The sequence below is a fragment of the Chiloscyllium plagiosum genome, unplaced genomic scaffold (genome assembly GCF_037043375.1).
Source record: "Chiloscyllium plagiosum isolate Xiang-an unplaced genomic scaffold, Cpla_swu_hap1 HiC_scaffold_39, whole genome shotgun sequence".
NCBI lineage: Eukaryota > Metazoa > Chordata > Chondrichthyes > Orectolobiformes > Hemiscylliidae > Chiloscyllium > Chiloscyllium plagiosum.
The window spans coordinates 104,514,715-104,658,893 of NW_028270177.1; the positions used below are offsets into that span (position 1 = coordinate 104,514,715).

The 144,179-nt window shown below is 44.9% G+C and overlaps 1 pseudogene; it reads left to right on the forward strand.

The window, feature by feature from the left end:
* Nucleotides 1–1,335: 1,335 nt before the first annotated feature.
* On the forward strand, nucleotides 1,336–65,982 carry LOC148138927 (uncharacterized; annotated as a pseudogene).
* Nucleotides 65,983–144,179: the final 78,197 nt, after the last annotated feature.

Here is a 144,179-nt window from a genome sequence, read left to right on the forward strand (position 1 = left end):
TAGAGAGAGAATGCCATTCAAAACAAGCTCTCCCAAAGGTATCTTTTTCTTATGAAACATCATTTTACCACTGAAAAAGGGACTTGACTCGAGAGTCCGGCCTCCATTTTCAACAGACCGCCCAGGAGAGTAGGAAGAGAGCAGAGCGGGCTGGAGACCTTTTTTTCGCACTTAACAAACGACTTACATCAAGAGTTGGGCCTCCATTTTGAATGGAGCGGCGAAGAAAGAGGGCGGAGTGAAGCGAGGGCTGCCGGGTAGGTCAGTTTATTCCCAGTTTAAAAACAGGATTTAACTTGAGAGTTGAGATTCCATTTCGAATAGACTGGTGAGGAGAGTGGGCGGAGAGAAGCAGGGCCCGATGGGAACAGGGAGGGTAGAAAATGAGGTGGGGATGATGCATTCCGAATCAGAGATTGCATCACAGCTACACAAATGAAGGTTGTCGAAAAGATGTGTCGACTGTCAGTAAGGGTGGAAGTTCGGAACAGCTATGGATCAGTCACCTATTTGGAGGGGAGGGGGGGTGTCTACAGATACCTAATAGTCATGGGGATAATTGAAGAAAGGATAGGTTGGCAGATTTTTGAAAAATACAGATGTAGCAGGGTTGTTGTTAATGGTTGCTTTAACTTTCCCCATATTGACTGGATCCACCTTCGTGCAGATGATGTAGGTGGAACCATTTCTGTCAGGTGTGTTCAGGAGGTCCTCCTTACTCAGTTTGTAGACAGGACGCCATGGGGAGAGACCATTTTGGATTTGGTGCTCGGCAATGAGCCAGAACTGTTGTCAGATGTCACGATGGGAGAACACTTTGGTGACAGTGGCCACAACCGCCTCACATTTGCCTGAGTCTTGGAGAGGGAAAGGAGCAGTTTACAACGGAAAATATTTAATTGGGGAAAAGGAAATTATGAGCCTGTCGGACAGAAGTTACGAAGTGCACATTGGGAGCAATTGTTCCACTGAAAGGTCACAACAGACACGTTCAGCTTGTTAAAGGAGCAGTCGTTAGGATTAATGCACAAATTTGTTCCTCGGAGAGAGGCAAGAAGCAGTAAGATTATGGAGTTTGGATGACGAGAACAGAGGAGGCTCAAAGGGAAGAAGGCTGCTTCAGTAAGGTGGAGCAAGCAAGGGTCTCGCACAGCTTTACAGGATTGCAGGCTTACTATAAATGAGCTCAAAAATGGACTGAGGAGAGGCAGAAGGGGACACGAAAAATCCTTGGCAGGAATGATTAAGGAGAACTCCAAAGCATTTTACTCATACGTGAGGAATATGAGAATGATCAGGGAGAACTTAGGTCCAGTCAGGGATAGCATAGGGAACATGTCGGTAGAATCTGAGCAGATAAGCGAAGCCATAAATGAGTTGTTTGCTTCTGTTTTCACAAAAGAAAGGGACCTGCTTGTGAATGAGAACTTTGAGGAGCTGGGAAACAGTCTTGAACAGGTAAAGATTGACGAAGTTGGTCTGCTGGAGGGTTTGCCAAACATTAAGGTTGATAAGTACCAAGGGCCAGACCAGATTTATCTTAGGTTGCTCCGGGAAGTGAGAAAGGATGTTCCAAGAAGCTGGCAAAGACCTTTGTTTCCTCACTCGCTACGTGATTCGTACCAGAGGATTGGAGGGAGGCGAATACTGTTCCGCTTTTCAAGAAGAGGAATACGGAAGTTCCTGGCAATTACAGAGCAGTCAGTCTTACGTCTGTGATTTACAAAGCTTTGGGAGAAAAAAAAATCTGAGGAATAGGATTTATGACTGTTTGGAAAAGCATAACGTGATTAAAGGCAGTGAGCATGGCTTTGTGAGGGGAAGGGTCGTGCCTCAAAAATCTTATTGAGTTCTTTGAGGAGGTAACGCACGACAGGCTCATGAAGGTCGAACAGTGGATATGGTGAATATGGACTTCAGCAAGACATTTGACAAGTTGCCCCATGGTAGGCTCATTCAAAAAGTCAGCAAGAATGGGATACTGGGAGATTTGGCTGTCTTGATTCAGAATTGTTTGGCTACCAGAAGGAAGGGACTGGATGTAAATGGAACGTATGGAGTTGAGTTGTGATTGGTGCCCGTCGAGTTCTGTCCGTGTGTCTCTGCTCTTTGTAGTTTGTTTAAATGACTTGGATGAGAAGGTCGAGGGGTAGTTTAGTAAATTTGCTGATGACACAATGGTTAGAGTTGCCGTTGATAGTATCAAGAGTTATTGCAAGCTCCAGTGCAACATAGACAGGATGTAGAACTGGGCTGGGAAATGGCAGTTGGAGACTTTGGGGAGGGTGCAGAGAACGTTTACCAGGATTTGACCTTTACTGGAGGGCTTGCTTTATGAAGAGAAGTTGACTAAACTCAGACGTTTCTCTCTGGAGATAAGGAGGAAGAAAGGTGATCTGGTCGAGGTATACAAGGTAATGAAAGGCATGGATAATGTCAATAACCAGAGACTTTTCCCCAGGACACGAGGGGTCATAGTTTTAAGATATTAGGAGGAAGCTATAGAGGCGAAATCAGAAGCAGGTTCTTTACACAGAGAGTTGTGAATGCATGGAATTCATTGCCAGCGGTGATGCTGGAAGCAGACTCATTCAGTGATTGCTGTACATGCACATTGACAGTAGTGAATTGGGGAGCGTTGGTATGTTAGGAATAATCCTCGGCACCACATCGTGGGCCGAACAGCCGGTTCTGTGCTGTACTTTTCTCTGTTCTCTCTTCCAAAAACCCGAAAATCACCCATGGAGATCAGCAGCCATGGGATGTCAGACACCAACAACGATAGGCCGCTGTGTGGTTTTGAAATTAAGTTGATGCAATTTTAGTGCATGTTTATTTGGATAGTATGTTGTTATCGAGTTGTAGGCAGGTAATAAGTATTTAAGGGAATGGGTGCTTAGAGTTGTAAGTACTAAAATTTATGAGTTCTCTGTCTGTCCTACTTTAACGGATTATAAAGCGAGTTGAGCTTTTCTGGGTGTTTGGGTTAAGTAACAGGTTTCACAGCAGTGATCTAACACGACGTAAGGGCAGTATCCAATTACTTCCTGTGGTAAACGCTGGTAAATTACCTGATTGTATTTGGGAAAACCGTTTAAAATGCAAGTGTTGCAAGGTCAGCTTCATTATGAAGTTAAACAAAAATAGATAAGTAGATAAGTCCAGCAGACTTATTTTGAAGCGCCATTGGAGAGCTGCTACTTCATTGGATCGACCTGCTCTCAAAGCCTGTGTTTCCAACTAAACCTGTTGGACTTTAACCTGGTGTTGTCAGATTTTTAACTTCGGCCACCCCAGTCCAACATCAGCTCCCCCACAACATTATGAATTCTAATTATTACTTAGCGCATGAATAAGTTAATTGTTATTATCCTGTCACTAAAACAAACATTTCATTGCTTTGTAATAAAAGTGTTTGAAAAGGCTTGACTTTTCACTCACACGAAAATAAGTTCATCTTTTTTTCACTAACTATATTTCACATTAAATATCATTCATTCTGAAAGTGCAAGTTTTCAAATTATTGCTCGCGACAATTTAATAAATATAATCAATTATTTAGAGTTACTATTCATGGTGCATGTTAAATTATTGCGATTTCTGCATTGTTCGCAAAAAACTGAAGCTCGTATATTTCAGTGAGAAAGTGAATTGATTGGTCATAGTTAAATGTATAAGAACGTTATTTCTATTTAATCATTCTATTTTTGCTCACTCTGAACACGAAATCATTCAGAGGCCAAGCACTTTCCAAATGTTGGAGGGGCAAGGTTTTCATTTGGTTATGAATACGCAATTATGATCAAAACAATGTTCAGATAGAAAGTATTTTATGCAATATAAAAATATGCATTCATCATTTTTTGTCATAAAATGTTGACAGCTTATATTTTAGTTCTGTAAATATGGAATCAACCCACTTGTTTTCAGAGATGATGCAATTACTGTTCAGTTGAAAATTATAGTTCACGTCTTGCAGAACTTCGCGGCTTTTAAACTCAATTAGCCTGCTAACGAAAGCCAACACGCCATATATCTTCATAATAACATTATCAACTTGGGTGGCAACATTGAGGGACCTATGCACACGTAACACAAGATCCCACCGTTCCTTTACATTGCCAGGAATCCTGCCTTTAATTTTGTTTTCTGCATTCAAATTGGACCTTCCAAAGTGAATGACTTCACACTATTCCTGTTTTAGCTCCATCTGCCACTTATCAGCCCAGTTTTGTATTCTGTCAATGTCCCGTTGCAACGTCCAACAGCGCTCCACAATATACACAACTCCACCAACCTTCGTATCATCGGCAAATTTACTAACAACCCTTCCACTGACTTGTGCAAGTCATTTATGAAACTCACAGAAAGCAGAGCTCCCAGAATAGATCCCTGTGGATTTCCACTGGTCACCGAGCTCCAGGCTGAATACGTTCCATCAAACACCACACTCTTTCTTCTATGGGCCAGTCAATTGTTGATCCATAAGACAAGGCTTCCGTGTATCCCATGCCTTCTTACTTTCTCAATAAGCCTACCATGGGGAAACTTATCGAAGGCCTTGCAAAGATCCATGCACACCGCATACACTGCTCTGTCTTCATCAATGTGTTTTGTCACATCTCCAAAGAATTCGGAAAAGTTTGTGAATCATGATCTCCCCCTCACAACGCCACGCTGATTATCTCAAATCAAACTGCAGCTTTGTAAGTAATTATAAATCCTTCCATTCAGAAATCTCTCCAAACATTTGCCCACCACTGATATAAGACTTACCCGACTGCAATTCGCCTGGATATCCCAATTCCGTTGCATGAACAAGGGAATAACATTTGTTACCTCCAAAATATGGCAGCACTCCAGTGGACCGTGAGGACGCAAATATCTTCGCTATAGATGCAACTGTCTCTTCACTCGCTTCCTGGAGAAATCTCGGGTATATCCCATCTGGCCCAGGGGATTTATCCACCCTTACGTTTGGACTTCAAACAGTTTGTAAATCATCTCCACTTGTCCCTTTCATAATGTCCTGTTCAACCAATGAATTGACTGCTTTCCATTGATACTCTCCATGCGGCATTATACACAGTGATGCTTCCTGAGCAAGTACAGTTCTCAATATCCTTTGCATCATGGAAGAAATTAATGCTTTCATGATGAAGGGCTTATGCACAAAATGTTGACTCTCCCTCTCCTCGCATGCTGCCTGACCTGCTGTGCTTTTCCAGGATCAGAGCTTTCTCATCTGACTTTCCACCAACTGCAGTCCTCAAATTCTCCATTACTGAGGGGTGAGTCAAAGCGTGCTGTGCTGGAAAAGCTTAGCTGGTGAGGCAGAATCTGAAGAACAGGAGGATCGACATTTTGAGCATAAGCCCTTCATTAGGAATGAGACATGTGACCCATGGGGGCTGAGAGATAAATGGGAGGGGTGTGGGGCTGGGCTAAGGTATAGTTGGGAATACGATAGGTTGGTGAATGTGGGTGTGAATGTGATAGGTCGGAGAGGAGGGTGAAGTGCATAGGTAAGAAGGAAGCTGAGCATTTCAAGAGGGCATTGAGGAGATGGAAGTTTGGAAATGAGGAATCTGGTGAAACCTGCAATTATCCCGTGTTGCACGAGAGCCCCAAGGCGGACGTTGAGGCATTTTTCCTCCGGGCATTGCATAGTTAGGGTTTTGAGGTGAAGCAGGCACAGGACTTTCATGTCCTTGGCGGAACGCGAGGCGGGGTTTAAAGTGTTCGGTCATGGAGCAGTGCGACATTTTCATGTTTATGTCCCCCAGGTGTTCTCTGAAATGTTCTACAAATTGGCGTCTGGTCTTTCCAGGGTAGAGGAAACCACACTGGGAGCAACAGACACTGTTAATGACGTGCGTGGAACGACAGCTAAATCTCTGTCGGATGTGGAAAGATCATTTCGTGGCTTGGATGCAGGTGAGGGAGGAGGTTAGATTAGGTTACATTAAATTGCAGCGTGGAAACAGGCCCTTCGGCCCAACAAGTCCACACCGATCCGCCGAAGCGCAGCATTTACCCCTTACCTGACTTGCGCATTTTTGGACTGTGGGAGAAAGCCTGGGCACCCGGAGGAAGCCCACACAGACACGGGGAGAATGTGCAAGCTCCACACAGAGGCGGGAATTGAACCCGGGTGTCTGGCGCTGAGAGGCAGCAGTGCTAACCACTGTGCCACCGTGCCGCCCATGTACCGGGGCGCAAGTTTTGCACTTCCTGCATTGGCCCGCGAAGGTGTCGGGAATGGAGGGTCGTTTGATCGGTGGTGTGGACCGAACTAGGGAGTCGCAGAGGGAATAGTCTCTCTGGAACATAGATAGAGTTCGGGGAAGACAGTAAGGCCCAGATATATAATGATGTTCAAATAAGTAATGCAAAGAGGAGATATATTAAAACTAAAGGAAAATTTAAAGAAACGCAAATATTATTTAAACATAAAAGCCCGAGTAGTGGGGTCCGTTTGTAAGTGGCAGAAGTGGTGGAAGACTTTGTAATGACTTCAAGGTTTTTTGGGGTGGAATATGAGTACCAGTGGGGTTCTATCTTTGTTGCGATTGGGGGGCTAGATTTCAAGCGGAGAGGTGCGGGACGTTGAAGAATTGCGTAGAAGTGGATCATCGACCATGTGGGGTGGTAACTTGCAGTCTTTAAACAAAGAGGTCACCTGGGATGGTCTGTTGTGGAATTAGTCCTGCTGGGAGCAAGTGCGGCAGAGGCAGTGGAATTGGGAATTATGGATAGAGTTTTCACAGGAGGCAGGATGTGAGGAGATGTAGTCCAGGTGGTTGTGGGAATTGGTGAGTTTGTAGTCCATGAAAATTCGGTCGCTGGAGATGGAGATTAAGAGGGCTGGGAAGCGGAGGGAGGTTTCCAAGATAGTCCTGATGAACTCAATTCGGGTGAAAGGTGTTAGTGAAGTTAATGAACTGTTCAATATCATCGTGGGAGCACGGGGCGCTCCCAATACAATCATTGACATAGCGGATGACAAGGTGGGGAATGGTAGCTGTGCAGCTTTGAGCTTCCTCAAAGACAGCAACTGCCCCTCCTCCGCGGTCGATTGTGCCTTTCAGCGTATCTCTTCCATTTACTGTACATCCAGGCTTGAACCCCACCCGTCCAATCACAAGGACAGTAACAGCTTGTCTACACATTCCACCCGAACAACCTCCCCCTCTGCCATTTCCACCAGCTACAAACCGACCCCACCACCAGAGGTATATTTCCATTCCCAGTCCTTTCTGCGTTCTGCAGAAACCATTCTCGCTGCGCCTCCCTTGTCAGGTCGATATAACCCCATTAAACCATTCTCCACTCCCAGCACCTTCCCATGCCAATGCAAGAACAGCAAAACCTGCGCACACACCTCCACACTTACCTCTGTCCAAGGCGCTGAAGGAACATTCCTCATTCCAACCACCCACCGCTCCGAACTATCTCCTTCAAAACCACGTTCAACTATGTATCTCATTCCTACTTCCCACACCCCTCTAATGTATGTCACATCCCCCTTGGGGGACCAGCCGCATTCCTGTTGAAAGCTTTATGCTTGAATGATGGATTCTCTTTTTCCTCGTGTGCTGCCTCACCAGCTGTGCTCTTACAGCACCACACATTTCGGGTCTGATCTCCAGTCCTCCCTTTCTCCTCCATTAGTGGTGTTTGGCACAGTGGCTCAGTGGTTAGCCCATGGGAGCCGGCTCCGAATTTCAGCCTCGGATAAATGTTTGGAATTTGTATGTTGTCCCTGTGTCTGCGAGGGTTTCCTCGTACAATGGAAAGATCGGCAGGTTAGGTGGATTGACCATGTTAAAATTGCCGGTATGTTGGGTGTATTAGTCATGGTAAATATAGAGAAATAAGGGACTGGGCCAGGCCGGCTTTCTCTTCGGAGGGTTGTTGTGGACTCTCTGGGTCAAAGTACCTGTTTACAGACTATAGCGTTTCTAAGTACTTTTGGCTGTCGCCGCTGCATGCTGAGTGGAGAATTAATCACCAGAAATTTATGGTATATTGAGGTGATACCTCAGTTCTAGAAAGTTGCATTTGATGAACACATTGTTTTAAAAAAAGAAATTAGAATTCAACAAATTTTCATTCAGTCTTAGATTACAGTTTTGGTTCACGGATTGAACATCCTGATAACAAACAGGGAATGTGTGTTGAACTCCGAGGTACAGAGATTCGGTGTGCTAGATGCCCTTCACCTTAATGCCGGGAGTATCATTGGGCAGGCAGATATGGTAAGGGAATGAGTTTGCATGTCAAAATGTAACATTATTGCCAGCACAGAGATGTGGTTGAGGGACGTCAGAGATAACAACTCTACATTCTGTGGTGCAGGAGCAATTGGCAGGACATGAGAGAGTATAAAAGAGAACATGGTGTTGTTTTATTAATTATGGAGTAAGTGATTGTAGTAAGAACGGAAGATGTCTGGGAAGGGTCACAAAATGGGGCTTTGTGGGTGGAGTGTAGGATCAATACAGTGACAGACACACTGCTCTGGATACATTATCGAACTCGAGATACAAGAAACTACAGGAGCACACAAATAAGCCATTTACAAAGGTGTGCAAAATTAGGATAATTATACTCAGGTTGTTCAATAAGACAGTTATTGGGGTAGTGATGGCTTCCTACGAAGGGACAGAGAGTTTGGAATTCCAAAGAGCTTCTTCTTTAATATGTCGAAGATGCAACAAGGGGCGATGGAAAGCTATGCCCTCTTTGTGGCGAATGAAGCCAGGCAGTACTGGGGGAGCATTTTTGGTCCAGTGTCAATGACTCATTCATTTTAATCTTCGTAAGGAAAAGACAAAAACAAAGTTTTGAAAAATAAAATGTTTTGGATTGGGGAGGTAGATTTTATTAAAATTTAGACAGTATCTCACCAAAGTACAGTTCCTTCTCGGTAAAACTGTAGCAAACATCGTGGGTGGGATCACATGATCAAAATGGAAATGATGAGAGTGTCAGCCCAACATGATATGCCGAATATGATATTTAGGAAAACAAGTCCAGAGAACCTTGGATGTCGACAATTATTCGGAACTCAATTAAAAAGGAAAGAGAAGCTTAACGCAGGTATAGAGTGAGCAGGTCAATAGCGTCCCTTTCAGAGTATAGAATGTGTAGGAATAAAGTTAAAAAATAATTAGAAGAGCGAAAATGAATGTGATGAAAGATTAGCAAGAATGCAACTATATTTTGTCGGTTTATTAAGGGAAAGAGGATAACAAGGGAAAGCATGCTGAATGCTCCAGACCAAGAAGGCAATCTGTGCACGGACTAGACAGTATGTTAAAGACGTACTACATATCGATTTTCACTTTGGATAAGCAGTTCCGGGAGAAAGGGAGAGTGACCCTGTAATCCTTGAGCAGATTGACAGAGATGTTGAGGACGAATTGTAAATTCATGCTGGAGAAATAGTGTGCAATTTCCAGATCCGGATGAGCTGTATCTTAGGTTGGTGTGGAAGACGAGGGAGAAGTTTACAAGCTCTGAAACATGGTTTCTTAGCGAGCAAATCTACGCCCTAAACCTCAACCTGAGTTACAAACCTTCACAAACCTTGCAAAATCATGGTTTATTTTTGTTTTGCCTCTGGCCATAGAGGGTTGCGATAGGACAGGTTAAAATCTAATATACATTCAACTTTCACAAAGAGAGTTAGAAATAAGACAAAGGCATTAAAAACCATCAAATCTCACATTATTAGTAGGGGGACAGTTGTCGGAAATTCTGAAGGCTCTTTCCACTGCATCATTAAATGTCTTGAAGGCTGAGATAGACAGTATTTTAAACAAGGGTAACGGGGAAATCGCAGACAAAATGGAATAGAGGACTATAAGAATAAAAAAAAATTGATTGAGAGGAAAGGCAGTCTCATTGAGCAGATGGGCATTGTGTTGCTCCCATGTCGTATGGTATTCACTGGAACACCAACCTGTCTCCCTTTGGAGTGAGACACAGAAGTTGGTGGGAATATCTCACTATTTCAGAGTGTGGCTGATTGTCAAGTTTTGAACATCGTGGTATTCAGCACAGGGTCACACACATTGAGGCGGTGAAAGTTCATTCAGAGCCTGGAGCTCTGTCGCAACCAACTAGTAGACTCCACAGAGATAAGTAAACTATCATAGAGTCACAGATTCTTACAGAGACAGTCCCTTCATCCCAATCTGGACCATGCAGACCAAAATATTCATCCACTCTAATCCCATTTCCCTGCCCTGAGCCCATGCCATTTTAAACGTTTCCTATCCATATATTTGTCTAAATGTGAAAACATGTAACGAGGGAAAACATGAAATATTTGATGCTATCAATCTTTTCTTTTGGAAATAATGAATGTTGGTCTATAACGCTCAAGTTTTAATGCAATCACCTTTTAGTCTTTTTTAGCAATACAGATTAAACACTCATTTCCTTCACACACTCCTCATGCTACCATCACCAAAGGGATTAGTTCGGTGAAACTCCTTGACATTGTCTCTCAATTGGAAAGGAGATCATTCCTTATCAAAGACAGAAGTGATGTACACAGTGCCCCAAGTACTGTCTCAACAACATTCTATCACTACAGGAAGGTGTCTTCACTCCTCTACTCGAATCATTTTGCAATGAAGCACAGTCTGCAATTTACTGTGCCGAGTACTTCTGTCCGTGAATCATGACCAAGGAAATCCAGCTCCATTTCTCAAAGAGCACTTCCCACCATCTCACCTTCTTTTATATATTTGCTCAGTCTTTTCTTCGCTCGTGAACAGCGACACTTCAAGCACAGCCTCACTAACAGCAACGCCAGTATTGCCAGTAGAGATGCGTGGGGAGGTTGTGGAGGCGATGTCCCTGCGGTATTAATCCCGATACCTACGTAATGACTGAGAGCCCGGCTTCGAATCCCACCATGACAAACTTTGGAATTTGAGTTCAACAATGTATAATGAATTAAGAATCGAATAAAACTACGAAAAAGTTTTGGATTGTCAGAAAATCCTTCCTGGCCAGCATTCTCATGTTCTTCACGGGAAGAAACTGCCATCTTCACCTGGTAGAACTTACAATTGACTCCAAAGCCACAGCAATGTGTTTGACACTCACTTGCCCTTTGAAATGGCCAAGCCAGCCACTCAGTTATATCAGTCACTAAAACGCCTCAAAGAAATGAAACCAGACAGACATAAGCACTGACTACTGACAGCCCACAGACTGCAGTGGTTTGGGAAGGCAATTCAACAACACCTTCTCAAGGACAATGAGGAAAGGGAATTAAGTGCTGGCCCAGAATCCCATGAAGGAAGAAAAGAAGATCATCACACTCAGGGAAGAAAGATAAAGGTACATAACTCCATTTAAACAGGAACTTTGATGTATACCCGACATAATATTTCCGAATATGGGGACAAGAGAAAAATAAATAACACTAATTCAAAGTTTGTGAGAAGATTTGTAGCTCGGGAGGTCGTTGTTGTGGTTCTGTTCGCCGAACTGGAAATTTGTCTCGCAAACGTTTCGTCCCCTGTCTAGGTGACATCATCAGTGCTTGGGAGCCTCCTGTGAAGCGCTTCTGTGATGTTTCCTCCGGCATTTATAATGGCCTGTCTCTTCCGTTTCCGGTTGTCAGTTTCAGCTGCTCGCTGCAGTGGCTGGTATATTGGGTCTCGGTCGATGTGTTTGTTGATAGCGTTTGTGTATGAGTCCCATGTCTCTCGGAATTCCCTGGCTGTTCTCTGTTTGGCTTTACCTATAATGGTAGTTTTGTCGCAATCGAATTCATGTTGCTTGTCATGTGCGTGTGTGGCTACTAAGGATAGCTGGCCGTGTCTTTTCGTGGCTAGTTAATGTTCATGGATGCGGATCGTTAGCTGTCTTCCTGTTTGTCCTATGTAGTGTTTTGTGCAGTCCTTGCATGGGATTTTAAGCACCTCTCCCACAGACAGCTCACAGACACGGAAAGAACAATACTGGCCAAGGGACTCAACTATAACCACAGGGACGCCAAGACAGCAGACATCTTAGCAGCACTAGAATGCACACTCAGGAACAATGGACTGACAGAAGAGACACAACAAACAGTGAGACAAAGTCTCGTACCTCTGGTAACAAGAAAAAGACAAAGACACAACCTCAATACCAAGGAGAGGGAAGCACTAAAATCACTAAGAAACGATAAGAACATAATAATACTACCAGCAGACAAAGTCAGAATAACAGTCATCCTGGACAAAGCAGAGTACATCTAAAAATCACAGCAACTACTTGCAGATACCAACACCTACCAAAAGTGGGAGTTTGCCCACACCCCACAGCTCACCAATAGGATAAAGAACACACTGAGAAATCTACAAAAAACGGACAGATAACCAGATCTGACCTATAAAGAATGAAACCAGAAAACAACAACACCCCCAAATTCTATGGACTACCGAAAGTGCACTAACCAGACATCCCACTCAGACCCATAGTATCACTACCAGGGACACCATCACACAAACTGGCGAAATAACTACAGCAGAAACTGAAACACCTGATCAGCGGATCCTGACAATCTGTACAATCAACACAGGAATTCTTGGACATCATCAGAAATATACACATAGACAAGGAAGAAACTATGGTCTCATTCGATGTAACGGCACTGTTCACCTCTATTGACAGAACCCTAGCCAGAGAAACAATAGCCAACCTGCTGGACATACAGAACAGACAACTGGACGTTGAACCTATCAACAAAGACTGCATAGTTAAACTACGAGACTTGTGCCTCACAACACACTTCACATCCAACATCCAGATATACGAACAAATCAACGGAACACCCATGGGCTCACCGATCTCTGAACTCACAGCAGAAGCAGTAATGCAAAGGTTTGAACAAACAGTCTGACCACAAATTCATCCCAAACTCTGGGTCAGATATATTGATGACACCTTTGTAATCATTTAAAATACAGAAATAGAGAAAACACACCAGATCATCAACCCCACACTCACAGGAATCCAATTCACGAGAGAAGAAGAAAAGGATAATCAACTCCCATTCCTAGACGTGATGGTACAGAGAACACGTAATGGAAAAATCACCACCAAAGTATACAGGAAAGACACATACACAGACCAAGTCCTGAACTATGAAAGCAACCATCCCAACACACACAAACGAAGTTGCATCAGGACACTATTCAAAAGGGCCACAACATACTGCAGCACACCAGAACTGCAAAAAGAGGAAGAGTAACAAGAGGAATACAAGGTATTCGCCAAAAACGGATACCGACGCAATTTCATCAACAGATGCCTAAGGGAAAGACAACGGAACGAGGACATGCCGAGACCCAAAGGACTAGGCACACTACCGTACACCAGGAACATCTCCGAACTGACAGCCAGACTACTGCGACCACTAGAACGTATAACAGTACGCAAACCAACAGCCACTCTCAGACAACAACTCACTCTCAGACAACGAAGGACCCTATACCCAACATGAGCAAAACTAATGTAGTGTACAAAATCCCATGCACGGACTGCACATACACTACATAGGACAAACAGGAAGACAGCTAACGATCCGCATCCATGAACATCAACTAGCCACGAAACCACACGACCAGCGATCCTTAGTAGCCACACACGCAGATGACAAGCAACATGAATTCGATTGGGACAAAACTACCATTATAGGGCAAGCCAAACAGAGAACAGCCAGGGAATTCCTAGAGGCATGGCATTCATCCACAAACGCTATCAACAAACACATCGACCTAGACCCAATATACCGGCCACTACAGCGAGCAGCTGAAACTGAGAATCGGAAGTGGCAGAGACAGGCCACTATAAATGCCGGAGGAAACATCACAGAAGCGCTTCACAGGAGGCTCCCAAGCACTGAGAATGTCACCTAGACAGGGGACGAAACGTTTGTAAGACAAATTTCCAGCTCGGCGAACAGAACCACAACAAATAACATTAATTTTGTTTTCTATTTCCATTCCACATGATCATCAACAGTGATGTTGTTTTTTTTTCTATCTTTATCTTTCTCTCTCTGTTCAACTCACGTCTTCTTCCCTCCACAATAGACGTTCCTGTCAACAGCATCAATCTCACTATTCCCCAGCTGTGTTCAGTTCTCACGTCTGGACATTCGACTCGAAATGCCAATTATGTTTCTCTCTCGAGCCGATGTTGCCTAAACTCCTCGGTTTCTCTGGTACTTCCTCATGTTTTTTTTAATTTTCGATCTCTAGCATCATTATTTGTTTTACTTTACCTTTGATTTTGCCATTACATAGGATGCCTGGCAAGGATATTCATTTGTCGTGCTCACGAAACGCACATTATTGAGGCCACTCCTTAAAGTAGCACAGAGGAAAGCATATTGTCGTTGTCCTGAAGTCACTCTTAATCCCAACCAGGTAATAATGTTAGATTTATTTACCCAAGGACATCAGTGAAATAGAAAAACTTATATGCTGTTAGTTCTATCATTGACATTGGAGAAATTCAATTTTATTTCCATTTCCTGTCAATTGAATTGAAGTTCTGACATCATCTTTGGTCGCACGTAATGCATGGCCTTTCGTATAATAAGTTTAAAAATGGTTTGAATGGTTCTGCATTATATTTCCGGCAACATTATTACTTTGACACAGTACCCCAATCATGAAAATACTTTCGAGACAAGAATAAGGATAGTGATCGAAATATTTGCAACTGAAAAAGTGCTTAGAAGGGAGTTGGAACCGTAAAGTCTGAATTTTACCAAGGCATAGATAGTCGTTTATTTTGCAACAACACGGACACAGTGGTCGAGATTTGGGGAAATTACGAATCCGGTAGTGGAGAGGTTTGGCAATGGAAGGAGTATCGAGACATCAACCAATTCAGGGCAAAAAGCGATCTCGGGATTGTGAACATTCTTTTTGTCACATGTTTGTCTGGTGGAGGGGCAGGTCTTAAATATGCAGGTAATGAATGAGTTTGTAATTAAAAGTGAAATCAATAGTTTCCTTCTTTACAAATGCAATAGAAATAAGCAATGAGGTTCACCTTGGTTTATTGGATTAATAAATGGATAGCGACAGAGAGACTTACCAGGAACACCAACAATAGCGAGAATGGGATAGTAACCCGCCTGAATAATCAGCAGTAAAGAGTATATTCGCCATGGCAATGTTGCCCAAAGGGCAGAAATCCAGGAAAGACCTAAGGATAAACTCCTGTCCATTGTTGTGAAGCTCCACTCTAATATTCTCAGATTTTGAACATTCTTCCACTTGTCTCTGCAGCTGCTGATCCCTGTTAGTTTTGGAGGTGATGCATCTGCTGCGACAATCGGATGACACATTGCAAGAAACCACTTATAAATAAGAGAAGGAAAATCTCCAATGACACAATTGGAATCCATGGAGACTGATGTTGATCACAGTCACGGAACAAACAGTTCCTGCTAACTCCTTCCAGCATGGACTTTCAGTTCACACTAATAACTGAATTGGATTGGATGTTGACATCTCTGGTGATTGGTCTCATCTCCTATCGTCAATTATCTTGTGAATTTAATTGTAAGGGGGGATGATGCATGTTTTCTTACCACAGGCTAGATTATTGCTCTGTGTCGTCCATGTACAATGCTGTAACACGTCTGAACCCTCCCTCACCCCAAAAAATACCAAAATCAAGATGTTCTTACTGTGCTGATCTCTTCTCAGAACAGGCACCCATCAACAGATTACGAGTTGGCATATTTGTCTTGACGTGACAAAGGAAGTATGGATTTATCTGAACATCCCTCTCGTTGTTTTAATTAGGAAATTATGTATCTTCAACACACAATACGCTTCATCAATTTTTATATGAATTTCAAATATGTTAATTCGATTTATTGGCTTTAAAGCAGTGAGACTTCCATTTATTTGACTTCAGTCCAAAGCCAAATGTGATGTTGACGATAACCTGGTTCATTAAAATCCATTGATTAATGACTCGGCAACAGAATGAATATGACATTGTCTCGGACACAGAAAATAGCGATGCCAGTGCCTCTGGAGACTTGAGGGGAGAATAGTAATATCTCGCAGTCACGAGTATTCAACTATCACTTGTTCAGATAAACAGAATGAATTGAAATGGAGACCAAAGGAACAGATGACATTTGGGAGATGGATTCTGAGAGGCAATTTGGATGGAATAGGGCAATTGTGTTTTGCACAGACTGTTTAATGACAGGTGATACAAGTTGATAGGTTTGTTTCCATCTGGACAGGATATTCAGAAATAAAAAGAGACGCAGATAAGAAAATGTGTAGGGGTACAAGGAATTACAACGCAGTAACCATTGGAATGTAACTCTTTCTGATCTGGTACACAGATGATGGGCTTTGCGACCAACATCTTTGCTGTAATTATTCTGAAAAAAATGTATTAAAAGTTTTCAGAGCCTTAGTGGACAAGCCTATTCAGAAAGGACATAGAGATTTCATCAATAGTCCATTCTTGTTGTTTGACAAAGTTTAGCTGTCTCTAAAATGCACCTTAAATCAAAATGAATTTGCTGAGATTCACGTATTTAAGAAGATATTGGGAAAAATATATTTTTTGAACTTAAAGAAGAAACAGTCTCCAGTGTAACACAAAAGTCACCAGTACATGTGATGGCAACAGGAATGGAGCACATTGTCCAAATATAACTATGTTCAATATCTAGCCCCGTCATGAAAGGCATAATATTAGAGATAATGGAAATTTGAAATGCACGCTCTAAATAGTGAAGACATTCAACAGGTGAGGCAAGATCTGAAGAAAGAAAAACAATGTTCACATATTGAGCCTGATATGAACCTGTTCTGAACAAGTCATATTGGACTCCGAAAAGTTAGTTCCATTCCCCTCTGCTCCGATGCTGTCAGAACTGCCGAGTTTCTCTCCAGTATTTTCAATTGTGTATAGGCAGGAGACAGAGAGTATGCTGGAGTATTGCTTTTCGGTCTGGAGGTCTGTGACCAGACGTGCTCCACAGACATTTTTCCAGGGTTATCAAATAAATGATTTGGATGAGAATATAGAAGAGAGGTAAGTGAGTTTGCCGATGACACCAAAATTGTTGGCACATTGACAGTGAAGAAGATTTTCTAAGATTGCAAAATTCTCTTGATCAAAAGGGTCAATGATCTGATAAATGCAATTTCAAGTTCAATCTCGATAAATACGAAGTACAGTCAATAGGGTGTATTTCACGCTGTCTGATGCAACGGAAAAGGAAGATTTGTTCATCATCTCCTGGTGTTCAACACAAAGATGTCCTCCTTGATCTTTTAGAGATCTTACCCTCTCCTTCGGTGCTCTATTGCTCTTCAATGAGTTGTAGAATCACTTTGGATAATACTTAGCTCTATCTATCAATGTTATCCCATATCCACTTTTTGCCTTCCCGATTTCCTTCTTACGAATGGACCAAATTATTTATAATAATGAAGAGATTTAATTGAAACACATTGTCTATATCCAGAATAAGATTCTCTTGTGTTTGAGTAGAAGCTCACTAACTTTATTCATCAATTATTCCTTAATTTGCCAGACTCACCCTTCAGTCTACTACGAAATCTATACCCTCTAAACACTTGTCGGCACACTGTTGAACACATCTACTTGTCAGATTGTTAACTGTCTACTCAACCAAAAGTTGAAAGTCTTCGTCTCATACCATTAAAATTGTTCACCCACATTTACTTCAACCACCAAACCTGTCTATTGCGTAAAGGAAGTTCTAAATTTGTTCCGTCTCTCGTAGGGACAAGCACGCATTGATTGCAAAGAAATTATTTTACACATTTGACAAATTTTTCACTAACCAAACCTTCAACACTATGGTAGTCCAAGTCAATGTTTGAAATATTAAAATTGCACGTTATTCCAATATTTTTATGCTTACAAATATCTGAGAAATCCTGACATAATTTGTTTCTGAATTTCTTTTTAGAATTACCTTTCTTAGTTACAGTTAATTTATTTCTTCATCTAAAATGTAAGGATCCAACCCCATGTCTCATTTTCTACCCTTGCTACAGCACCTAACAATGGAATGCTCGTCTTGAGCATATCTCAACCAAGTTTCTGGAGCAGCCAGGATGTCGCAATCGCATGTTCATAAACATGCTGAGTTCATCAGCTTTCCAAGTAAGACGCATCGCATTGAAATGAATACTATTCAGAATTATTGTATATTCTGTCTCTCTCATCTTTCTTATCTAACTGGTGTGCTCTCATCACATTTATAACCTTTTCCATCCATCCTACCGTTTACACTGCTACTTAGGATACCCCCATTTCCCATCTCAAACAATATAATGTCTCCCGACATCGAGTGAGCAAATCGCCCTGCCTTTCGCTTTAGATTAGACCAGTACTTTGTGGACAGGTATTTTGTATCCAAAACACATTCCAATTTCCCGAAAACCTAAATCTCTGAACAACCCACCAGCTCTTCAGCCATTGATTTTTCTCCTTTAACCTTTTTGTTTTGCTATCCCAGTTGAGTTTTTCATTCAGGATACAACAGAAATTGCTATTTCTAGTGTTTACTTTTTAATCTTCTGCCTCACCTTTTAAATTCAGTCTGTATTGCTTTAACCCTTTCCCTGGAAATGCCACTCCCGACCAACATTACAATAATTTACAGCTTCTCAATCTCACCTTTTACAACATGCTTGAAATTTTTCGAAATGTTCAGTTCTTAATCCTTGCACGAGAGACGTCACATACCAGCCTGAGTTTAACCTCACTGCCACAGAGTCTCCTAGTTATGGCTCTGACAGGAGAGTGCCTGTAGCAATAAGTATACTAAATATTGTCAAATGCTGATTAATATAAGAAGCGTTCCCAGTCCCCAAGAACTGACCAATCTTCCATTTCCTACGGAGACTCTAACCCTTTCAAAAGTTCCAAGAATTGAACATTTGTTTGATTTAGAAATATTCACCTGAGACTTTTGAACTAATTTCTTATCTTTCATGACAGTCACCCATCAATCCGACTGATTTTGCTGGATAATACATTTTTATAAATATTCTAGACTACCCTGTCTAGATATAGCCTTCATAAAGGTATGTATAAAGGCATAACACGATTTGTTGGCTTTCATTACCTACAGGGAATAATGTTCAAATGGAAAAATATGAATACATGTATGTGTATATATCAAACGTATATAATTAAACAAAATCAGGCATTTAGGGAATTAAATGATGAAGAAGATTCCTCTTCAGTAAATAATACAATGAAGAATATTTTCTACAGCGCTGAACACATGTAGGACCCTCCAGAATTAAAGCACAGCTTTCTACGTAAAAAAAGATTGGTTTTTCGAAACGAAAAGCTTTTGCAGTGTCAAGAAAAATAAACTTTAAAAATATATATTCTACAGACTTTTCTAAATTCATTGTAGATCACCCTGAGAAAGCTCGATAAAAAACAAATTATTTGAAAACAAATATCATTTTTTTTGTTTGAATGGCTTTTTCTGTTCTGTTTCTGCATGTTAATAAAACAACATGGAAAAATAATCTTATATTAATAAACTACAATGACTATATTAACTGTAATAAATACGATTATAATAAATCTTTAACTATGCCTGCTATCTTAGGAGCTGCTGTAAAATCCATAATGGTCTCTGAATACTTTTAATACATCTTCTTATACAATATGGACAACAGTGGGCGTATATTCTCAAAATTGCTTCCAATTCAAGGTAGACTTAATGACATCGATTGATCTCTTATCCTGTGTCTATAATGTAGAATTTAACAGAATCTTTATCCTTGTAACTATAGCTCTTTCAAACAAACTTATAAGAATATGCGCATCACTGCTCACGAAAAATTCGTCAGCTCTAAATATTGCAGGGAGTGTTACAAAGAACTATATTCAGGTTCACGTAAATTTCAAATGTTGCAGTGCAAGGCACCTAAACCTCGTATAATATTAATTGCACACAAGCCATATGAATAAAGCATACCGAAGGGCAAAGAATAAAAAGGGAATTCAGCTCCATGTCCAATATAGAATTTGTGGCTTCCTCAGAAAAAGACCTCAACTGCATCACGCTGTAAATTCACCAACAAATGAAGAACAAGAAACATACATTCTCAATTCTTCTTCTGTGAATAACATCTAAAGCACAGGAAGAAAATCAAGGCTTATTTATGAGCTTCATAAATGATGATGATGTGAACGCGACAGATGGAGTTTGGGTGTATTGATAAACAATGGTATGGTTGACACAAAGATTCGCTGTGTGGCTCACTGTGAGCTGGCAGTGCTCAGGAGGGTATAAACTGTTTTTTTTTGGGTGGCCACATCAATGCCTAATTAAATTGAACACTGATAAATGCGAGCTGATGTTTTTGAGAAGTAGCAAGACAAGAGAGTGCTCAAACTGAGTAGAAGTTCGATTTGATTTTGAAACAGAGGGGGTTGAGACGGCTTCCTGTTCAAGAGCACGAGGGGCATAGACAGGGGGAACAAAGAACGTCTATTCCGATTACTCGAAGGTTCAATAACAAGGAGATATACTTGTAAAGTGAAAGTGGTCTCATCATCAATCTGTAAAAGTTCGAAATAACTTATCTACTTCGAATTGTATTCGGTTTAAAAATAATTCAACATTTATTTTGCCATCCAAAAAGCTTGTCATTAATGCAGTTTGCTTTGGTGACCAGGGTGCCCCATTTCTTCTGCCTCAGTTTTGCAATCTATCCATGAAAAATTACACTGTTTTTCCATTCAACCCGTCAACGTGCTCCAACACAGACATATTTTCCCAACTTTGATCCAAAGACCCACCTAAACCTCTTTATAGAATCATATCCACTTGGTATTTTCCATTTCTAACCATTCTAAAGTTTGCATTCTTCCACAACACATTCAAAATATTTTTTTCCAAATATATAGATTATGGCCACATTCCAATTGAATTGATAATGCGATATTTTGTACTCAGTATCAAATCTATCAAGTTGCTACAATGTTGAAGTCTTTAGGAGTCACGTAACCCATTTCCCAGCCTACAGTTGCAGAAAATAATCATTAAATCTCAAAAGAATTGCCAAATGTTTACTTCTTATCAAAACGGTCATTTCTCCCTTTATTATGAAATCAGCATGTTAGTTATGGATTATCTGTCTGACATAGTGTTTCGATTTGATTTAGTCATGGCAACTAAACAGCAGGAATTAAGAACAGGGATAGTCCACCCATTTGCCAGACCTTCTCTGGCAATCAGCAAGGGCTGACTGCGGTCTTTTGTCCACATTAATGTCTTTTCCCCGACACACAGAGCAACCTGCACTTCCGTCAACCAAACCTCTTGGCTCCTGACATCCTAACAAACAATGGTGAATAAAATCCCAAGAAATACATTTGTAAAAACACCAGAACAAAATGAAAAGTAGCAGTGGGAATAGGAAAATCATCTCTTCGACTCACTGCAAAGTTTAATCTGAACATGGCCAATCTTACCCTGGTCTCATTTGTCTGCTTGTGCCCACAGCCCTAACCCTGATCGTCATCAGAAAAATATTTGTTTCAATCTTGAATCCAATGATTGATTCTACCTCCACGATACTCTGGTGTAATGAGTTCCACAAATGTACAATACTCTGAGAGTAGTTTCACCTCATCTGACCTTTAAGCCTATCTACTCTCACTTTATATCTATGACTACGTGTTCGAGAACTGCCTCACCTGATGAATATCTTTCATACTTTCTTTGTGTCAATCAGATTCTTCCTCAGTGTTCTTCACTCCAGCTAGTACAAGCAGAAGCTAAGTAACTGCTCCTCGTACGACAGACATTTCAATCCTGGAATCAATCGAATGAGCTGCGTCAGATGTGTCTCCAATGCCAGCAAATCCTTCCTGAAGTAAATCGAACAAAACTGGACATAATACTTGAGATGTGGAACGAAGATCTTATCTAATTTTAAAAATGTTAAAAATCAGACAACACCAGTTATAGACCAACAGGTTTAGTTTAAGCACAAGCTTTCGGCAGTTTCCTGACAAAGAAGCAGTGCTCCAGAAGCTTGTACTTCGAAATAAGACTGTTGGACGAGAATCTGGTGTTGTGTGATTTTTTAATCTTTATCCGCCCGAATCCAACACTGGTTCATCCACATCATAACATAAGATAATTGTAGTAACACTACTTTGAATCCACTTTCTCTTTTGCATAATTGTCAGGCTTTTATTTCCATTTCTTAATATATATTTCACTTGCGTATCTACTTTCTGCAAGTTTTGCAAAACTATGCCTCGAACCTATATGGCTGACGTACTTTGAATCCGTTTCCTATTTAATTGATCATTTGCACTTTAACGTTTTTTCCCGCCAAAGCAGACAAGCTCGCACTTTTGAAAGTTAATCTTTATCTGTCTGTTGCTGTCCCAAACTCCCAGCCCATCAATATTCATCTGTAACCTCCTTGTCTCCTCATCACAACCTGTTTTAACACCTATTTTAGTCGCATCTTCAAATGTTGTTGCTACACTCTGTCTCTCCTTCCAGGTCATTCGTATAGATTGCACATAGCTTAAGTCTGAGAGATGAACCCTGCAGCACCTCACTCGTTTCAGTTCACCAGAGAAGGACCATTTAACCAGATGCTCGGCTTTCTGGAATTCAGCCAATCCTCTCAATCATTCAATACTCTACCCAAAACCCCTTGGGATCTAACTTTCCAAATCAGCCTTGTCAAATGCCTTTTGGTTCTATACTAAATCTAGATATACGACTGGATCTTCGTTATCCACTTTGCTGGTTACATTCACAGTGAACTCCAGTAGTTTGCCAAACATAACCTGTCCATCATGAAACCATGCTGATACTGGTGAATCCATGTTTGTGCTTCCAAGTGTTCAGTTATTTCCTACTTTGGGATTGACAGAAGCACTTTCCCAGTACAGTGGTCAAACTCACTGGTCTATAGTTACCCACCTTTTAGCTACCTTCTGTTTTGAATAAGAGTGCCAGATTACTAATTTTCCAAAACATTGGCAACGTTCCAGAATCCAAGGGGTTTTTTTTGAATATCCTAACTGACACATCCACTATCTCTGACGTCACGTCCTTTAATACCACAGGGCGCAGGCTATCCGGCCAGAGGGCCTTACCTGTTTTTAATCCAATCAGTGTACTTCATGCCTTCTTCCTCGGCATCTTACTTCCACGATGGTCCTTTGCAGTCGCTTAAAATTTTGGGAATAAATTATTTTCCAATGTGAAAAAAGGAAGTACTGGTGATGGCTCTGCCAGTTCGTTCTCTAAAAAGCCAATATTGCTTTCACCATTTTTTTTCATGTTATATACTCGGAACAGCATTTGGTATCAATATTTATGCTTTTTACTCGTTTTGTTTAACAGCTTTTTTGATTTTGTTTAGGGTAAATGTTTGCTTGCATTCATTCACAGGATAAGGGCATCGCTGGGTTAAACAGCACTTATTGTCCATCCTTGATTGCCCAGACGGCAGTTAAGCGTCATACAAATTGCTGTGGGTCTGGACTCACACGTCGGCCAGACCAGGTCAGGATACGGTTTCCTTCCCTGAAGGACGTTAGGGAATCACATATTTTTTTTCCAAAAATGAGCAGTGGACTCATTATCAACATTTTGTTCTTAATTCCAGAATTCTATTAAATTTAATTTCCATCATCAGCCCTGGCGGCATTTGAGCCCAGGTCCCCAGAAAATTTCTTGGACACCCGGATTAGCAGTCAGTGATAATACCACCAGGCCATCAGTTTCACGTTTTCATTGACATCCATGTTAAAACATGAATGCCTTTTCACTGTTTAATAATTCGTGTTCCACTCAGGATTATCCTTTAATTGAGCGACTTTTACTATATCCCTCAGTCTATGCCACTGTTCTTCAACTGAACTGTCAGTTAATGTTTTTGGCAACCCCTTCCTCAGGCCTTTATAATTATCATTACCCAACACTAATACTTGCGTCTTTGACTCCGTCTTCACTCGTTCAACCCGAATGTAAACGTCAGCATGCTGCAGTCACTATTTCCTGGACTACAATATCATTTATCACTCCTTCTTCATTACATAACACTAAACCTAAAAAAGCCAGTTGCCTGGTTGGTTCCATGACATGTTGCTTTAAGAAACAATCCCTCGTACATTCAATGAATCATTCTTTGAGGCGACCATTCCCAAATCGATTAATCCAGTCCCTACGCACGTTCCAGTTACGCATAATTACTTCGGTGCCCTCCTCTCTCAAACCATCAATATCCCGTGGTTCATGCTATTCCCTACTTAGAAAGCAATTTTGGAGGGGTGGGGAGGGGGTGGGCTGTTGGCTGGAATTACACCGATCAATCGGTTTCTTTCCATGTGCGTTATTTTGTCCCAGGCTGATTAATCATTTTGGTCCCTCGTGTTACAATCATTTCTGACATAGCCTTGATATCATACTTAGAGGAGAAAGTGAGGTCTGCAGATGCTGGAGATCAAAGTTGAAACTTTATTGCTGGAACAGCACAGCAGGTCAGGCAGCATCCAGGGAACAGGAGATTCGACGTTTCGGGCACAGGCCCTTCTTCAGGAAGAAGGGCCTGTGCCCGAAACGTCGAATCTCCTTTTCCTTGGATGCTGCCTGACCTGCTGTGCTGTTCCAGCAATAAAGTTTCAACTTTGATATCATACTTAACCAACATAGCAAGTCCATCTGCTCTTCCTTATTTTCAGAATACTGAGGAACCTTGGATATTTAAATCCCCACTCCTGACCTTCCTGTAACCACGTTTCAATAATTCCTATAAGGCTATCTCTTTTTGTCTCTGTTTGAGCTGTCAGCTCATTAATATTATTCCAAATATTGCATGCATTTAGGTACACATTATTTAAATATGTTCCCTAGATCTCTCTTTCCATTTTAATACTTTATGTGCACTACACTTTCCACACTCTCCATCATTATTTATCGATCCCCGAAAGTACTGAGCCTCTCATTTACTCCAACTTCCAACTCACATTTTTAAATTGTTATGATTCCTTCCCTCTGAGTGGTCGTTAGAATGGCTGTGCCTGTTTAAACTTTCAATCTCGAATTTTTATTCCTTTTTTTGCCCTGATGTTTTGTTTACCAGGCTGCTACTTTATTAGGTTAAATCCACCCAAGTTGCACTATCAACCCTCCCTACCATGATGTTGGTGCCACTCCAGTTAAGGTGCAACCTGTCCTATTTGTACTAGTCTCACCTATCGTGAAAGAGATCTCAATGATCCAAAAATATGAAACTATCTTCACGCACCAGCTCTTTAGCCGCATTTTAAACTGTACTGTCTTCCTCTTGTCTCACTTCCACGTGGCACGGGGAGTAATGCAAGATTACAACGCTAGTGATTCTACTTTTCAACTTAGGCCGAGCTCCCTGCACTTTCCTTGCAGGACCTTGTCACTCTTCCTTTCTATGTCATTGTTGCTAATGTTAACCACAGCCTCTGACTGACCTCCCTTCATATTCACTGTGCCCTGAGCAAACTTAGTGACATCCGTGAACATGGCACCAAAGACCTTCCTTATGTAGAACTCACACAATCATAGAAACCTACGGTGTGGAAACAGGCCTTTTGGCCCAACAAGTTCTCACCGATCCTCTGAAGAGTAACCACCCGGACCCATTCCCCTCCTCTATTACTCCGGATTTACCCCAGACTAATGCACCTAACCTATATATTCTTGAACACTATGATCAAAGTAACACACCCAGATGCATTCCACATACCGATTACTCTGCATTTATTCCTGACTAATGCACCTCACCCACGCATCACTGAACACTATGATCAAAGAGTATCCCATTCAGACGCATTCCCCCAATCTATGACTCTAAATTTACCCCGATTAATGCAGCTAACCTGCACATCCTTGTATACTATCTGTGGACATTTGTTCACTTTCCCAAATGATGAATAAAATAGATTCTTACATTTTTGTTGACATCAAACAGCTTGGAAACGTTGTACATTTTCTGAAAAAATATGGGAATGCAATGACATCTCAATCTTTCGTTTCAGTGCAATTACAGGGGATTGTTCACAACACATAAATATACAGTTGCACACCCAAATTCACAAACAAAAGCACAAATATACAGAATCATAACAACGAAGAATACCAGTAACTTTATAAGTAATTAGAATGATTACTGCAATGAAAGGTTTAGATTCAGAAGAATGAGAGAAATTGGAAATACTTTTTTCTTGAAAGTTCTAACACAATACTGGGTTGAAGATCAACGGGTTTATTTGGAAGCACCAGCTTTCGGAGCGCTGTCCTACATCGGGTAGGTAAGGTCATGAGACACAAAATTTATAGCAAGACGTATTATGGCTGGTGCAGTGTCAAGCAACGAAATGATACACTGAATAAACATGGATTGTTAAATATTTGAGTTTGAGAATGGGTTGCAGTTTTCGGTACATTGATATGTAAATCCCAAAACTCTTTTAAGTCACCTTCTCGGATAACTTAATAGTTTATAACCAAAGGTGACATCTCAGCTCAGACAATGTGTTAAAATGTGAGTTTAGAGTGTGTCTGCATCCCATGCTTGACTCAGACTGTTTCTATTTCCAAAGTAGAATTTGCAACTTCTTACATATTGACTGCTTCTTTTGACTGCCTGATTGTGTATTTTTGAGCAAAATAGAACGTATCTGCAAATATAATTCTGCAAATATAATTATATTTGAACTGATGTGGTGAGTTATGCGGATTTTAAATTCTTCAATGCTTCTTGACAATATACAGTCCAAAGACATTTCGTGTTCTTCTTTATAAACCTGTTGGAGCTGTCACCATGCTACTGAAGTTTGCAACAAACTTCCTGTAGAATCCGTTCTGTACCAAAAAATGTGACACCTATTTCGTCGAGTATGGCCGTGCAAATCCCTCCAGGGCTTTTATCGACACGTTCCTTGGGGTCATCCATTCATTTCCGATGTATGTCCAAAGAACGTCACCTTTTCCTTCACGAATTCTGTTCCCTTTAAGTTTATTTCTAGTTTTGCTTTTACAAATCATTCAAAGACCTTTCCCACGGTAACCTGTGATATTTAAAAGAATAACTAGAGATCACCACATCATCAGGATAAACACACGATTTCTTAAGCTAACCACCACTCTGTTTGTGAGACTTTCGAATGTGGCTGGTGTGTTCTTCATTCCAACACTTTGACTTGATACAAGCTATTTGTAGTTACAAATGCAGGAAGTTCTTCTACTGCTTCTGATAAAGGTACCTGTGTATACAAATGCAGGAAATCAACCATTGTGATGTAACTAGCTTGTCCAACTTTCTGTATGCAGTGCTACAATGTTAGTATTTGATAGTAGTCCGGATTTGTTACAGTGTTGATGTTCCGATAGTCCACAGAAAATGGTTGAGTCCCATCAAGTTTGGAAATTAACACTATCTGCGACCTCCATTCAATCTGATTCAGTTCGATGATGTGTCCATTGAGATCACATCCACTTTCATTCTGGGCCTGTGTGAAAGGAATAAGACTGTAAGGGCATTGTTTTCTGGAAAAGCATTCCCTACTTGAATTTCATGCACAGTAGTATTAGTCTTTCCATTTTATTTCTGCATACGTCCTTATACTGCAGCGTGAGACATTTCAACCGAGTTCTTTGCTCTTAGCCCATTGTTCAAGATATTCCTTGTTATTTAACGTAATTTGAGGCACATCGAAATCCTCGACATCTGGACTTGATTCCTCGTATTTCAGTTTGGAATCTAACACCTGTTTCGATAATTCCCTGTCTCCATAGACATAGGTTTTCAAGATATTCACAAGGCATGCCCGATACATTTTCTGTTCCATCCAGCATCTTTGCCAGATAATTTACCTCAATCAACTTTTCTTAATTTGACAGTGATCACTAAACTTACCTTTGAAGGGATCTGCTGTCACTGGTAACAATACTAATATGTCATCCCCATGTGAAAATGTCCGCATTTTAGAGTTTTGATATGGCAAACGATTCTTTCTGTGCTGTTCCCTCTTCAATGGCTGTTTAGCTAATTCATCCAGCTGATTTAGTCGTTCCTCACCTCTGATATATATATTCCAAATGCAATATTTCTGATTTCGGTCCTATCAGTTTTTCATGAATTAGTTTCAACGACCCTGTTACTATCTGTCTAAATATTAACCCAAAGGGAGTTAAATGAGTAGATTCATTTGGGGCATCTTTATTGGCTTTGTAACAGACAATTTAATAAAACAAATCATTTATTAAGGTTAATGCTCAAAGTGTATTTCGAACTATTGTTATATCTAAATTATTTGGAAATAGCTAAAACTTGTACATTTCAATGAGAAATTAAGTTGGTTAATTAAATATAAATTCGAAAGAATGCTAACTACTTTATTGTTCAATCGTTTGTCAACTGTGAATATGTAATGGTTTAGAGAATAACAACTTTTGAATTGTTAGAAAGTCAATGTATTCACTTGAATATGTAATTGTGACCACCACGACAATGAGACAACATATTCCCTGTTCGGTATAAGATAACATGTATATGCTTTATTTTTATATCATAGCGTGCTGTCCTGAGTTTATATTTTATTTCCATAAATATAACAACAATCTTGGCAATTATTTTAAATGCCGAACAATTATTGGGGTAGTCATGTGTTTTTAAGAGGGGACAAATATTTTGCATAATATTGCTGAGAGCTTTTTATGTCAATATGTAGAAGATACAACTAGGAACGGTGCAGTGCTGGGCCTCATAATGGGGAATGAAGCCAGACCGGAGTTCCATGCACGATTGGGATCGCTTTTTAGGACCAGTGACCCTGGCACATACATTTCAATTTGTTAAGTAAACTATAAGAAAAGGTCTTCAACGTAAATGGTTTGTGGACATGGCAGCCAGAGTTTATTACAAATACCTCATGATCTGACCAAAGTAATCTGTGTACAAAGAACAAAGAATATGGAAAATTTACAGCCCAGAAACAGGCCCTTCAGCCCTCCAAGCCCGACCGGGTCCAAATGTACTATCGAAAACTGTCAGCTAATTCCTAAGCATTTGTATCCCTTTGCTCCACACCTTCATATGCATCTGTCCAGACGCATCTTAAATGAATCTACCATGCCTGCCTCTACCACCTCTGCTGGCAACGCGTTCCAAATGCCCACCACCCTCTGTGTGAAGTACTTGCCGCCTTTCCACTTCTCACCTTGAAAGCATGAACTCTCGTTATTGAATCCTTCATCCTTGTAAAATGCTTGTCTCTGTCCACCCTGTCTATACCTTTCATGATTTTGTAAATCTCAATCAGATCACCCCTCAATCTCCTTTTTTCTAGTGAAAATAAACCTAACCTTCTCATCCTTGCTTCATAGCTAGCACCTTCCATTCCAGGCAACATCTTCGTAAATCTTCTCTGCACCCTCTCCAAAGTCTCTACATTTTTTTGGCAATGTGGTGACCATAACTGTACACAGTATCCTAAATGCGGCCGAACCCAATGTCTTGCACAATTACAACATGACTTGCCAGCTCTCATACTCAATAGCCCGTCCAATGAAAACAAGCCTTCCATATGACTTCTTGACCACTCTATCCGTCTGTGCAGCAACCTTCAGAATACAATGGACCTGCACTCCCAGCTCTCCCTGCACATCAACTTTCGCCAAGTCTTTTCCATTCATTGTATAATTCATTCTAGAACTATACTTGCCTAAATTCATAACCTCATATTTGTTTGGATTGAAAGCCATCTGTCACTTTTTCGCCCAACTGTCCAGTCTATCTATATCCTCCTGTTCTCTGACAGTCCCTTATGCTTTCTTCTAATTCGCCAATCCATGTATCATCTGAAAACTTGCTAACCATACCAACAGTGCCCTCTTCTAGATCATTGATGTATATTACAAACAACAGTGGCCCCAATACTGACCTCTGTGAAACATCACTGGTCAACCTTCTGCATTTTGAGAAACTCCCTTCAACTACTACTTTCTGACTCCTGTTGCTCAACTAATTCTTTATCCACATAACTAGAAAACCCTGCAAACCATGTGACATTAATTTATCCATTAGTCTACCACGGGGAACATTATCAAACGCCTGACTAAAGTATATGACATCAACAGCCCTTCCTTCATCTAACAACTTGCTCACTTCCTCGAAGAACTCTATCAAGTTGGTACATTTACTTCTCGGTAAAGTTGTAGGACAACAGTGTGGAATGTGGTGGGGGAGTGGTGCTAATACCCAAAATGGAATTCATGAGCGTATTGGCCCAACATGTTACAATCTCAGATCAAGTTTTGGAAAATAAGCCCAGAGAAACTTCGCCGTCTAAAATATTCAGAACGGAATAACAAAGTAAAGAGAAGCTTAAAGCAATATAAAGTAAGTCGATTAATGAAATTCCTCGAAGAGTTCAGGAAGTATAGCGCATAACTTAAGAAAGTCAGTAGAAAAGCAAAACGGGTCATGAAAAAACATTAGTTGTTGTGATTACTAAGAAGCCCAAGATTTTCTACTGGTATATCAAAAAAGGAGGAGAACATGGGAAAGAATGGGTCCTATTAGGTTCCAATGAGACAGTCTGCGCACAGAGACAGAGAATATGCTAAACAGGTACTTTGTGTCATTCTTCACTTTGGAGAATCAGTTGCTGTATTCCAAGATCAACAGTGTGATCCGTAAGCAGACTGATACAGAAAGTGAGGACAAATCGAGTAAAGAGTGGACACGTACCCAGATCTGGATAACCTGTATCTTACCTGATATGGGAGAAGAGGGAGGAAATTATCAGCTATAATATTGTTCTCTTATTTCCTATTGGCCACAGACAAGGTCCAATAGGAGAGGACACAATCGATTGTAGATTCAACAAAGTGTGCTAGAAATAAATGAAGATATTGAAGACTACCCAGTCTCACATCAGTGAGAGGGAAACAATTATGGAAGATTCTGCATGGTAGAGAGCTTGGACCATTCAGTATCTACAAGGCTGAGAGATACCTTTTCAATCAGTCAGTGAATGAAATGCTGCACGGAAAATGCAGTAAAGCTGAGGATTATGAAAACAAATATAATTGAACTGAAACATTCTTGAGTTTTATTTACATCTGGATTTTGCAACATTTTATGATTTAAGAAATATACTGCACATCAATTTCTCCAACAAATTGGATAATTTCACATTTCCGCATGATATGAAATTTTCCCTGATCTTGCTCATGTGGAGGCCTGTTCAGTATTCAAAAATCTTTAGATCTAGCCCACAGCACACGCCTCCAAACAAGAATGACGTTTTAAATCCTTCATTCGGTTTACGGTCTTTTCACCAATAATTAATCCATACGAGTACATTCATCGTGATAAAATTGTTCAGGCCCAGAAGTCCCATAGTGGTTTCACTGGTCATTGAAATGAGCATCATCACCTCCACCCACCATGTTGCCTTTCCTCCGTACTCTCCCTGACTCAATCTGAACACAATCTTCATCTTTTATTTCCTATTTTGAAAACCACTATAACTACCTTGGTTGAAAAACATTCTCGTCTGAGTAAATATTCTCAACAGAATCAAAGGCAATGAACGAAGTACAGTATCTTATAATTCAAATTGGCCCTTGACAGCCTTCTGTACTCAACACTGAATTGATAAGGTTTATGCTGTGAACGCTACATCCATCTTCTTCCCTGTTCTCGTTGATATTGTTTAGTTCCTTGTTTACACATTAATACCTGAGATAGGAACACTTTTGCTAAGAAAAGGTCTTGACATATTCGGGCAGATATACGGACTTAGGCAACAAATCAGCTGCGATATTCTTAAATTTTGGAACAGGCGCAGGGGATTCAACGACCTTGTCCTGTTCTCATGGTTTAGTGTTCCATGTTGCAATGGCATGGCAACCATGCGGCCACTTAAAAACTCATTTCTGCACATAGTTGTTTAATTAAATTACATGGAGTCATTGATTGCAACAAAATGAAGTTGAATTGCCTTTAAACAAGCTAAGGACATACCTGGCGCATTATGCTGTACATACATAAGATTAGATTAGATTACTTCCAATGTGGAAACATTCCCTTCGGCCCAACAAGTCCACACCGACCCTCCGAAGAGCAATCCACCCAGACTCATTCCATAAGGAAGGGTAAACTTGTATAGCAGATTGTTTGCCATCGCATCCAGAATATTCACTGCCTTCTACAAAAATCTCAACGGAGATTGTGTGTTCCAGCTCCAAGATACATTGCAGGAATTTATCTATTTTATTTCGACACCATTTAATCCCCGCCTCAGGCAACTGTCTGTATGGAGTTTGCACATTCTCCCCGTGCCTGCGTGGACTTCCTCCGCGTGCTCTGGTTTTCTCCCACAGTCCAAAAATGTGCAGGTTAGATGAATTGGCCATGCTACAATGCCCGTATATTAGGTAAAGGGGTAAATGTAGGGGAACGGGTCTGGGTGGGTTGCTGTTCAGAGGGTCGGATTGGACATGTTGGGCCGAAGGTCCTGTTTCCATACCGTAATTAATCTAATCTAATCTAATCTAATCTAATCTAATCTAATCTAATCTAATCTAATCTAGCCCTTTCTAGACCATGACCATCTGGAATGGCAAGGACAACAGAGCCATGCGAACACCATCTCCTGCAGGTCTCACCTCAAGCGATTTGACCATCTTGACAGGGAAATATATATCTGTTGCATGGGTGTCGCTTGAGTAAAATTCTGGCTTTCAGTCACGCACATTATTATGGGTGGACCTGCACCAAACTCGCTGCAACGATTCAAGTAGGCAGCGCACAACCAACTTGTCCAGAAAACTCTATTTGGGTAGTAAATGATGGCCCAGCCAGCAATGCCTGGTGCCTATCAATGAATTTTACAATGACTTTTCCCTGTTTGGTATTTGGGTTCCCCTTGCTGAGTTAGTGAATAAATTTGGTCTATATCTTTGAGTTTCAGGAAATTGCTAAGTGATTTGATTTAAAAGTAAAAGCTTCTCAGTGGCAAGACCTTCGTAGTGCAGACGCTGGGAAATTTCGTCTGAGTATCTGGGACTCCAAAACAGGATGATAGAATTTCAGGGTAAGGGGAAACTTATTTGGCACTGAGATAATGTCAGAAACTTTCAGTCAATGCATATTAGAGTGTTTATATTCGCCATCCCAAGGAGGATGCACTGTCAATGAATACAGTGAAAATTTACAGAGCGATGCAGGAGCTTAAGGATGGAGGAGCTTACAGTGACAGCGAGGTATTGGTGCAGGAGGGTATTGCAGATTTGGGAAAGCTGCTATCGAACAGAGAAATCACCTCGATAAGGAAAGGTATATGTGCTGAAAGACATTAAAAAATTCGATAATGCTGGAGGAGACGGAATAGTTTACTATGAGAGGAGGATTAGTGAAGTTTCAGAAGTCTATAGCAACAGGTTGGTAATGATTGCTAGAGTTTGTTCCAGAGGTAAGGACGGATATACGCCCGGGTGGCATCCACAGTGATATGAAGGGATGAAGATGCTGAAGGAGATTACAGCAATAGGGAGGAGTGAAGGGTCTGGAGGCGTTTACAGAGCTAGGAGTGGTGTAGTGGCTGGAGGAGTTTAAGGTGATAGGGTCGCTTCCGGGGAGTGGAGGAGGCTACAGTGATAGCGAGGGTTTTAGGGACTGGAGGATGTTACAGAGATAGGGAGGGTCCTAGGGACGGGAGGAGGCTACAGTGATTGGGAAATGCGTAGGTTCTGTGAGAGATTACAAAGATAGCCAGAGATGTATTGGTTGGAATATGTTGCAGAGATAGAGAGAGGAGTAGGGACTGGGGGATGTCTGAGAAATAGGAATGCATTACCTGGAGAAGCTTACAGAGATAGGGAGAGAACAAGAGACTGGAGGAGGTTACAAAGAAAAGAAGTGGTATAGGGGATACAGATTGTCACAGAGATGGGAGGGGTGCAAGGCCTGGAGCTCGTTGTAGAGGTAGGGAGAGCTGGACAAGCTGGTGGAAGTTACGGAGAGAAGAATCTGTGTAGGAACTGGAGAAATTTATGGATATAGGAATGGGTATAGGTATTGGAGGGAGTTATATGTATTAGAACAGGTATAGCTAGTGGAGAAGGTTACAAGTATAGTTATAGTGTAGGTGGTAAAGAAGGCAAACGAGACAGTGATTGGTATCGGGGCTCGAAGAGTTTAGAACGTTAGAGGGGGAAGTAGAGGCTGGAGATGATTACACCGATAGACAATGATGTAGATTCTGGATAAGCTGACTAATATAGGGGTGGTATATGCTGTGAAAGCTATGACTGATGCAGGAATGAGTGTAGGTGCTGGAGCAAGATATAGAATTAGGAAAGAGTGTATGGACTAAAGAAGGTTACAGCTCGAGGGAGAGATGGAGATTCTGGAGGACATGACAGAGAGGAGGATGAGAGTATGTTTAGGCAAGGGTCCAGGGATAGGGAGGAGAATGGGATCTGGAGGAGTTTACACCAACATTAAGGGCTGACTGACTGGTGGTGATTAATGGGTTAAGAAGGATTGTTGGGGCTGGAAGAAGTTATGGAAGTATAGAACAGTACAGCACAGTATAGGGTCTTCAGCCGTCATTGTTGTGTCTACCTTTTATTCTACTCCAAGATCAAACTGGCCGACATACCCTTAATTTTACTACTATTTTTGTTCCTATCCATGAGGTGCTTAAATATCTCTAATATAGCTCTACCACTGCTGGCAGTGCATTCCACACATGCATCAACCTCTACAACTGACACCTCCCCTAATCCTTTCTACTTGTGATAGACATATCTATCCTGGGGAAAACATTAGCTGGCTTTTAGCTCTGTCTATGCCTCCCATCATCATGTACACCTCAATCAAGTCACCTTTCACTCTCCTTCACCCTTCTTCCCTCCAATGAGAAAAGCCATTAGCCTACTCAACCTTTCTTCCGAAGACACGCCCTCCAATCTAAGCAGCATGTAAATCTCCAGTTAACCTCTACTGTGCCCTCGGTAAGGCTTCCACATTCTTCCCATAATGAGGCAACCTAAACTCAAAACTATATTCCAAGTGAGGTCGAACCAGGGCTTTATTGAGCTGCAGCATAATCTCACGGTTCTTAAATTCAATTATCGTTGTAATGTAAGCCAACACAACATACAGCATCTTAATGATCCTATCGATTTGGGTTACAACTTTGAGAGATCGAAGTACATGGATTCTGATATCCCTCGGTTCGTACTCGCTGCCAAGAATCCTGCCCTTAAACCTGAAATATGGAATCAAATTCAAACTTCCAAAATAAATCACTTCACGCTTTTCCATTTTGAACTCCATCTGCCACTTATCAGCCCAGTTCTGCATCCTGTCAATGTCCCCTTAGAATCTAAATCTACACAATGCACAACCCCACAAAGCTTCATGTCATCAGTAAACGTACTAGCACGCCCTTCCACTTCCTCATCCAAGTTTATAAAAATGGCAAAGAGAAGAGGTCCCAGCACGGATCCCTTTGGAACACCATTGGAAAACGAGCTCCAGGTTGAATACTTTCCATCTACCATCAACCGATCTGTTCCATGGACAAGCCAATTCTGTATCCTGTCAGCCAAATTTCACTGTATCACATGTTTCCGTACTCTCTAAAAGAACCTATCATGAAAAACGTTATCAAGCAATTGCTAAAGCACATCTACACCACATCCACTGCCCGAACTTTTTCAATGTATTTGTCACATCCTCAAATAATTCAATAAAGCGAATGAGGCATAACCTGCACTCACAAAGTCCTGCTGACTATCTCTTATCAAACTTTGGTTTTCCAAGTAACTACATATCCTGTGTCTCCGAAAACTCTCCAATAATTTGCCCACCACCGACATAAAAATTCAGGTCCGTAATTCCTAGGGTTACCCTGATTCCTCTTCTTGAAGAACGGCATAAAATTTAGCAATCTCAAATCATCACGGCCTTTCTCCAGTGGACTGGAACAGTGCAGCAAGTCAGACATCATCCAGGGAACAGGAAAAACGGGCATAATCCCTTCTTCAGGAATCCAGTCGACAGTGAACATGCAATGAGTATTGCCAAAGGCGCAGCAATCTCTTCACTCTGTTCCCGCAGTAACCTTGAGTATAATGAATCTGACCAGGGGAAATTATATATCGTCATGTGTTTCAACATTTCCATCGCATCCAGCTTCTCCATATCAATCTGTTCGAGCATATCAACCTGTTTCACGTAGTCCTCACAAAGGAAAACTTTTCTCTCACAAGTGAAGACCTCTCAACCTTCTTCTTTCCAACGAAAACAGCCTCAAGTCCCTCAGACCTTCCTCGGAAGACCCTCGCTCCATACCAGGCAGCATTCTTATAAATCTCCTCTGCACCCTTTGCAAAGCTTCTACATCCTCCTTATCATGTGGTGACCAGAACTATACACAATACTTCAAGTGTGGCCGCACCAGAGTTTTGTGCAGCTGTAGCAAAACCTCATGGTTCCAGAACTCGATCCCTCTATTAATAAAAACTAAAACACAGTATGCCTTCTGAACAACCCTGTCAACGTGGGTGGCAACTTTCAAGGATCTGTGTACCTGGACACCGATATTTCTCTGCTTATCTACACTACCAAGAATCTTACCATTAGCCCAGTACTTTGCATTCCGGTTACTCTGACCAAACTGAATCACCTCAAACTTGTCCGTATTAAACTCCAAATGCCACCTCTCAGACCAGCTCTGCAGATTTTCTATGTCTCTCTGTAACCTACAAAGTCCTTCATCACTATCCACAACTCCACCGATTTTAATGCATATGCAAATTTACTAACCCACCCTTCTACGCCCTCATGCAGGTCTTTTATAAAAAACAACGAACGGCAGTGGACTCAACACCGACCCTGCGGTACACCACAGGTAACTGGACTCCAGGATGAACATTTCCCATCAACCATCACCCCCTGTCTTCTTTCAGCAAGCCAATTGCTGATCCAAACTGTTAGATCTCCCACAATCACTTACCCTCGCATTTTGTACAATAGCCTACTGTGGGGAACCTTATCGAATGCCTTATCGAAACCCATAGACACCGCATCAACCGGTTTACTCTCATCTACCTGTTTGGTCACCTTCTCAAATACCTCAATAAGGTTTGCGAGGCACTACCTACCCTTCACAAAACTATGCTGACTATCCCGAATCAAATTATTCTTTTCTAGATGATTATAAATCCTATCTCTAATAACCTTTTCCAACACTTTACCAACAACTGAAGTAAGTCTCACTGGTTTATAATTACCAAGGTTGTCTCTACTCCACTTCTTGAACAGGGGAACCACATTTCCTATCTTACAGTCTTCTGGCACTATTCCTGCACACAATGACGATTTAAAGATCAATGCCAAACGCTCAGCAATCTCCTCCCTGGCTTCCCAGAGGATTCTAGGATAAATCCCATCCGGCCCAGGGGACCTACCTATTTTCACACTCTGCAGGATTTCTAATACCTCTTCCTAATGAACCTCAATCCCACCTAGTCTAGTAGCCTGTATCTCAGTATTCTCCTCGACAACATTGTCTTTTCCAGAGTGAATACTGTTCAAACCTATTCATTTTCTCATCAGAATTTCTTTCACCCTATCTTCCCTTGCTTGCCTCTCTGGGACAAACCTATCTAGCATTCGCAGCAATTGCTTCCCAAATAACCTTCACATGTCAGTTCTGCATTTCCTTGAGAATTTATGCTCCACGTTCCAGCCTAATCACATTGTATTTCTGAGCCCCGATTAAATATTTTCCCATACTAATGTATCTCCATTAGTAGAAAAAAAGGTTACAAAGTTGTGATCATTATCACTGAAGTGCTCTCCTGTCGAGAGACTTACCAACTGCCATGGTTTATTGCCAATCACCAAAGCCATCATGACCTCCCGTCCAGTCAGCCTATCTGCATATTGAGTCAGGAATCCTTCCTGGGCACACCTAGAAAAATCTGCTCTTTCAAAACTGTGGGGGAGCACTGAGGAATTTCCGGTCAATATTAACGAACTAAATCTCCCATGACAACAACCCAGTTACTTGTGCATCTTTCCAAAATTTGCCTCCCAACCTTTGTGACACTTGCTCTGACATTGAATCTGCAGAGAAATCCACCTGAACGACCTCCTTTTCTTCATCAATGATATACCCCTGATTCGAAATGCCGCTGCCCCACTTCTTTTGCTTACCTCCCTATTCCTCTTGACACATAGAAACGTCGGAACATCCAATAAATGTTCCTTATTCTGTGATATTCAAATCTGCGTAATAGCCATAATATCGTATCTCCAAGTATTTATCCATCACGACTTTCATCGTCCTTATTCCGAACACTTCTAGCATTAAAACAGACACCCTTCAATCTATCACTCATACTGCACCTTCGTCCTATCAATTATATATCCTTGCTCATAGACTCTGTGCACGCAGTATCTGCTTGTTAACCAGATACCCCACCATATGATCTATCAGTTCGGTTCCCATCCCCCTGTCAAATTCGTTTAAACTCTCCCAAAGCTCTAGCAAACCTCTCGCCCAGGACATTGGTGCCCATCCAGTTCAGGTTCAACCCATCATCCTTGGACAGATTCCATATTTCCCTGAATGTATCCCAATGTATCGCATATCTGAAGCCCTCCAACCTGCAAGAACTCTGCAGCCATGTGTTCATCTGCACTCACTATCTGTTTGGAGCCTCACTAACATGTGGCACCATTAGCAAACCTGAGGTCACTGACCTGGTCGTCCTGCCTTGTATCTTCCAAAATAATTCCCTACATTTACATTTCTCCTCTTCCCACCAATCCTCAGCTCTGTGATTGGTACCAATTTGAACTACGACTTCTGGCTGCTCACTCTCCCACTTTGGGATACTGTGGACTCGCTTCGAGACATCCTTGACACTGTCACCTGGGAGGCACCATACCATCCAGGAGATTCTCTCGCGAACACAGAATCTCCTGCTTGTTTGTCTCACCGTTGAATCTCTTTTCATTATTGCGCTCCTATTCTCTCCTCTTTCCTTTTGACCCGTAGAGCTTAGCTCAATGCCAGAGGCCTGGCAGCTGTTGCTTTACCCGGCAGGTCATCTCCCGCAACATTGTCCAAAGCTGTATATGGCAGAGAAGTAAACGGCCACAGGCGACCACTATACTGTCTGCTTATTCCCTTTCCCTCTCTAGACGGGCACTCACCTAATTTACAATGTAATTTAGGTGTGACTCTATCTCCCCCTCAGCCTCCCGAATGATCCAACATTCATCCATCCCCAGTTTCCAAACGTGGAATGTGAGGAACTGCTATTCGGTGTACTTCTCATGGGTAAAGCCAGCAGGGACTCGAGTGATGATATTTAATTCCCACATTCGGCAAGAGGAACATGCAACTGCCCTTTCATTCCATCTCCTCTAAATTACTAAAAGAGTTCCTTTATATTAAACAAATTGAGCTTACCAACCTCCACAGTCTTTTTTTTTTCTGTCCTTAGAATAAGAGGATGGGTGAGAGTCACTATCCGTGCACTGTTTCGGGTTTAGTTGCTTGCCCGACATCTTGAGTTCTTTCAACCAGCAATCCTCTTGTCCACTTCTGCTCCTGTTCACCCTTCACTCAGCTGATTCAAGAGGTAAGCATTTTATATTCAAATTTATCTTCCCTCGGCTCACATTTCTTTTGCTTACCTCCCTCTTCCTCTTGACACATATAAACGTCGGGCTCACACACTTTTCACATTCACTGGTGAAATGGACGCTGCTGATTCAAGAGTTAAGTATTTTAGAATGTTGAGAAACACAGGCTGGAGGAGATTCCAGCAGTTTGGGGGAGGGTGGGTGCTGGAAGAGAACGTAAAGTTACCGAGTCGTGCAGGTGCTGGATGACAACACATTGATAAACTTGATGCAGATGCTGGAGATGGTTACTGTGATAGGGATGCAAATATGCTATAGGTGATGATTGAGAGAGTGAGTAACGTCAGTGCAAGAGAAAACTATAAATATAGGAAGATATGTACCGACTGAAAAAAGTGACATTTATATGGAGCGGTGTAGGAGCTCGAAGTCAGCAGAGAGTGTAAGTGCTGCAGGTGCTTACTGAGATAGGTAGGGACACATTGGCTTGAAACGTTTATAGCGATAGGGAGAACTGTAGGTGCTGGAGTTGCTACCAGAGATATAGATGGAATTAAATGTTGGTGGAAACCGCAATAAAATGGATCATTGAAGATTCTAGAGGAATCTACAGAGGTAGCAGTGGTGTATGTACTAGAGGAGATTACAGAGTTAAGGATGACTAGGGTAAGGAGCTGTTGGAAGTTACAGAGAAAAGGAAGGGTATTGGGGCTGATGGGGGTTTGAGAGATAGGAAAGGATGTAGTTGCTGATGGAGGTCATAACAACAATGAGGCCTCTCATATTTTTGATGTGGGTCTCAGAGATGAAGAGGGAAGAAGGGGCTAGAGGATATTTCAGAGATGGGAATGTACGGCTGGCGGAAGTTGCACAGACCGGAGGGACGACTCGATCTTACAGAGATAAAGAAGAATGGGGAGTTGGAGCATATTGCAGAGGTATAGTATCATGCATACTACAGGAGACTACAGCGATCGGGAAGACTGGAAAAGCTGTAGGAAAATTGTCAGGGCAGAAGCAAGTTTAAAGGATATGGAGGGCTGTTATGGCTAGACGATATGACAGAAACAGGAAGGAGTGTAGAAATGGAGGTGTGTCTGGAGGCTGGAGGAATTTATAGAAATATGGAGGGATCTACATGTTTGAGGAGATTGCACGGACGCGAGGGTTTTGGGTTTAGCAGGATGGTACAGAGATCAGGAGGTATTTAGGGGCTGGTGCAGTTGATGGAGATAGGGCAATAAGAAGGACATGGATGTAAAAGAGACACTGTGGGATGTATATGTTGTAAGTGGTTATAGTGAAGGGAAATGTTTAGATTAGATTACTTACAGTACGGAATCAGGACCTTCGGCCGAACAAGTCCACACCAACCCGCCGAAGCGCAACCCACACATTCCACCAAATTTACCCCTTTACCTTACACTACGGGCAATTTAGCATGGCCAATGCACCTAACCTGCACATCTTTGGACTGTGGGAGGAAACCAGAGCACCCGGAGGAAACCCACGCAGACACGGGGAGAATGTGCAAACACCAGACAGTCAGTCGCCTGAGTTGGGAATTGAACCCGGGTCTCTGGCGCTGTGAGGCAGCAGTGCTAACCTCTGTGCCACCATGGCGCCCACTAAAGCTGTCGTATGTGATGGATTTTACAGAATTAACGAGGGTACTACGGTATGGATGCGTAACAGAAATAGGGAAGTGTGTTTGGGCTGGCGGATGCTGCAAAGTTAGGAAAGGTTGTTGAAGGAAGAGTTTTCTGGCATGGAGAGGATTGAAGGTGCTGAACGAGATTACAGAGATGAAAATGGGAGGAGTGTATGCAGGTGGCGAATGAGATACAAAAGTGTGTAAAATATTAAGGAAAAGACAGGTATTGAAGGGAGTAGTGTTAGATGGTGTAAGAGATTGGGAGGGCTGTCGGTTTTGGAGAAAATCGCAGCAATGAAGAGGGATAGATTAGCTGGTTCCGGTCACAGAAATAGGGAAGGGTCTTGTAACTGGAGAAGTTTACCGAGGAAGGAAAGGGTTTAGTAGCTCGAGGGTGTCTCAGAATTAGGGAGGGCTGTAGGGGCTGGAGCAGGTTACAGAGGTGGTGGGGTATAGTGTGTAGAGGAGATTACATAATTAGGGAAGTGTATAGTGCCACAGGACGCTACAGAGATGAGAGGAGTGCAGGAGCTGGATGGGGTCACAGAAGTAGGGAGGGGTGTAGTATCTGGAGGAGGCCAGGGAGATCGGGAGAGCCATACAGTTGGCCATGATTACTACGATGGGGAAGAATGCAAGTGATGGTAGAATCTATGCAGATACGAATGGTTGTAACGTGCTGGAGAATATCAGTCATTTAGGGAGTTTTGTAGAGGTCGAAGGAGGTGACAAAGGTCAGGAGTGGTGAATTGACTGGAGGAGTTTCCTCAATTGGGGAAGAGTGCAGTGGCTCGAAGAGGTTACAGATTGTGTGTGTGTGTGTGTTTGTACGTGGGGGTGAGGTGTGGTTGTAGTGGCTGGATGAGGTTACAGCAATGCGGTAAGATAGAAATGTTTTGGACATGAGCATGGGCATATATTCTGGAAGTTAGCAACGTTATCGGGAGGAATGAAGATGCTGATGGAGGTGACAGACATCAGGACAGTGTAGCCGTTCGACGAGGTTTACCAAAGTTGGAAGCAGCAGAGTGGCTGGAGGATGTTATAAACATAGGGAGGGGTGGAGGTGCGAGATTTCCATGCTGGGATTGGATGTCGATGCTGGAGGAGGTTAAAAAGATAGCGAAGAGCGTATATACTGGAGGACGTTACAGCATTCGGGTGGATTTTAAATTCAAAGGCAGGTTAGAACGACATGTAGGTTTTGTAGGGACTGGATTAAGTCACAGAGATAGGGAATGGCGTAGGAGTTGGAGGAAGTTACACATACAGGGAGATGTGTCGCTGCTGGAGGAAGATAAGGTGGGATGCACATAGAACATAGAACATAGAAGAATACAGCGCAGTACAGGCCCTTCGGCCCTCGATGTTGCGCCGATCCAAGCCCACCTAACTTGCTCTAGCCCACTATCCTCCATATGCCTATCCAATGCCCGCTTAAATGCCCATAATGAGGGAGAGTCCACCACTGCTACTGGCAGGGCATTCCATGAACTCACGACTCGCTGAGTAAAGAACCTACCGCTAACATCTGTCCTATACCTAACCCCCCTTAATTTAAAGCTATGCCCCCTTGTAATAGCTGACTCCATACGTGGAAAACGATTCTCACTGTCGACCCTATCTAAACCCCTAATCATCTTATACACCTCGATCAAGTCACCCCTAAACCTACTTTTCTCCAATGAAAACAACCCCAAGTGCCTCAGCCTTTCCTCATACGATCTTTCTACCATACCAGGCAACATCCTGGTAAACCTCCTCTGCACCCGTTCCAGTGCCTCGACATCCTTCCTGTAGTATGGCGACCAAAACTGCACACAATACTCCAGATGCGGCCGCACCAGAGTCTTATACAACTGCAACATCACCTCAGTACTCCGGAACTCAATTCCTCTACCAATAAAAGCCAGTACGCCATATGCCTTCTTCACCGCACTATTTACCTGAGTGGCAACTTTCAAAGATGTGTGTACATGGACACCAAGATCCCTCTGCTCATCCACACTACCAAGTATCCGACCGTTAGCCCAGTACCCCATCTTTTTATTACTCTTACCAAAGTGAATCACCTCACACTTAGCTACATTGAACTCCATTTGCCACCTTTCTGCCCAGTTCTGCAGCTTATCTATATCCCGCTGTAACCTGCCACATCCTTCCTCACTGTCTACAACTCCTCCGATTTTTATATCATCAAACTTGCTCGCCCAACCTTCTAACCCCTCCTCCAGGTCATTTATAAAAATGACAAACAGCAATGGTCCCAAAACAGATCCTTGCGGAACACCGCTAGTGACGGCACTCCAAGATGAACCTTTGCCATCAACTACTACCCTCTGTCTTCTTCCAGCCAGCCAACTCCTAATCCAAACCTCCAACTCACCCTCAATCCCATACCTCCGTATCTTTTGCAGTAATCTACCATGGGGAACCTTATCAAACGCCTTACTAAAATCCATATACACCACATCTACTGCTTTCCCCTCGTCCACCTCCTTAGTCACCTTCTCAAAGAAATCAATAAGGTTTGTGAGGCACGACCTGCCCTTCACAAAACCATGCTGACTATCCTTGATCACATTATTCCTATCCAGATGTTCATAAATCCTATCCCTTACAATTCTCTCTAAGATTTTGCCCACAACAGAAGTGAGACTCACCGGCCTATAGTTACTAGGGTTATCCCTACTCCCCTTCTTGAACAAGGGAACCACATTTGCTAGCCTCCAATCTTCTGGCACTACTCCTGTAGACAACGAGGACCTAAAAATCAAGGCCAATGGCTCTGCAATCTCCTCCCTTGCTTCCCAGAGAATCCTAGGATAAATGCCATTAGGCCCAGGGGACTTATCTATTTTCACCCTTTCCAGAATTTCCAACACCTCTTCTCTACATACCTCAAAGCCATCCATTTTACTTAATTGTGACTCAGTACTCACATTGACAACAATGTCCTGTTCCTGATTGAATACTGACGAAAAGTATTCATTCAGTGTCTCCCCAATCTCTTCAGCCTCCACACGCAACTTCCCACTACTATCCTTGACTGGACCTATTCCTAACCTAGTCATTCTTTTATTCCTGACATACCTATAGAAAGCCTTAGGGTTTTCCGTAATCCTACCAACTCAGGACCTTTCATGTCCCCTCCTTGCTGCTCTTAGCTCTCTCTTCAGGTCCTTCCTGGCTACCTTATAACTCCCAATCGCCCCAATTGAACCTTCACGCCTCATCTTTACATAGGCTGCCCTCTTCCATTTAACAAGGGATTCCAATTCCTCATTAAACCACGGCTCCCTCACACGACCCTTTCCTCCCTGCCTGACGGGCACATACTTATCAAGGACACTCAATAGTTGCTCCTTGAACAAACTCCACATATCAATTACACCCTTGCCTTGAAGCTTACTTTTCCAAGCCACACATCCTAAGTCATGCCTCACAGCATCATAATTTCCCTGCCCCCATCTATAACTCTTGCCCTGTAGTGCACACTTATCCCTCTCTATCACTAGAGTAAAAGTCACCGAATTGTGGTCACTGTCCCCAAAGTGCTCACCTACCTCTAATTCTAACACCTGGCCTGGTTCATGACCCAGAACCAAATCCAGTATGGCCTCACCTCTTGTTGGCCTATCTACATATTGTGTCAGGAAACCCTCCTGCACACATTGGACAAACACTGACCCATCTAAAGAACTTGAGCTATAGCTTTCCCAATCAATATCAGGAAAGTTAAAGTCCCCCATAACAACCACCCTATTACTTTCACTATTCTCTTGAATCATCCTCGCAATCCTTTCTTCTACGTTTCTAGGACTATTAGGAGGCCTGTAAAAAAACTCCTAACAGGGTGAGCTCACCTTTCCTATTCTTAACCTCAGCCCAAACTACCTCAGATGGCGAATCTTCATCCATCGTCCTTTCCACAGCTGTAATACTATCTTTGACAAGCAATGCCACACCTCCCCCTCTTTTACCTCCACCTCTGACCCTACTAAAACATTTAAACCCTGGAACCTGCAACAGCCAATCCTGTCCCTGTTCTACCCATGTCTCCGTAATAGCCATGTTCGACGAGGTGACAGAATTAGCGACTGTTGCTGGGGGATACTACGGAAGACTTCAGGAAATGGCGGAGCAGATTTATGAAAAAAAAAGGAGGAATGCGGATCGTGAACGAAGTTACACAGATGGACAATTGCCGAAGCTGGAAGAGGGTGCATAGATAGGGAGAAATGTTGGTGTTGGAGGAGGTTAACCAGGCAGATGTAAGTGTAAGTGTTAGAGGATGTTAGAGAGATAGGGAGAGGTGTAAGAGACGGAGGAAGCTACAGAGTGAAGGAGGGTTGGAATAACTGATGGGGGTCATGGCGACGAGGAAGGCTTTTAGGTCTCATCTTGGCATTCAGATAGGCGGGTTGAAATACGTGGTGGAGATTACAGAGATTAGGAGGTCTGTACAGACTGCAGCAGATTGCAGAAATTAGTCGGGTTATACGGGCTGAAGGAGGTTACAAAGGCAAATCAGAGTGGAGTGTGGAGGGCGTAACATACAAAAGAAGGTTTTAGTCGCTGGAGGAGGATACAGAGAATAAAGAGGCGTGTACATGCCTGAGCAGGTAAAAGAGATAGGGTAAGTTGTAGTTCATGGAGGAGCATACCGAGGTGGGGAGGGCGGCCCTGCAGAATCTTACAGGGATAAAGAGGGATGTAGAAGATGGAGGAGGTTAAAGTATTATGAATGATGGAAGGGTTTGGAGGAGATAAAAAGTGGAGGAGAGGCTGGGTCTCATGAGAGGGGGTTGGAACAGGGAAGGAGGATTTTAGGGATTTTCAGAGCAGTGCAGATGCTGGACGATGTTAAAGAAATGGTGAGGTGTGAAGTCTGGTGGAGATAATCTTAGTTTCATGGGCTGGAGGAGGTTACAGCAAGACGAAAGCAAGGCTGGAGACATTATAGAGATAGCGAGGCGTGTGAATGCTGGAAAGGGCACACATTATTTGTTCAGTTGAAGGATATGGTGAGTGATGTAACAGCTGGACGTTAGAGAGATGGGAGATGCGGAGGCTGGAGGGAGTCAGAGAGATAGGGCAGATGTAGGACTTGGAGATGGTTACACAGATGTTGGTGTCGGGGATGGATGTTGTTACAGAGGCAGGGGGAGCATTGTGGTTGGAGATGGTTAGCGAGATAGGAAGCGGTATGTGGACTGGAGATAAAAACTCGAGCTGGTTTATTAGATCGGGAGGGGTGAAGGGGCTGGATGTGGTTAGAGCGATAGTGATGTGGGAGCTAGAAGTTGCAAGTGAGAAGGGAGGGGTGCGGGAACTGCAGTTCGATTGATATATAGGGAGGCGTGTGGGGGCTGGAGCTGAAATGCAGAGATATGGAGCAGCGCAGGGACTGAGGGTGGTTCGAGAGATAGGTAGGGATGAGGGGCGGGAGGTGATTAGAGGGATAGAGAAGGGTGTGGGGGCTGAATGTGGTTAGAGAGGTAGACAAGGGTGAGCACATGACTTAGTTCGAGTCAAGGGCAGGGTGTGGGGGCTGGAGATGTTTAGAGATACAGGGAGGTGTCGGGTACTGGAGGTGGTGAGAGAGATAAGGAGGTGTTTAGGGTCTGGACGTTGGTTGCGAGATAGGGAAGGGTATAAAGGCTGAATGTAGTTAGAGAGATATATAAGCGTTTGGGAGCTGGAGTTGTTTGGAGACAAGGGAGGGATGTGGTAGCTGGAGATGTTTCGAGGTAAATGCCATTTTTAAGGTCTTTTAAATGGTCATTAGATAAATATGTGGATGGAAATGGAATAGTCTATGATAGATGGCCTTCAGATTGGTAAAAAAAAATGGTGTGACATTGAGGGCCGAAGGACCTGCATGGCACTATGATGTTCTCTGTTCTGTGTTTTAACACAGGAGGGCCTGCCAAGGACAGCACTCGGCACACATGAAAATGATGTGAAGTTACCAAACATATCCACTTATTCACCAAATAGCATAAGCTGCAAGTGACCATAGATCTAAGTGAAAACATAACCAACAAATCAAAACTCATCTCTGCAATCCTATCACATGCAGTTTGGTGAATGGTGGTTGGACAAACAAACAGCTGACTGAAGGAAGCGTCAACACAAATATACCCTTTATCAATGATGGAAGAGTCCAGCATAACGATAGAAAGGATAAGGCAGAAACATTCACAACAATGTTCAGGCAGAAGTGTTGGTGTGATGATCTATTTCAGGCTCCTTCAGTTGGCAGTCTTCAGCTAATTCGATTCATTTTGTGTGGTATGTCCAAGGGGCTGGAAGGATTGGGTAATGCAAAGTCTGTGGGCAATGATAAAATTCCATTCAAGCTGCTTCTGCTGGGCTACAGCATTGGCATTGACGTGGCATTGTGGAAAATTATCCGGGTGTGCCTTGTACAAACAAAGACACAATATCAGTCAATGACTGTTCCTTTGCTCTAATCCCCATCATTAATAGAGTGATGCAAGGTCTCATCTGCCGTGGTATGAAGCAGCACTTCCTCAGGTTGGGCTCTTGCCAGGGCCACTCAATCCCTAACCTCATTGAAGCCTTGGTTTAAAGATGGACAACAAAATTTTAAAAATACTTAAATCTCGAAGTGAGGCGAAAGTGACTGCACTTAACATCATCATAACTCGATTTGTCCAAGTGTGGCATCAAGGATTATCAGCAAAATTGGAGCAAATGGAAATCATGGAAACTTCTGCACTGGGTGAAGTTATACTTTGCACAAAGGAAGATGATAGACAGCACAGTCATCTCAGCTTGAGGAGAGCTGTGCAGCAGGTCCCCAGTTGGAGATGTTTCTGGATAAGCCTGTAGATCAGAAATGGAAAGGTGAGTCACTATTCTCCCATGGGATGATAGGGTTGCTGTTGTAGGTGGGTAGTAAGGACTGAAAAGTACACAGATAAGGGCGGTCAATGAGTCATAGAAAACCCTAGAGTAGGCAAACAGGCCATTCGTCCCTACAACTCAACACTGTGCCTCCAAAGAGTAACCCACACAGAGATGTTGATTGACTGCAGGAGGTTACATAGAAAGGGAGGCTTGGAGTGACATAGGAAGTTATAGATATGGGGGCTTGGAGTGACTGGAGGAGATTATAGAGATAGGGAGGCTTGCATTTACTGGAGGAGGTTATAGATATATGCAGTTTTGGAGTGACTGGGGAGATTACAGTGATAAGGAGGAGTGGGATGACTTGGCGTGGTTGCAGAGAGAGGGACAGTTTGCGTGACTAGAGGAGTTTTCAAATATTGGGAGGCCTGCGGATTCTGATCGACATTAAATAGATAGAGAGGACCAGTCATTCTGGAGAAGATTGTGGAGATGTGCGGAGTTGTGGAGGCCAGAGAAAGTGGCTGAAATTAGGAGCAGCAGAAGGTTACTGTGGCAGGGAGAGTTGTAGAAGGTAGTGTTCGTTATAGAAATAAATATCATTGCCGTTTCGTGAGGATGGAATAGGTAAATATTTCCAATGATTAAGGAGATTACATGCATTGAGAGGAGAGTAGAAAGATGAAGATTTTCCTGAGAGATGAACTGGGTTTTAGAGATAGAAGAGGTTCATTTTAAAAGTGAGCGTTGATGATATGATTTGATGTGATAAGGAGGATAGTTGGAACAAGATGAGATACACATATAGGGAGGAGCTGGAAGAGGTTCCTGCGATAATGAGCTGGAGTTGGTGTTCGCGTTGAATGAAATTAGTAATAGGGAGGTGTGCAGAAACTGGATGGTTCTTCAGACTGAATGAGGTAAGAGAAATTGACAGCTGTCAACTCTGGAGTTGGATAATGAAGACGGTGTTACATGTACACGAATGGTTGTGGTTCCTCCCGGAGGGCAGTGGGATAGGAAGGCTGGTAATGAGGTGAGGAGGAAGAGTTATGGAGAATTGTAGTCTTGGTAGAAGTTCACGGTGATGGAGGAGATTGCAGAGACTGGATGCGTACGCAGACATCGAGAGGGTTAAACTGGCTTCCGAGCGCAATGCACAGGGACGGCTGTATGGATTGGAGCAGGTTGCACAGGCAGGAAAGACTGTAGGGACTGGAGGAGTTTATACAGACAGGATGGTCAGTAGGGTCACTAGACTGGTACAGAGGTCGTGTCGTGATGCATGACGTGAGGCACGAATGTTGTAGTGATTGAAAATTATAGTGATATGATGTGCTATAGATCCTGGAGGAAGGGTCACAGAGGGGGAGGTTCTAAAGGTGTGAAGAATGCTACAGAGACAGGGTGGGAAGTGGAAACTGTGAAAGATGACAAGAATATGGATTATTATAGTAACTTGAGGAGGAGATTACTAACATTGGGCATGTCATCCAGACTGGAGCAATTTTCAGTGATAGGGAGGTCGTAAAAATTGGAGTAGGTTCAAATATATGAAGTGATTGTAAGCATGGGAGGAGGTTACAGAGATAGGAAGTGTTGTCAGAGTTAGAAACATTCCAGGCACTGGCGCAGATCGAATGGAAAGGTCTGTTCTCATTCTGCATAACTCTATGATATAACAACAGAGAGTATTGGAGAGGAGTCGAGAACAGAAAGATCACAGGCAGCATTACCAAAATCTCATGGGGCGCCTGTTTTTGCCTCTGTTGTCCTGATGCTCACGAAGGTAACACAAGCTTGCATTAATGACTATGATCTCCCTATACTATGTCAGGACGGTTCAGTACAGCAGAAATGAAAGTAATTCTCTCACAAGCAGGTGGAGATTGAGCCTGGGAAATTTACGCTGCGTTCACCCTTCAGCACTGCATCTGCATCACGTCTTGTGGACCGAAGGGTCCAGCCCTTTAAATGCTGTCTACTCTGTTCCGTGTGGGTGATGTTACTTCGCTGCAGGATTTATTAAAGCTTACAAATCTCCCTGCACTCTGGCTGACCAACCATCTTCACTGAGATAATGAACAAGATACACAGCAGCTGGGACATTTGTTGATTCAGAAATGCCCTGAGTACCCACAGGAGGCAGAAAAATAGTCAGAAGGGGAAAATAGACTGATGCAGTGAGTGTTGCACATGGAGTATGCTACTGTGTCGCACAGAGATCTGGAATATCCCAATCTCCATCCCTGGCCTGCGATGCCTCATCTCTCTGAAGTGGAGAATTCTGTTGGCTCAGAATCTGGATAGCTGCAAGAGTTGACAGAGGCAGCATTTCAACCCACACATGAGGGAAACCACGTGGAGTGGGGCGGTACGGTGGCACAGAGGTTAGCACTGCTGCCTCACAGTGCCAGAGACTTGGGTTCAATGCCTGCCTCAGGCGACACTCTGTGTGGAGTTTGCACATTCTCCACATGTCTGCGTGAGCACCCTCCGGGTGCTCCGGTTTCCTCCCACAATACAAAAACCTAGGGAGGTTAGGTGAATTGGCCATGCTAAATTGCCTATAGTGTTAGGTGAAGGGGTAAATGTCGGAGAATGAGTCTGGGTGGGCTACGCTTCGGCGGGTCAGTGTGTGGACTTGTTGGGCCGAAGGGCCTGTTTCCGTACTGTAAGTAATCTAATCTAATAGTGGTTGGATACTGATTGATACCATCAGAGAGGAGGAAGGTATCAGGAGCAAGCAATGGTCAGGAAGAGGAAGCTTGTTGTATGGTGCATGTATCAGTAGTCATTAACCGCTAAGCTACGAGTGGGAGAGGCGATGGCCTCGTATTATTTTTACGAGACTGTTCATCCAGAATTTAATGCTGGTGTTAGGTATATCCATCTGAATGCTCAATATCCTTTAAAGAAGGAAATCTGTTAGAGGCATCAGGTCTGGCCTTTATATGACTTCAGACCTAGATCAATGGGGTTGACACTCAAATGCCCGAGCAAGCCAGTCAGTTCAAGGGCAGGTAGGGATGGGCGAATATGCTGGCCAGATTTCAGAGTAAGGTGCTGGAAAAGCACTGCAGATCAAGCAGCATCAGAGGAGCTGCAGAATCGATGTTCAGGCTTTAACCCTTCGCCTGATGCAGAACTTATGCCCAAAACGTCGATTCTACTGCTCTTTTGAGGGTGCCTGATATGCTATGCTTTGCCAGCATGACACCTTTGACTCTGCTCTGCAGTCCTCAATCTTTGCAAATAAATGCAGGCCAGCCAGAGACAGCCGCATCGACGACAGAATTAAAAAACAAAACTCTGCTGGGACCAGTGTTCTTGCCTATCGTGTTGGTAGGTATATGGAAAGGGCTGTAAACTCAAAAAAAAAGATACAGGGACGAGTTTCAAGCGAAAACAACTTTCCAAATCCAAAGAGGAAAGGTGAGTATCAGAATACCATGAGGATGTGGCTGAAGTCAAGAAGAAAGGAACAGAAAGGGACAGAGTTTAACTAAAACTGTACATTAGCGAATGGGTTTTTGACAGGAAATAGGGGGATAACGTCAATAATATATTTTTTTCGAATGTACACTGTTCCTGCAATAAGATAGAGAGACGTGGTTATAGGGTGAATAAAAAGTGGAGCATAAATATTGAATGGTACACATCCTTGAGGGGTCTCAGGAGGAATGGGACAGCAGGATGGGTAACCCTGACACTAATGGCTAACAACGGCATTACAGAGAAAACATTTGGCTTCAGATTATGCAGCGGAATCAGGTTAAAAGTAATTTATAGGTCAAACGTGTTCAAAACACAAACAGGTGAACAGGGTTTTCGGCTTCTCAACAGCATTTCATTGTTCGTCTCTGCATTAAACAGGAATTCATTGGAATTTTTAACTAACACACTGATAATTTTGTGGACTTAAATATTTGTATAATCAGGGACAGTCACATTGGCAAAACTGATATTCTCAAAATACCTATTCGAATGTTTTTGTCAATGTATTTTGGACTAACGTGTTGTGAAATGGCTGAGGACATAACTATCTCAGATTGTCAGGAGGGTGATGAAGCTCTGTAAACAAGTAATGTTACACTGAGCAATCCTCTGGGAAATTGTAGTATAGTGGAATTCAAAGATATTATAAAGTTTTAAGGTGACCATAGAGCACACCCGAAATTCGGTAGCAAAGCCAATTACGTCAGTTTGAGAGGATAACTGACCAATGTAAACAGGCTAAATAGACTGCAATGTATGACTGTAAATGAATAGTGGAAAACATTTAGAGTCATAGAAATGTACAGCACAGAAACGATATTTCAATCCTAATTGTCCATGCTGCCCCGCAATCCTAACAAAATCTAGTCCCATTTGCCAGCACTTCGTCAATATTCCACTAAACCCTTCCTATTCATATACCTATCGACATGCCTTTTAAATGCCGTCGTTGTGCTATCCTCCACAACTTCCTCAGGCAGTTCTTTCCATATACGCACCACCCACTGCCTGAAAAGGTTGCCCCTTATATCCCTTTAATATCTTTCTGCTCTCACCCTGAATCTGTGCCCTGTAGTACTGCACATCCCCCATCCCAGGTAAAAGACTTGTTTGTTAAACCTATACATGCCCCTCCTGATGTTATAAGCCTCTATAAAGTCACCCCTCAGTCTCTCATGCTCCAGGAAAAAAAAAACAGCTCCTGCTTATTCAGGTTCACCATGTTCCTCAAGCCCTCCAACCCTGACACTATCCTTCTATTTTTTTCTGAACCGTTTCAAATTTCACTACATCCTCCTGACAAGAAGAAGAGAATTGCACAAAAATATTCTAAAAGTGGCCTCATCAGTGCCCTGTACAGCCGCAACATGACCTCCCAACTACTATACTCAAAGTTCTGACCAATAAAGTGAAGCATATGAAATGTCTTCTTCGTTATCGTATCAGCCTGCAACTCTATAATTAAAAAAAAACATGAACCTGCATATCAAGGTCAGTTTGTTCAGAAACATTCCTGAGGAGCTTAACATTTAGTGTATAATTTCTGCTAAGACTTGTTTTTTTTTCCCAAAAGCTGCACCTCACCATTATCCAAATTAAATTACATTTGGCAATTCCGATCCAATTGGCCCATCTGATCAAAATCCCGTGTAATCTGAGATAACCTTCTTCGCTCCCCATTTCACCTCCAATTTTGCTGTCATCTGCATGTACCTCCTTTGCTCACATACAAATCATGTATATAAATAACTATATGTGGTCTGCACAGAACCGATCCTTGTGGCACACCACTGGTCACACGTCTCCAGTGCGAAAAACAATCCTCCACCACCACTCTCTGTCTTCCACCTTCCAGCAAATTCTATTTCCAAACAGAAGGTTTTCCTGGTGTTCCATAAGATCTAACCTTGTTAACAAATCCCCCATGTGGAAACTGTCGAACGCCTTACTGGCGACCATATAGACCACGTCCACCGCTCTGCCCTCATCAATCTTCTTTGTTACCTCTAACAAAAGAAACTATCAAGTCCTGAAGACATTATTTCCCATGCACAAGGCCATGCTTACTATCCCTAATCAGACCTGTCTTTCCCAAAAACATGAAAATCGTCTTCCTCAGGATTTCCTCATTCATCATGCCCACCATCAATGTCAGGCTCACCAGTCTACAGTCACCTGGCTTTTTACTTACCAGCATTCTTAAGTAGCGACACAACATTAGCCAACTTCCAGTCATCCAGCACCTCACCTGTGATTACTGATGAAACAAATAGCGCAGGAAAGGTCACAACAGTAATTTCCCGCTTCACACAGAGTTCTAGGGCACTCCTGATCAGGTCCATGGGAATTATCCACCTTTATACATTTCAAGACATCCAGTTCCTCCTCTTCTATAATATGGACATTTTTCAAGGTGTCACCATCTATGCACCCACATTCCATATAATCTATGTATTTCTCCACAGTAAACACTAAAGTGAAATTCTTGCTTACTATCTTAAACCCTCTCCTGCAGCTCCACGCATAGGCTGCTTTGCTGTTCTTTGAGAAACCCTATTCTCTCCCTTATTACCCTTTTATCCTTCAAATACTTATAAAACGTTTATGGATTCTCCTTAACACTGTTTACCAAAGCGATTTCGTGTCCCCTTTTACCCTCCTGATTTCCTTATGAAGTATACACCTGCTGTTTTTTTTATATTTTAAGGATCCAATTGATTTCTCTTGTCCATCCCTGACATATGCTGCCGTCTTTTTCTTTAACAACCCCAGAATTTCTCTATTCATCTAGCACTCCCTACATTTACCTGCCTTTCCTTTCACCCTAACAGGAATACTGTATACAATCTCCGGATTGTTGTTATCACATTATTGAAGGCGCCCTATTTTCCATTGATAAACACTTCAATCTCTGAAAATGGACTCTCAAAAATTCCTCCATCTCACGAATCTGCCAGGTAAAAAAATCATGAAAAAATTAAGGACATTGTAAACGAAGGCTTTGGTGCGGTGATATCTGGTTAGCCATTCAGATCTGCAGATTACCAAATGCACAGAGAGTGTTTTACTACTAGAGAGCACCAGGTCAGTGTCAGGCACACAGACACAATGGGCAAATAGATTCACATCTGAACTTACAACTCCCATCATTGGAAGTCGAAGCTGTGCACAACCACTCTGGTGAACGTCGCCAAAATTAGGTCATCAAGATCGGCTCAATCGTATGATCAAAATCAAAATCCGTGATTCCACTTGTAACATGCTTCAGGTTCCAGAACCCATTATCAGTCCCATCCTGCAATGTCTATGATCCCGCTCCCTCTAACGTCCTGCAGTATCCACATCCCTTCCTACATTTGTGCCACCCTCCAGGTTCTGCACACCTTCCTACCTCCATAACATGGTCCAGTCTCTACAACAATTCCTTTCTCTGCGATGTTCCCCTGAATGGCAGTGGAGGGTGGTGGGGCTTATCGAGATTGGGAGTGATATCAGGACTGGAGGGTTTTGCAGATATTAGGAATATTGCAATGACTAAAAGAGTCTTCAATAATTTTGATGGTTTATACTAATGAATGAGGTTACTGAGATAAGCAGAATTTTAGGCTTGAAGAGGTTTTACAGTTCATGCGTTTTCCAGGTTTCCCATGGAAGACTGATTAGTTACAAAATAGGGAGGGTTTATAGAGTCATGAAGTCATAGAGATGTACAGCATGGACACAGGCCCTTCGGTCTAACCCGTCCATGCCAAGCAGATATCCCAAACCTGCCAGCACCTGGCCCATATCACTCCAAATCCTTCCTATTCATATACCCATCCAAATGCTTTTTTAATGTTGCAATTGCACCAGCCTCCACCACTTCCTCTGGCAGCTCATCGATACACGTACCATTCTATGGATGAAAAGGTTGACCCGTAGGTCTGTATTATATCTTTCCCATTTCACCCTAAAACTATGCCCTCAATTCTGGATTCCTCGACCCCAGGGAAAAGACATTGCCGATTTACACAATCCAAGCCCCTCATAATTTTTTAAACCTCTATAAGGTCACGCCTCAGCTTCCAACGCTCCAGGGAAAACATCCCCAGCCTTTTAAGCCTCTCCCTATAACTCAAATGCTCTGACCGTGACAACATCCTTATAAATATGTTCTGAACACTTGCAAGTTTCATGGCATCTTTCCGATAGGAAAGGGACCAGAATTGCCCGCAATATTCCAAAAGTGGCCTAACCAATGACCTGTACAACCGCAACATGACCTTCCAACTCCAGTACTCAACACTCTGACCAATAAAGGAAAGCATATCAAACGCCTTCTTCACTATTCTATCTACCTGCGACTCCATTTTCAAGGAGCTATGAACCTGCACTCCAAGGTCTCTTTGTTCAGCAAAACACCCTAGGACCTTACCATTAAATGCAGAAGTCCTGCTAAAATTTGCTTTCCCAAAATGCAACACCTCGCATTTATCTGAATTAAACTCCATCTGCCACTTCTCAACCCATTAGCCCATTTGGTCAAGATCCCGTTGAGGTAACCCTATTCGATGTCACTACATCTCCAATTCTGGTGTCATCTGCGAACTTACTAAAAGTACCTCTTATGATCGCATCCAAATTATTTATCTCAATGACATAAAATAGAGGACCCAGCACTGATCCTTGTGGCACTCCACTGGTCACAGGCCTCCAGGCTGAAAAACAACCCTCCACAACCACTCTCTGTCTTCGAGCTTCGAGCCAGTTCTGTTTCCAAATGGCTAGTTCTCCCTGCATTCCGTGAGATCTCACCTTGCTAATCAGTCTTCCATGGGAACCTTGTCAAACGCCTCACGGAATTCCATATCGATAACATCTACTGCTCTGCCCTCAACAATCCTCTTTGTTGATTTCGCAAAAAAACTCGATCAAGTTTGTGAGACATGCTTTCCCATGCACAAAGCCATGTTGACTATCCCTAATCAGTCCTTGCCTTTCTAAATACATGTACATCCTGTCCCTCAAAAGTCCGTACAACAACTTGCCCAAAACCGACGTCAGGTTCACTGCTCTATAGTTTCCTGGCATGTCCTTACCATCCTTTTTAAACAGTGATACCACGTTAGCCAACCTCCAGTCTTCCAGAACCTCATATATGACTATCGTTGATACAAATATCTCAGCAATAGGCCCAGCAATCACTTCTGCATATTGACGATTTTCCACAGACAAACCTTTAAAGGGTTACCCGCAGGAGTCTTGGTAGCATGGAGGAACAGAAGGGTCTTAGGTTCCACGAATGTCGATCCCACAAAGTTACCACCCGATTTGATCGTGTTGTTAAGAAGGTGTATGGTATGTTGGCTTTCATTTGCAGGGCGATTGAGTTTAAGGGGCATAAACCTCCACAGAGCCCTGGTTAGACTGCACATCGGATATTGTGTTCATTTCTGGCTGCCTCTTTAGAGGAAAGATTTGGAGGCTTTAGCGAGGGTGCAGAGGAGATTTTCCGGGATACTGCCTGAACTGGAGAACAGGTCCTTTGAAGAAAGGCTGAGGAAGCTTGGACTTTTCTCATTTAAAAGATAAAAGGATGAGAATTGACTTGATAGAGGTGTACCTGAGATGAAGCGAGACATAGATAAAGTGGATAGCCACAGACTTTTCATATTGTGAAAATGGTTATAACTTCGGGACATAATTTGAAGGTGATTGGAGGAAGGTTCCGGGAATATGTCAGAAATAGGTTCTTTTCAGAGTGTGGTGGGTGTGTGGAATGCTCTGCCAGCTGTGGTAGTCGATTCAGCTACATTAGTGACATATAAATAACTGTTGGATAGTCACATGGATGATAGCAAAATGTACGATATGTAAGTCGGAACTTAGAGTAGGATAAAATGCCTGCACAAAATCGAGGGTTGAAGGGGCTGCACTGTACTTTACTCTTCTATGTTCTAATTGGGTAGGGTTACAATGGCAGGAAGAGGTTTCTGGAAACTGGAACGGATGGGATATGAAGGAGGAGTCACAATAGGAAGTGTTGCTATGAATGTCAGAGGTAACAGAAACAGCAATGATCTGATCTGGAGCAAAATACCCTGATTGGGAGGATAGTGGGGACTGGAGGTGATTTCACACGGAGGGAGAACCAGAGAGCCACAGGAGGTCACAGAAATGTGGAAAGTTGTAGGACTTACAGGAGTTCATGCAAATGGGCAGGTTGGGAGGGCTGGGACAGTTTACAGGGATAAGGACATTGGTAGGATTGATTTTTTGAACAGATAGGTATGTTTTAGGTGAATGGAGCAGATTACAGAGAAAGATAGGTTGTATAGTGTGGAAGAGCAAACAACTGTATGGAGGGTAGTGGTGACTGAAGATGTCCATTGACATAAGAAGGCTTCGGTTCTGCAGATTATTTAGATATGAAGAGTCTGACAGATTTTCTCTGATATGAGAGCAGCAACTTTGGTTGGTGTCAGTTTCATAGATAATGAAGCATCGATAACCTCCTACTTTGTTGTCAAAGTGGGAAGGGTTGTAGGAAAGGCTGACGTTTACACAGAAAGCGGTGTAAGGGCTGATTATGGAGATGAGTAGATAGGTGGAGAGACCAGAGGAGTTTACATTGACAGGGTGGGTGCCAGTGACGACAGGACATTACATAGACAATGGGGCTTCAATGAACTGAATCGAGAGAGTTGCAGGAATTGGAATGACTTCTACAGATCAGAGACAATTGTCGGGTCTCCACAGATTGATAGTTTCTTGAGATCTGGAAGAAGTTAGGTATGCATGGATAACTTTCATCCAATGCATGTCCTCTTCATTTTGCGGAACCATAGCCTCAATATCTCTCATAAGACAGGGATCCCAATGCCTGACAGCATTTTACTTCACGCTAACAGGGGCATACTGACTTTGAATTCTTGATATCACATTTTTAAATGCCTCCCATGTGCTAGTCATTCTTTTTCCTTCAAACAGACTCAGCCAATCGAAATCTGCAGTTTCTGCTTAATGGTCCTAAAACTTTGACAACAAAGTAGGAGGTTATCGATGCTTCATTATCTATTCCAGTTTAGCACGTTAACCTGTGCACCTGTCTGAACTTTTTCTGTAAATATGTTAAATCTAAAAGAGTTGTGTTCACTTGACCCAACGTGCTCTCCGACTGAAACTTCAGTCACTTGCCAGACTCTTTTCAGAACATAGAACATAGAAAAGTACAGCTCAGAAGAGGCCTTTGGCCCATGATGCTGTGCCAGGGTTTAATCCTAATATAAAATATGGTAAAGTAAGCTATGCACTCCTCAACTCACTACTATCCATGTGCATGTCTAGCCATTGCTTAAATGTCCCCTATGACTCTGCTTCAACAACCACAGCTGGCAATCATTCCATGCATTCACAACTCTCTGCCTAAAGAACTTACTTCTGACGTCTCTTTTATACCTTCCTCCTGATATCTTCAAACTATGACTCCTCGTACCACTCAATCCTGTCCTTGGGAAAAGTCTCTGGCTATTGACTCTACCTCTTCCACTTATTATTTTGTACACCTCGATCAGGTCTCCCCTCTTCCTCCTTCTCTCCAGAGAGAAATGTCTGAGCTTATTCAACCTGTATTCATAAGGCAAGCCCTCCATTCCAGGCAGCGCGCTAGTAAATATTCTTTGCACCCTCTCCAAAGACTCTGCATCTTTCCTACAGTAGGACGACCATAACTGGACACAATATTCCAAGTGTGATCTCACTCGGGACTTTTAGAGCTGGGGAAAAACCTCGCAGCTCTGAAACTCAATCCCCTGTAAATGAAAGACAAAAAAATCCATATGTTTTCTTAAAGTCCCTGTCAACTTGTGTGGAAACTTTGAGGGATCTATGTACTTGCACACCAAGATCCTCTGTTCCTCCACACTGCTCCGAATTCTGTCTTTAATCCTATATTCAGCATTCGAATTCGACCTTCCAAATTGTTTCACTTCGCATTCATCCAGGTTGAACTCCATCTGACACTTCTCAACCCAGATCTGCATCCTGTCTATGTTGTGATGCAGCAAGTGGTAACCCTCTATATTATAGGCGACACCTCCAACCTTTATGCCATCTGCAAATTTCGTTTGCCTTACCAGTCAGGTCTCGTGCATTGAAATAAATGCGCTTTCCACCAGAAGTCTTTTCCATCCCTTTACTGTGCACCTGGATATCCTGAATAGCAGTCTTACTCTCGATGGCTGATTTTTTTTCATTGACTGGTCGATGGTCTCTCTCTTATTCATACTCCCAATTACTTGCCAATCTAGTTTAAACCCTCCGGGGTAATACGAGCAAATCTCCTCCAAAGGGATACTGGTGCAAGTCACTTCTAACATAAAAGAGATCCAAATGATCCAAGAACTGAAAACCCTGCCCCCAACATCATCTCCTCAGCCACGCATTCATCTGGCTATCTTTCTATTATTATCCTCACTGGCACTTGGCCCTAGGAGTAATCTAGAGATCACTACCCTTGAGGTCCAGCCTTTTAATTTCTTACGGAATTCCTTGTATGCATTTCACAGGACCCTACCATTTATCTACATCTGTCATGAGTGCCGATATACACAATGACCTCTGGCTGCTAATCATTCTACTTCAGAATGTTCTGAAACGCTCAGAGACATTGTTGACCCTAGCACCCGGGAGGCAACACACCATGCTGGGGTCTCTTCGGCAACAACACAATCTCCTCGGTGTGCCCCTCACAAGTTAGTCTCATGTCAGTATTGTCTTCATTAGACAGTATATGGCAAACAGAGACTCATACAGACTACCTGCAGTTGTGTCTACATTCCGAAAGTCGTTGAATTTTAAAATGATGCATTGAGAATACAGAGCCAGAAGAGTGAATAGTAAAGGCATGTCCAGCGAATACTGATCAAATGCTTTCGTGTGTTTGATAAAGTAAATACAGTGCAATAAAATAAAACAGGTGAAGCCCTCCACAAGTACAGAGAGTGTACGTTCGTCCTTAAAAATGAGGGACAAAGAATGGTCATGTGATATCGTGGCTATTAAGGAAAGGGCTCAAGATATTTTATGAGTATAGTTAGAGGAAGAGTATTCTCAGCTAAAGAATGGGGCCTGTTAGAAACTAAAGGGACAATCTGTGCCTGAAGCTAGAGGAAGTGGGTAGCTGGGAAATGAATACTTCCCATCTGTATTCACACTGCAGAATGTCACTGTAGCGGGGGATTTCATTGTGTTGGAGAAATTTTTGAACATGTTAAGGTCAATAAGAGGAAGGTATCAAATGTTTTCACAGACCTGAAGGTGAAGATATCCCCAGTGCCCAATGAAATGTTTCCCAGGCTGCTATGGGAGATATGGGAGGTGATTGTTGGGGTCCTGGCGGATATCTTAATTACATTGCTGGCCATAAGTGAAGTGCTGATAAGTGGAGGATAGCTAATGTGGTTCCTTTGTTCAAGAAAGTCAGCACGGGAAATACAGATAATTATAAAGCTGATAGTAGGACACCAGTAAGAGGAAAACGATTGGAAACAATTCTGAGGGACAGGATGAATCAACACTTGGAAAGCCAGAGATCGAATCTTGATCGTCATCACGAATTTGATGGAGAAAGAAGATTTGGTGGGGGGATATTTTTGTTTTGGAAATTCTTTCACCAGCGAGTGTAATACAGAGATCTTCGCAGGAATCACTGCTGGTTATTATGCACGTTAATGACTTGGATGTAAAAATAGAAATTATCATTAGAAGGTTTGCAGTTGACATGCAAGGTAAGAGTGGTGACCACTGTGAGGCGGATGGTCTCATGCTACAGTCTGACCTTTGACTCTGGGACAGAATTTCAAGAGAGAAATTTGAACAGAGGAGGTAGGCAAGAGCACAGCAGACACTGAGGGAAAACTGATGAATTGAGATGCATTTGTTTCGATGCAAAATGTCTGACAGGTAAGTCAGATGAACTCATGACATATTTGGGAACATGGGAGCGGGATATCACGGGAATTTCAGAAACACAGGTGAGGTAGGGACAGGACTGGAAGCTCAATGTTCCCGGGAATAGAGGCTACAGGAAGGATAGACAGAGAGGAAAGCGATGATGTGGAGTCGAGGTTTTAATCAGTGAAAACATCACTTCAACAAGAATGTATCATCAGATTGATATGACTGTGCTACAGGCCCCCAATAGTCAGCGGGAAATGAAGCAGTAAATATGTCTGGAGGTCTCACATATCTGTAAGAATAATTGCGCTGTATGCTCGTGGATTTTAACTTTCCAAACCGAGATCGGGACTGCCATAGTGTTCAGAGCATGGACTGGAGCAAATTCTTATGTATTTTCAAGAAAACTGTCTCCTTCAAACTGTAAATGAATCCACTGGAGAAAGCGGTAAAACCTGACCACCCCTTGGGAAACAGGGTGGGGAAATGCTGGAGAAAAGGAGGATTACAACATGTACATAACATCTATGCACGTACATGGAGAGCTGAAGGTTCAAGGGATACGGGTAAAATGCAGGCAAATGCATATCCTTCTGGAACTGTGGTCAACATGTACTAATTGGAACGATTTTGATTTGTTTCCGTGCTGCATGACTGTGTCTCCTCTTCTTGGTGGTTGGCACTACTGAGTTATAGCATGTTATAGAGACTGAAGCAAGTTACAACGATAGGGAAGTTAGTCTGGAACGCAATAGGTTTCAAATATGTGGAGGGCCTATTGGGAAAAGAAGAGTTTACTGGGACAGGAATTGTTATAGGGCTTAAAAGTTATTAAATATACTGTTCCACAAAGACATGCCATAGATAGTGTTGGAAAAGGAACACAGAACAGAAAAGTCCCACGCAGTATTGGCACCCTCTCGTGGGAGACCTGCCTTCTCCTCTGTTGTACTGATGCTTACAAAGACAGCACAGGCCTGTGTTGATAACTGTGGACACCCTGTGGTGTCTTAGTACAGCATAACTAAATGTAGGGGCGGTGATTGAGCCTGGCGTATGGCTGTACTAGGGTTCCCTCCATCACTGTACCTTTGCCATGTCTTGTTGAACGATGTTTGGAGCTCACTCATTGCTCTATGCACTTTGCCCTGTGGGTGCTCTTACCTCACGGCAGGGTTTATTGAAGGGTCCAGCTCTCGCTGCCCTTTGTCTATCTTGCTGAGCAAACATCTTCAATGAGATGATGTACGAGACACACAGCATTCGAGAAGTGGATACAGTCACGAAGGTCTTGATAACCAGTAGACAAAGAAATATACAGAAATGGAATTTAGACTGTTGTATTGAGGGTTGCACATGTAGAATGTTCCTGACTCCCATCGAGCTCTGGAAAATCCCAGTCTCCATCCCTGACCTGTGCTGTCTCGTCTCACTGGAGTGGAGCATTCTGTTGACTCAGGATCTGGAGGAACTGAAAGAAAGAGAGAGACACTAATAGACGCAGACATTAAACACAGTGAGGGATACCACATTGAAAGATGTTAAGTGATATCATCAGAGATCAGGATGATTTTCGAATCAAACAAGTGCGTAGGAAGAAAGTGTTTGCTTCGTGGTACAGTGGTATCAGTGTTCAGGAATGAGCATCTTGTGAGCAGGTGAAGTGATGGCTTAGTGGTATTATTGTTCAAGTATGCATTCAAAACATCAGACATAGTTTGAATCACACCATGCCGAATGATGGAAATTGAAATCAATAATTGTAAAAAATAATAATTAACAATTCATAAGTAAGTATGAAGCCATTGCTGATGGACAAAAAAAAACAAACACTCTCCCTTTAGAGAAGAACACCTGCAATTCTCAGGTGGTCTGAGCGTCATAACATCAGAAAAGGGTTTACCTCTCAGACCCCCTCAGAAATGGTCTACCAACCATTCAGTTCAAGGACATCTAGAGCTGACAAGGAACACTGACCAGGCAGAGACATCCACATCACACGAGTGAAGAAAAACAATTCGACTGCACTGGGCCCCATGGAACCGTGCTGGGACAGATTTCAGAACATAGAAAAATATACAGCGCAGTACAGGCCCTTTAGCCCTCGATGTTGCGCCAATCCATGCCCAAATAATCTACACCAGCCCACTATCCTCCATATGCCTATCCAATGCCCGTTTAAATGCCCATAAAGCGGGAGAGTCCACCAATGCTACTGGCAGGGCATTCCATGAACTCACGACTCGCTGAGTAACATCTGTCCTATATCTACCACACCTTAATTTAAAGCTATGCCCCCTCGTAATAGCTGACTCCATACGTGGAAAAAGTTTCTCACGGTCAACCCTATCTAAACCCCTAATCATCTTGTACACCTCTATCAAGTCACCCCAAACCTTCTTTTCTCCAATGAAAACAACCCCAAGTGCCTCAGCCCTTCCTCATACGATCTTCCTACGATACCAGGCAACATCCTGGTAAACCTCCTCTGCGCCCGTTCCAGTGCCTCCACATCCTTCCTGTAGTATGGCGACCAAAAATGCACACAATACTCCAGATGTGGGTGCACCAGAGTGTTATAAAACTGCAACATGACCTCAGGACTCCGGAACTCAATTCCTCTATCAATAAAAGCCAGTATGCCATATGCCTTCTTCACAGCAATATTTACCTGGGTGGCAACTTTCAGAGATCTGTGTACATGGACACCAAGATCCCTCTGCTCATCCACACTACCAAGTATCCGACCATTAGCCCAGTACCCCACCTTCTTGTCATTCTTACCAAAGTGAATCACCTCACACTTACCTACATTGAACTCCATTTTCCACCTTTCTGCCCAGCTCTGCAGTTTATCTATATCCCGTTGTAGCCTGACACATCCTTCCTCACTGTCAACAACTCCACCGACTTATGCATCATCTGCAAACTTGCTCTCCCAATCTTCTAGCCCCTCCTCCAGGTCATTTATAAAAATAACAAACAGCAATGATCCCAAAACAGATCCTTGTGGAACACCGCTAGTAAATGCTCTCTAAGCTGAAACTTTACCTTCAACTACTACCCTCTGTCTTCTTGCAGCCAGTCAATTCCTAATCCAAACCTCCAACTCACCCTCAATGCCCTACCTCCGTATTTTTTGCAGTAGTGTACCATGGGGAACCTTATCAAATGCCTTAATAAAATCCATAAACACCACATCTACCGATTTACCCTCGTCCACCTCCTTAGTCACCTTCTGAAAGAATTCAATAAGGTTTGTGAGGCACGAACTGCCCTTCAATAACCATGCTGACGATCCTTGATCACATTATTCTTATCCAGATGTTCATAAATCCTATCCCTTACAATTCTCTCTAAGACTTTGCCCACAACAGAAGTGAGACTCACCGGCCTATAGTTACTCGGGTTATCCCTACTCCCCTTCTTGAACAAGGCAATCATTTCGTTAGGTTTATGGCCAGAGATTTAAACTGCCAGCGAGTATGGAGGGACAGGGTTCAGGTGAAATGAACTTGCCAAATCCCATGAGAAACGGTGTAGCATGGGAACAGCATGAGAATGTGGCTGAAGACAAGCAGGAAGGAAGAGGAGTGGACAGAGTTTAAACCGAAGTGTACATCAGCGAATGGGTTTGTCACGGAAAATTATGGTTAAGTGTGCCTTTTTGGAATGGACAACATCTCTGCAATAAGTAGGATGTACTTGTGACATAGAGATAAATTAGATTTAGTCAGTAGGCAGACATGGTTACATGGTGAACGAAAGGTGGAATATCTATATTCAATGGGGCTCAACCGTGCGGGGTCTCAGGCAGAATGGGACAGTATCTCCGCGTATTAACGAGAGACCATTTGGTCTCAGATCATGAAGTAAAGACAGTATGAATGTAAATTGTGGCTGCTACAGGCCAAGGACACAAGCAGCGGAATAGGTTTCGACTACCTAACAGTATTTCATTTTTCATCACTGCATTCATTGTAATTTGTAAAAAAAAAGGTATTGTGATAATTTTAGGAAACTTCAATTCTAGTATCATCTGGGACAATCACACTGGTAAGAGTGATTTTTGAAGAGGAGTTCAGAGAATGATTCTGTCACTGTTTCTTTCAATAATAGATTGTGCAACTGGCGAGGGACATAGCTATCACTGATCGATGGTTGCGTGATGAAGCTGAGGGAATGGGTGATATCACATGGAGAGGTCCTCCGGGAAATTTTGATAAACTGCTGTATAAAAGAATGTGAAGTTTTCAAGTGAATCGCTGAAAGGGTAAGCTACAACTAGAACATAGAATAGCCAATGACATGAGTTTGAGAGGAGAACTGACGAAGGTAAACAGGGCAAACAGACTGAAATGTGTGTCTCTAAACGAACATTGGAAAACATTTTCCGGAACAGTCTAAAACACTCAACAATGGACATTCCATTGAAACAGACAAACCTCAGCAAAAAAACTGCCACCTGTCCCTCACTCAAGATGAAATGGATCCGATTAGAATATCAGGCTGAGAATATCACCAAAAAGTATTAACATTTGTGAAGTGAGAGAGTGTTTAAGAAGTAAGTGTTAAAGGGATTGCGAATGGTCTCCGAGCAGGAGGCGGGCAGTAGGAACGGGAATCATTGTCAAGATTTATTGACACGAAAGAAAATTACAGAATTGAAGGTGGAGAGAGTTTTACAGAGAGTGGCCCGGGCCTGAGAAGTGTCTCAAAGCCAGTGCGAATTGATGGAGCGAGAGGTTTCTATATTGGAAGGGAGGGAAGACATGTACATTTATCTATTCATTCATGGTATAAGGATTCACTGATTGGATCAACATAATCTCGCTCACTGCTCATCGCCTAGAGAGCAGTTCATTGTCAGCCATATTGCTGTGCGTCGGGAATCACATTTTGCCAAATTAGTTTATAATGTCAGATATTCTTCCCAAATGGACGTAAGTGAAACAGATGAGTTTTACTGCTGAACAGCAACGGCTTTATGGTGGCCTCACCAATGCATTGTGCAGTCAGAGCACGACATCCCTACTCCTACTCTCAATGCTCTGACCAATGAATGTTAGCACCACACACATCTGCTTCACAACGCTGCCTTGTGCGATGCCAATTTCAATGAACTGTGATCTGTATCCCTGGGGTTCTGATTGAGAACATTAACCGGGGCCTGAACACATACTGTACAATCTCTCCCTGGCTTGGTTTTACCAAAATGGAACACTGTGCATTTATCTAATTCAACCCATCTGCTATTCCTCAGCCCACAGTTCCAACAATGCTGTTAATACTGTTGCATTGTAGATAATAATCGTCACTGTCCAATATATAAGCAATTTCAATGTTACCCACAAACTTCTTACCAGGAAGCCAATATTTTCAGCCAAATCATTTATGCAAATGACAAACAACAGTGGACCGACTTTACCGCTCGTCACATGCGTGCAGTCATAAAAACAAAATATCTGCCACCACCATCTCTCTCATACAATAAAGTCAATTCTATGTCCAATTGACTAGCTCCTCCTGGATGCCGTATCCTTTTACTTTGATCTGAACTTATTACTCAGTGTACCACACAGAACGTAGAACAGGGAACAGTGCGGCATAATCATGAAGGGATTCAAACTTCCTCTCTCTTCAGCTCAATGGCAGTGGGTCACAGACGTGGCTAACTCTCTCCCACTGTCAAGAGGAGTCTGTAGTTGGTTGTGTAGACCGATGTGGCTTCCACAGACTCTGATACACTTTGAGCAGAGGTAGGCCATGGGAATTGAGGGGTGGAGCTTTGGAGTGGCAACGCACTCCTTATGCTGTTTTCTCGTGGATTCTTCTTTGTTCCCTCAGCAAGTCTCGAGGGGATCAATACCGTGTCAATGTTCCTCCCTGTCTTTGGACAGTATTGACCCAGTAATTCCCAGTTGTCAATGGGAATGCTGCACGTCCTCAGTGAAGCCTTGTGGGTATCCCTGAAGCACGTCCGCTGTCCACATGGGGCTCGCCGACTGTTTCAGAGCTGGGAGTAAATCACCTGATAGTGAGTCTCGTGTTGGTCATGGGGATGACGTCTCCAGCACATCAAAGCCAGTTGGGAGTGGCGGGGGATGGAGTGCCTCGATGCTGGGTATGTTGGCATGTTCAAGGACGCTGGTGTCGATGGGTCTGTCTTCACAGTGGATTCACTGGATGTTGCACAGGTAGCCTTGATGGGACTGTTTGAAAAACTTGATTTTCCTGGTTTAGACAGTCCACGTCTCAGAGCCATATCGGAGCGTGGTAACCACCACAGCTCTGTATACCATGAGCTTAGGATTGGAGCAGATTTTGTTGTCCTCGAACAACCTTTCCTTCAGATGACCGAAGGCTGAGGTAGCATACTGGAAGCAGATCTGGACTCTTCATCAATATCTGATTTCGTCGACAGGACATTCCCGAGGTTTGGAAGGTCCAAGGCATCCTCATTGACCTTGAAGATCGGAGATGCGCTGTGCAGTGCAAGGCCAGATTGGTGGAGGGCTTTCGTCTTACGGATGTCTTGGGTGAGACCATTGTTTTCATACGTATCTGCAAAAGTGCTGACAATGGTCTGGAGTACGCCCTCTGAGATTGCACATACACAAATACCATTCATCTCCTGCAAAACAATGACACTGGGTGGGGTGAGTTTGGTTTTGGTTTAAAGGTGCTGGGAGGTTGAATAAAGTCCTGCTCACTCTGTGTGTTAGCCCCACTCCATCAGGGAGCATATTGACGGTGAGGTGAAGCATTTCAGTTACATAGGTCGAGAACAGTGTTGCAGCAATGACAAAGCCCTACTTGACTCTGGTCCGAATGGGTTAGTGATTGAGCCATTTGTCGTTACCATGACTTCCATGTCATCGTGGAGCAAGCGGCAGATAGTTACAAACTTCATGGTGCAGCCGAAGCTGAGAAGGACGCTCAATAATGATTCCTGGGTGAATGTGTCAAAGGTCTTTGTCATGCTCAAGGAGGTCAAGTGCAGGGGGAGGTTCCGTTCCCTGCATTTCTCCTGCAGCTGTCACGCAGTCACAATCATGTCCATTCTGTTCCTTCGTGTTCAGAAACCCCACTGCGGGTCCCGAAGGGGTTCCTCAGCCACAGGGAGGAGATGGGTGAGGATGACCTTGATGATGACTTTTCCAGCGGTCGACTGCAGGGAGATTCTCCTGTAGTTACCACAATCAGAAATGTTACCTTTTCTGACAATAGTGACAATGGTGTCCTGGGAAGTTTTCGTCCTTCCAGATACGGAAGACAAGGGCATGGAACTGCACTACGATCTCTGCACCACCGCACTTCAATACCTCAATGACGATACCGTCTGTTCGGGCAACCTTGTTGTTCTTGAACTGGTGGATGGGCTTGTGTAATTGGTATGGGCCTGGGGCATTGCTGATCTCTTGGCGTGTCACGTGCTGTGGGATATGATTAACGACACTCGGATCGATGATTGAGCCCTGTTTGAGGGGGTCTGTGAAGTGCTCCAGCAAGCGTTGTTTGATGGCTTATTTGTCATTGATTGGAGTCACACGATCCTTGGCCAGCAGTGAGGTGGAGCCTTGGGGGTTTGGGTGATGTGGTGGAATTCAAATGCATCATGAAGTTTTGCAGTGATCACTCCAAGTGCATCCAACAAACTGAGCTGAAACTAATCAAACTACATGGGTACGATAGGGGAACTGCCCAAGGATAACAGGATAAACAGATTGAAATGTGTGAATCTAAATTAATAGCAAGAAAATATTTACCAATGAAGGTTCCATTGACACGGACAAAACTTCAGCAGGAAAGGTCAATCTTTAACTCCCACAGGTCTTTAAGGAACATATTAGATTAAAAGGTGCTTCGAAGACAATCGATAAAAACTGAAAATTCTGAAGATAGAGTATCTTAGAGACTAACAAAAAGGCTATTAAACTGTTGAAGCAGGTGTTAAATGGAGACTAAGGATTCTCCTCGCAAGAGGAGTGTTGTAAGGTACGGAGACATTGACAGATTTTAAAGAGATGTCAAGGGAGACTTGAAGCAGCTGGAAGTATGATAATGACCTGAATGACATTATGAAGTCGATATGAATGGTGGTAGGAGGAGTTTGCAGAGTCAGGGTATGCAATATGTGCTGTTGTTCATTCAAGAGATATGGAGGGTTATTGGGCGTATAATTAATTTCAAACATACCGTATTGTGGCATCAAAACAGTTTACAGAGATAAAAAAGTATCAGTGGGGTTTCACCAGACATTAACAGGGCTGTAAGGGATAAAAGAAGTTCGATACTGGGAGGTGTGTTAAGAACAGGAGGATGTTTGTGCCTATAGGCAGTTACAGACATTAAGAATACTGGTGATTGCAGCAAGATACAACGATAAGAGAGGGTTCTGCTGCTTTAGGAAGAGTTGACAAGAGACACACACAAACAACTGAACATTGACACCGAAATATATATACACACACACACACACACACACACACACACACACACACACACACACACACACACACACACACACACACACACACACACACACACACACACACACACACACACACACTAGTTTTGAGAGGATCTGCAGCTCAGGGTGATGTGTACATTTGCTTGCTGAGCTGGTAGCTTCGTTTTCAGATGTTTCCAGACCATATTAGGTAACATCATCAGTGAACATGCGGATGAAGGACTGGAGGCATAGCCCGTTTTCCATTTATGTGTTTAGGTTTCTTTGGGTTGGTGATGGGTTTTAATGTAGTGACATAATTTCCTGTGTTGAGGTCATTTACGATTCTATTTTTTTGAGGGGGTGATAAATCGGATTGTCAATGTGTTTGTTGATAGAGTTCCCGTTGGAATACCATGCTTTTTGGAATTCTTATGCGTGTCTCTGTGTGGACTGCTCTAGGATGCACGTGTTGTCCCAATCGAAGTTGTGCCTTTTCTAATCTGTATATAAGAATACTATTGAGAGTGGATCATGTCTTTTTGTGACAACTGGATATTCATGTATCCTGGTAGTTAGTTTTCTGTCTGTTTGTCCAATGTAATGTTTGTTAGAGATCTTGCACGGCATGTTGTAAGTGACAATAGATTTGCTTGTTGTATTTCCGAGATATCTTTGTTTAAGGAGAGAACAACAAACAAGTCCCAAAACCTCTGTCTCCTATGATCAAGCTAACTTTGTATCAATTGTCTAGCTCTCCCTGGATCCCACCTTATTAACCAGTTGACCATACAGAGACTTGCCAAAGGCATTGTTATTGACAATATCTATAACTCTTCCTCCTGTCCACATCCTCAAAAAACTCAATCAGGTTCTGAGATATATTTTCCCAGGCACAAAGTCTTGCTGACTATCCCTAAGCTTCATTTGCTTCGCCAAATGCATGAGGATCCCATATCCTGGAATCTTTTCCAATAATTTACCCACTACTAATTTTGTCTCACTGTTTGACAGCTTTATCGCGTTTCCTTCCAGCCATAAACTGATGGAACAGCATTAGCCGCTGATCTGTCTGGCTGTAACTCACCAAAGAGATCAATGAAACTAATATCTCTGCAATGGACCTTGCAAGCTCTTTCCAAAATTCTCACAGATTTCGAGGGTACACCTGATCAGATCCATAGGATTTATCTGTCTTCCTGTACCTTATGACTGTCAGCACCTCCTGCACTACCTTGTGAACTCTTTCCAACACATCATTATTTATTTACCCAAGATTCTGTGCTTCTATGTCATTCTTCACAGTAAATACCAGAGCAAGACATTTGATTAGGATCTCGCCCAAATCCAGTGGTTCCACACACTCTGCCACGTGATCTTGAACTGGCCCAATTCTCTCCCGGATTACTCTTTAGCTCTTTGGAATCTTCTCAAAAAAACTTGTGAAATTCAAATAAAACATATCACTCTCCCCCAACCTTATCTAATCTGCCATTAATAGCTACTGCAAAACATAAAATCTAACATTTTCATCAAAAATAAATCTCTCTTGTATAAGTGCACATGTCTCCCATTATTTCTTAGCGTCCAGTTAGTGCTTGTCATATCCTTTACCATACACTCCAGCACCTTCCCGACTTACTGTCAGGCTAACACTGTTCTGTTTCAGACTGACTGCACAGAAGGTTTTGGGAATCCATGTTTTTAAAACTTTAAAAAAATGATCACATTTTCAGCAGGTAATGAAGAAGGCATGACCAATGCTCGCGTTTATTTCAAAGGAAATGGAGTCTCAATTATATGGAGTCTTGCTAAAACTATGCAAGGTACAAGTCAGATCTCACTGAGTGTGTCATATACAATATGAGTGCCCAAAAGGAATGGTACTCTTGTGTTGCAGGGAGGACAAAGACGGTTTACAAGGCTGTTCTTGGGGCTGGATGGATTTTCTAATGGAACGAGATGGAGTAGATGAAGTTTGACGTCATCAGAGTTCAGGAGAATGAGAGTGAAATTTTATGAAACATCCCAGATTCGGAAATGGCGGGAATGGCGGAGGATAAGATGCATCTGAACATTAGGGCGGAAGCTGAGGACCAAGGAGTTGGACATGGAGGCGTTGTGTTCAATGCCAAGGTGCGTGCAGTGGAGGCGATGTACTGGATGGCATTGTTCACCACGTTGGAGTGCAAATCGCAGTTCTTGAAATCGGAGGACATTTGGGATGTTCTGGATTGGAATTACTCCTCCTGGGAACAGATATATTGGAGCAATTGGGAGTAATGAAGAGCGTTTTGCAGGAGGGGAGTTGGGATGAGATGTACTCCAGACAGCTGTGGGAGTCAGTGAGTTTGAAATAGATGTCCGTGTTGAGTTGGTCACCGAAGATGAAGAGGTCCTGGAAGGGTTGGGAAGTGTCTGAGATGAACCTGAGATCAGGATGGAAGGTGTTGCTAAAGTTGATGACTTGCTCTACCGCCTCATGGATGCATGAAGTAGCGCCGATGCAGCCGTCAATGCAGCGGACGAAAGGGAGAGAGAGTTTTCGGTGTAATTGTGGAAGATGGACTGCTCCATGTATCGTCTGGACCAACCTACATGCCTCATTAATGTTCATGTCAACTACATTCATTGCCTTACCCTCAATTACCATCTTTGCCACTTCCTTTGCTTTCCCTTGTGCGAAGATGTGTAACCAGGGGGCATAAAATTCCTGAAAGTGATCAGTCATTCAAGATGGTGATGACGAAAACTTTCTTACCTAAAACGGGAGTGAATTTGTGAATTCACAGGAGGCTCCCAAGCACTGAGGATGTCACCTAGACAGGGGACGAAACGTTTGCAACAAAAATTTCCAGCTCGGCGAACAGAACCACAACAACAAGCACCCGAGCTACAAATCTTCTCCCAAACTTTGAAGTGAATTTGTGACATTCCTCACTACAGAGTGGTGTCATAGTTGGGTCGGTCACTTTATTAAGAGCAGATGAGGTCTGATTTCAATTAATCAGGGAAACAAGGGTTACTTTGGAAAGACAAATAAGTAGAAGTGGAGACTATTAGATAAACTATGGTCCCATTGAAGGTTGGTGCATACTGGATCGGCCAAATGGCCGAATTCTACTCCGAAGTGTCATGATTGTAACTCAATCAGTTTGAACTTAAAAAAAAGATTCCATAATATTATGGTTTTCTGCTCACAAAGCTCACATAAAATGAAATTTACAGACATTCCACTTTGCACAACATTTGATCGAGAAGAGACGATTCTCTTGATAGCTCCTTGACACGCTACTACAGAAACCCATCTCGTATCCAATCCAGGATTCCATCCAGTACAGCCCTGATACTCATTTGTTATCCACTTGGGATCCAGACCACTATCACGCACAATTACTATGATGCAAATTCCTGTAAGTACATTCAATTTCCTGACTGAAACCATCTTTGCATTACCATCACTTTTTGGTGCCAATAAAGGAATTCCTACAGCGGTTGCTGATGCTTGCAATTTCTCAGTTTTACCAAAAACGAGACTAAATTTTAGTTAGTTTCATAAATGTCATTTTCTGTGAAATAACCAATTTAAGTTGGTTGTCGCACCAATTCACAAACTGCATCCTTTCTTCACAAATCACTTGACCTTGTTTGCCTTTTTCCCGAACGTGCCTAAATCCGGACAACTCTTCAAAGTCCACTTCCCAGCAATGGGCATTCTGCAGTGGGAGAAAAGCTTCTAGCATTGGAGGAAGTTACACAGATAGAGGGGACTGAATTAGATTCCAGCCATATATATGGGTGTAGGGCTGCAGACCATTAGAGACTAAATTGAACAGGGTATGGCGAAATTGAGGGGATTCAAGGTTGTGGAACATTTAATGCCTGTTGTAGCGTATCCAAAGTATTAAAGTGGCGGAGAAAAAAATTATCGACCGGAGAATCTTAAACGAAAAGGAAGCATAGTCTGGATTGGAAATGTTAGGGGTATAGGGAAGATGGTATGGACTGAAGAATTCTACAATGATATGTATAATGGTGTGGAGTGTAGAGTATTAAATGGACAGGGAGTTTGGTATGGACCGGAGTATGTTAGATAGAGAAATGATTACATGCACTGAGAGATATTGCAGAGAGTGTGAGTGTTGTGGATGCTGGAAGATGTTACAGGGATGGGGAGGCTTGTTGTGGCTGGAGGAGCTTATAGTCACAGAGAGCTTTGTGAGAGATTTGACTCTCTTAGGACATTACGATTGGCGATAATGAGTTGAGCTGTTTACAGACAAAAGGAGAATATAATGGCATCAAATTTGTCACACCGAATGGAAGGTATATGAGAAGTGAAGAAGATTTCACAGTTGTCAGGTTTTGATGAGCTTAAACAGATTAGGAGCGTTTTTGAGCTGAAGGATATTCTACAGATAGGAATGGATTTAGCGACTGAAGAATGTTAAGAAATAGGGAGATTTTCAATGGTGAGAGAAGGTTTCAGCAAGATTGAGGTTATGAGAATGAAGGAGGTTTCACTGATAGCAATGGCTGCTGGGGATGACCCAGAGAAGGATGTTGCAGTGACTGGGGGCATTTACCCCGATAGAGAGAGTTTTAGTTACAGGCATAGTTTACAGAGATAGGAAGGATTGTGGAGGCTGCAGGAGATTAGAGAAATGAGGAGGGGTCATCAATTAGATGGTGTTCACAGGCAGATCTGTTTTAGAGACTGGAGCAGATCACCACGTTTTAAGTCTGGAAGACGTTCTAGAATTTTTGATGTTTGAAATCACTGAAGGCAGTCAGAACGAGGTCGAAAGGTGTAAGGCCTGGTGGAGCTTCCATAGATCTGGAGAATTTTAGCGTCTTGATAAAATGTAAGTAGGATTGTCGGAACTGAAGGTTTTTTCAGAGATAGCGAGGGCTGCCGCAATTGTAAGGGTTGTGGTGTCCAGAGGAAGTTCCGCAGATAGTGATGGTAATTGGTGCTGCAGGACTCTTCGGAGATAAAGGAGTTCACCGAGACAGGGAGACATGTAGTGACTGGAGGATGCAGAGATGGTGCTGGCTGCAGGAGAAATTAGAAATTGGGAGTATTGGAGAAGCTGGAGGATTTCACAGAAATGAGATGAATGCAGGAGTGAAGCATAAGAGAAGTAAAGAGGTGTGTAGCATTCCCAATAATGCGTGGTTTGGAGTATTGTCCAGGCTGGGGCAGGCTTTCCAGTGAAGGAGGAATAGAGCAACTGGAAGTGGTGACAGAAACATAGAGGAATATGGATCCTCTTCCCGCTCAGGATAATCAAGATGAGAGATGACCTCATTCAATTGTACGGATTCCCAGGGGAATTGACCGGATGCTAAAAGGATGCTTCCTTCCTCTTATGGGAAAGACAAACAAGGAGAGTCAGTTTGACAAAGAGACTTCCCGTGTAAGTTGGAGAAACTGACCTTTTTTGCAAGTGACCCAAACTTATTTTACGTTTGTTTCGAGAAAGCATCTTGGAATTCGACAAGATAACAAAGAACAAGGTCATTGCAGACTGCAGGAGATAACAGACGAAAGCCAGGCTGTTAGTGATTGGAGAGAGGGGAGAGCCGCAGAAGGGGTTAACAGTTTGCATGTCCTGTCGGGACTGGAGAACCGACAGGCTTGCTTAATGGGAGATATATAACAATATGGCACAATGCCAGAAACAACAGGAATATCCCAAACTTTATTTGTGTCATTTACTCATTGAGTTGCTCTCACCCAATCTGGTGCCAAGCTCCATATACAAACAGCATAAGGTTTCCCAGCTGCTAGTGCTCAGAGCCCAGCTCACAAACCTCTGGTCCAATCGGTGAGATACCATCGGACAGGTATTTACAGTGGTAAAAACAAGGAGGACTGCAGATGTTGGAACACAGAGTCGAGAGTAGAGTGGTGGTGGAAAAGCACAGCACGTCAGGCAGCATCCAAGCAGCAGGAAATTCGACGTTTCTTGCAAAGGCCCGATTCCTGATGAAGGTCTTTTACCAGAAACGCCGATTTTCCTGTTCCTCAGATGCTGCCTGGCCTGCTACGCTTTTCCAGCAGCAATCTCATCCAGACTCTACGTATTTACAGTGTTACAGCCTGCCCACAAACACACCATCTCTGTTATGTTCACATGTTGAATAACTCTACACAGCAAACACGATCTGCACTCAACTGCCCTAGTTATACAAGCCTCTGAATGACCATCTGTACAAAAGTTCATAATCCACAAAACCCCATTGCATGAGTCATGGTAAACGAGAAATGTTACATTCTCTCCACTTGGAAACCAATTCCTGCATCTCATAAAACTGCTAATTTAAAAAAAAATGAAAAATAAATTATTTTTGAAGGCATTGATTAGGTGAGCGCTGTTGAGTTATGCCAATCTGGAGATCACATGAGTAGTACCAGGTCAGTGTTAGGCACACAGACAGAATGGGTAAATGTATTCACATCTGAACTCACATCTCCCAGCCAGGGAATCTGATGTTGTGTTTAGCCAATTGTTTCTGGAGAACAATCTACCAGGGATCTGACTGCTAAAGAGAGTTTACGTGGAGAGGGATAGTTGTATATATTGGAGACTTTTACACAGACAGAGATATTGTTCGGGATTGGCCAACCTGACAGAGGTCGTTGGAGTTCTATGGATTAGAGAAACTTCGAAACAGAAATATATAGCAACTGAAGGAGATTACAGCAGGGAGGGCAGTAGAGTCGGAAAAGGTTACCGTGATAGTCAGTGTAGAGATGGGGGTTAGTTATAATGATATGATGTGATCGAGGGGGACTGAAGGAGTGACAGTGAAAGGGAATTTTATACAATCCAGATCAGTTTACACAGACGTATGAATGGTTCTGGAAGTTGCTGGCAGTACCTGCGATGGGGAGTGCTGTAAAGAATGCCTATGCATTTTTCTTCACTTCTTTGTTCTGTTAATAAGGATTGTGCTGAGGTTCTCTGCACCGAAGATGACCGTGTGTTTGTGACACTGTTGCACTGCACCTGATCTTGTAACTGAAGAGACAGTACGTCGTTAAGTTTGCGAATCACATTGAGCCGTAAGTGGCGAGTTAAATACTTTTCACTCCACTCATTTGAGTACATGTGACAATAAAGCTAATTCAGTCATTCATTCGATTGCTGTAGTCACAGGGAGAATTCCCTGGTAGGAAGAAGTGCTCGTCATATGGAGCTTTGTAAAGATGAGAGAAGCTGACGGTGGCAAGGAGTACAAAACGGGCTGTTTAAAGATTTATGGAGAATACAGAGAAGCAGGAAAGGTCCAAGAGATAAGGATGGTTCACTGGAAGATCAAATAATGATAAAGAGCAAAGATTGGACGAGTTCACAAAGTTCACAAGGTTTCTGGCACAGTTGGAGAATATAGTCTAGGTATGATATAGCAGTAGAAGTAGGACAGTGTCAGGGTGTGGTGTAGGAGCAGGAGGCGATTATATTGGCAGTGTTTATGTCAGAGACTGGAGACGGTTACAGCGATAGGTAGGTGGAGGAAGCTCTAGTCCATTACACAGATAGGGACGGTGCCCGAGACTGGATGAAGTTAGCTTTTCTGAGGGTCGCAGATATAGCAAGGATGCATCAGACTGACCAATTTTACAGGCAGAGAGAGTTGTACAAACTGGAAGAGGTGACAGTAATAAATAGGATGTTACGCATTCACAGACGGTTTTAGTGACAGCAAGATGCTACAGATTTCAGAAAGCTTGTCATGACGGGAGGAGGTCACACACACACAGAAGATTTCAGATATTGAGTTAAGTTGTAGATTAAGTTGTAGGTCAATTAGCTTCCTAGTGTTACACAGTGGGAGGGTTGGCAGGAAATCATGTAGGCACTGGAGGATTTTATACAGATAAGGAAGTTTGCATCGATGGTAAATGGTTAGAGGAAGTGAGGTGTTGTCGGACGGGTTGGAGGAGTGCTGCCGATACTGGAGAATGGAGCTTGATGTCAAGTGCTGTAGAGTCTGGAGGAAGATGCACGGAATGGGCAGGTTGATAAGGGCTTGAGGATGTTGCAGAGACAGATTGGGCTGTAGGTACTAGACAAGGTGACAGACAAAATGAATAGTTTTTTCGGGATATAGACCATTCATTCTGTAAGTTTCAACCTAATTATGGAAAGAGATAAAGATTGTGGATAAGTTAATGTTCTAAATTCGGGCAAGGCCACTTATCATTAGATTATCACCATTAGGCATCGTTATCACTGTCATTAGAAATGATCTGACAAGCATAGATCGGAGGTATCACTTGCAGGTGAGTCTACAATCGGAAAGTGGGCGTTTTTTACAGTGATACAGTGTGTAGCATGAAGAGTGAATGGCAAACGCAGCAAGTCCAGAGAATACTGATCAAGCGATATTATGAATTTGATAAAGAAAATACAGTGCATTAAAAACAGGTGAAGCCCTTCAAAAGTATAGAGAGTGCAAGGGGGTTCTTAAAAATCGGGGTCAAACAATGGCCATGAAATACACGTGGCAGACGCAGGCAACAACAAGCAAAACCGCAGCAATAATAAGACCAATCTTGACAAACCATGCTCCCCAAGATCCTAATGTGTTATTCAGCCAATCAAAAACCTGATGACCAAATCCCACGTTGCCCTTTAGCTCCCGTCTTAGATTCTTTAGTTTTTAATTGCTTTCATAAACGATACTCCAGGGATAGTGTTGTTAGGTATAAAGGTACAGCAATTCTCCCCAAACATCACACAAACCCTGCCTTTTTTTGCCAGTATCGAATCGAAGGCCCGTCTGTTTTGCCATGTCGTTTTGGTAGTAACATCCACTTGTTCTCCCAAGGCCACAAGGACATCATCAGTATAATTTATAAATCTCTCTTTGTTGTGATAAATGTAAATAATCTATTCAGCATTCTTGCTGACCCCTATCACTTGGATGAGAGCCTCCTAGCCCGCGGCAATTTCCTTGCGGGCTTTAAACTCATTAGGAATAACTCTTGGCTGTCCTATGCTACCAATCCAAAACGTCGAAGCAGGGACATAAGATCGCTTAGTTCAACACAGGGCTGATTGTGACAAAGCATCAAGCTGTGGGTGTGGTGATATAAGTATCTTTTGTAGAAGCATTGCATGGGCACAGCTGCCACTCCAATCAGCGGTCAGCATCGGGTGGAACCTTCCTTTCTTACCACACGGGCACCAAGTAGCTGCCAGTGAGATGCATTGAGAATTTAAAACAGCCCCAAATGTGGCGTCCACTGCGAGTTCCATTGCATTGCCGCAATGGCCTTTAAATTAGCCTACTGGTGCGGAGCCATTTCGCTTAAAGCATTCAAACCTCAACCCTTCCCATATCCTGAAAGTGGTACAACAGCCACACTACCATTGGAGGTGCTGCCTGTCCGCATAATCTTGCAGATAGAACACAGAGGCCTGAAGTAGAGGACACAAAAAGGAGCAATGGGATTTCCTGTAAATTGATGAAGCCTCCGGATTAAGAGGTTGCTAGATTTCTGCAAACGCCATTGAGTACAGTTGGTCAAGTTATAGGGCGTAGGGACAACATAGTATGAGGGGGGTTGCCTTTATACACAAGAAAAAATCCTGGCTAGCCATCATTACAGCCGTTTGGTTTGCCCACTGATACCAGTGATTTTCATGGGCGCGTATCCATGTTAGGGCAGCAAGGTCTGCACTTCTAATTAGTCTTTGCCTCCCAGCCTGAATGGCCCTGATAATACCAGTCCAAATCTGCCAAGTTAATGGTCTCCAAGACTTAGTAAGCAGGCCTGGCATCAGAGAGGGGTGTATTAGGTGCATCCCCCATATCTCCCCCATCCCCGCTGTCAGGAGGACTATGCTCCATACCACCATCGCTATCATTTCAGGAATGATCAGTATCCCCAAGAACTTCAAATGTACCTTGTTCAGAATCCTGCAGAGGGGTACTTGCGTCCTGTGTGTGCTGCCTGTCTCCAAATTCCTCGGCCTCAGCTCCACTAACTTCAGTGTTAGAGTTAGCTTGTGCTGGTGGAAGAGCTTCAGTACAACGATTAAGTGTTACCATATGTTTCATCCTTCCACTTGAATGGTGGTAGGTAATGCCTTAGTCATTACAAAAGGTGGAAATGTGCTTCTGGAAAAGCCCAGCAGGTCAGGCAGCATCCAAGGAGCAGGAGAATTGACGTTTCGGGCATGAGCCTTTCTTCAGGAATTCTTTCAGGCTCATGCCCGAATCGTCGGATTCTCCTGCTCCTTGGATGCTGCCTGACCTGCTGCGCTTTTCCAGCAACACATTTCCAGCTCTGATCTCCAGCATCTGCAGTCCTCACTTTCTCCTCATCACAAAAGGTCCCTATCTCCTCGGCTCATTCCAGCATCTTCAAAAAACCTGCACATACACCCAATCCCCAGCTTAGCAGTTCCTTCCTCGTTGACGGTTCCCTTTGCGTTTCCTGCAGGTGGATAGTCTCATTTATCATAGTTATCTGCTGCATATATTGCTTAAGTTCTAAGCTTAATCACTCCATCCATAACCTCATCATCTCAGGGGATCTCCCATCCACCGCCTCCAACCTCATAGTCCAACAACCCCGCACCACCCATTTTCTATCTCCTGCCCAAAATCCACAAACCTGACTGCCCTGCCCTGCCCTGCCGCCATTGTCTCAGCCTGCTCCTGCCCCACCGAACTCATCTCTGCATACCTCGACACGGTCCTGTCCCCCTTAGTCCAAGAACTCCCCACCTACGTTCGGGACACCACCCATGCCCTCCACCTCCTCCAAGATTTTTGCTTCCCCGGTCCCCAACGCCTTATCTTCACCATGGACATCCAGTCCCTGTACACCTGCATCCCCAATCACGAAGGACTCAAAGCCCTCCGCTTCTTCCTTTCCCGCCGTACCAACCAGTACCCTTCCACTGACACCCTCCTTCGACTGACTGAACTGGTCCTCACCCTGAACAACTTCTCTTTCCAATCCTCCCACTTCCTCCAAACCAACTGTGTAGCCATGGGCACCCGCATGGGCCCCAGCTATGCCTGCCTCTTCGTAGGATATGTGGAACAGTCCATCTTCCGCAGCTACACTGTCCCCACCCCCCATCTTTTCCTCCGCTACATCGATGACTGTATCGGCGCCGCCTCGTGCTCCCACGAGGAGGTTGAACAGTTCATCCACTTAACCAACACCTTCCACCCCGACCTCAAATTCACCTGGACAGTCTCAGATTCCTCCCTCCACTTCCTAGACCTTTCTGTTTCTATCTCGGACGACCGAATCAACACGGACATCTACTACAAACCGACCGACTCCCACAGCTACCTAGACTACACCTCCACCCACCCTGCCCCATGTTAAAACGCCATCCCATTCTCTCAATTCCTTCGTCTCCGCCGCATCTGCTCCCAGGAGGACCAGTTCCACAACCGTACAACCCAGATGGCCTCCTTCTTCAAGGACCGCAATTTCCCCCCAGACGTGATCAATGATGCTCTCCACCGCATCTCTTCCACTTCCCGCTCCTCCGCCCTTGAGCCCTGCTCCTCCAACCGCCACCAGGACATAACCCCACTGGTCCTCACCTACCACCCCACCAACCTCCATGTCCAGCGTATCATCCGCCGTCATTTCCGACATGTTCAAACGGACCCCACCACCAGGGATATATCTCACTCCCCTCGCCTATCAGCGTTCCGAAAAGACCACTCCCTCGGTGACTCCCTCGTCAGGTGCACACCCCCCACCAGCCCAACCTCCACTCCCGGCACCTTCCCCTGCAACCGCAAGAAATGTAAAACTTGCGCCCACACCTCCCTCTTACTTCCCTCCAAGGCCCCAAGGGACACTTCCATATCTGCCACAAATTCTCCTGCACCTCCACATACGTCATCTATTGCATCCGCTGCACCCGATGTGGCCTCCTCTATATTGGGGAGAAAGGACGCCTACTTGCGGAACGCTTCAGAGAAAACCTCTGGGACACCCGGACCAACCAACCCAACCACCCCGTAGCCCAACACTTCAATACCCCCTCCCACTCCAACAAGGACATGCAGGTCCTTGGACTCCTCCATCGACAGACCATGGCAACACGACGGTTGGAGGAACAGCGTCTCATCTTCCGCCTGGGAACCCTCCAACCACAAGGAATGAACTCAGATTTCTCCAGTTTCCTCATTTCCTCTCCCTCCACCTTGTCTCAGTCAAATCCCTCGAACTCAGCACCGCCTTCCTAACCTGCAATCTTCTTCCTGACCTATCCATCCCCACCCCACTCCGTACTATCACCCTCATCTTGACCTCCCTCCACCTATCGCATTCCCAACGTCCCTCCCTCAAGTCCCTCCTCCCTACCTTTTGTCTTAGCCTGCTGGACACACTCTCCTCATTCCTGAGAAGGGCTTATGCCCGAAACGTCGATTCTCCTGTTCCTTGGATGCAGCCTGACCTGCTGCGCTTTTCCAGCAACACATTTTCAGCTCTGACCTCCAGCATCTGCAGTCCTCACTTTCTCCTCGAAAATTTTAAATTCTCTCTCTCCCCCACTCTCTGTCCGCCTCTCTCTGACCCCTTTCTCTGTCCCCCTCTCTCTCTGTCTCCTCTCTCTATCCCCTCTCTCACTCTGTCACCCTCACTCTCTGTCACCTCTATCTATCCCTCCACTCTCCCACGATCTGCCTCCTCTTCTCTGTCCCCTCTCTCTCTGTTTCCTCTCTCTCTATCCCCCCATGTGTCCCCCTGTCTCTCTGTCCCCCTCCACCTGTCCCCCTCTCGCTCTGTCTCCCCTCTCTCAGTCGTCCCTCTCTCAGTCTCCCCTCTCTCATTGTCCCCTTCTCTCTCTCCCCCGTCTCCTTCCCCCACTCTCTGTCCACCCCCTGTCTCTGTACCCACTCTCTCTCTGTCCCCTCACTCTCACTCTCCCCTCTCTCTCTATACCGCCCTCTCTCTATTCCCCCTCTTTCTGTCCCCTTCTCTCTGTCCCCTCTTTCTGTCCCCTCTCTCTCTCTGTCCTCTCTCTCTCTCTCTGTCCACCCTTTCTCTGTCACCCCTCTCTCTGTCCCCCTCTGCTCCACGCCTCTCTCTGACCTCCCTCTCTGTCCCCATCTCTCTCTGACCCTCCCTCTCTATCCTCCCACTATGTCCTCCACACTGTCCGCCCACTCTTTGTCCCCCCACTCTCTGTCCCACCAGGCTCTGACCCCATCTAACGCCCCCCACTCTCGAACCCCGTCCCCTGCTCTCTCTCCCCCTCTCTATATCCCTCTCTGAGTACCCCCTCTCTCTGTCGCTCCCCGCTCTGTCCCCCCTCGCTGTCCATCTCTGTCTCACCACTCTCTGTTTCCCTCCTCTCTCCCCCTGCCTCTCTCCGTCTTCTCTGATCCCTCTCTCTCTGTCCTCCTCTCCCTGTCCGTCTGTCTCTGACACTCTGTCCCATCTCTCTCTGTCCCCTCGTTCCTTGCCCTCCCCTCCGTACACCCCTCTCTCCATTCCCCTCTTTCATCCCCCCACCCTCTGTCAGTCCTCTCTCTGCTCCCCTCTATCTCCCCCTCATTCCGTCCCCCCACTCTCGGTCCCCCTCTCTCTGTCCCCTCTCTCTGTCCACCCTAGCTCTCTGTACTCCCTCTCTCTCTGTCCCCTCACTGTCTCTGTCCCCTCTCTTTCTCTATCCCCTCTCTCTCTATCCCCCTCTCTCTCTATCCCCCTCTCTCTGTGTCCCACCTCTCTCTCTGCCCCCCACTCTCTCCCCTCTCTCGGTCCTACCACTCTCTGTCACACTCTCTCTGACCCCTCTCTCTGTCCCTCTCTCTCTGACCACCCCCTCTCTCTGTACGCCCTCTCGCTCTGTTCCATCACTCTCTCTGTCCCCTCTCTCTCTATCTCCTCTCTGCCTCCCCTCTCTCTCTCAGCCGCCCTTCTCTCTGCCCCCCCTCTCTCTGTCACCCCTTTCTGTCGCCCTCTCACTCTGTCCCCCCTCTCTCTGTCCCCCTCTCCTCCCCCCCCTCTCTCTGTCTCCCCGCTCTGACCCCCATCTCTCTGTCCCCCAAATCGGTCCCCCAATCTGTCCCCCACTCTTTGTCCTGCCACTCTCTGTCCCCCCTCTCTTGGTCCCCCCTCTCTGTCCCCCTCTTTTTGTACCCCCCACTCTCTGTCCCCCTCCCTCTTTCCCCATCTCTCTGTAGCCCAACTCTCTGTCCCCCTCTCTGTCACCATCTCTCTGTCACCACACTCTCTCTGGCCCCCCTCTCTGTTCCCCTCCCCTCTTCCCCCTCCCTCCCTGTACCCCTCTCTCTCTGCCCCCTCTCGCTGTACACCTCTCTCTGTCACCGTCTCTCTGTCTGCCCCTCTCTCTGTTCCCCTATCTCTGTCTCCCCTCTCTCTGTCCCCTCTCTCTCTGTGCCCCCTCTCTGTCCCCTCTCTCTCTGCCCCCTCTCTTCGACCCACGTCTGTTTCCCCCTCTGTCCCCCCCTCTGGCCCCATTTCTCTGTCCCCCTCTAGCTCCCTCCCCCACGCTCTGTTCCCCTCTGTCTGTCACCGTTCTCTCTCTGTCCCCCTCTCTCTGACCCCTCTCTCTCTGCCCCCTCTCTCTGTCTTTTCTCTCTCTACCCTCTCTCTCTGTCCCCCTCACTCTCTTCCCCGCTCTATAATTCCCCCCACCGTCCCCCTCTCTTCCCTCTCTTCACCCTCTGTCTCTGTTTCCCTTCTCTCTATCCCCCACCCCCATCTATCCGCCTCTCTCTCTCTGTTCCCCCTCCACCTGACCCCTCTCGCTCTCCCCCCCCCCCCCCTCTCGGTCCTCCCTGTCTCTGTCTCCCCTGTCTCACTCCCCCTCTCTCACTGTCCCCCTCTCTGTCTCTCCCTCTCTCTCGATGCCGCCCGCTCTCTATCCCCTCTCTCTCTGTCCCCCTCTCTCTGTCCCCTCTTTATGTCCCCTCTCTCTCTGTCCTCTCTCTCTGTGCCCCCTCTCTCTGTCCCCCACTCTCTGTCCACCCTTTCTCTTTCACCCCTCTCTCTGTCTCCCCTCTGCTCCGCGCCTCTATCTGACCCCCCTCTCTTTCCCCATCTCTCTCTGTCCCTCCCTCTCTATCCTCCGACTCTGTCCCCCACACTGTCCTCCCACTCTTTGTCCCCTCACTCTTTGTACCCCCACTCTCTGTCCCACCATGCTCTGACTCCATCTAACTCCCCTCTCTCGCCCCCTCTGTCCCCCGCTCTGTGTACCCCCTCTCTCTGTCGCCCCTCTCTGTGTCCCCCTCTCCCTATCCACCATCTCTGTCCCGCCTCGCTGTCCATTTCTGTCTCGCCAGACTCTGTCCCATCATGCTCTGACTCCATCTAACTCCCCGTCTCTCGCCCCCTCTGTCCCCCGCTCTGGGTCCCCCCTCTCTCTGTCCCCACTCTCTGGTCCCCCTCTCTCTGCCCCCCTCTCTCTACCTCCTCTCCATCCCTTCCTTCTCTGTCCCCCCACTATCCCCCTCTCGCTGTTACCCGTCTCTCTCTGTCCCCCTCTCTCTCTGCTTCCTCTCTGTCCCCTCGCACTCTCTCCTCCCTCTCTCTGACCCCCTCAATTTCGCCCTTTCTCTGTCACCCTCTCTCTGACCCCCTCTCCCTCTGTCCCCCTCTCTGTCTCCCCTCTCTCTGCCCACCCCGCTCCCAGTCCACACATCTCTCTGTCTCCACACTCTGAAACCCCCTCTCTGTCCCCCTCTCTCTGACACGCCTCTCCCCGTCTCCCCTCTCTCTGTCACCACCTCACGCTCTCCTCCTCTCTCTCTGTCCCTGCTCTCTCTGTCCCACCTCTCTCTGTCCCCCTCCCTCTGCCGCCCTCTCTCTGTCCCCCCCTTTCTGTGCCCCTCTCTGTGTCCCCCTCTCTCTCTGTCCCTCTCTCTCTGTCACCGCTCTCTCTGCCCAATGTCTCTCTTTCCCACTCTCTCTGTCCCCCTCTCTTTGCCCACCGCTCTTTCTGCCCCCTCTCTCTGTCACCCCCTCTCTATCAACCCCGCTCTCAGTCCACCCATCTCTCTGTCTACTCCCCTCTGACGCACCCCTCTATGTCACCCTCTCACTATCCCCTTCTCTCACTGTTGCCTCTCTCACTGTTCACCCCACTCTTTCACACCCTCTCTATCACCCTCTCTCTGTCCCCCCTCTCTGCCCCCATCACTCTGTCCCCTCGCTCTCTGTCCCCGCACTCTGACACCCCTCTCTGTCCCTCTCTCTCTGTCCCCAAGTTCTTTGTCCCCCTCTCTCTGTACCCCTCTCTCTGCCCCCCCTCTGTACCCCCTCTCTGTCCCCGCGCTCTCTGTCCACGTCTCTCTGTCCCCCTCTCTGTCCCCATCCCTCTGTACCCCATCTCTCTGTCTCCCTTTCTGTACCCTCCTTTTTCTGTACACACTCTTTCATCCCCCCCCCCCGCTTTGCCCCCTCTCTCTGTGCCATCCTCTCTGTCCCCCACTCTGTCCCCCACCGCCCCGCCTCTCCTTCTCCATCTCTTTCTCTGTCTCCCTCTCTCTGTACACCCCTCTCTGTCCCTTCCCCCTCTGACCACCGGACGCAACTCTGTTCCCCCGCTCTCTCTGTCCCCGTCTCTCTGTCCCCCTCTCTCTCTGAACCTCTGTCCAACCTCACTCTGTCCCCTCATTCTCTGCCCTCCTCTCCGTACCTCAGTCTCACCATCTACCACTCTCTGTCCCCCACTCTTTGACCCTCTCTCTCTGATACCCTCTATGCGCCCTCTCTCTGTCCCCTCACTCTCTGTCCCCTTTCTCTGTCCCCGTCTCTCTGTCCACCCCCCTCTCTGTACGCCTTCTGTCTCTGTCCCTCATTCCCTCTGGCCCTCTCTATCTCTCTCTCTATCCCCCTCTCTCTCCATCCCCTCTCTCTGCCCCACTCTTTATGTTCCCCCCTCTCTGTCCCACCTCTCTGACCCCCACTCTCTGTACCCCTCTCTTTCCCCCTCTCTCTGTCCCCATCTCTCTGTCCCACTCTTTCTGTACCCCTTTTTTCTGTCCACACTCTCTCTTTCGTCCCTCTCTGTCCCCCGTCTCTCTGTGCCCTCCTATCTGTCCCGTCCCCTCTGCCCCTCTCTCTGTCCTCCATCTTTCTGTCCACGTCTCTCTGTCCCCCTCTATGTCCCCCGCTGTCCCACCATTCGTTCTCCACCCCTCCCTCTGTTTCCCTCTCTCTGTCCCTCGTCTATCTGTCGGTCTCTCTCTGTCCCCCTCTCTGTCCCCTTCTCTGTCCTCCATCTCTCTGCTCCCCCTCTCTGTCCCACCCCCTCTGTCCCTCTCTCTCTGTCCACATCTCTCTCTCTCCCCCCCTCTCTGTCCCCCTCTCTGTAGCCCCACCCTGTGCCCCTCACTCTGTGCCCCATCTCAGTCCCTCTCTGACCCCTCTGTCCCGCCACTGTCTGTCCACCTCTCTCTCTGTCCCCCTCTCTCTGTCCCACGTTCCTTCCTTCTTTATTCCCACCGTCTCCCCTTTGTCCCCCCTCTCTATATTTCCCCTCTCACTGTCCTCTCTCTCTGTCCACCTGTCTCTGACACCCGTCCCACCTCTCTCTGTCCCCTCGTTCTCTGCCCTCCCCTCCGTATACCCCTCCCTCCATTCGCCTCTTTCATCCCCCGCCCTCTCTCAGTTCTCTCTCTGATCCCCTCTATCTCTCCCTCACTCTGTCCCCCCACTCTAGGTCCCCCCTCTCTGTACCCTCTCCCTGTCCACCTTAGCTCTCTGTTCGCCCTCTCTCTCTGTCCCCTCACTGTCTCTGTTCCCTCTCTTTCTCTATCCCCTCTCTCTATCCCCCTCTCTCTGCCCCCTCTTTCTGTCACCCCTTTCTGTCGCTCGCTCACTCTATCTCCCCTCTCTCGGTCTCCCTCTGCTCCGCCCCTCTCTCTGTCTCCCCGCTCTGACCCCCTATCTGTCTGACCCCCAAACCTGTCCCCCAATCTGCCCCCCATTCTTTGTCCTGCCACTCTCTGCCCCCCTCTCTCGGTCCCCACTCTCTGCCCCCCCCCCTCTTTTTGTACCCCCCTCTCTCTGTCCCCCTCCCTCTCTCTCCGTCTCTCTGTACCCCAACTCTCTGTCCCCCATCTCTGTCACCATCTTTCCGTCACTACACTCTCTCTGGCCCCCCTCTCTGTTCTACCCTTCTCGCTCTCTTCCTGTACCCCTCTCTTTCTGCCCCCTCTCTCTGTACCCCTCTCTCTGTCACCGTCTCTCTGTCTCCCCTCTCTCTCTCTGTCCCCTCTCTCACTAACCCCCCTCTCTGTACCCCTCTCTCTCTCTGCACCCCTCTCTCTGACCCACGTCTGTTTCCCCCTCTGTCTGTCCCCCTCTCTGTCCCCATTTCTCTGTCCACCTCTATCTCCCTCCCCACTCCCTATTCCCCCATCTCTCTGTTCCCCTCTCTCGGTCACCGTTCTCTCTCTGTTCCATCTATCTGTCCCCCTCTCTCTAACCCTTCTCTCTCTGTCCCCCTCCCTCTCTGTCCCCCTATCATTCCCCCCACTGTCCCCCCTCTCTTTCCCCTCTTCTCTGTCGCCCTCTCTCTCTGTTTCCCCTCTCTCTATCACCCCCATCTGTCCACCTCTCTCTCTGTCCCCTTCCACCTGTCCACCTCTCGCGCTGCCCCCCTCTTCTGGTCCTCCGTGACTCTGTCTCCCCTCTTTCAGTACCCCCTCACTGTCCCCCTCTCTCTCTCCCCTCTCTCTTTCCCTACACTCTCTCTCCACCTCCCTCTCTGTACCCAGTCTCTCTCTGTCCCCCACTCTCACTCTCCCCCTCTCTCTATCCCGCCCTCTCTCTATCCCTGTCTCTCTGTCCCCCTCTCTCTGTCCCCTCTTTCTGTCCCCACTCTCTCTCTGCCATCTCTCTCTCTGTGCCCCCTCTGTCTGCACCCCCCCGCCGTATCCACCCTCTCTCTTTCACCCCTCTCTCTGTCCCCCCTCTGCTCCGCGCATCTCTCTGATCCCCCTTTCTGTCCCCCATCTCTCTCTCTGTCCCTCCCTCTCTATCCTCCCACTCTGTCCGCCACACTGTCCTCCCACTCTTTGTCCCCTCACTCTTTGTCCCCCCACTCTCTGACCCACCATGCTCTGACCCCATCTAACTCCCCTCTCTCTCGCCCCCCCGTCCCCCGCTCTCTGTCCCCCTCTCTGTGTACCCCCTCTCTCTGTCCCCCTCTCCCTATCACCCATCTCTGTCCACCTCGCTCTCCATCTCTGTCTCGCTACTCTCTGTCCCCCTCTCTGTCCCCCCTCTCTCTGTCCCCTTCTCTGATCCTCCTCTCTCTCTCCCCCTCTCTTTGCCGCCTCTCTATCCCTTCCTTCTCTGTCCCCCCACTATCCCCCTCTCGCTGTCCCCCTCTCGCTGTCCTCCAATCTCTCTGTCCCCCACTCTCTCTGTCGCCCTCTCTCTCTGCCTCCTCTCTGTCCCGCCTCTCTCTGTCCTCTCGCTCTCTCTCCTCTCTCTCTCTGACCCCTTCTATTTCGGCCTCTCTCTGTCCCCCTCTCCCTTGTCCCCCTCTCTGTCTCCCCTCTCTCTGCCCCCTCTCGCTGTCCCCCTCTCTCTGTCCACCCCTCTCTATGTCCCTCTCTCTCTGCCCCCCTTTCTCTGTCGCGCCCTCTCTCTGCCCCCTCTCTGTCCCCCCTCTCTCTGTTCACCACATTCTATACCCCCTCTCTGTTCCCCACTCTCTACATTCTCTCACTCTGTCGCCCCCTCGCTCTCTCACCCCTATCTCTGTCCCCCTCTCTCCGTCCACCCCTCTCTCTAGCCCCTCTGCTGTCCCACACTCACTCTCTCGCCCCCTCTCTGCCCCCCCCTCTTTCTGGACCCTCTGTCTGCCCCACCCTCTCTCTGTCCCCCTCACTCTGTTTCCTCTCTCCCTGTCCCCCTCTCTGTCCCCATCTCTCTGCCCCCTCTCTCTCCCTCTCTCTCCGACCTCCTCACTCTGTCCCCCTTTCTCTCTCTGTACCCCCTCTCTGTACCCCTCTCTGTGTCCCCCTCTATATCCCTCTCTCTCTGTCCACCCTCTCTCTGTCCCCTTCTCTCTGTCCGCCATTGCACTGTCTCCCTCTCTCTGTTCCCCCTCTCCCTGTCCCCTCTCTCTCTCTGTCAACGTCTCTCTGTCCCCCCTCTCTGAACTCCCTCTCTCTGACCCCCTCTCTGTCCACCCCTCTCTGTCCCTTCCTTCTCATTCCCCCTCTCTGTTCCCCCTCTGTCTCTGTCCCGCCCCTCTGTTCCCGTCTCTCTGACCCCCTCTCTCTCTCAGCCCCCTTTCTGTCCCGCCTCTCTCTGTTCCCTCGGTCTCTTTCCTCCCTCTATCTCTCCCACTTTCTCAGCCTCTTCTCTGTCCCGCCTATCTCTGTCCCCTTGCTCTCTGTCGCCCCTCTCTCTCACCCCCTCTATCTCCCTCTCTCTGTCACCCTCTCTCTCTCCTCCTCTCCCGCTGTCCCCTCTCTCTGTCCACCACTCACTCTCTGTCACCCTCTCTCTGTCCCCTCTCTCTGTCCCCCTCACTCTGTAACCACGCTCTCTCTGTACCCACTCTCACTCTGTCTCCCTCTCTCTGCCCACCCCGCTCTCAGTCCACCCATCTCTCTGTCTCCCAACTCTTGCACTCCCTCTCTGTCCCCGCTCTCTCTATCACCCCCTCTCTCTGTCCCCCCAACTCTCTATCGCCTCTTCTCTCTGTCCAACGCTCTCTGTGTCCCACTCTCACTGCCTCATTCCCTTTCACCCTCTCTCACTGCCCTGTCTCTGTCCCCGCTCTCTCTGTTCCCCACGCTCTGTACCCCCGAGCTGTTCCCCACTCTCTACCCTCTCTCTCTGTCTCCCTTTCTCTGTGCCCCTCTCCTGCCCCCCTCTCTCTGTCCCACCCTCGGTCTGCCCCCCCTCTCTCTGTCCCCATCTCCCTGTCCCACCCCTGTCCCCCTCTTTGTCCCCCGCGCTCTGTCACCCGCTCTCTATCACACTCTCTCTGTCCCCACCTCTGTCCCCCTGTCTCTCTCCTCTCTCTCTAACCCCCCTCTCTCTAACCCCCCTCTCTCTCTGCCTCTCTCTCTGTCCCCATCTATCTCTTCCCCTCTCTCTGAACTCCCGTCTGTCCCCACTCGCTCTGTCCCCCCTCTCTGTCCCCTCTCTCTCTGTCCATGTCTCTCTGTCCCCCTCTCTGAATCCCCTCTCTCTGAGCCCCTCGTCCACCCCTCTGTGACCCTTCCTTCTCTGTCTCTCCCTCTCTCCCCCCACTGCCCCTCCATGTTCCCCCTCTCTCCAACCCCCACTCTCTGTCCCCCTCTCTCTGACCCCCTCTATGCCCCCTGTCTCTGTCCCGCCTCGCTCTCTGTTCCCACTCTCTCTCAGACCCCCTCTCTGTGCCTACCCACTCTCAGTCCACTCATCTCTCTGTCTACCCCATCTGATACCCCTCTCTCTGTCCCCCTCTCACTGTCCCCCTCTCTCACTGCCCCCGTCTCTGTCCCCCTCTCTCTATCGACCCCTCTCCCTGTCCCCACACTCTGTACCCCCTCGTTGTCCCCCACTCTCTGTCCCCTCCTCTCTCTGTCCCCCACTCTCTGTCACCCCCTCTCTATCACCCTCTCCCTGCCCCCTCTCTGTGTCCATTGTCTCTCTGTCCCCCTCTCTCTGTCACCCCACTCTCTGTCCCCTCTCTCTGTCCTCCCTTTCTCTGTCCCCTCTCTCCCCCCTCTGTCTCTGTGGCCCCCTATCTCTTCCTACTGTGTCCCCCGTCCCCCCTTTGACCCACCTCTCCCTGTTCGCCCTCTCTGTCCCGCTCTATCTTTGTCCCCCTCTCACTCTTTCCCCTATCTGTTCCCCCTCTCTCTGTCCCTCGCGATCTGTCACCCGCTCTCTATCACACTCTCTCTGTCCCCCATTCTGTCCCCCTCTCTCTATCCCCTCTCTCTCTCTCTCCCCCCTCTCTCTAACCCCCCTCTCTCTCTGCCCCTCACTCTTTGTCCTCCTCTATCTGCCCCCCTCTCTCAGACCCCCCTCTCTGTCCCCACTCGCTATGCCCCCTCTCTCTGTCCCCCCCTCTCTGACCCGCCCTATGTATCCCCTCTCTCTGTCCCCTCTCTCTGACCCCCTCTATGCCCCCCTGTCTCTGTCCCCCTATCTCTGTACTCCCTCTCTGTGCCTACCCGCTCTCAGTCCACCCATCTCTCTGTCTACCCCATCTGACACCCCCATTTCTGTCCCCCTCTCAATGACCCCCTCTCTCATTATCCCCAGTCTCTCTGTCTCCCTCTCTCTATCACGCCCTCTCTCTGCCCCCTCTCTGCCCCCCCACTCTCTGACCCCCTCTGTGTCCCCTCTCTGCCCTCCCTCTCTCTGTCCCCCTCTCTCTACCCCCTCTGTCTCTGTACACCCCTCTCTGTTCCCCAAATCTCTTCCTACTCAGTCCCCCCGTCCCTCCTCTGACCCACCTCTCCCTGTTCCGCTCTCTGTCCCCCTCTCACTGTCGCCTCTCTCTGTTCCCCCTCTCTCTTTCCCCCACTCTCTGTCCTCCCTCTCTCTGTCACCCTCTCTCTGTCCCCGTCTTTCTGTCCCCCACTATCTCTGTTGCCCCTGTCTCTGTCCCCCCCCTCTCTGTCCCTGTCATTCTCTCCCCCACTATCTCTGTTCCCCTCTCTCTGTCGCCCCTCTCTCTGTCCCCTCTGTCATTATGTCCTCCCCTAATTCTCTCTCTCCATCCCTCACCTTATCTCTCCCTTACATCTCTCTCTCTCTGTCTCTCTGTCTCTGTCTCTCTCTCTCTCTCTCTCTCTCTCTCTCTTTCTCTCTCTCTCTGTCTCTCCCTGCTCCTTTACTCTCTCTCCCCGGTCTCTCACGCTCGATCCCCCTACCTCGGTCTCTGTCCCCTCACCTCCCTCCATTTATCTCTGACTGAATCTTTCTCCCTCCTGTCCCTCCCTTCCTATCTCTCTGACACACGCTATCTCCCTCGTCCTTCCCTCTCCCTCTGACCCAGAGTCTGGGGTTGGTGGTGAGGCTGCATGTGGTGGGTGTGGGGTTGAGAGAATCGAGAGATGTGGGAGGGAGGAGAAGGGAAAATCGGGTAGAGATGGAATTGCGGAGACGGCTGGAGTGCGAAAGAGTGAGGTTGAAGGGGAGAGGGAAGAGTGGAGGCAGGTGGAGAAGTTCTGGTTGGGGTTGGCTGATTCGGATGGGGGAGAGGGAAGGGGAGAGGTGGTAAGAACGAGACAGTTTGCAGGAAGTGAGAGAGAGGGAGGGAAGTGATGAGAAAGAGTGGGGGAGGAGAAATGGGGAGTCCAGGTTAGAGTGGGGGGGTTCAGAGTGAGTTAAACACAGCTCATGAGCTCAGGGCCTGTGCCCTCCCCGTCCCTGAGGACTAGGACTTGGGGCTCAGTCTGTCTCTCTCCAGCTCTGCTTCTCCAACACAAAGACACACAGTACCATCGTTCACTCTGCTGCTCAGCACGATTTAATGAACATTTTTATTGTTTACAAATGGAAGTGATGGATACAGTAAGTGGGATGGTGCCTTTCCTCACTGACCCCTGAGTTGTGAGAAACATTGACATTTTCCCTGTAACCCCCACTGTGGGATAAGGATGGACAAACCAGCGCTACCCTCAGTCTGTTACCATAGCGACAGGCTGCTCCATCACTGAAACTCTGAACTGAAATGAGAAAATCCCGGATCGATTGATTAATGAGGGAATTTGATGGATAGATGGATTTGGGTGAAGGGATATTTCAGCACATTCTTCAGCTGCTGTCTGAACTTAGTCTGGGTCACGGCATAAATCGCGGTGTTTGTGCAACAACTGAAGAGCTGCAACATGAAGCCCAATTCCTTCACAAAGCCATGAAGAATCACAGACCGAAAGCCAAAATCATACATCCGGGCCCATATAGAATACAGCATTAACGTTGACCATAACAGGATGAAATTGGCCGAGATCACAAACAGTAAAATGATGGATTTTTTTCGGTTTCTCATTTCAGTGTCAGATTGAGCGTCCCCATTAGTGTGAGCACGGAGTCTCCTGCGGGCTCTGCTGGTCACTAAAATGTGTCTGACGGTGAGAACATTGAGCAGCAGAATCAGGAGAAATGGGACACACGGGGTTAGAATGTGGTGGAGGAACTCGATTGTGACCCAGACACTGGAGAATAGAACACCGTCTGTTACATCACAAAACCAGGGGTCGTTCACCAGCCAATACCGAGCCGTGAGCATAAAATACCAGGAAATGTTCTTTAAACAGCTCAGCACAGTCACTGCTCCCAGAACCACAGCCGCCGTTTTCTCACTGCAATATTTACTTTTCAGCTTCTGGCAACAAATGGCCACAAACCGATCAAAGGTGAAAGTGACGGTGAACCAGACAGAGCAGTCAGTGGCTGCATAAAGCAGGACGGCGTGGATATTACACACGCGGACGGAGTGCATCAGGAAATAAAACTGTTCCCGGTAAACAATCGGAATGTGTCTCAGTATCAGGTCGACGATAATGACCAGGAGATCCGCCGCTGCCATGGCCCCCAGGTAACGTCTGACACATGAAGACAATCCACAATCTTTATAAAGCAGGACGTCGATGGTCACTACGTTAACTGTGAGGAAGGAAAACAAACCCATTATCCATCAGCCTGGAGGCAAAGGGACCCGTTTGATCGGGGACCCAGTGAGATTTTCAAATGTGTCCCTGTATTCAGGGATTTATTAAAATAATTGGATCTGGAATAACAAATGGGAAGGTCTGAATTACTGACAAAAATGTGACGATATAAACCACAAGAAACCCCCCTCCCCAAACACACAGTGACACATCCATGAGGACAGATGGTTTCTAGAACATTCCCGCACACTCGATCACTCGAGAGCAGACACATATCACTCTTTCCCAGTTCCTAAAACGGACGGTGAAAACGTTGCTGTCCAGAAGGATTCTCTCCCAGTTTCCTGAAGACAAACGGAGTTTGGGAATTCCTGTATTTTGGTCTAAGTTGTGGTCAATCCTGTGTTGTGAAGAAATGTAAACGCAGGAAAAACATATTCATCCCTTTAACTGCCCGAGGGGCCTTCGGAACAGTGTCTCCTTCTCCCTGGAACGGGACCTCTTCCCTTGGGATATTATCGTTTGTTCAATTAACTGACGTCCTGCCGTTCACAAAAAAATGTCAGGGACAGAACGCTGTGCGGAATGTCAGTTATAGAATATTGGGGACAGAACGTTCCAGGAAATGACAGTTATAGAAAGAAGGGGACAGAACGTTCCGACGAATGACAGTTATAGAATGTTGGAGACAGAATGTTCCGGGGAATGACAGTTATAGAATGTTGGGGAAAGAACGTTCCAAGAATGGCAGTTATGGAATGGTGGGGACAGAACTTTCCAGGGAATGTCAGTTATAGAATGTCGGGGACAGAACGTTCCGGGGAACGTCAGTGATAGAATGTCAGGGACAGAACGTTCCGGGGAATGTCAGTTATAGAATGTTCGGGACAGAACATTCCGGCGAATGGCAGTTATAGAATTTGGGGAGAGAACATTCCGGAGAATGGCAGTTAAAAAATGTTGGGGACGGAATATTCCGGGCAATGTCAGTTATAGAATGTTGGGGACAGAATGTTCCGGGCAATGTCAGTTATAGAATGTTGGGGACAGAATGTTCCGGGGAATCACAGTTATAGAATGTCGGGGACGGAATGTTCCGGGGAATCACAGTTATAGAATGTTGGGGAAGAACGTTCTGGGAAATATCAGTTATAGATTGTTGGGCACAGAACGTTCCAGGGAATGGCAGTGAGAGAATGTTGGGGACAGAATGTTCCGGGAAATGTCAGTTATAGAATGTTGGGGACAGAATATTCTGGAGAGTGGCAGTCATAGAATGTTGGGGACAGAACGTTCCGGGAATGTCAGTTATAGAATGTTGGGGACGTAAAGTTCTGGGGAGTGTCAGTTATAGAATGTTCGGCACAGAACGTTCCTGGGAATGTCAGTTATAGAATGTTGGGGACAGAATGTTCCGGGGAACTCCTTGACCTTTCCATCACCTTTCCCCCCTTACTCACCCCACCAACATACTTTACTGTGCATGGGCACACTGTAATATTAATGGGGTGAGAGACTGAGGTTCCAATGGGAACTAAAGGCATTGCCAGATCAGCTGAAATGGTCAGGTATACCACATTCTCAATCCACCTCACAGAACCAGCCCAGACACTGTAAACCCAGGGGAGATATCTGTTTACCGTGGAACACTGTGCAGACCAGGCCAGTGTACTGTTCAGTACAACCCAGCAATGTGACCAGATTCATACATTGCACTGGTCAATACAATCCAAGAATCTGTCCAGAGTGAAAGGCTGCACAGATGAGATCAGGGCATTGATCTATAAATACAGACAATATATCTATCCAGCAAGGGGAGCTGTGCAGACCACAGTAGTGCATTGATTCTATAAACCCAGACTAGATATCTGTCCAGCACCGGAAGCTGTGCAGACCACAGCAGTGCATTGATCTATAAACCTCAATCAGATAGTCTGACCAGCACAGCGAACTGTGCAGTGATCACCCGTGAATTAATCTGTATACCAGGAGCAGTTACCCTCCCAGCATGTAGAACAGTGTACCCTACCACAGTGCATTGATCTATAAACCAGGAGCTGTTACCCTCCCAGCATATAGGACTGTGTACCCCATCGCAGTGCATTGATCTGTAAACCAGGAACAAGTACCCTCCCAGCAAGTAGAGCTGTGTACTCCATCCCATGCATTGATCTGTTAACCTGGAGCAGTTACCCTCCCAGCATGTAGGACTGTGTACACCACCCCAGTGCATTGATCTGTAAACCAGGAGCAATTACCCTCCCAGCATGTAGGACAGTGTACCTCACCCCAGTGCATTGCTCAGTAACACTGTGTTAGATCCCTACACAGCGTGGGAAAATCTGCAGCCCATGTTGGAAGTGATAGGATGTGCAGCTTCCACCCATTTGCAGCTCCATATCTCCATTGTACCATGACAAGGGGGTGCTGTGGGTGTGAACATCACAGCCAGAGAGAGATGGCGGGGAATCAGTTTAAATATCACCACATTGAAGGGGTTTGGGAAATAGACAGAAAAGGGGAGACTGAGAGACAGTGTCATGGAAGGATGTGTTCCCAGGTTTCAGAATGCTGAAATGTAGACACTTCGATAGCATCCTGTAACATGAGCCTGTCGTACCAGAAAAGATGGAAAAAATGGGAAATTGATGCATTGGTTCTGCATCTTTGTATATTGAATTGGTTGAAACAGAATTTATGACTCATTGGGCAAATTCTAACAATAATTTATCTCAGTGCCATTTTCATTGACTGTGACAGAGGGATCGTCCTCACGAGGCTGAGTTAGTTTCCTGGTGCTATCGTATCGAGCTCACCTCATTAACTACCCACCCCACCCCATGATGTCGCTCTCATTCAATGCCAGCCTGATTCTCCCACCCAACATGGTTGGAGGTACTCACCATCGCCCGGATGCCCCTGGATATTCCATAATCCCTGGCACTGGTGCCATCTTTAAAAGGCCAATGGGCACACAGGCGAGCTTTCTCAGGTTGGAGCTGCCCTGCACAGTTTACCCAGAGCATGGTAGATAAGGGGTAATTACACCTCGGTTTGTCGTCGGGGGCACGGAAGGCCTGGTGGGACCATTCTCTTCCCAGAGCGGGCCACACCACCAGACCCACCGAGCATGGTCTGAGCTCACCACCCAGCTCAATGCAGTATCTGTGGTTCGAAGAAATGTCCAGCAATACATGACAAGCATCAATATCTTTCCCCGTTCTGTCAGGATAAGGGTCACTGTATTCCCTCTGCTCCCTCACACTCACTGTATATCTGTTGTAGCACCAGCCCCCGAACAAGGCTCATGGTCCACCACTCACATTGCTGCAAGCAGATCCTTCTGTCTGTCTGTCTCTCTCTCTCTCTCTCTCTGACCCCCTCCCTCCCTCCCCTCCACTAATAACACTGCATGGATACAACACTGTGGACTGACTCCCTCCGCACACTTCACCATTTCCCCCCACCACACCTACACCAGCTCTAACAGCAGGGCCACCCACATCCACCTCCCCTCCCTCCCATTCCAGGAGAAACAGCCTGGAATAGGACAGAAAAGGCCAAGCCGGATAGTGGAGTGCACAATATCTGTTCCCTCAGCCCCCCCCCCCGCCATGTGAGGAAGACACTGATAGGAGCCGGAGAGGACTGGGATGCCTCGTGTGGAGATTCTGAAACATCCACGTCCCACCGACCGAGTAAGGAACGATGTTCAGTGAAGGGCAATTCTCACGTGAAACCCACTGGCAGCTCCGTTTCCCCCGGCACAACTTAGAAGCCATGGCCGTGATGTCATCTATCTTTTGTGTCGAGCTGGTACAAATGGAATCTCCAAGGTCTCGGTGGGCAGGAGGGTGGGCTCACAACACATCTTCACCATCACATCCCAGGAAGGGAGCACTGAGTCTCCCTCCACCACCTCCTCCTGTAAACAGCTCAGATACTGAAGCTAATCTGTGATAGTTCCTGCTCTCCTCACTTGTCCTGACATCTTCAACAATCTGTGCTCATATGCACGCAGCGCTCTCTGCTCCTGAAGCCCCGTTATAATGGCACAGACTGTTTTAAACTGTCTTTCATTGTCTTTCTTACCAAAGTGCATCACCTCATACTGCTCTGCACTGATCCCCATCTGCCATAAACCTGAACACTACACCAATGTGTGATTGTCCTGTTAGAGTTCCACACTGTCCTCCATAGACTTTACAATTCTTCTAGGTTTGGTACCATCTACAAATAGTGAGATTGTTATAGTGTCACAGTCTCCAAGAAACAACTGAAATCCTGCCCTCCACACACGAGTGTGAGCAAGTGAAATACTGATATATTCCCAGGGACGGAGCCGAATAATGACATACTGTCAATGGAGCAACAAAAATCCTGACACATACGAGACAGAGTAGACGAAATATTGACAAACCACAGAGCACGAGAAATCCGGATAGGGTCCACTTATCGATATTCACCAGGGTATAATGTAATGAAGTTGAAAGTGTGTTCTGTACCTTTCAGAGAGGGTGAATGCTATTCTGAACTGAGAGCTAACAAGCCCCTGTGGTATGAGAGGATGTTAGACCCAGAAACTGTATATTGCTACAGAGTTGGAGTCGGTAATAAGTAGTTAAGAGAAAGGGGGTCCCAGAGTTTTGAATAGTTGATGTAAAATGTTCACTTTCAGAGTGAAAATATATTTTTTTTTATTTGGGAATTCTCTGCCCCTCATATATTAACAGTTTACGAGGTGAATTGAATATTTCTTTATGTTTCATTTAAGTTACTAGATGAGCTTCACGCAGTGCCCTAACAATTGCTGTGTGTGTATCTGTGTGTGGCAGGTCTAGCAGTCTCTGTGGTGCTTAAAGTGATGCAATACCACCCTCTGCTGGCCTTCGCACGCCACTGCACAGGCATTGGCAGAGGGTGAAAACCAAAAGGGATAACTTCAGAGAGGGGAAGGGGGAGGGCAGCTGCTCACAGCAACATTCAAAATGATGCCTTACCCATGTACTGATCTAAATGTACTTTAAACGTTGTAACTGTCCCTGCTTTCACCACTTGCTCTGCAAGTTCATTCCACACACATGCCAGCTTCAGTCTAAAATAATTACCTCTCATGACTTTTGTAAATCTTTTTCCTCGCACCTTAAAATATCCCTCAGTTTTGCATCTCCAACTCGAGGGAAAAGACATCAGCCCTTCAACTTATCTGTACCCCTCATTATTTTCGCAACCTCTGTAAAGTTACCCCTTAATCCCATCCTCTCCAGTGAAAAATGTCCCAGACAATCCAGCCTCTCCTTACAGCTCACTCCCTCCATTCCCAACAACACCCAGGTTGTTGGGAATGGAGAGGGTTCTTCTCAACCCTCTCCAGCTTAATAATATCAAGGTCAATAATATTAAAGGGAAGAATCAAGGAATTTTATGAGGGTAGGGAAGACCAGAACTAGAGGGCATAGTTTTAAGGTGAGATGGGGAAACATTTAAAAGTGACCGAAGGGGCAGCTTTTTCACCCAGAGGTTGGTGTGCCTATGGAATGAGCAGGCAGGATGACCAGACTGGACACAGTATTCCAGAAGAGGTCTCACCAATGTCCTGTACAGCCTCAACATGACATCCCAATTCCAATACTCAAAGGTCTGACCAATGCAGTCAAGTGTGTTAAACACCTTCTTAAATACACTATCTATATGAGGCTGTTTTTAAAGAATTATACCTGACGGCCTAGGTCTCTGTTCTACAACACTGTCAACTGCCCTACTTTTAATTGTATAGGTCCTGCTCTTGTTTGATTTACCAAATCCAATACCTCGCATTAATCCAAACTAACCTCCATCTGCGACTCCTCAGCCCAGTGAGTGACATTACCACCTTCCCCATTTAATTTTAAAATTCGCTCCGCTTCTTCAGGAGGCGTGCGCACTCCAGCCTTGATTTTAACAAAGACCCTGAGCTTGGTTTGCCTTGTGTGGTTCGGGGGAAGAGGGACAGATTGCAGACACAGTCTGTGGGGAGGAGAGGCGCGACAATAATCGTTTAATTGTTTTAGGAGGAGGACAGTTACACATGAGAGTTGAGTAATACTGATCGGTGTTTTTGGGGCCAGAAATTATGGTCTTTCTCCGTCTGTGGTGTTCAGTGTTAAATGTCTTTTTGAGACCATTCATTGTGCAGAGTGTGTCTGCAGGATTTCTTTCCTTAATATTGCAGACTACAGGTAATAGCAATTAAATATGTTCATAGTTAATTTCGATGGCACAACACATGCACTTTTGTGTCGTTCAGTAATGGTAACCTGATTATAATAAATCCATAACGTGTTGAAAGCTGACAGTTGAAATATGACCCAAAATCTGGGTGTGGTAGTATAGTGGGTCGTGTCCCTGTCTCTGAGCCAGAACTCTGTATTTGATTCCAATTCCTGAATGTATGTGGTAGTGTTCCTAGCTCTGGACTAGAAGGTCTGGATTCAAGTCATGCCTGTTGCCGAGGTATGTCACAGCATGTCAGAACAGGCTGATGAGCAAACACAAAGGAGAATAATGTTACAGCTCAATGGGTATTGCTGAGTGGTGCTAGTGTCCCTATCTCCGAGCACAAAGGTCCAGGTGTAAATCCCACAGAAGTTAGATTAGATTAGATTAGATTACAGTGTGGAAACAGGCCCTTCGGCCCAATAATTCCACACCGACCCGCCAAAGCGCAACCCACCCATACCCCTACATTTACCCCATACCTAACACTACGGGCAATTTAGCATGGCCAATTCACCTGACCTGCACATCTTTGGACTGGGAGGAAACCGGAGCACCCGGAGGAAACCCACGCAGACACGGGGAGAACGTGCAAACTCCACACAGTCAGTCGCCTTATTCGGGAATTGAACCCAGGTCTCTGGCGCTGTGAGGCAGTAGTGCTAACTGCTGTGCCACCGTGCCGCCCACTAAGCGTCTCATGATACATCTGAACAAACTGATTAAAATGGATTGAGAATTGTGACTTGATGGAGAAGGAAGACGTGTCAGTATTGCATTTCAGAATTTAGGCCCAGAATGACTGAAAGTACAGCCATTCGTGTTGATTGGAGTCACATTTCGTAGCAGTAAAGGTTTATAAAATCAGAATGGTCATGGATAGGGTGAGTAGTCAGGATTTTTCCCCAGGTTAGGGGTGTCCAAAACTACAGGACATTTGTTGAAGTGAGAGGGGAAAGGTTTTGAGGAGGCCTAAAGGGCACCTTTTCACACAGAGGGTGGTGTGCGTATGGAATGAGCTGCCAGGGGAAATGGTGGAGGCTGGTACAACTACAACATGTAAAACGCGTCTTGGAACTGACAGACCTGCCGGGCTTTACCAGCAATTTCTGTATTTCTTTTAAAAATGCATTGATTTTAACACAGGTATTAAAATAAATTAAACATTTTATTTTTTAATGACGCAGGGCCATGTAAACATATTTCAAATCGACCGAGACCATTTTCTGCTCAGGGTATGGCTCTGTGTATGACAGCAGCAATGATGCACCTACATGGAACAGGGAATGTGATGGAGACATAGTTTGGACAATGTACAAGGAGAACTCTCATGGTCCAGTTTGGGAGAGCATGACATTACTGTGCGATTCAGCTCAGAGAGGGGGAAAATGTAATCTGCCTGAGAAGAAACGGCCTATTTGCACTCTCTCTCCTTCATTGTTCCTCATCACAGCAATGTGTGCGAGCTAAAAAAAATACTCGAAAGTCATCGTTACCATTCTTATTTTTGTGGAATCCCTGCAGTGTTGGAACAGGTCCTTCAGCCCAAACCAACCTTCTCAACCCATTTCCCCCTGAGAAATGCACCTAACCTAGAAATCCCAAAAAACTGCAGGCAATTTACCATGACCAATCCACCGAACCTACACAGTTTGAGCTGTGATAGGAAACTGGAGCACCCATTAGAAGGTCATACAGACAAAGGGAGAATGTGCAAACTCCACAAAGACAGTCACCCAAGGCTGGAATCGAACCCAAGTTCCCTGGGGCTGTGAGGCAGCACTGCTAACCACCGTGCTACCCTTTGCGCGAGGTGTAGCCAGAATTCATTGGAATCTACTCACTGCCTGAAGCAAAGGGAATTCAGCCAAATCCAACTCTCCCAGGATCAAATCCCATTGCTAGTAGCTGTGTGAGTACAATAACTTCAGAATCAGAATAATGTTTTGGACAATCTCGCAATTTTTCATTTTGTCATGAGTTCCAATAATATCTGGACCAAGTTCTTTCAAGTTAAAATCGCAGAGATTTGTGTGTGTGTGTGTGTGTGTGTGTGTGTGTGTGTGTGTGTGTGTGTGTGTGTGTGTGTGTGTGTGTGTGTGTGTGTGTGTGTGTGTGTGTGTGTGTGTGTGTGTGTGAGTGTGTGTTTAGAAAGGGAAATATTGATTATGTACTTGCAACACCCAACCAGTTTGCCATTCATCTTTCCATCATAGTTTGAGTAACATTGCTCTAGATCATAAACGTGTTGTTTTATCAGATTAAAGAAACTAGCCTGACTTGTTCCTAAAACTGCCCCTGACCCGGTCTGAGACCGACATCATCGGCCATATCACCAACCTGGTTAGATTTTACACTTGTGAGCAGTGGAGGAGTGGGACTAGAAAAGGAAATAGAGACGCAAAAAACCAGGGAACTATAGACCGATGAGCCTGATGTCAGTGGTGGGTAAGTTGTTGGAGGGGATTCTGAGGGACAGGATTTACATACATTTGGGAAGGTAAGGGCTGATCGGGTTAGGCACGTGTCTTTCTGCATGGGGAATCATGTCTCATTAATTTGGTTGAGTTCTTTGAAGAGGTGATAAAGAAGATTGATGAAGGCAGTTTGGTAGACATTGTCAATATGGACTTCAGCAAGGTGTACATTTAAAGAACAAAGAGCAAAGAAAATTTACAGCCCAGGAACAGGCCCTTCGCCCTCCAAGCCTGAGCCGATCCAAATGTACTGTCTAAATCTGTCGGTCAATTCCTAAGAATCTGTATCCCTCTGCTCCCCACCTACTCATGCATCTGTCCAGATGTATCTTAAATGAATCTGCCGTGCCTGCCTCTACCACCTCTGCTGGCAACGCATGCCAAACGCCCGCCACCCTCTGTGTGAAGTACTTATCGCGTGTATCCCCATTAAATTTTCCACCTCTCACTTTCAAACACGACCTTCCGTTATTGAATCCTTCACGCTGGGAAAAAGCTTGTCTCTATCCACCCGGTCTATACTTTCATGATTTTGCAAACCACAATCAGGTCCCCCCTCAATCTCCTTTTTTTCTAGTGAAAATAAACCTAACCTACTCAGCCTGTCTTCATAGCTAGAATTTCATTCTGATTGGTTGACAGATTAGTAAGTTTCAGTCACATGGGATACCGAAGCAGCTAGTCACAAATGGCTTGAGGAAAGAGCGATATTTTTCAGACTGGAGGCTTGTGAGCAGCAGTGTGCTGCAAAAATCCGTACTGAGTTCACTGCATTTCATCATTTATGTAACGGATTTAGATGTGAATATTGGGGCCATAGTTAGTAAGTTTACAGATGACATCAGAAAGGTGGTGTAGTAGATTATCTCAGAGTACAACGAGACCGCAATTAGATGGGACAAAGGGGCAAGGAGTGGCAGACGAAGTTTAATTTAGATAATGACGAGTTTTTGCATTTTGGGAAGGCAAATCAGGACAGAAATTAAACACTTAATGATAAGGTACTGGGGAGTGTTCTGGGACAAAGGGACCAGGGCTGCAGGTACATTGTTCCTTGAAAGTGGAGTCGCAGGTAGACAGTGTGGTGTAGAACACATTTGGCACATTTGCCTTAATCATTCAGAGCATTGAGTAGAGGAGTTGTGGTGGCATGTTGTATCTGTACAGGATGTTGGTGAGGCCACTTTAAGAATACTGCGGTTTCTGCAGAAATGACTTACACGGATGTTCCAGGACTGGAGGTCTGATTAGGGAGAGGTTGATTAGTTTGAGGTACTTTCTCCTGGAGTGTCAGAGGTTGAGGGGTGACATTATAGAGGTTTATAAAACCATCAGAGGCATGGATATTCTGAACAGCCATGTTCTGCTCCCCAGGATAGGGGAGTCCAGAACAAGAGGGCATAGACTGAAGGGGAGAGGGCGAATGATTTAGAAGGGACACGAAGGTAAATGTTTCACACAGAGAGTGGTGTGTGTACAGAAAGTGCTGTCAGAGGAAGTGGTGAAGGCAATTACAATAGCACAATTAAAATATATCTGAAAGAGAAGGGATATTGGCCAAATGCTGGCAAATGGGACTGGATCAGAGTTGATATCTGATCGGAGTGAACAGGTTGGACTAACGGGTCTGCTTTCATTCTGCATGACACTCTGATTCTATAAGAGGGATGATGAAAAATTCTGAAAGATCCTTTCAAGTCGGAATTCTCTTCACTGGAAGTTTATCGTGCCTCTATGTTCACAATGATTGAATGCTGCGTTAGTTAAATATTTGACAGAGAAGTGAGTCATGCATATTGGGATGCAGTCAGGAAAGTGGGGCTGAGACCCCAACCTGATCAGCCACAATCTTACTGCCTGGTGGAGAAGGGTCGAAATATCTAATGACCAACTCCTGCTCCTCAGTCCCATGTTTCTGTGTTCCGTTCAGCCACTCAAACCTGCTAGACTGGAACAGTTGGAGGCCACTTACTCCCATAAACTGGTGCACAGAAACAGAGAAGATCATTCAGCCTCTCAAGACTGTCACACACGTTTTGAGGTGATTTATGAAATGTAATGAAAGAGGCCCCTCATCTCTCTTTACAAACCTTCCCCTATCTGCAACTTGTGCTTCATTTGTTAGTCATGTTGTAGAACCAGATTCACAGTGAATACAGTCCACATACCTCACCAAGCAATGACTCACAAAATCGTCTGGTCTCCCTGACTGCAATATGCAATACCAGAACATTCATGAAAATAACACGCACTAACTTTCCAATAACAGAATGTGAGAACATCCGAAACAAGGGCAGGTCGTTCGCTCCCCAGCCTGACTTGCCCTTCACGAAGATCATGACTGATCTGCTCTTGGTCTCAAATCCTCTTTCATACCCAATTCTTCATTGTCCTCAACTCTTTGACAGATCAATATCCATCTATTTCCTCTTTAAATACTTTCAGTCATCGAGCTCCCCGAACAATCTTGAGAAGAGAAATCCTGACATTCAATGCTACCTGTTTGAAGAAAACACGTGCTGCTCCTATACCATGGCCGATTGATATGAACAAAACAGGTTGAGTCAAGGGTTCAGGTAAAAATGACTGGCCCTGTTATCAAGGCAGTGGTTTACTTCTTTTGACATCAAGGAGCTGAACTTAATGGGAAACTCTCCAGTGTTTGGAGTCAAACATGGCACAAAGGAAGATGTTCACCATCTCAGTCCTGGGTCAGCTCTGTGGGAGATCCTCAGGGTAGCTTCCTCTTCACAAACATCTTTAGCTGCTTCATCAATGCCTCCCCGCTCCCACCTTCCCCACCATAATATCAGAAGTGGGGATGGTCACTGGAGATTCCACTATGTTCAGAACATTTTGTCCCCGTCAGCTCCTCAACCAGCTTGTGTCCATGTGCAGCAAGACCCAGACTCCTTTGAGACTTCTGCTGTTAAAGGTTCTTTAACATTCATGTAACAGCACTGCCTGACACTGCGCATTGCCACAGTAAAATAAGTGTTCATTCAGCAATAACGCTGGTTTCACAGGAATATGAGGAAGCCATTCAGCCCATTGACACTATTGGAGAAGAAGAGGGACAACCCATTCATTGCCTCAAGCCTATTACTCAGGAAGCGAAGGTGTATAGTATGATGGTAAACACCAGAGCCCGTCGAAAATATTTGAAGGCAGTAGCCTGGACTGTAATGTTTTCTTATTTTAAAGAAAATGTAAAGTTTCTGTTCCAGATGCAATGTAACTGGTCGAACTACTCGGTGGTAAGCAAAATACCATCTATTTCAACACGAAAGTTGAAATAAAACCAAAGAAAGAGGAATTTAGAACAACATAATTATATTGGACAACTTAACAGAATAATATAATTACGAGCTATTGCTAATGAACTATTCCAACATAGGAAACTCCCATGAACACAGCCCTTGGCAAAAAGGAAAATTCAGACACAGAATATCACAAATATTTCTCAAATTCAGGAAATGAAAACAGCATCAAGAGAAAATTCAGAGAGAGTAGCAACCAGGAGACATTCACTGACGCTTCCAACTCCGTGGAGACCGCGATAATTTTTGATGTAACTGAGAAATCAAAACCCAGATATCCTAATCTGTGAGAGTTGGCCACACCCATTCAGGTTGAATTAAGATTAACCTACGGCCTCTCCAGCTGTCCACTCAAGTGATCTGATATAGCCAGCTGGGTAACAAACATTCAATCTCTCTCTGAAAAGAAACCAGGACAAAATAACCTCTTAAAGCTGCAGCATTGTCACACTTGTCAGCACATCGAACTGTCAAATGGGAACTTGGGGTAATCCAGTCAGGCCCTTGGCCCTGTCCAATCGGACGAGAACGAAGCCAGTCTGCCCCTTGAGCCACTTACACAGGAACAATAGGAGGCCATTCCCACCTAAATGCATTTACACGGGGGTAGAATGAGGTAATTTATGCTGATTCCTGATGAATTTCTTATGCCCAATACGTCGATTCTGCTGCTCCTCGGATGCTGCCTGACTTGCTGTGCTTTTCCAGCAATCGACGCTCTACTCTGATCTCCATCATCGGCAGTCTTAAGTGTCTCCCAACTGATGCTCTAACATGATGAATAAGTGGAACAGAGCCTGCACAGACAGACTGTTCCACGTTGTTCCTCTTGGCTCCATTGCTCATGATACACACGTGGGACTTTAACGTAGTTTTCTAGTGTTGAGAAGGGAAGCCATATGTCGTATGTGAAGTCTCAAGAAGGCACCTTCCATCTCCGAGAAGACAGCCTGGTGTTCTCTATGCAGGGCAGAAGCTGGTGAGAATGGCTACATGTTTCAGATGGAAGGTATTGTGGTTGCTGTTGGGGATTGTGAGCAATATGACGTTCAGTACGGGTTCACACGCCCACTGCACAATAACGTTAATTAAGGCATATAAACTATTAGGAAAGCCACGTTAGACTGATGAATGGACTCTCTAAATTCAAATAATGCTGATCTTGTTCATGTTGATCTTGTCTAGTGCACGTCCTGTTCAATATAACCTGTATGCCTTACTCTATCCAAGCCTATTTCCACCCTATGACCTGTCTGGCCATGCTTACTATGATCTGCCTCTACTGCTCATAAATAAAGTGTTTCCCTGTACTGAGGTACACGTGACAAAAAATCAAACCAATCAATCCTGGATAAAGTATGGAATTTCTCACCCTATCAATGTCTCTTTTGGAAATAAGTGATCGCTGCCACTCCTCGTGTTTTTGCATCACCATTTCTTCTTCTCTCACAGCTCTACAGATTAAACACTCAGCTTATTCACTCTATCCTCATGTTACTATGACCCGTGTCTGTGGTAAGGAGATCATTCCTTACAAAGGTGATCAAACCTTTACAGAGTGCCCATAATGCTCTCGCAGCAAGCCTCAACAACAGCCGGCTTTACTTATGTACTCGAATCATCTTACAATGAAGGACATCACACCATTGACTGCACCCATTACTTACACAGGGTTTGATTCTGAGCAGTCAGCATAGACTTGTGAGTCGGAGATCATGCTTCCCAAATGTGTTAGAGTTCTTTGATGAAGTGAGCAAGAAGGTTGATGAGGGCCGAGCGGTAAACGCAGTCTCTATGGATTTCAGTAAGTCCTTTGATAAGTTTCCACATGGCAGCATGCTCTGTAAGGTTACATTGCGTGGAATGCTGGGGAAACTGGTTAATTGGGTACACAGTTGGTTTGATGGTGGGAAGCAGAGGCTTTAGTGGAAGGATGCTTGTCAGACTGGATGCTGGGTCCATGGCTGTTTGTTATCTATGATTTGGTTGAAATGTACAAGGCATGATTAGTAAGTTTGAAGATGACATTAAAAAACGTGGTCGCGTGATCAGTGAGGAAGTTTACCAGAAATTGCAGCAGGACTTTAATCACGTGGGGAGGTGAGCCGAGAAATGGCAAATGGAATTTAATATAGATGTGTAGTTCTTGCATTTTGGAAAGTCAATTCAAGATCGGAGATTCATGGTGAATGGGAGCGCCCTATGGGGTGTAGTGGGCAGAGAGACCTTGGTGTTCAGGTGCACGGTTCCCTGGGAGTGGAATCACAGGTCGACAGGGCAGGGAAAAATACATTTGGGACACTGGCCTTCATCAGGCAGGACATTGAGTACAGAAGTTGGGAATTTATGTTGCAGTAACACAGGACTTTGTTAAGGCCGCACTTGTAGTATTGTGTTCAGTTTTGTCACCTTTGTTATAGGGAGGATGCTGGCTCTGAGACTCAGAAGGAGAGCGCTAGTTATAGAAGACTCTCCAGTTCGAGGGACGGACAGGCGATTCTGTGGGCATGGGCGAGACTCTCGGATGGCTTGTTGCCTCCCGGGTTCCAGGGTCTGTGATGTCTCGGACCGTGTCTTCAGAATCCTTAAGGGGGAGGGTGTGCAGCCAGAAGTCGTGGTGCACGTTGGCACCAACGACATAGGTAGGAAGAGAGGTGGGGAGGTCATTCAAGAGCTCAGGGAGTTAGGCTGCAAGCTGAAAGCTCGGACAGACAGAGTCGTCATCTCTGGGTTGTTGCCGGTGCCACGTGACAGTGAGGCAAGGAATAGGGAGAGAGTGCAGTTGAACACGTGGCTGCAAGGATGGCGTAGGAGGGAGGGCTTCAGGTATTTGGACAATTGGACTGCATTCTGGGGAAGGTGGGACCTGTACAAGCAGGACGGGTTGCATCTGAACCAGAAGGGCACTAATATCCTGGGAGGTAGGTTTGCTAGCTATCTTCGGGGGGGTTTAAACTGATTTGGCAGGGGGATGGGATCCGGACTTGTAGTCCAGCAAGTAGGCTAGCTGTTTGTCAGGATGTCCAAGTGTGTGGGGAGGCTGTGAAGAAGGTAGCACTGACAGGGAATACTTGCGGACACAGAGATGGGTTCAAGTGCGTATATTGAACGCAAGGAGTATCAGAAATAAGGTCGGTGAACTTAAGGCGTGGATAGGTACCTGGGACTACGATGTTGTGGCCATCACGGAAACGTGGATAGAAGAGGGACAGGAATGGTTGTTGGAGGTTCCTGGTTACAGATGTTTCAGTAGGATTAGGGAGGGTGGTAAAAAAGGAGGGGGGTGGTGGCGTTGCTAATTAGAAATGGTATAACAGCTGCAGAAAGGCATTTCGAGGGGGATCTGCCTTTAGAGGTTGTATGGGCTGAAGTCAGAAATAGGAAAGGTGCAGTCCCCTTGTTGGGTGTTTACTATAGGCCCCCCAAAAGCAGCAGAGATGTGGAGAAACAGATTGGGAAACAGATTTTGGAAAGGTGCAGAAGCCACAGGGTAGTAGTCATGGGCGATTTCAACTTCCCAAATATTGATTGGAAGCCCTTTAGATCTAGTAGATTGGATGGGGCGGTGTTTGTGCAGTGTGTCCAGGAAGCTTTTCTAACACAGTATGTAGATTGTCCGACCAGAGGGGAGGCCATTTTGGATTTGGTACTCGGTAATGAACCGGGACAAGTGATGGGCTTGTTAGTGGGTGAACATTTTGGTGATGGTGACCACAATTCTGTGACTTTCACCTTGGTTATGGAGAGAGATAGGTGCGTGCAACAGGGTAGGTTTTACAATTGGGGGAAGAGTAATTACAATGCTGTAAGACAGGATCTGAGGAGCATAAGTTGGGAGCATAGGCTGTCAGGTAAGGATGTCGTGGAAATGTGGAACTTTTTCAAGGAACAGATCCGACGTGTCGTTGATATGTATGTACCTGTCGGGCAGGAAAGAAATGGTCGTGTGAGGGAACCTTGGTTGACGAGGGAGGTTGAATGTCTTGTAAAGAGGAAGAAGGAGGCTTACATAAGGTTGAGGAAACAGGGTTCAGACAGAGCAGTGGAGGGATACAGGATAGCCAGAAGGGACCTGAAGAAAGGGATTAGGAGAGCCAAGAGAGGGCATGAAAAATCTCTGGCGGATAGGATCAAGGATAACTCAAACGCATTTTATGCGAATGTGAGAATGACGAGAACGAGGGTAGGTCCAATCAAGGACAGTAGTGCGAGACTGTGTATTGAGTCGGAAGAGATAGGAGAGGTCTTGAATGAGTACTTTTCTTCAGTATTTACGAATGAGAAGAACCGTATTATTGAAGAGGAGAGTGTGAAACGGACTGGTAAGCTAGAGGAGATACATGTTAGGAAGGAAGATGTGTTGGACATTTTGAACAAATTGAGGATACACAAGTCCCCCGGGCCTGATGGGATATATCCTAGGATTATGTGGGAAGCAAGAGAGGAAATTGCAGTACCGTTGGCAATGATGTTTTCATCTTCACTGTCAACGGGGGTGGTACCAGGGGACTGGAGAGTGGCGAATGTTGTGCCCCTGTTCAAAAAAGGGAATAGGGATAACCCCGGGAATTACAGGCCAGTTAGTCTTACTTCAGTGGTAGGTAAAGTAATGGAAAGGGTACTGAGGGATACGATTTATGAGTATCTGGAAAGGCACTGCTTGATTAGGGACAGCCAGCACGGATTTGTGAAGGGTAGGCCTTGCCTTACAAGTCTGATTGAATTCTTTGAGGAGGTGACCAAGCATGTGGATGAGGGTAGAGCAGTGGATGTAGGAGACATGGATTTTAGTAAGGCATTTGATAAGGTTCCCCCATGGTAGGCTTATGCAGAAAGTCAGGAGGCATGGGATAGAGGGAAATTTGGCCAATTGGATAGAAAACTGGCTAACCGGTCGAAGTCAGAGAATGGTGGTAGATGGTAAATATTGAGCCTGGAGCCCAGTTACAAGTGGAGTTCCACAGGGATCAGTTCTGGGTCCTCTGCTGTTCGTAATTTTTATTAATGACTTGGATGAGGGAGTCAAAGGGTGGGTCAGTACATTTGCAGGTGATACGAAGATTGGTGGAGTTGTGGATAGTGAGGAGGGCTCTTGTCGGCTGCAAAGGGACTTGGATATGATGCAGAGCTGGGCTGAGGAGTGGCAGATGGAGTTCAACCCTGCCAAGTGTGAGGTTGTCCATTTTGGAAAGACAAATAAGAATGCGGAACACAGGGTTAATGGTAGGGTTCTTCGTGAGGTGGAGGAACAGAGGGATCTTCGGGTCTATGTTCATAGGTCTTTGAAAGTTGCCACTCAGGTGGATAGAGCTTGTAAGAAGGCCGATGGTGTATTCGCGTTCATTTGCAGAGGGATTGAATTCAAGAGTCATGAAGTGATGTTGCAACTGTACAGGATTTTGGTTAGGCCACATTTGGAGTACTGTGTGCAGTTCTGGTCGCCTCACTTTAGGAAAGATGTGGAAGCTTTGGAGAGGGTGCAGAGAAGATTTACCAGGATGTTGCCTTGAATGGAGAATAGGTCGTCCGAGGATAGGTTGAGAGTGCTAGGCCTTTTCTCATTGGAACGGCGAAGGATGAGGGGTGACTTGATAGAGGTTTATAAGATGATCAGAGGAATAGATAGAGTAGACAGTCAGAAACTTTTTTCCCCGGGTACAACAGAGCGTTACAAGGGGACATAAATTTAATGTGAAGGGTGGAAGGTATAGGGGAGATGTCAGGGGTGGGTTCTTTACCCAGAGAGTGGTGGGGGCATGGAATGCGCTGCCTGTGGGAGTGGTAGAGTCAGAATCTTTGGTGACCTTTAAGCGGCAATTGGATAGGTACATGGATGGGTGCTTAAGCTAGGACAAATGTTCGGCACAACATCGTGGGCCGAAGGGCCTGTTCTGTGCTGTATTGTTCTATGTTCTATGTTCTATGAAATTAGAAAGAGTGCAGAAGAAATTTACAAGGACGTTGCCAGGACCCAACGGTCTGAGTTAGAGGGAGAGGTAAGACAAGCTAGGCCCTTTTCTATGGAGTGTAGGAGACTGAGGGGGGATCTTATAGAGCTGTATCAAATTATGAGGGATATGGATAGGGCGAATGCCCTCAGTGTTTTCCAAGGGAGAATCGAGGACGAGATGGGATCAGTTTACGGTTAGAGGGGAAGAATAAAAGGGAACCTGAGGGGCCACTTCTTTAAACAGAGGCTGGTACGTGGATGAGCTCCGAGCAGATGTGGCCCCTCAGATTTACCTGCCATTTCTGCCACGCTTCTCACTTCTTGAACTTTCTGTTCAGTCACATGAATTCTTACCCTCTCTGGAAGTGAGTCTTTAAACTCCTCCTTAAGAATAATTTCCCTTCAAGCCTCACAGGTCTTATCCATTTTTAAGGCCAGCACCCATCTATCAAAGTGACTGGTTAACTCTTTCAAATGTAACATAAGTCTGACCTGGTTTCGTCTCTATATTTCAGAACCTCTGTCTATATTTTTCTAGTATCAATGCATAACCACTCAAAATAGCCCGTTTGACATCTGCATAATCTCTTGACCCTTCACCTGACAGCGCTGCACATACCTCACGAGCTGTGCCCACCAGCTTAATCTGAAGGAGCATTACTCACAAGCTCACTGGACACACCATCTGCCGAGCCAAATTTTTCAAATGAAATAAAAACAAATTTTGACATTTTTCTCACCGGAATATGGCAATGTATTAACATAGCTGCATACATCCCTACGTTCTCCCTTCATTTCTCTCCTGATAATTTAACTTTCTTGTCTAATTCCCAACTTCTGAATTTCAAATTCTCTCTCTCTTCTTCCTCTCTTTCCCTTTCTCTTTTTTCTCGCTCTATTTCCATCACTTTTTTCATCTTCTAACTCCAGTTGCCATATTTTCAATTTAAGTTTTTTTTCTAACTCGACTGTAGTTGCCTGTTTCTCTGACACACCAAAATGCTTGACCATCTCAATTACAATTTCAGCTTTCCTTTTATCCCTGGTTAAACCCAATTCCAGCCTATTTGCTAATTCTAAAAATATTCCTTCTTCTGTCTTTGTAAACTTCCTTGGCAAATTTGGGAACCTCTTTAATTTAATTAAAAGCCATTTCTCTCATTTTTAATTTAACCAACCACAAGTTAAAAGAATTAAATGAATTTTCCCACCGGTTTTATTTGAAGATCTAGGTCACTAATTGCTATGTGTTGTAATCTGCTGGGACCTTTTGCACCCCAAATCTGTTCAAATCTGTCCAAATCCCATATGGCAAGTCCACAAACTGTTATGACATCAATATTGAACCCCTCTGTTAATTAAAACCACACACTCAGAAAATCTTACCTCACATCAAAATCTATTAAAATGTGGGTGACAGAGAACTCCTAAGTCCCACTAATTAATGAAAAATAGCAATTTTTATGTATGCATGTTAGCTCGCTGAACGTGAAGGTGTGTTATCAGACGTTTCGTCACAATGACTAGATGACATCCTCAGTGGTAGTCTCTGCTGAATTGCTGGTGTTATGTCCCACCTCTCTATTTACATGTCTTCGATTCTTAAGGTGGGTGATGTCATTTCCGGTTTTTTCTATTACTGGACAAGGTAGATAGGATCTAAATTGATGTGTTTATTGACGGACTTCTGGTTAGAGTGCCATTCCTCTAAAATGTGTGTTGTTCCAGTCAAAGTGATGCCCTTCTCTTTCTGTATGCATGGAACATAATGACAGTGGGTCATGTCTTTTTTTTTAGTGGCCAGTTGGTGTTCATGTATCCTGGTAACACGACAACAGGCCCATTTCAATGGCGGAAAAATGATTTTGTATACATTGTTTAATCAATATGTGTGTGCAGATATTTTTCATATGTGCACAACACATTCTAAATGAATAATGGAAACACAGTTATCGAAAAATGACGCACATGATGTATAAAATTAAAAAAACACTATTTGATGCTAATCTAAATTGATATGTTCCCCTTCTCTCATTGTTCCCTCCTTTTCTGGAATTCTCTTATCTCTCATTCTTATCAGGATGTGTGTTAAAAACTCTTGTTTCTGGTATCCCAACTTATTTCAGTTAATCCCCTTTCTACCGGGACTTCAATATATTGGCCTGCTGGGTTCTTTCCAAAGCTACTGTCTGTCATATTATTAGAGATTAAAATTCTGGCATCAGATCCAGCATTTGAACACATTATTCTGTTGTACATGCACTGTACAAAGGACCACAGCACACAGGAATTAACAAAACATTGAGGGATGTGCATCTACTTCTTTCAATAATCTAGTTTTCTCATTTTTCACATTTCCTCATCTGTATCCTCGCTCCCGTTCTCTCTTTGTATCTAGTTAAGAAATCTGCCAATTATTCTGTATATCCCATCTCTCAAAACTCCTTCTCTCGGTTTATATCTATTGCTGTCATCCTGATGTAATGTGATTATAATTGAGCAATGTCACTACAATGACATGTGGAAGGAGCTGGCCAGAGTAAATTAGAATGGGAGCCGAGCAGGGAAGACCATGGAGCAGCAATGGCAGGGGTTTCTGGGGATAATTCGGAGGAAATCAGAAATTCTCCCAAAAAAGATGAAACATACTCATGGGAGGACAAGGCAGCCATGAGTGATAAGGCATCAAACCAAAACAGAAAGCATACAATTTGGTGAAGATGATTGGGAATCCAGAGAATTAATTGGCTCTGAAACTACATAACGCTGGCATCACTGACACTACAGAGCTCTTAATCATGGTCAGGGAGAGAAACAGAGGGAACAATATTCAATTCAAACACAGAAGATGGTATTACTCAAGGAAAAAGATTCAGATGAATTAAACAAGTGAATTAAAATCAGTAAAATGTTTTTTTATGGAATATGTCAGATTGGAAGCATGACTTCAGCAGAATGAGAAAATGAAAATGAAAGTGTTATCACATCAGAAACCAGATTAGGTTACTGAGGGCAGGGCTGATGGGTCTCAGTGAGAACTGGGGGACAGACAGCAGAATTGCATTGCAGATATTGCAGCTGGAAACTGCGTATTTATGTAGGTGCTGTAGACCACAACAGCAGGAGAAGCAGACCTGCATTCAACCACAACCTGTAACTTTTTGCCCAGGGATAATCTCCTTAGTCTGCCATTACAATCAACACGATCTATGGCTCAGTGACGAGTGTGGGTGAACATGTCATGTGAACCTAAACCTGATGCTAACCCATTAAGGTTACTGCACTTGACCAACAGATCTGTGTGAAGGTCCGCAGTCCTGCCTCATTCAGTCATAAATGGTAATGGACGATTAAACAAAAGACTGGAAGCAAGGGATCCACAAACATCCCCATTCTAAATCATTGAACAGGCCTACACATCAGAGTAAAAGACAAGGAAATAGCATCTGTATCTGAGCCAGAAGTGTTGAGTCGATAATCCAAATCACCCTCGCCATGATGCCCACAGACTCACAGATGCCAGTCTTCAACCAGTTTGATTCGCTGCACGTGACATGAAGAAACAGCTGAACACAGTAGATACGACAAAGGCAATGGGTCCTGACCCCATTCCTGCAATAGGACTGAAGACTTGTGCTGCACAACAAGCCGTGTCCCTGGGGAAGCTGTTTCATTCCAGCTCCAACTCTGACATCTCCCTGGTAATGTGGAAAATTACTCAGCTGTGTCCAGTTCCCTAAGAGGAGAATAATTACAATCTGACCAATTACCTCCTCCTCATCCCACCACGACAGTCACATTGGTGGGAATTCTTTTTGACAGAGCTGTCAAGCAGCACAGAAATAACCTGCTCAATGTGGTTTCCAATAGGTCCCCATGTGGAGATGGTACTGTTGTGGAAATGTCACTGGATTATTAACCCAGACCAAGCTCATGCTCTGTGTGGAAGTTAAAACAATTAATACAATATTGAGATCTAACATCTGGTGTGAGTAACAGCGACCATGAAGCCATTGTCGCTGGTAAACCCCAAATTTCCTTCCCCAATGTACTTTCAGGAAGCGAGTCTCCCGTGCTTTCCTAGTCTGGCCTAAACGTGACTCCAGACACATAGATATGTGATAAACTCTTCAATAGTCTCTGAATCGGCCAAGCAACATACTCAATTGTATCAAACTGCTCCGAGATTTTAAAGAATAAAACCAGACCGAACAGGCAGCACCAGCCTCCGTATCGGAAAAGGGAACGGTAAACACAATCCTGTCGATCCTGCAGATATCTCCTTCCCAACATCTGAGAGTTTGTGACAACCTTCCCACAGACTACACATAAACACAGGTAAAGAAGGAGGTTGTAAAACACATTGAGCCTCCCCCATTCCAGTTCATGTTCAAACATCTCCTCAATGCACTTATCCCACATTATGAATATATCCGTTAATGTGAGTAACCTTGGAAATCTATAAATAGGAAGCATAGTAGTCCCTTTGGTCCATCGAGTTTGCTACCCAATTCAGTATAATGATGGTTGGCCTTTTCTTTCCACACCGTTCTCCTGCTCTCCCACCATTCCTTTACTGTCTCTAAATCCTTATTTATATTGAGTGCGTTGGCTTCCAGATTCCAGCACATTCCCCAGGTTTACCAGTCTCCCGGTGCAGACATTTGTTGTCATGTCAATGCAGAATGGCCTGTCTGTACCTAAAACTGTGGCCCCTTGTTTTAGACACCACAGCCTGGGGAATTATCATCCCTGCTTCCAATGTATCTCACCCTGTCAGAGTTTTGTATATATCTCACTGAGGTCTCCACACATTTTCCTCAAGCCCATAGAATACAGGCCCAGTCGCCCAAACTCTGCTCCCACAACAAGCCTGTCATCACAAACATCGGTCTGGTCATCCTTCACTGCGCTCCCTCAATGTCAGGTTTGTCCTTTGTTAGGTACTGAGACCAAAACTGCACACAATACTGCACAATGTTCGAGAGGGGGTATCACTAAGGAACTGTACAGCTGTAGTAAGACACCCTTACTCCTGGACTCAAATCCCTCTGAAATGAAGGTCAACACACCATTTATCTTCCTAACTGCTTTCTTTTTTGCAATATTGTTTTCAGTGACTGGTGTGCAGGGAGATCCAGATCCTTTGCAATGTTACATCTCCCCAATTGGTGGCTCTATGTACACTGGGCAGCGTGCCAATGCCATTCCCAGTGTTGAATTCTGGGTTCAGACCTCACTGCGCTGCAGGGAGCTGGGAGGACTGCACAGAAGGAAACAACACAAAGGAGCATACGTCCCTTTGTAGATCAACATATTTCAAACAATCCCTTTTCAAATGATACGCTTCCAATCTATTGTTCCCATCAAAGGGCACACCGTCACCTCTACCCACATTGCTCACCATCTGCCACGTATTTGCCCATTCACTCCACTTGTCTTAGTCACCTTGAAGCTTTTTTACAACCTCATCACCCACTCACAATCCAACATCCTTTAGTTCTTTCAGCATGTTGGGATATATTGTATTTAATTCCTACAACCAAATGTTTAATGGGTATTGTGAACAGCTGGGGCCTGAGCACCGATCCCTATAATACCTAAGCAACCTTCCTCTGCTAAATCTAAAAAAACTCCTGAATCTGGGTGTGACTGGCTGGGCGAGTACTTATTGCCTGTCCCTGGTTGCCTTTGAGAAGGTGGTGATGAGCTGCCTTGTTGAACCGCTGCAGTCCACTGTGGATTCAGTGACAGTAACACCATTGAATGTCAAGGGGCAGTGGTTAGATTGTATTTTAGTGGTGATGGTCACGAACTGGCATTTGTGTGGCGTCAATATTACTTGCCACTTGTCAGCCTAGATACTGTCCAGATGTTGTTCCATTTGGACATGGACTGCTTCAGTTTCTGAGGAGCCACAAATGTTGCTGAACATTGTACAATCATTGGCGAACATCCCCACTTCTGACATTAAAATGGAGGGAAGATCATGGATGAAGCAGCGTTGAAGATGTTTGGACCTAGGCCACTGCCCGAGGGATTTCTACAGACTTGTCCTGGAGCTGAGTTGACTGACCTTTATCAACCAAGACCATCCTCCTAAATGTCAGGTATGATTCTAACCAGCGGGGAGTTTGACCCTGATACCCATTGATTCCAGTTTTACTAACACCCCTTGATGCCACATTTGGTCAAAGGCAGCCTTGATTTAAAGGGCTGTCACTCTCACCCCACCTCTGGAATTCAGCTCTTTTGTCCATGTTTGAACCAAGGTAATGAGGTCAGGAGCTGGATGACCCTGGGGGAGCCCAAACTGAGCGTCATTGACCAGGTTATTGCTGAGCAGGTGCTGCTTGAAAGCACTGACACCTTCCATCACTTTACTGATTGGTAATTGGTAATTGGCCGGATTGGATTTGTTCTGCTTTTTATGTATAGGGGATGCTTGGGTAATTTTCCATGTAATCGGGGAAATGTCGTTATTGTAACGATATTGGAACAGCTTAGTTAGGGCAGTCACAAGTTCTGCAGCACAAGTTGTCAGTACTATTGCCAGAGTGTTGTCAGGGTATGTACCCTTTCGAGTATCCAGTGTCTCCAACTGAATCTGGATATCGCGTGGACTGAAGCAAATTAGCTGATGACTGGTAACTGAATTGTTGAGGACCACGAGAGGAGGCCGAGATGGATCATCCACTCAGCACTTCTGACTGAAGATAGTTGCGAATGCATTAGCCTTATCTTATACACTGAAGTGCCGGGCTCTTCCATCATTAAGGACAGGGATATTTTTGGAATTTTGTCCTCAAATGCCTTGTTTAGTTGTCCATATCTATTCTCAACTAGAAGTGGAAGGATTGCAGAGATCTTAACCGTTGCTTGTGGGAATCACTTAGCTTTGTCTATCACTTACTGCTTATGCTGCTTGGCACACACGTTCTCCTGGTTGGTGGCTTCACCAGGCTGACACATCATTATCAGTTATGCCTGTTTCTGCTCCTGCCCTCCTGCACTCTCCATTGAACCAAGTTTGATCCTCTGGCTTGATGGAAATTGTTGTGAGGGGGATATGCCAGGCCATGAGTTTGCGCTGGAGTACAATTCTGCAGCTATTGCTGACCCACAGCACCTTATGGAAACCAAGACTTGAGCTGCTAGATCTTCTTGAAGTCTGTCCCATTTAGCACGGTGACAGTGCTACACAAAATGATGGAGGTTATTCTCAATGTGAAGGTGGGACTTTGTCGCCACAATGACCATGAGCGTGTCACTCTTACCAATGCTATCATGGACAGATACTTCTGCAAAAAGCAGATTAGTAAGGATGTGGTCAAGTATGTATTTTCCTCTTGTTGGTTCCTTCACCGCCTGCCATAGACACAGTATAGCAGTTATATTCTTTAGGACCCGGCCACCTCAATCAGTAATGCTACAGCTGAGCTACTCATGTTGGTGGACATTAAAATACCCCAGCAATTGGTACCATCAGTGCTTCCTCCAAGTGTTAATCAGCATGGAGGAGTACTGACTCATCAGTTGAGAGAGGCTGGTACATGGTAATCAGCAGGAAGTTTTCTTTCACATGCGTAAACTAACACCATGAGACTTCATGGGACACGGAGTCACTATTGAGGACTCCAAGAGCTTACAACTGTATCCCTCTGTGCCGCCATTTCTGCTGTGTCTGTCCTGCTGCTGAGACAAGAGATATCCAGGAAAGGTGATGGGGCGTCTGGGACATAGTCATACTCACAGAATCGTACCTTTCATACGACGTCTGGCTGTTGCTTGACGACTCTGTATATTTCTACTCACTGTTCCCAGCCAGCTATCCCATTATAGAAACATGGCCCTATATTCGCCCCAATCCACTAAGATTTAGTTTTGTAAACTGGGCTTGGAGCTTTACCAATTTTTTTTTCTGAAAATGCAAATGTTTTACATGCATTCCTTCTGTTTCATTTGTCTCCCAGTCTGCTTCTCAAACATAATTCCCATTTCATAAATCCATTTTAGTGTTGTCTATGACCATTAGTTTCACTCCCAATATTTTCTCCAAAACCATGTACTTACTATGTTTTATGTTCCATGTGCTATATCATTTTCCAAACCAGAATTCGTTTTCCTAGTATTGATAGAAAGTTCTGTGAAGACAGAACTGAGGTAATGGCTTCATAGTTCTGCCATTTCCCTGTTCTCTATTATCCATTCTTTGGTTTCAGATTGTAAGGAAGCTGCAATTGTTTTCTTATACTTCTCACATTGGCATAATTTTACAAACTATTACAGTTCACTCTTATAACTCTTGTAAATATACTCTTCAGAAACCCATCAATTCCTGCCTTAGGGGGCTCAATGACTGACCTTGCACAGCCATACACTCACACGAGTACATATTCTGTACTGACAGAAATACAGCACGATCTACCGTAGTTCCACATTCCTACAACCAGGCCCATAGCCTGGAATATTATGACGCTGCCAATTGCTCGTCCAAGCACTTTTTCTTGGCTGTGAGCATACCCGTGATAACTTTCCTCTCAGGAATTAAATTCCTGACCCCAACACTCTCTGGGTAAAAGATAACTATCTTTTAATCCTCACTAAATCTGAAACCCTTCACTTTAAATGTGTGCTCCCTTGTTCTTGGCCCTGTGACTAAAATGAACAGCTGTTGTCGATCCAACCTCTACAAGCCCCTCATCATCCTGTCCTTCTGAATGACATCCCCCTTAGCATCCTCTGCTCCAAACTAAACAACCCGAGCTTACCCAGCCTCTCTCCATAGCTGCTATGCTCCATCCCAGAGAACATCCCTGAAAATCTCCTCAGCACACCCTCCAGTACCATCACCTCCTTACTGTAATGTGGCTCCCAGAATTACACACAGCACTCTGTATTGGCTTCACCAAAGCCGTGAATAGCTGTTGTAATCTACGCCCCGATTAATAATTGCCAAACCCAAGGTCCACTTCTTAACTAACGTTCTACCCTGTCCAGTCACATTCAGGGGTGCGTGGAGAAGCACCCTCTGAGCTTCCTAGTGTGCTGCCATTCATTGAGTCCTCCCCGTCTGGTTCCTTCTTCCAAAGTGTATCTCATCATATTTGTTAGGTTTGCGTTGCATCTGCCATTGATCTGCCCATCTGACCAATCTATGTGTACCTTTCCGTGACATAAGACCTTTCTCCTCACTACCAACCAACTAGGCAAACACAAACTTACCTATCGCAACCCCCACCCCGTCACCCACCCCGTTCCATTCACATCTGCACCATTTATGAATACCACAAACAACAAGGGACACAGCACTGATCCGTTTGGTACACCAGGGGACACTGGTCTCCAGTCACACAAACAGCCTTCTCCCAACACCCTCCGACTCCTGCCACTGAGACAATTTTCGTTGTAACTTGTCAAGTTATCCTTGATTCCATGAGAGTTTACTTTATTTTTCATTTTCCCATGTGGAACTTTGTCAAAGGCCTTGCTGCAAAACTAATTAAGCGGCCTCCTCAAACTAATTCACATTCGGTAGGTGTGACTTACCTCTGATAAAGTTCTGATTATTATCCCTGATTAAGCCTTGCCATTCTGATTGGAGTTCAATTTTCTCCTTCCCTATTTTCTCTAGTAATTTCTCTAACAGTGATCTAGTACTTGCCTTTCTATAGTTCCCGGTCTATCTCTTCCATCCTTACTTTAAAGTGGAATCGCATTAGCTGTTCTCCAGTCCTCTGGCACCTCCCCTATGGTCAGATTCTAATTAAATTCTTCAGTCAGTGTCTTTCCTCCCTTGTCTCCCACGACAGCCTCTGATACAATTCAATCAGACCTGGCAATCAGTCCAATTTTCTACCAGCGAAAGCCTTAAATTCCTGCTCGCATTTTACATCAATCTGTTCAAGAGCTTCCCCATCCATCTTCTCGAATTCTGTACATGCCTCCTCCTTCTCCCAAGTAAAATAGATGTGAAGCTCTCATGTTACAATCTCTCAATATTCTCCAGCTTCACACACAGATTGCCCCCTGGGTTTCTAATGGACACCAACTGTTCACTGATTAATCTTTTCTGCTTGTTGTCCGTGCAGAATATCATGGGATTCTCCCTAATCTCGCCTGCTTGCACTGCTCCATGTCCCTCTGTTATTCAGTCCCCTCTATGTTTCTAAGTTTCTAAGATTCATTACAATCACGTCTCATTATTTGAAATTCGAGATCACAGGCTGAGTTTCCCAATCAGACAATCTTGCCATCTTAGGTATTAATCTGCAGAATGCCTTTTGCAGTTACTCTGTACTCAGTATATTCTTTCTTAGATGGGGACTACACATCAGTACACAATACTCTCAGTTTTGTCTCAGCAACACGCTATGCAAGGGGTGTACGACATCTTCTATATTCCAATTACACTCACATGAATGTAAACCTAATTTTTACTGTCCCATCTGCACAATACGTTTTGCTTTAACTTTTCTTATGATAATCGTGTGTGAGTTTTTTAAACAATGCTCCTGAATATACAACTGTACGTTATCCATTGTTTCCTCATTGCTAAAGTCGACAAGAATTATCTTCAAACCATTCCAAAAAATGTTTGCCACTTTTGGCTTTCCTTTCATCGATTCATTATCATTAGACCATAAGACATAGGAGTGGAAGTAAGGCCATTCGGCCCATCAAGTACACTCCGCCATTAAATCATGGCTGATGGGCATTTCAACTCCACTTGCCCGCATTCTCCACGTAGCCCTTAATTCCTCGTGACATCAAGAATCTATCAATGTCTGCCTTGAAGACATTTAGCGTCCCGGCCTCCACTGCACTCTGCAGCAATGAATTCCACAGGCCCAACAATCTCTGACTGAAGAAATGTCTCCGCATTTCTGTTCTGAATTACCCCCTCTAATTCTAAGGCTGTGTCCACGGGTCCTAGTCTCCTCGTCTAACGGAAACAATTTCCTAGCATTCACCCTTTCCAAGCCATGTATTATTTTGTAAGTTTCTATTAAGTCTCCCCTTAATCTTCTGAACTCCAATGAATATAATCCCAGGATCCTCAGCCATTCCTCGTATGTTAGACCAACCATTTCAGGGATCATCCATGCGAATCTCCGCTGGACACGTTCCAGCGCCAGTATGTCCTTCCTGAGGTGTGGGGACCAAAACTGAACACAGTACTCCAAACGGGGCCTAACCAGAGCTTTATAAAGTCTCAGTAGCTCAACGGTGCTTTTATATTCCAACCCTCTTGAGATATCATGCTCCCCAGTTTTCCCATTACCTTCTCTATATCTCGTAGCATGTTCTTTGAAATCGAGTCCAACAGACACCCGACTGCGGATGACAAGTTACTGCTCTGTAGTTCATCACTCTCCATCTTCATCCTTACTTAAACTGGCGGATAATATTTATAACCGTCCCTTATCCCGATTGGCTACCTCCTTTTTGGGAAGGTGTCGGAAAATAATGTGAAAATCCGTAATGCAACCAATATGATTATTACTGCTTCCACTGAAATGTTTGTATGAAATAAATCTGGTCTGTCAGATTTATCAACACTCAAACAAATTATCTTTTCAAATATTACCTCATTACAGATATGAATGATCATAGACTTTACTTACACAAGTCCATTGGTCACTTGGTATTTCTGGGAGAATTTCTGGATATAATTCTTCCATGAAGACAGGCACAAAGAAATTGTTTATTTTCCCTGTAATGTCTCTGTTCTCTACAATAAATTATCCTGTCCGCACACTCACTGTCCCACACTTGACCTTGCTTTTATTGTTGTTTCATACATTGAGAGAAGCTTCTTAGCAGTTTTTACGTTGATTTTTTTGTTGGCATGCTTTTTCTCTTTTTGATTTTTTTCTCTGTTTCTTTGTCCTTCTTTGCTTGGCCCTATATTACTCTGAATCCACTTGCTTACTACAATACTTGGCATTTTTCTAAGCTGCTTCCTTTGATCTAATAGGGAAATGGGGGTGGGGGTGGGGGTGGGGGGGTGGGGAGGGGATTGTGAAAGTGATATGTCGGCGAGGAGTGTCGAGTGGATAGCTGGAAAAGAAGATGGACATACAGGAACATTAAGAGAGCAGTGCCGATTTGGAAGATTGGGATAAGTTGGGAGAGGGGAAATGGGGAAACTGACGAAATCCACATTAATCCCCTAAGGTTGGAGGGTCCCAAGGTGTAGATGAGGCGTACTTCCTCCATGCATCAAGTGGTTAGGGTTTGGCGATGGAGGAGGCCCAGAACCTGCATGTTCTTGGTGGAGTGGGTAGGGGAGTTAAAGTGTTCAGCCACAAGGTGGTGAGTTGGTCAGTATGGCTGCACCAGAGATGGTTTCTGAAACGATCCATTAGTTGATGTCCTGTCTCGCCAACGTTGAGGGGACCACATCGGGTTGAATGGATGCAGTAGATAAAGCGTTCTGTCTCCCTTCATCACCTATCACTTTCAACCCCTCCTCCATCTACCTATCACATTTCTGGCTCCGTCCTCCCGCCACACCTCTCACCCATTTATCTCTCAGCCCCTTTGGCCCACAAGCCTCATTCCTGATGAACGGCTTCTGCCCAAAACATCGATTGTCATGCTACTAATATGTTGGCTGACTAGCTGTGCTTTTCTCGCACCACATTCTTCGACTCTGATCTCCAACATCTGCAGTCCCCACTTTCTCCTCGCACCTTCATGGCTTGCCTGAATCAGATACATAACCGTTACTTCAAATAAAACAAAAACTGTCGTGTACTCAAACAGCATAAAAGAAAACCAATAGAGGCAGCACCGTGGCTCATTGTCTAGCACTGCTGCCTGACAATAACACGGACCCCTATTTAATTCCAGCCTCGGACGACAGTCTATGTGGAATTTGCACATTCTCCCCGCGTCTGCGTGGGTTTCCTCCGGGTGTTCCGGTTTCCTCCCACAGTCCAAAGATGTGCAGGTCAGGTGAATTGGCCATATTAAACTGGCCATAGCAGTAGGTGCATTAATCGGAGGGAAACCGGTCTGTGTGGATTACTCTTTGGAGGGTTGATATGGACTTGCTGATCCGAAGGGCCTGTTTCCATTCTGTGGGGAATCGAATCTCAAATAAAAATTTGCGGTCACTGTTCCCAAAAGGTCGTTTACAGCAAAGTTTTCAATTCGCTCTTCTGATCATCCAACACCAATTCTTAAATAACCTGATCTCGAGCTCGGTGCTCGAAATAATGTTAATGCAAGCCATCTCACACGTGCTCATGAAAGCCATTTTTCCCAGCATTAGCATTCCGTTGGGTTAGCACAGCTTAGATATAATTTAAATAGTACATGATTGATGCAGTACACAGAAACATAAATATCCCATTTTCTGTTTTATAACATGCCCAACATACGTATTGCAGCTTTCACTTTGATATATAACTCCCATCAATGCTCCTCCTTCCTGTTTCTGAGATCCACCTCACATGATTCAGTGAAATCTCAGTGAAGTGGATTGTGGGGAAATTAATGACAGAAATCATCTCACCACATCACTAATTTTCTTCTCAAGCTTTATTGTGAGATTTACTCCAGATCTCCCGTTATGGTGATAGATTAGAGAAGGACAATAATCTTTCAACAATACTGTCTATTCCCTGCGTTTTGATCAGAGTGGTGCTTGAAAAGCACAGCAGGCGAGGCAGCATCCGAGGAGCAGGAAAATCGAACGTTTCCGTCAATAGCCATTCATCATCAATTCCATAATCCCCCAACCCTCTAACACATCAACAAGAAAAGGTCATTCTGGACTTGGAGACGACAACATGGGAACACCAGAAAGACGTCAGCCCATCGAGTTTGTACACCAGCAGGATGATGAGTCCATTCAGCCACACATGGCTCTTATACAGCAATTGGAGCAGATCTCTTAAAAACGTGTGCCTGTTAAACAGGAATTCAAATAAAACGTAAAGGCTTTCCAAAGGCAAAAACTTGTAACAATGGTATACATTCGGGACTAAAGTGTAACAATAAGCTATTGTAATTTAAGGAAAATTGTTAGGGTCCAATGTTCATGACATTTGCAAAGTTAAAGCACAATTCGTCAGAGTCAACATGGTTTTACAAAGGCTAAATCGTGTTTGAATTGTTTGCTTGATTTATTTGAAGATGTCACAAAGGAGGTGATTCGTGGAAATCCTGGAGATGGAATATATCTGCTCTTCCAGAAGGGATTGGATATGTTGCTTCTCCAAAGAGTAAGTGGTAAGATCAGACAACATGGGTTTAGGAGTAATTTATTAGCTTGGATGGAGGATTGGTCAAACAACAAAATACAGTCAGATGGAATACATGTGTCATTTTCTTCTGGCAAATGTACCTTGTGGGGTGCCATAGATTTCAGTACGCATGGCTTAACTTTTTTTCATCAATATTATTACTCGGTTGACAGGGTAGAAAATACTATAACCAATTTTCCAGATGACACGAACATCGGTGGGAAATTATTTCGGAATGAAGATGTAAGAGGTTTAAAAATAAATATGGATAGTTTGGGTGAATGGGCTAACACTTGACAATGAAATTTAAAATGGATAGCTATGAGATTATTCAATTTGGCCAGCGGAATAGAAAGGTAAATTATTTTCTAAACGGAGAGAAACGTCAAAGTGCTCAGGTGCAGAGGGGTCTATGTGTTCACGTGTATTTCACAGAATACCTGCATGCAGGTACAGTAAGTAATGGGAAAGGCAAGCGTAGGTTCAGTTTTTATTTGTAAAAGGATGGAGTAGAAAGATAATGAGTGTTGAAGTAGCTACGCAAGACATTAGTGACGCTGCAAATGGAGTAGAGTTTGGGTGCCCTGACTTGCGGAAGGATGCATTTGCATTGGAGGCAATTCAGAAGAGGTTCATTAGATTGATTCCAGGGATGAGGGGTTTGTCTAATAAAGAGAGTTTGAGCAGTTCAGGTCTATAGTTTCATGTTTATAATAAAGAAAGGAGATCTCTTTGAGGTCTGTAAAATGCTAAAAGTAATTGTCAGTGTAGATGTGGAGTGGATTTTTTTTTCATGTGCAGCAATCTACAACAACAGACCAGAGTTTCAGGATGGAGAGATGGCAGGAAAGTGGAACAGAGACGGCAATGACATCAGTCATGATTGTATTCAGTGGTGGAGCAGATGGAGAGGCTGAATCACTGACTGATGTTCCTTGTTCTTACTGAGCCCTTCGAATATGTTACACAGGAATGGGGGAGGGCTGGTTATCAAACAGGAAGCAGCCACTCCGGATAAATCAGTCTCAATTAGTTTGACAGAACGTCACCAATGGAATCCCACAGTGACCAGTGCTTGGTCCTCAACTATTTGTAACCTATATCAATGATCAGGAATATGCAACAGATGTACTGTAACTACTTTTATTGATGACTCTGCAATAAGTAATACATTAAATTATCACGAGAGGCAGGGGGAAAAGAATACGATATAAACTGACATTACATTTACAGGAAGAATGGAAGGGACTATGTTACTGAAGTGGAGCGCGATGACAGGGCTTAGTAATACTGTGCAGTGGGGAGTTCACTCAGAGCAGTTCAGACATGGGAGATTTTGCTCCATCTCTCTGCTTCGTGACATTCCCAGGGGCCCGGGTGCTCTCAGTTCCTACCGGAATTTGGATGTTGGTTGGCAGTGGGGACAGTGTTTTGAAACGTGTAGCAACGGGATGGCCTTTAAGATACATTCATTTCTTTCTATATGGAGACCAATATGATGGGATGGTCTGACAGCTTCTGAATGAAGAGGCTGTGGCTGCTTCTCGGACAGTGGGTATTCACCAACATTATGTACTGTGCATGGGCGCACTGTAACATTAATGGAGTGAGATGTCCTTCAGTTCCCTTCCATCTCCTCAATGACATGGGGACCCGCAGAGCCATGTACATCATTGGGAATCCCATTTTACTGGGAAAACAAGGATATGCTCGGCAGTTCTCTGCTGAGGGAGAAAACATTGTATTCACCTCATCCACCATTTTTATCCTCCGTCTCTGAATGGTGACACTGATGTTGGCATACTGGGAAATGATGAATAAGTCACCCAGTCCTGCCTGGAAAGTTCCGGTTCGTAGAAGTGGACTGAAACAATGATCCTAACAGCCACTGGAAGCACCTTCCTCCCCCTGATGTCACGCTGCAGGTCATGTTTTAGGAGGTGGCACTGCTGTGTACCCAGGTCTTTGTTCCATCAGGATCTCCTCACACTCTGCTCCTGGGTTCATTTCAGCTTGGGAAGATGGTCTTGGAAAACCCGGGGTGGATAGAGTAGATCCCTTTCCCCACACACACTCACTCCATGGTTTCAGAGCTGCAGCCTCTGCTCCACTTGGTGTTCATATTGCAGACCCAGATGCTGTAAATTCAGTCCCCATGCTTCATCCAGAGTTGGGTCACCAAATCCTCAGGTCTCCCTAAATGTCTGAGGCAGCTCACAACACAACCTCCAGTAAACCATCACCAGCCCCTTCACTAAATTTTCAATAACAGGAGAGAGTCAGAAGCCGCTGAGCTACGAGAGTTATGCATCAGATTAGATTCCCGTAAAATATTTTAAGAATGTTACCCAAACTTTTCCTTATTTTAACCGTAGATATGAAGTGTGAAACAAAATATCATCTATTCAAATTCTTTAGTTAAAATACAATGAAAGAAAAGAACAATTGAGATACCTTGTGTGTTGGAACACTTACACAAACAATAGATGCCGTACCTTGGTAAACACTGCTTGGCACAAAGAAAAACTCAAATGAAGATTCTTACATGCAGTTTTCCAATCCAGAAAGATACAATATTAGAAGAGATCTCAGAGGGAATAGGGGCTAGGGATCATATATTGAAGCTTCCAACCCTTCTGGGACCCCGAACAGCTTCTGAATACTGCAGCTAAAAACAAAACGAGAAAACCTGGTCTGTGAGAGCTGGCCGCTGCCCTTCCATTGTTCCCACCATTTTAATAAATCCTAAAGGCCTCCGCATTTCTTGACTTCAGCCGTTTTCAGTGGGCAGTTCGGCACCTCTGCCTTTAAGACCTCTCTTCAAAAAACCCAGGAGAAAATAACCTTTTTTTTAAAAATGATAGTATTGTTACAACTCCCACTTTGAAAAAAAGAACAATCAATATGCAAAGGTGACTTCATTTTAAACTCCTTATTCTTACTGTTTCAGTAGACTACAATGCATATATATTGTATTGACACTAAGCATGCAAACATTCACAACTCCATTCTATTTCAGTCAGTTTACTCTGGCCACAGAACACCTCTGTCTTTCTTCATCCAAGTCTCGACAACTTGACAGCAAGTATGGTTTCTCGTCCTGTCACCTGTGTAACTTCCAAATTGAATGGCAACAATAATAACCTCTATCTGAATAGCCCGGACGTTTTCTCCCTAAATTTCTCTTTAGGAGTTATGATCGTATGTAGATTTGTCTCAGGCACGTTATTTACAAGTTAAATTCTGAGATGTTGTGACGTCAACGCCAATCTCAAGGCCCAATTGTGAAATATTTCTGTTGATAGTTTAATCGGATACACCAACTACATAATACAACATCTACGACTTGTTGGACTGGAAGAGAACAGCAGTTCAGGCATCATCCAAGGAGCTTCGAAATCGACGTTTCGGGTAAAAGCCCTTCATGAGGAATAAAGGCAGTGAGCCTGAAGCGTGGAGAGATAAGTGAGAGGAGGGTGGGGGTGTGGAGAAAGTAGCATAGAGTACAATGGGTGAGTGGGGGAGGGGATGAAGATGATAGGTCAGGGAGGAGAGGGTAGAGTGGATAGTTGGAAAAGGAGATAGGCAGGTAGGACTAGTCCAGACAGTCATGGGGACAGTGCTGAGCTGAAAGTTTGGAACTCGGGTGAGGTGGGGGAAGGGAAATGACGTAACTGTTGAAGTTCACATTGATGCCCTGGGGTTGAAGTGGTCCGAGGCGGAAGATGAGGCGTTCTTCCTCCAGGCGTCTGGTGGTGAGGGAGCGGCGGTGAAGGAGGCCCAGGACCTCCATGTCCTCGGCAGAGTGGGAGGGGGAGTTGAAATGTTGGGCCACGGGGCGGTGTGGTTGATTGGTGCGGGTGTCCCGGAGATGTTCCCTAAATCGCTCTGCGAGGAGGCGCCCAGTCTCCCCAATGTAGAGGAGACCGCATCGGGAGCAACGGATACAATAAATGATATTAGAGAATGTGCAAGTAAAACTTTGATGGATGTGGAAGGCTCGTTTAGGGCCTTGGATAGAGGTGAGGGAGAAGGTGTGGGCGCAGGTTTTACAGTTCCTGCGGTGGCAGGAGAAAGTGCCAGGATGGGAGGGTGGGTTGTAGGCGGGCGTGGACCTGACCAGGTAGTCATGGAGGGAACGGTATTTGCGGAAGGTGGAAAGGGGTGGGGAGGGAAATATATTCCTGGTGGTGGGGTCTGTTTGGAGGTGGCGGAAATGTCGGCGGATGATTTGGTTTATGCGAAGGTTGGTAGGGTGGAAGGTGAGCACCAGGGGCGTTCTGTCCTTGTTACGGTTAGAGGGATGGGGTCTGAGGGCGGAGGTGCGGGATGTGGACGAGATGTGTTGGAGGGTCTCTTTAACCACGTTGGAAGGGAAATTGCGGTCTCTAAAGAAGGAGGCCATCTGGTGTGTTCTGTGGTGGAACTGGTCCTCCTGGGAGCAGATACAGCGGAGGAAGAGGAATTGGGAATACGGGATGGCATTTTTGCAAGAGGTAGGGTGGGAAGAGGTGTAATACAGGTTGCTGTGGGAGTCGGTGGGTTTGTGAAAAATGTCAGTGTCAAGTCGGTCGTCATTAATGTAAATGCAGAGGTCCAGGAAGGGGAGGGAGTTGTCAGAGTTGGTCCAGGTAAATTTAAGGTCAGGGTGGAATGTGTTGATGACATTGATGAATTGCTCAACCTCCTCGCGGGAGCATGAGTTGGCGCCAATGCAGTCATCAATATAGCGGAGGAAGAGGTGGGGAGTGGTGCCAGTGTAATTACGGAAGATCAACTGCTCTACGTAGCCAACAAAGGGACATGCATAGCTGGGGCCCGTACGTGTGCCCATGGCTACCCCTTTGTTCTGGAGGAAGTGGGAGGCTTCAAAGGAGAAATGGTTAAGGGTGAGGACCAGTTCGGCCAAACGAATGAGAGTGTCGGAGGAAGTGTACTGTTGGAGGAACAAATGGAGGGCTTGGAGGCCCTGGTCATGGCGGATGGAGGTGTAGAGGGTTTGGATATCCATGGTGAAGATGAGGCGTTGAGGGCCGGGCAAACGGAAGTCTTGGAGGAGGTGGAGAGCGTGGGTGGTGTCTCGAACGTATGTCGGGAGTTCCTGGACTAGGAGGGTAGGACAGTGTCGAGGTAGGTAGAGATGAGTTCAGTGGGTCAAGAGCATGCTGAGACAATGGGTGCAGACGCGGTCTGAGATTGGTAATCAAGTGACTTATGAATCTCCAACTTGCTTACTTATTCTTCCTGTCGACCCCACGAACTTCCAAAAATTCCCATACTGTTCTTTCATCAAAAACAATATGTCACAATATTACCGATCCGCGAACCCCAACCCTCCAGCTTCACCATGCTGCACAACGTACTACAGTGTCGCCAAGTCCAAACTGGAGTGACAGTGATCGATGACGTCTTGCACTCCCAAAATAACAAGTGTCACTGAAGAATTAAAAGTGAGCGCTTAGTGCAGTATCTAATGTTCATACGGGAAGCAGAAAATCGGATCAATATACCAAAGAGTATTTATGGGAAAAAATTGTCAGCCAATGGAAAGGGATGCTCAAAAAGGTCTACGACAGTTCAATGGGAAACGACTGTTAGTTGAGCAGTAGCATTGATAATGCAGCAAAGAGTGAATTTTAGTGCTGGAGAAAAGGAATATATGTAGGGTATTCAATTAAAGTTTTGCACAGTCATTTGCTGGCATCCGTTATTCTCGCAAGACTATGAATGTGCACCTGGGATATCTTTCTTCGATCTTTGTTGAGCAGCATCGACTTTGGCTTTTAATGCCTTCTCGGGAGTGGCAGTCTCAGCTGCAGCACTGTTCTCCGGTATTGTCACGGTGCATTTTATTTCGGCGGGTGCGGTTTTCTTCAGCAGCATGCCCCTGCATCACTTCTCCTCATCTTGGACCTCTGTGTAATTCCAGCCTCCAGTGAGTGCGATCGCTTGCAATGTCCTTCGGCCTCTTTAAGATCACATTCAGTGACTTCATCTCTCTCTTTCCGACATCTTTGGAATGAAGATATGGCGCCTTTCTGCTGTCTTGCTGAAGGCCAAATCCCCTTACAGGAGATCTTTAGGGATTCTCCCGTCAGATATGCAGAGTACGTGGACCAACCATTGGAGAGAGAGGTGTTCGAGCAGGGTGAAGAGACTGGGTTTCTGGGCGCATGTTATTGATTCACTCAATCCAGGATGCCTCATTGGCTGCAAAGGTGGAAGGTGTTGAGACTACGAACTTGTCTGGAATACAGTCTCTAGTTGTCGCTGCCTTAAAGCTGTGCGCTGATGCCGCAGTTCCAGTAGAATGCGACTTTAGTGTGCATCACCATCTTTCTGTTTTCGCAGGGTGTCTTTTTTAGCCTGACGAATGTCGAGGCTGCTCTTCCGATCCATTTGTTGAGTCTTGGAAGAGACTGCCTTTGATAGTGGGGCCAAGGTTTTAAGACTCACAGACTACCTCAATGGAGAGAACACCTGAACGCCATCTTGTCAGTCTGAACATATTAATGAGACATCAGATTTCTATAGTTTTAAGTAAAATATCCCACAGTCAGAACATTTAAAAGTTTAACGATCATCTGAACATTTTTAATGCATATCAGTTCCTTAGGACTTTTGAAAGACTTTTTGTAATCATGATATTTAAAACCTTCCATCCCAGCGAGAATTCACTGATTATAAGAAGATGGGCGACCGAGTTAATTACTTCCCACATTGGGAGCAGCTGAATGACCTGCACCCTGTGTAACAACACTGATGCGAATCAATGACAAGTGGATATTTGAATATCACAGTTTCAAGATTGGCAGCAAGAGAACGAAGAGTGAGATGTGGGGGAAAAATCTCTTTATTTCGAGAGATGTTTAGATTATTAGCACTGTCTGGGAGAGCGAAGCGGGCGGATTACAAAGGAGGTTTCACAAGAGTGCTGCATCTCAGTTTGGACTTGGTGGATTTACAGCGACACATTTCAGATAAAAAAGAGGAATAAAAGTGAAAGTAGTAACATTACATACAGTGTTTAAAATAAATTCGAAGTAATTTACTCAGTACAACAGAGTAAATGAGATCGACATGACAGTGCAACAAAGCATTTCAGATCCATGTTATTGCAGCCCGCATTGTCACAGCACAGAGGCCACGTGATCGGACAGACCATGCCCGGCCGAAGACCAACTCTGTTTAGTTGAAGGAGCAACCATTGCATTATTTGCTTCCTCTTCCTATTTCTGCCTCTTCTTATGGTCAGAATTGCCGTTAATCAAGAGACAGCTGATCTTGCATCATATGGATCTGAACTGAGGCATAATGCTCGGGGTGGCAGAGATATAGATGGTGAATTAGTGAGTAAGATGGCGAAGGCGGTTAGTTTCAATGGAAAGCTTCAGAAATCATCAGTATCACCCTCAGACCATCTATAAGAAACTCAGAGCTAACTGCAGGATTTCTTCAGAAAACTTGCTTCAAGTAAACAGCTCACGCATCTTGGGAGAGCACACCTCAAATGTTGCCACTTTGCTGGCCACCACCTGAAGGCGTTGTACCGCTCTAGAATCCTTCATTGCAGACTAACAATGCGATGTGGGCCTCTCCAATTTCTCCACACGCTCACCTACTCCAACCTCATCGCCTCTGAACATGCAGCAATTTCTTCGTTCCAGAACAACTATCAGTTCATATTTAAATCCGCTGAAAAAAAATGGAGGAGTGGTCGTCTGGGGAATGGACACCTCTGTCGCAAATGCTGAATGCTATCTCTCCAACACCACATCCTAGCCTCATTCACATGCAACCTCACCAGAACCTATCAGACCAGAAGGTAAAGCACTATCCATGCCCTCATTGCTCCTGGTGATGACCCCTCCTCTGCCTCCAGCCTCATAATCCCCCAGCCCCGTACTGCCCGGTTTTATCTGTTCTCTAAGATTAAAAATCCCAACTAATCAGGCTGACCTACTGTCTCGGCGTGCTCATGCCCCACGAGATTCATCTCGTCTCACCTGGACTCCATTCTGTCCCTCTTGGTTCAGGAACTTCCCACCTACATATGCGATACCAACCACACCATCCATCTATTCAGCAACTTCCAGTTTCCTTTCCCCAGTGCTTTATATACAGTATGGACGTGCAGTCCTTATACACCTCCATACCCCACAAGGACAGCATCCAGGCTCTCCGGTTCATCCTCTCCATTAGAACCATTCATTCCACCTCCATTAATACATTTCCCAGCCTTCTGAACTGATCCGATCCTCAGTAACGTGCCCTTAAACTGCTGCAAATTTGCTCAAATCAAAGTGGTTGCCATGGAATCCTGGATGGATTCCAGCTATGACTGTCTCTTTGTGGCCTATATTGAGCAGTCCCTCTTGAGTACCTGCACAGGAACTGTGCTCCAACTCTTCTGCCAGTGCATCGATGACTGCATCAGTGAAGTATTCTGCACTGAGCGTGAATCGGAGCAGTTCATTGACTTCGCCCACAATTTCTACCCAAATTCACTTGGTCCATTTCAGACACCTCCCTCCACCTTGTTGAACCTATCATTTCCATCTCCGGCGACAGTCTCCCAACGGATGTTTATGCAAATTTACACACTCACATAATTGCCGGGAGTGCACCTCCTTCCACCCTGTACCTGTAAAAGCTACATCTGAATTTCCAAATTCCTCTTCCCTCGCTACACCTGCGTGAACAAGGAAGCATTGCACTCCTGAACATCCCAGATGTCCACATATTTTGAACAACATTGTTTTCCTGCTTCCTGTCATCCAGTCAGCCCTCCACCATACCTCCGTTCACCTTTCCCAATTCCATAAAGACATTCACCTCAATCATCAACTACCACCGGACAAGTCTCCACATCCAAACCATCACCCTTACATACTTCCACCAACTCCACCTTAACACCACAAGCAAGAACTTCGTCGCCTCCCACCCCTCACTGCATTGCGAAAGGACCGTCCTCCTCGACAGTCCGTGGTTGGCACAACGCTCCTCAGAGACATCCCTGAACTCCAACGTATATTTCCCTGCAAATATCAAAGATGCTAAACCCGCTATGTTCCCCCTGAACTCAATCCAGAGCCCAAGCTGTCCTTACAGGTGATACAGAGGTTCATTTCACTCTTTTCCAACCTAGGTTGTTGCAACAGGTGCTCCGGTGAGATCTTCTGTACATGGGGAGACTGAATGTAATCTTAGGGAACAGATCGACGAGCGTCGCAGCCAGCTCCACAGGGGTCGACAAGACCTCCCAGTCACCGCCCATTTCAGATCCCCCATAACTCCATTTCCTTGGCCTACTGTATTGCCAAATCGAAACACAGTGCAAATTGAGGAAGAACACCTCAGCTTGGCTCTAGTAGCCTGCTGCATGGAGGACTCAACACGGACTTCAAATAATTTCCTTCCTCTTCCTCAAACTCAGTCTCCGTTCATCCCACTGTCCATGCCGACAAATGGATTCATTCCTCCAATTGGCCAACCAGATCATACCCTCAACCTGAATTCACCTATCCTTACTTAACAACTGTGCCCCCTAACCCCATTTATTTGCAGCTCCCGCCACATCCAGCCTCCGTGCCGAAGAAGGATTAAGCGTGAGTCGTCGACTGCTCCAGCTGCTAATGCTGGCTGGCTTGCTGTTCTCTTCCAACCTCCTGCCTGTATATTTCAGATTCCAGCATTTGCACGTTTTTTTTTTGTCTGCTACCAGCCTTGTTGGTGAGAACACAGGGAGCGAACCAACCCGGCTGACATAGCGACTGGAAAAATAAGCAAAACAGTGTGTTGGGGGAATTCATGCAGGAGGCCATGGACTCATTTAGCAACACTTTCAATTGCATACTGCCCATGACCTTAAACAAAGGCCTTGACATTTCAGAGGGAGCAGGTAAACAAGTCCTTGCATGGAGATGACATGAGGTCAGAGCAGGATCTATTATCAAACACTTTCGAAAAGAAATAAGTATCAAACATGAAAGTGAGAACGAAAGAGGGAATTCCAGACCTCAGGGCTGAGGCAAATTAAGGGGCAGTCACTAATGTTGGAACAATGAAAGTAGGAAATGAGTAAAAGGTCAGAATTAGAGACGACCACATATATCGGATCAAAATATTACAGAGATTAAGTTGGGAGGGTCCATTGGAGGAATTTGACCACAAGTATGAGGGTTTTAAAATCGAGATGTTGCTTGAATGGGCGAAAGTGTAATCCGCATGGGATTTGCAGAGGCATGAGAATAGTTGGAATGTAATAACCGCGATGTTTTAGATGACATGAAGGTTAGAACGTAAAACGGAGAAGATCATTGAGGACAGAAATTAAGCTGTCATGTCCGGAGCTTATTAAAGGATGAATCTGCGTTTCCTCAGCAGATACACTGAGAGGGCGGACTTCAATGAGGTTAAATCACTTACACTGTGAGAACAGGTCCTTCGGCCCAATAAGCCCACACTGACCCTCCAAAAAGTAACCCACCGAGACCCATTTCACTCTGATTAATGCACCTAACGCAATGGGCAATTAAGAGTGGCCAACTCATCTGATCCGCACATCTTGGAACTGTCGGAGGAAACCGGAGCACCCAGAGGAAACGCACGCAGACACGGGGAAATTGCTCAAACACCACACAGGTAGTCGCCCGAGGCTGTGATCGGACCTGGATCATTGTCACTTCACACAGCAGAGCTAACTACAAAACCACGTTCCACCTGGTTGCAGAGGTGGATAAAGGCGGTCTTAGTATTGACAGAGACAGGAGATGAGAAGCTCTCGTCTGAGTCAAACACAGCACCAAATTGTGGATAGTCTCGCTAAATCTCAATGAGTTAAGAGAGCAGGATAGAGACAGTAGATCAGGAATGAAGATTGAAGCAGGGACTGGAAAGTTTGGCTTATTTCGTTTCAATGTTTCATTGGAGTTAGCTCTTCAGCACAAAAGATGCAAGATCCAGAAAAGATCTGACTGCGGTTTTAAGTTATTTTCAGCTGGAGAGGCACAAAAAAATTGAGCACGAGAAGTTTGTTGAATCCACCTTCATATGTATGGCTCCAGCAATGGACACATGTCAGCATCAATGTTAATATAGAGAAGGAGGAAATAAAATTTAAAAGAACCTAATCATACTACCAGCAGACAAAGGCAGAATGACGGTCATTCTGGACAAAGCAGACAACATTCAAAAAGCGCAACAACTACTTGCAGATAAAAATACCTACCAAAAGAGGCAGTTTGACCCCACCCCACAGCTCATCTACAGAATAAACAACACACCGAGGAACCTACCAAAAAACGGACAGATAACCAGGTTTGACCTACGAAGAATGAAACCTGAAAGCAACAACACCCCAGATTCCATGGTCTACCTAAAGTGAACAAACGAGACATCCCACTCGGACCCATACTATCACTACCAGGGACACCATCACACAAACTGGCTAAAGAACTACGGTAGAAACTGAAACACCTGATCAGCGGATCCAGACACTCTATACAATCAACACAGGAATTCTTGGACATCATCAGAAATATACACATAGACAAGGAAGAAATCATGGTCTCATTCGATGTAACGGCACTGTTCACCTCTATCGATAAAACCTTAGCCAGAGAAACAAAAGCCAACCTGCTGGATATACAGAACAGACAACAGGACATTGAACCTATCAACAAAGACGGCATACTCAAACTACTGGACCTGTGCCTCATAACACACTTCACATTCAACAACCAAATATATGAACAAATCAACGCCACACCCATGGACACACCCATCTCTGGACTCTTAGCAGAAGCGGTAATGCAAAGATTAGAACAAACAGTCTTACCACAAATTCAACCCAAACTCTGGGTCAGATATGTGGATGACACCTTTGTAATGATTAAAAACACAGAAATAGAGAACACACACCGGACCATCAACTCCACACTGACAGGAATCCGATTCACTCGAGAGGAAGAAAAGGACAACCAACTCCCATTCCTAGACATGATGGTACAGAGAACACAGAACGGAGAATTTACCACAAAGATATACAGGAAAGCCACACACACAGATCAAGTCCTGAACTACGAAAGCAACCACCCCAACACACACAAAAGAAGTTGCATCAAGACACTATTCAAAAGTGCCACAACATACTGCAATATACCAGAACTGCAAAAAGAGGAAGAAGAACACCTACACAACGTATTCGCCAAAAATGGATACCTGCGCAATTTAATCAACAGATGCCTAAGGGAACGACAACGGAATCAGGGCATGCCGCAACCCAAAGGACTAGCCACACTACCATACATCAAGAACATTTCCGAACTGACAACCAGACTGCTGCGACCACTAGGGCTCATAACAGCACACAAACCAACAGCCACTCTCAGACAAGAACTCACCAGAACACAGGACCCAATACCCAGCATGAGCAAAACCAATGTCGTGTGCAAAATCCCATGCAAGGACTGCACAAAACACTACATAGGACAAAGAGAAAGACAGCTAACGATCCGCATCCATGAACACCAACTAGCCACGAAACGACACGACCAGCTATCCTTAGTAGCCACATACGCAGATAACAAGCAACATGAATTCGACTGGGACAACACTACTATTATAGGACAAGCCAAACAGAGAACAGCCATGGAATTCCTAGAGGCATGGCACTCATCCACAGATTCAATCAATAAGCACATCGACCTGGACCCAATATACCAACCACTACAGCGGACAGCTGGAACTGACAACCGGAAGCGACAGATTCAAACCACTACAAATGCCGGAGGAAAGATCACAGAAGTGCTTCACAGGAGGCTCCCAAGCATAAAGGATGTCACCTAGACAGGGGACGAAATGTCTGCAACACAAATTCCCAGCTCGGCGAACAGAACCACAAGAAGAACCTGTTAAAATCAGAATCGTTCTATACAGTGTGGGCAGTGAGAAACTATTCACCCCGGTAAAAGCATTGAGAATAAGATTTAAAATAAATTACAATACAAGGAAATATGAGATGAGAAAGATACTTCACAAAGTAAGCAGATAACTCTGAAAGGCAAAGCATGGAACTGTGAATTTGGCAGGGTCAATGAAGGTCATTAGACAATTATTTGAAAATAAACAGTATGCAAGATTACAAGGAATATTTAGTTGAATGGCAAAATGTCGGAAAGTCCATTCAGAACTGAATGACCCGCTTCTATGCTGTCGTAATTCTGTGTTTTGTAATTGCTCATTGAATCTCTGCAATGTAAGTTCGGAACATCAGGTTAATATTTGCTATTCTGTACAGGGAGAATCAATCAGATCAATATTTTGTGTTGATAAATGTCTGGGTACCGCAGGAATTGGTAAGTCGATGTCATCTATCCAAAATAATGTAGGACTTGCTGACGAAGGCACAGTTTCAAGAGAAAGTGATGGATGCGGGTAAGGTTACAGCGTTTAGTAGACATTTCACGAATAGGACATGTTTGTAGGGGTACTGGACAGGCAGAAGCACGAGAAACGAGTTCAGTTTTGGGAATATGGTCGAAATAGACTGGTTGGTTCATAGACTCTGTTTCTATGCTGTGCGACTGTTTTTGACTGCTTAAACCATGACTACACTGACAAGCTGGAGATGTAGTCGGCTAGATAACAGATGAATTTCAGAACGAACACTCGAAGTGTAAAATGACAGGTGTACAGACAGCATGGGCAGAGAGACCTGGATGTAGATGTACAGAAGCTGTTAAGTGTGGCAGGGCAGTTAGGGAGTGTCATTGGAGAAGCCGAAAAAATTCTAGACTTTGATAGTTGTGGCATAGATTAGAAGAGATTATGCTGAGTTTATATGAGTCACACAGACATTGGATGGAATATTGTGTACAGTTCGGGGTAATATATCTCAGGAAGAATGAGAACTCAGAAGAGAGATTCAGGATTTTTTTACAGGAATGATTCGAGGGGTGAGGAACTCGTTACGCAGATACTGGAAAGAAACTTGGATTGTTTTCATTACAGAAGGCATGGTTGAAAGGAGATTTGTTTGATATACCAACACCATGAGGGGTCTACACGCAGGATATAGGGGGAACGTTTTTTGTTCATGTGATGATTGAGAACCAAAGGGAATAACTTCAGACTAAAGGAATGAATACATGCAAGTTTATAGAACCGTTCTGACAGCAGGTATTTCGGAATGCACTGTCTGGAGGTTGGTGGCACCATTTTTAAAGAGAAAATGAGGTCTGCAGATGCTGGAGATCAGAGATGGAAATGTGTTGCTGGAGAAGCGCAGCAGGTCAGGCAGCATCTAGGGAACAGGAGAATCGACGTTTCGGGCATTAACCCTTCTTCAGGAATGAGGAAAGTTTGTCCAGCAGGCTAAGATAAAAGGCACCATTTTTAAGCAAATATTCACGACGGGATCAGATAACCATGAGAACAGGAGCAATGTGCGGGCTGGGTTGGTAGGTACGAGAATGACTTTAAATCATATTGCTGACTTGGAAAGCGAGGCAGATGCAACGGGCCGAATGGGTTCCTTCAGCACTGCAACAATTCTGTGATTTTGCATTGAGCTTTCAATAAAATCTGCTGTCTGGCTCTTCAGTTGACATAGCCTGATTATATTTAACCCGCAGGTTAGTCATACTATAATGGAGGCAAGTATGATACAATGCAGAAATCATAGGTTTGCAGTCAAGAGAAGCTCGTCAAGACGGTTAAAAGATAGGAAGTGACGTTCTACGTGGAGTAAACCTGAATCCACTGTTCTTAAGAATTTACAATAGTCTGGATTAGAAATCGGAACTGCAATTTTCACATTTGGGACAGATTTCCAGAAAGCTGCAAATAGAAACAAAAGATTAACAAAATATGTCAGAATAGCACATTAAGTCTATAAAACAATTGCTGACTGAACAAGTCATGAGGAAGTCGCAAGTTGCTTTATATCCCGATGGAGGAATGATCAAATTGAAAGGTAAAGAAGGACTACAGCAAAGTATCGGTAACTGACACGCACACATCAGTGAAACTGGGAATTCCTCGTAACAAGGTGAAAATCCCGTCTTATTTAGACAGCAAACATTTGTTGCAATTGTACCAGGAGTTCGCAGATCCTCTGAACTCTTCAATTGACGATTTACGTGTATTGAGTACTCAAGTTTTCTGAATTATTCACCTGGTTTGGGCATTATGGTTCAGCCAGTATTTATTGTCCATCCATAATTGGTCTGCAGAGTGTGACGATATGCTGCTTTTCTGATGTCCGTGCAGCATATTGACACTCACAATGCTGATCGGGAGTGAGTTCCAGGGATTTCAACACAGCAACAGTGAAGGAATGGCAATGCATTTCGACCTCAGGATGGTCAATTATTGCAGTGGAACTTATAGGTGCTGAGGTTGCATGCATCTAATGCCATTGCTCTTCTAGAAGGTCGAGGTCGCAGATTTGGAGATAAGTTACTCATTGTAGATTTCCCAGTCACTGACCAGTTATTACTTCCTGTTAATAGTGCTGGAAACGTAGTTTTTGACGGTTCCTGAAGGTGGTTGCTCTGGAATATCACAAAAACATGTTAAATGTTTCACAAACATAATCACTGCTACGTTAAAGCTACAAATTTTATTTTGACAATTCAGGCAGAGTCGTCTTCCCAATAATTATGAGGATCTTCAAATGCAGGTGAATTGAGGAAATTACGTTTTTATGAGATCTCAGGAAATGGAATTGGTAGAATGTGCACGAGGTGGTATTTTCAGAGCAGCTTTTGATCGAACTCACAAGGGTACACGCAATTCTGAATTTGGTGATCTCTAAAGAGGCTGATTTGATTTGGGAACGAAAGGTGCAGGAGGTCCGCAGACGCAGTTACCATAAAATGACAGAATTCACCTTGCAGTTTGGGAGAAATGATTGAATCAGACGTAGTAGTTATACATGAGCGAGGAGCTGACGAGAGTTGATTGCAAGGGGCGCCAAGCATGGAAGAGAATGTAACATAAATAGGATGGTTTCTACAATAATTGAAGACACATTGAAGAAATTCACACCACCGAAAAATAAATATACTAATGGGAGGATGAGGAAACCATGGCCGACAAGAAAGGTCGTGGGCAACATAAAACAAAAGATAAAACATAAAAGATGTGACGGTTAGGGGAAGCCAGAGGATTTGGAAGCTTTTACAACCCGCAGATGATGCTTAACAAAACAAGGCAGAGTCTGATTGATCAGTGGAACTGACTGTCACAGAAAGCTGTCGACATCAAGTCATTCAGGAACTTCGGTGCAGACACATATACTTCTTGATTAGTATGGAAGTCAACAGCTATTATACAACAGCAAGAGAATCGGGTTGGGAAACGTATCAGCCACCAGTGAATGGTGGATCAGGCGTGATGGGCCAATTGGCCAAATTCTGCTCATATAACGTGTGGATTTCTCGTGAAGAACAAAGCACACCTTTGCACAAATCTCTGATTTCACAGATTGTATCTACTCGTCTTGCCGAGAAATACAGCAGTGACGCAGCTCCGCTGTTTCATGGAGGTTGAAATGGGGCGATGGTTACAGAATAGAAACCAGATACTGATTCACAGAGAATTTGGAATATCGGTTTTAGCCGTTCAACCATTTCACATCACGCTGCCTAAATTTGAACAACGTTAGAATCCATTGTGCACACGTGGCTATCATACATTTTATCCTCATAAAATGCTGCTTGTCCCTCTCAGTGTTACACTTAACTAGTATGACCAGGCTGAATTTCTGTTCTTAGTGTATGATCCTTCCACAATTTGTCTTTCCTGATCTCCATGCTGGTGATGTTAAACACTCTGGTAGAAGAGTTACAAATTGATATCAATGTGTTTGAAATAAAAGTTGCCATTCTGTTCTACAGTTATCCACAATCCATACATTTGAACCAAACCTGTAAGATTGAAGGAGTTCAATCCTTTACATGACCACATGTTAACTCTCTGGTGTATCAGGCAGGACGGTGACTGTTTGAAAAATTTCCCACACACAGAGCAGTAGAATGGTCTCACTCCAGCGCAATCTCGCTGGTGTCAGCAGAGTTTTTTTTTTAAGTTTAAATCTCTTCTCACAGTTCGAGC